At 43.2% G+C, this 144,179-nt stretch overlaps 2 protein-coding genes, 2 long non-coding RNA genes and 3 pseudogenes across 9 annotated transcripts; 3 read left to right on the top strand and 4 right to left on the bottom strand.

Annotated features, from left to right (window-relative positions):
- Positions 1 to 51,786: 51,786 nt before the first annotated feature.
- LOC133377007 (olfactory receptor 2D3-like) lies at positions 51,787 to 52,713 on the bottom strand (annotated as a pseudogene).
- Positions 52,714 to 66,944: 14,231 nt separating this feature from the next.
- On the bottom strand, positions 66,945 to 75,480 carry LOC133387087 (olfactory receptor 2D3-like; annotated as a pseudogene).
- Positions 75,481 to 76,879: 1,399 nt separating this feature from the next.
- LOC133363931 (uncharacterized) lies at positions 76,880 to 86,084 on the bottom strand. 3 transcript variants are annotated; one of them, XR_009757796.1, is made up of 3 exons: positions 86,000 to 86,084; positions 85,711 to 85,903; positions 76,880 to 77,011 (listed from the first exon to the last, which is right to left on the bottom strand). It is a non-coding gene; the product is annotated as an uncharacterized LOC133363931 (long non-coding RNA). The 3 variants fall into 3 exon arrangements; XR_009757795.1 differs by having other exon boundaries at positions 85,711 to 85,918; positions 86,000 to 86,069; XR_009757794.1 differs by lacking the exon at positions 86,000 to 86,084 and having other exon boundaries at positions 85,711 to 85,992.
- Positions 81,184 to 84,141, top strand: LOC133387043 (arylamine N-acetyltransferase, pineal gland isozyme NAT-10-like). The gene is given in 3 exon segments (XM_061631035.1): positions 81,184 to 81,570; positions 82,164 to 82,456; positions 82,459 to 84,141. Coding segments are annotated over 2 exon segments (810 nt in total). The 5' UTR covers positions 81,184 to 81,570; positions 82,164 to 82,182; the 3' UTR covers positions 82,995 to 84,141.
- Positions 85,307 to 88,654, top strand: LOC133363926 (uncharacterized; annotated as a pseudogene).
- Positions 88,655 to 112,544: 23,890 nt separating this feature from the next.
- On the bottom strand, positions 112,545 to 125,383 carry LOC133363914 (beta-1,3-galactosyltransferase 2-like). Of its 4 annotated transcripts, none has more exons than XM_061583638.1 (2): positions 125,115 to 125,383; positions 112,545 to 114,814 (listed from the first exon to the last, which is right to left on the bottom strand). In XM_061583638.1, the coding sequence occupies exon 2, from the start codon at positions 114,743 to 114,745 to the stop codon at positions 113,636 to 113,638; it is 1,110 nt and encodes a 369-aa protein (XP_061439622.1). In that variant the 5' UTR covers positions 114,746 to 114,814; positions 125,115 to 125,383; the 3' UTR covers positions 112,545 to 113,635. The 4 variants fall into 4 exon arrangements, with proteins under 4 accessions (XP_061439622.1, XP_061439631.1, XP_061439642.1 ...); XM_061583647.1 differs by lacking the exon at positions 125,115 to 125,383 and adding an exon at positions 119,092 to 119,113; XM_061583658.1 differs by lacking the exon at positions 125,115 to 125,383 and adding an exon at positions 118,083 to 118,128.
- Positions 119,073 to 137,564, top strand: LOC133363939 (uncharacterized). Its single transcript, XR_009757797.1, has 3 exons — positions 119,073 to 119,310; positions 122,594 to 122,685; positions 135,867 to 137,564. It is a non-coding gene; the product is annotated as an uncharacterized LOC133363939 (long non-coding RNA).
- Positions 137,565 to 144,179: the final 6,615 nt, after the last annotated feature.

Here is a 144,179-nt window from a genome sequence, read left to right as displayed (position 1 = left end):
TCATTGAGGGGTGGGGGTGGATGTGAGATTCTGTTATGCCATTCTGTTAATCTTATGAATAAAAAAAATTCTACTACCTTCTGTGTGTGTTTTTTATTTTTAATGTTGTTTTAGGCTACTTAGATGTGCAGCAACCAAGGCCAGCACCTTGTAGGCACTCCATTTTTTAAAAAGTAACAAGTGTAATTGTAGTGATTACTTTTGAGTAATGGTAAAGGCATCAGTTACTTTCAGAGCAATTGTAATGGTAATTTGTTACTTTTGGGGGCCATGCAACAGTAATTGTAAATTATTACTTTTTAAGAGTAATCTTCCAAGCTCTGATACATAGGGTTCAGGGTTCCTTAATGCTCTATTCAGTGAAGATGGTTAGAGGATATAAACAACAGAACATGAATATGTCTGGCTGCTTATGCTGTCATGTTATTGGTCATCATCTTGAGGATTGCAAAGTGACCATTAAGCAACTGCCACCCCAGCTTTTTACAGCTCTAGACAGAGGCAAGGCATGAAAGTTCACACCCAGGTTTATTTAGCAGTAACAAAAAACAAACAAAACAACAGCAACAGCAGCAAAATAGAAATAAACCCATCACATGGACTGATCAGTATGATTCTGATTCTGGTTATCAATGTTCAGTGGCTATACTCCTACTCAGCATGTGCAGTTTTGGGAATAATGTTGCAGGCTCATTATTACCTTTCTTATCTGCTGCATGAAAACAGGACAGTTTTTTTTTAATTGTTTTGCTACTGTTGATTTTATATGTGGCTTTTCCAGATATCCCTGTCCCACTGAAAAAGGCTAAGCTGTGAGTTCAGCTAAATCTGCACATCAGAGAGAGATCACTCAAAACGTTAGTTCCTTTCAGGTGACCGAGATGACAGTAAACAGCACTGTAAGGCTCACATGCTGATATGCTGGAGCAAAAGTGTGTTTAAAAAAAAGTTGATGGAAAATAGGAATTCTGGGCACTAGCTCAGGAGCCAAAGGAAAGAGCAGAAGAAAATAGACAATGGAGGAAAGGAATATACAAGCTGATCACAAGCGTGGAGTATTTGTGGTAGACTGAAGAAAAAGGAGTATACTTAACCAATCAGCAGAATAATTACAATCCATCTCCTACACCTACACTGTATGTTCCATTCCCTATCACAAAATTGCTGATTGTATGCTTATACTAATATTATTTGATCCCCCAATAATATGTAGTAGTGCACAAATATTTTGTACTGTAATAAATAAATAAAACATATTTGAGAGGAGAAATTATCTGAAGTATTTCATTCTAGTCGGGAAGTTTAGAAATGACTCATTTGAAAAGTATGTTTTAAAGGAAGACTTGCTTCTAGCTTTTCATCTTAGTATAGTGAAAAAGCCAGATCAACCACACACACACTGCATTTTAAAGCAGAATTTCCTACAATTCAAGCATTATGATAAAATACAGCTGTAGACACTGATTACCCACTGGCACCATCAATGTTGCTCATTTTGGGTACAAAAGAAATATTCATTAAAGTTGCTGAAACTGGACTTCCGGGAAGGGTGACTTAGCCTGTGCCTGCTTTTGAGACGGGCTCCTGCCTCAAAAGAAGCTTATTCAGATATATCAGTCAGTTTTTTCTTTTTTTTTTTGACTGATTAAACTTCTCCCGGGTAGGGAGAAACGAAGAGATTAACCTCAAAGCCTATTTTTGTTGGGACGACCAGATCTCATTAATTTATGGGACGAGGTCCAGCCGACGAAGGTGGGACGGATTTTCAACAGCAAGCTCTATCTGTTAAAGCGAACGTTCATCTTATCTTCTAAGAGAGAACGCACTAACAGGCAAGCACCCTTCTTTCTATATTTTTCTTTTACTTGACTTAAATTGTTGCTGTTTAAAAGAGATTTGCCAGATTGATCAGTTTTTGACATCTCACTGGGGAGCCATAACTTCTCTCTGCTACGCACTAATTAATAGCTTATCTCTGTTTTTGTTGCAAAAAGCTGTCCTGGATTTGCATTCTAAAGATATACACAGAAGAGGGATTTCTATTCCAGATTTTTATTTTGAAAAATATTATACTGTTTTGAGACTACTCTCTTTTTGGTCTATTTTATTTTGACGAATCTGTTTCTTGACGATTGCCATTAATTGTTTCGATCCTGGGAACTGCATTTTGTTTACTTAACTATTGGAGAGATAAGGCTGTCTGCTCTGTTTATACTGTGATGTCACCAAGTTTGGAGTATTAACCCAATTGTTGCTGAAATAAGAAGTGGTTTTCCTATATTTTTCTTTTAAAATGGCAATTAAGAAAGTGGCTGAAAATCTGGAAATAACTATGTTTCAGAAAATAATGGATGAGATTGAGATAATGAAAATTGAATTGAGTAAAATGAAGCAGGAGATTAAAGATATAAGGGTCCCTGTGAGAGAGGTGACCCTGGAAGGGGTCCCTGTGAGAGAGGAGACCCCGGAGATTGGAACAGGGGTCCCTGTGAGAGAGGAGACCCTGGAGACTGGAATAGGGGTCCCTGTGAGAGAGGAGATCCCGGAGATTGGAACCAACGTGGAACAGGAACAAGATTTGGAGTCTATGGACTTTAGAAATAAAATCTATTGTTTGGAACTCAATGTTATCTCTGAAGAAATGAATGAAGATTCTAGAGATAAAGTTATCAATGGCATGGATAATCTTCTGGACTGGAATGATGTGATGGAGCCCAATATAGAGAAAATCTATGGAATTAACTGCAGCCATGTGACAATGGAAAAACTTTTAAGAGATGACCCAGTGTATTTTGAAAAAAAGAACAGAGATATGATTTTACAGCAGTATTTCAGCAACCTATTCAGAATGGATGGCAAGAAAATATTTGGGATAGAGGTAATTCCCATTAGACTCTTACTATATGACTATGGCTTTGACAGCAAGATTATTATGGAATACTGATAATGGAAGATTGGATATTGAAATTACTGGACTTAACAAGACTACTGAAGATGGAAGATGGAAAATGGAACTAATAGAGATAATAGAACAATGGCTACTGAAATTATTGAACCTAACAGATTCTGATGTGATGGATTAATTGAAATGTTTATTTTGACTATGGTTATGACAATAAGATTATCATAATTAGTAATGAGATGGATTAATCGATATGCTTATCTGGAAAAAAAAATTGATAGATATATTTCTTAAAGAATTGAAACCTCTCTTTGACTTTTTGTGGAAAGAATAAAGTAATGTTTATGAGATTTGATGATTAAGTAAGATAACTACTGGAGGAAAGTGATTTTATAATATGACTTAAGAGACAGGATTGTTATATATTATAGACTTATAACTGATTTGATCTTTGACAAATGGGAAGTCAATATTTTACTTTTTATTTTTTATTTTTGTTTTTTTTTTCTTTTTTTCTTTTTGTTTAACTATTTTTGATTTTGTTTTTTGTCTTTGAATGTTTTATGATTTTGTCTTGTATGTTTTATGAAAATCTGAATAAAAATTATTGAAAAAAAAAAAATTAAAGTTGCTGAAACTGGAGGTTCTCTGTTATTTCTAAAACTACATTGTTATTTCCACTACATATAGTTTGTAGCCTCTGGTTGATCTGTCTCTTGTTTCTGAGGAAAATGACATGCACATGGTTTTATTTACCACTTCATTCAGTGCCATTATCAAGGTTGATAACAAAAAATATGCACTTTTTCCCTCCCCTTAGTTCAATTATACTTTCCAAGTAACTGGGTCCTAATCTGAGAAGATACAGCGCGCCTTGCAAAAGTAATCAGACCCCCAACCAATGCTTTCATATTACTGAGTTAAAAATGGTACATTGTAATTTCATTCTGTATGGTATTTTATTTTGAAACACTGAAACTCAAAATCAGTTTTTTATTTCTTACAAACATTTCCCAACATAAAACCAATGTCACCTTACAATAAATAATTGATTTTGAGTTTCAGTGTTTCAAAATAAAATATACAGAACGAAATTGCAATGTACCATTTGTAATTCAGTAACATGAGAGCATTGGTCAGGGGTCTGATTATTTTTGAAGGCACTGTATCTTCAAGCTTATATTACACATTTATATCCCTTTTATATCAAGTTAATGGCCATGCCTGCCCCCAAAGAATCCTAGGAATTGCTTTTCGGTGAAAATGATGATAATTAATTCTCAGACAGAGATCCTCCTTTCACAGAACTACATATCCTAGCGTCCCCAAATCCCTGGGGAAAAACAATAACTGTTCTGACTGCTTAAGGTGCATATGTTTTGCAAGTTTCAATCTGTATCTGTAGCATTGTGTTGTTCCATTTCAAAGTCTGCCTGCAGTAGCAGCTAAGAACCATCCCTTCCTTCTCATTGGTTTCTTTTCTAATAGGTGGGTAGGCATTTTAGGCCCCAAAGGATTTGCCCTCACTTAAGGGGCTGTTATCAGAAATTGATCCCACTGCATCTTCGAGTTCACAGAGCTTTTTGGGTGGGAATACATATGAGTAACTCCCTGAATACGGCCTCACTTCAATTTCACTGATTTTCCTTTGGAGAATCAGTGCATTGCCACCTTTAGGAAGGTGGAAGCACTATTTGGGAATTTACTGAAGAGGCCTTAAATCAAGGGTGAGGGACTCACAGGTCAGATGTGGCCCACAGGTAGATTTCATCCAGCCCTCTGGGTCCATTCCCTACCATTATCTGTTCAGAAGAAAGCAGGTGAGAGGGATAAGAACTTTGATCTGCAAAGTGTGGAAATTGCAGCTGTAACCCCCCTGAAATGACTGCTCACACAGCCAGTAACCTTGGAAAAAAAGCCTTCTATTGGCTTCAAATGACTGGATTGACTCTACTGGTGTGTTTGCACTGTGCTGATCTGCCCACTGCCCCTTTTCTCCCCCTCTCTCATCTAGTAAGCAATAGCAATCCACCTGCCAGGAAGCTAGTGTAGCCGCCCTGCTCCATCCAGTGAGCTGCTTCTGGTGGGCACAAGTACACCTGTGGATGTTGTGTTGGTGACCCATGTACTCATCTTTGCGTGTCAACTGTGACACAAACAGTATTATTGTTTTTTGTCTTAAAAATGAATGTTTGTCAGTCTCATGTCTAAACAATTGCAAGGGTGATATAATGCATATTTCAGCAGTTAGGAAGGCCAGGCTTTATCCACATTCTGTGCTGGTGCCTACCACTTAGAAGCACCTCTATCACCTTTCTCTTCTTTCCTACTAGCTTTGGGAATGAGATGCAATGCTTTTGCAGTCTCTTATAACTGCCATGTGGAGGTGCTTTCTGTTTTAGGCAGAGATAGGGAACCTTTTGTTTGGGTAAGGGCTGCATTCCAGTAGTAGGCAGGGAAAGACCCAAAAGTAGGCTGGACCACTTCTGCACACGATCACACACCTTTAACATAGACAACCACATAATGATATATACATAGACCAGAATATTGGTAACAGGGACCAGAAGGTTGGAACATATAAAACTGATTCTGGCCAGCTTGCATTGGCTGCCTGTATGTTTCCGAGCTCGATTCAAGGTGCTGGTTTTAACCTATAAATACTTACATGGCTTGGGACCACAATACCTGATGGAACGCCTCTCCCAACACGAACCCACCCATACACTATGCTCCACATCCAAGTCCCTCCTCTGGGTGCCTACTCCGAGGGAAGCTGGGAGTCTGGCAACAAGGGAGAGGGCCTTCTCAGTGGTGACCCCCAAATTATGGAATGATCTCCCTGACGAGGTGTGCCTGGCGCCAACACTGTTATATTTTTGGTGCCGGGTCAAGACTTTCCTCTTCTCCCAGGCATTTTAGCATGTGTTTTATTTGGCTTTTAAATATATGTTTTTAAATTTGTATATTTGTTTTTATGTTTTAATTGCTGTAAAAAGAGTTTCGGCTATGGGGCAGTATACAAATGTAAATAATGATAATAATGATAATAATGATAATAATGATAATAATGATAATAATAATATGCCCCCACAAAGCTATTTCTTATGGAAACAGAGACATATATTTAATCCTTGATAATACCACTCAGGTTTCACATTCCATTTTCTCCAAAGCCCCCCATTTTTACAAAGTTTGTAAAGTTAGAAGAAAAATGTCTCTAGTACCCTTTATCTGCCCAGACTGTGCAAAAAGTACAAAGAGGTCAGTAATCCCAGCAGAAGAATGGGGAGAATATCTATGAACAGCCAAACTGCAAGTCCTGCCTTACAGCTATTCAAAACCTCAAACTTCAAAATGGGCATGCATCCTCAAAATTGTATTTACTGAGCTAAGTTCAAGGTTCTAGTTTTGGTGTACAAAGCCCTTCGCAGCTTAGGACCAGGATACCTGAAATATTGTCTTACCCCTTATACACCCAGTCAATCACAATGCTCTGCAGGTGAGGGCCTCCTGCAGATACCATCTTATGCACAACATAGGAAGCGGACCTTTAGCAGACTACCTACTGCTGGAAGGCTCAGGGGGTGAACAGTCAGACTAAGGGAGTGAACAGGAGACCCCTCCACTCCCTGCAGAGCGAAGACGTCTGCGGGTAGCAGAGCAACACAGGTATTCTGGCTGTTTAAAGCTACAAGCTCCTGGAGGAGTCGGAGGGCTGATTACTAGCACCTGAACTAGGGAGGAGAGCTTAAGTGGCAGTGAGACACCATTTGCCCTTTGCTGGAAGCATCGTCAAGATGCCAGCATCAGACCCTCACCAGCTATGCCTTGAAACCCAGACTGCCTTGTTAGAATATTGGACCTTGCTTTGTTGACTAACTTCGCCTTTTGGAAGACGAACTGGTATGTCCACTGAGTCCCCTTGACCCTCTTCTTGCTTATCTGATTTAAAACCAAGCCCCTGCGGAGGCAGCTGCCGGCTAATTGTTTTACAGCACCGTATCTCACCTCGGTGCAGTGGCAGAGACTAACACCAGGTGACCTCAGTGGCTAGGAGTGCCTTTTACCAGCTTTGGCTGGTAAGACAGCTGTGGCCATTTCTGGACCAGGATAGCCTGACTGCTGTTGTCCGTATACTGATAACTTCCAGGTTGGATTACTGTAATGCGCTGTATGTGGGTCTGCCCTTGAGGTTGTTCCAGAAGTTGCAGCTGGTGCAAAATGAGGCAGCAAGACTGCTCACTGGGGCAGGGTTTTGCCAACATGTTACCGCTGCTGAAAGAATTGCACTGGCTACCTATTAACTACCGGGCTAAGTTCAAGGTTCTGGTTTTGGTGTACAAAGCCCTGTACAGCTTGGGACCAGGATACCTGAAAGACCATCTTACCCTTTACACACCCAGTTGATCACAGTGGTCTGCAGGTGAGGGCCTCCTGAAGATACCATCTTATCAGGAGGTCCGTTCTGCACAACATAGGAAAAGGATCTTTAGTGTAGTGGCACCTACCATTTGGAATTCCCTCCCCTTAAATATTAGACAGGCACGATCTCTGTTATCTTTTTGGTGCCTAATGAAAACCTTCCTCTTTCAACAAGCTTTTTATCCCAGTCTGTGTTTGTGCCGGAATTGCTTCTTAATGTTTTTTTTTTAATTGTGTTTTAAAGATGTTTTAAAATATGTTTTGCTTTAATATGTTTAAAGACATCTGTTTTCAAGATGTTTGAAAGTGCTTCTAGTGTTTTTTTGCTGCCCTGGGCTTCTTCTGGGAGGAAGGGTGGAATGATGATGACAACAACGATGATGATGATAGCAGCAGCAGCAGCAGCAGCAGAAGGCAGACTACTTGTGGGATATATGCAAGGACCACTAGTCTACCTCCTTATTGAGACATTTCCCCCTTCTTACAGCTTATCTTCTGAACAAGCCATACATTCCATATTGGTTGCAAACCCATTCTAATGTTAGATGCCTGTGTTTGCTATGTAACAGGTTGTCCTTCTTCTAAAAAAACTTACCTGTAGATTGTGTTCCTTCTGTCCTTTCTCATCCTTGCATAATTTTGTGCTACAACAGCTTTCTGCAATTGGCAAGCATGGCTATTCCTTAGATAATAGCATGAGACTAACACCAGTGTACTCATTTTGACACTCCACCAGGATAGGTTATTTGCTTGCACAACAGTTGGTATATGGACCCTTAGAGAGCTTTCTGGTGCACTGTAGAATGCTCAACATCTGAACTTTCCAACAGGTGTCACCTTGAAGCAAATGTACTCTAGATATGTGTTTTATGCACTGCTTACTTATATTACTTAGCTGTTATTACAGAGCTACTTTAAGATTCTGAACCCATCATCTGTCTGTATAAATTGAGTAAGACCAATTGTTCCTCCCTGCCATTTAATAATCAATGCATATTGTTCAGAGTTTGCATTTGGTTGGTAGAAATTTTTCATGAACTTTGCTCCCTGCTACACGGCATGATAAACTGTATATATTCTATTTTTTCATACTATTTTCCAGTAGGTTTATCAGCAGGGATTGTAGCACTTCATTTTTTTGTCTGCAGGGTTTCACATTGTTAACCTTGCAATGTCACTTATATTACATATGGGAAACGAATGTGCTAAAACATGACGGGGAAATAATAATTTCTTTTGCTAGGAATATTATCAGAAAAATGCAGAAAAAGTGTTTTCAGTGTAATACATGCCTAGTCCTTTTAGAACACCATGGCATAAGGCTAAGTTTAAAAGAATGAATGAGATGAGCTTTTAGTCTGACCCAGTTGGTATATTCTTACACACAGTGCCATGGGAGACTTAGAGGACACACCACTCATAATAATAATAATAAAATTTTATTTATGAGTCGCCTATCTGGCCGAGTTAACAACCACTCTAGGCGACGTACATTGCACAATAAAATACAATATAAAAGAACCACAATCAATGAATAGTCTAAAAAAAACCCCTTCCAGTTAATAACAGCATAAAAATTAATCCACTCCAGAGATCCTGTAGGCCTGCCTGAATAGCCAGGTCTTCAAGGCCCGGCGGAACCCCATCAGGGAGGGGGCATGGCGAAGGTCAGAAGGCAGAGAATTCCAGAGGGTGGGAGCCACAATTGAAAATGCTCTCTCTCTGGTCCGCACCAGTCTAGCAGTTTTAACTGGTGGGACCGAGAGGAGGTCTTGTATGGCTGATCTCGTCAGGCGGCATAACTGATGATGCTGGAGGCGCTCCTTCAGATAAACACTCAGAAAGCTAATAAAGAGTTAAATGAAACTCCTGACTAAGTTCAATGCCACCTAATGTCAACATTAAGTCCGGTGCCACCTAATGATGAAATTCAGTACCACCTAGTGATGAAGTGAGGTTGGTAACCACCAGGGAACTGGCCTTTTGGTAGTGGCATCCCAGTTATGTAACATGCTTCACTGGGGGTCTTGTATGGTGCCTTCTTTATAAGCTTTTCAGCACCAGGTGAAGACCTTTTTGTTCAGCCAGGCCTTTTACATAACTTAGTGTGGCCCTCTGGTTTTTAAAATGTTTTTAACACGGAGGTATGCTGAGTTCTGTTATGGTGTATTAATATGTATATTAGTTTTTTTTATCTTTCAAATGAGATTTTATGCTTTACTTTGTATTTCAATTGTTTTCTGCTTATTTATTGTAAGTTGCCCAGAGGACTTTGTTATGGGGCAGCACACAAATGCCATAAACAAACTACCCAGTGATACTATCCACACACAGAGGAGTGACCAATTGCACTACAAATACTAGGGAATACATAAGAAGCTTCCAAAAGGGAAGTAATATGGCAGTATTTCCTTTCCAGTTATACAGTAGTGTAGTGGCAAATTTAGAAGTCCAGGATCCCTTCATGAGTCATCCGATCAGCCTCACAGGCCAAATTTGACTGATGACTGGGGGCACTCACCTGTTAATCACATCATATCATTATCCAACCCACTTATCAAAATCCCTTGCAGGGGGTTCCCATGCCACAACATCCTGCTGGCAATCAGGTGCTTGAAAATCACTGCACATGGATGTTGCTAGCCCTGTTTTCAGTGTTTCCCAAAGCACTAAACATAGAGCTAGCAATATTGTTGTTTCTCCCCTCCCCTTTGTGGGGACAAAGAAGCGGGTATTTTACAGGCATTGCTGCCTGCAAGAAAGGTACCTTTCTTTCCCCTGTGTTTTGCATATCAGCTGACAGAAGGACTTCTCTGTCACACATGATGCCTGTAAAATACAAGAAGCATTGCTTGACAAGTGTTTCTTTCTCATTGCACAGACTCACTACAGCCAAAATGGAGGATGCATTGGGAGAAAAAAGAGGGCTAAGAAAAATGGGTGGAGAGTGAGTTGAGGTGGCATTTCCTCACAAAGAAGCCATAAAGGAAGGCTGAAGAAAGGGAGATGGAAGACTGCCTGTAAAATACAAGGGGAATTGCTTGTAAAGCAGTTCTTTTCCCCTCGATTGTGCTTTTTGCAGATTGTCTGTGAGAAAGTGGAAGGGGGGGGAGACAGCCTCACAGAGGGTGGGGAAAGACAGAAAGAGCAAAAGGCTAAGAAGAATGAGGTTGCCTGTATTTTACAAGGGGAAGAAACCTGCTTTTTGTAGATCAGCTGTGAGAAGGAGCTCTGACTCACACAGAGATGTCTGTAAGATACCCCCACTCCTCTTAGACCTTTGTCTCTCTCCTCCCCACCCTCTACTTTCTCCCAGATAATCTGCAAAAAAAGTACAGTTGAGGGGAAAAATGTTTTACAAGCAATTCATCTTGTATTTTACAAGCAGCCTTCCTTTCTTCATCCCCCTTCTCTTGTGAGAAAATGCTGCTTTGCCTCATTCTTAGCCCCATCCCCCCCAGTGTGGTTGTCTTCATCTACCCTCTGTATTGGCTGCTATGGGTCTGTGTGGGCCTCTCTGAAAGCCCTTCATTTTAGTAAGATTTCGATGCAAACCCCCTCCTAAATCAAGCTTGGCTATCCCACCTCTTCTCAGTAAACTTTCCTCTCTTAACTCTTGTTGACTCCCTTCTCATTTCTCTTTTCCCCACAACAATAGGCGGTGGGAGCCAATTAGCATGCAAGGAGATTCATATTGATTGCTGATTAGCTGTAGTGACTCCTGACCTTGCTGGATTCTCTGGCTCTCCTAAGGAAAGAGGAAATGGCATAGCTTTTTAAATGTAAGCATACACCCAGCATTTGGAAATTGTGGTGGTTTGATTGGCTGTAGACACAGACAAAGGGACTCTAGGAGGGGGCTGGCTGCAAAAAAAAGTAACGGGGCTGCTTCCCGGAGTGGCCCCCAAGAAAACATACCTGCAGTTACATAATCCCGTTATAGCACAATGCTAGCAAATATACATATTTCTGCAGAAAGATTATTTAGGAAGGCACATATACAAAACAGACTTGTAAAAGTTTATCTGAAGGAGCACCTCCAGCACCGTCAGGGATGCCGCTCGACAAGATCAGCCTCTCAAGACCTTCTCTCGATCCCACCGGCTAAATCAGCTAGGCTGGTGAGGACCAGAGAGAGGGCTTTCTCTCTTTTTTTTTTTTTTTATATAGTTTTTTTTTTTATTCAAATTTTTCCAAAAAACAAACAAAACAAAGTAAGAAAAAACATAACAATACTACAACAAAAAATAAAAATAAAATGGTTGACTTCCGATTTGTCACAGATCAGCTATAAGTATATAATATACATCAAACCTGTCCCTTAATATGTACATACAGAATCCCTTTTCTCCATAAGCTGTCTTAATTAATCATCAAATCCCAGTATCATCATTTTATTTTGATCTTTCGACAAAAAGTCTAAGAGAGGCTTCCAATCCTTAAGGAATGTATCTGTCGATTTTTCTCTAAGTAAACACGTCAATTTATCCATTTCTACTAAGTCCATTAATTTCAGTAGCCATTCTTCCATTGTTGGTATTGATTCCATTTTCCACTTTTGTGCATATAATAATCTTGCTGCCGTAATCATATATAATAATATTCTTCCATATTTCTTTTCTATTTGTTTATCCATAAAACCCAGTAAAAAAAATTGACTTCCGGGAAGGGTGACTTAGCCTGTGCCTGCTTTTGAGACGGGCTCCTGCCTCAAAAGAAGCTTATTCAGATATATCAGTCAGTTTTTTCTTTTTTTTTGACTGATTAAACTTCTCCCGGGTAGGGAGAAACGAAGAGATTAACCTCAAAGCCTATTTTTGTTGGGGCGACCAGATCTCATTAATTTATGGGACGAGGTCCAGCCGACGAAGGTGGGACGGATTTTCAACAGCAAGCTCTATCTGATAAAGCGAACGTTCACCTTATCTTCTAAGAGAGAACGCACTAACAGGCAAGCACCCTTCTTTCTATATTTTTCTTTTACTTGACTTAAATTGTTGCTGTTTAAAAGAGATTTGCCAGATTGATCGGTTTTTGACATCTCACTGGGGAGCCATAACTTCTCTCTGCTACGCACTAATTAATAGCTTATCTCTGTTTTTGTTGCAAAAAGCTGTCCTGGATTTGCATTCTAAAGATATACACAGAAGAGGGATTTCTATTCCAGATTTTTATTTTGAAGAATATTATATTGTCTGAGACTACTCTCTTTTTGGTCTATTTTATTTTGACGAATCTGTTTTCTGACGACTGCCATTAATTGTTTCGATCCTGGGAACTGCATTTTGTTTACTTAACTATGGAGAGATAAGGCTGTCTGCTCTGTTTATACTGTGATGTCACCAAGTTTGGAGTATTAACCCAATTGTTGCTGAAATAAGAAGTGGTTTTCCTATATTTTTCTTTTAAAATGGCAATTAAGAAAGTGGCTGAGAATCTGGAAATAACTATGTTTCAGAAAATAATGGATGAGATTGAGATAACGAAACAAAACCTGCGACAGGGTTGTAAGGAGTTGAAAATTGAATTGAGTAAAATGACGCAGGAGATTAAAGATATAGGGGTCCCTGTGAGAGAGGTGACCCTGGAAGGGGTCCCTGTGAGAGAGGAGACCCCGGAGATTGGAACAAACGTGGAACAGGAAAAAGATTTGGAGTCTATGGACTTTAGAAATAAAATCTATTGTTTGGAGACACAGGAGATTAAAGACATAGGGGTCCTTGTGAGAGAGGAGACCCTGGAGACTGGAACAGGGGTCCCTGTGAGAGAGGAGACCCTGGAGACTGGAACAGGGGTCCCTGTGAGAGAGGAGACCCCGGAGATTGGAACAAACGTGGAACAGGAAAAAGATTTGGAGTCTATGGACTTTAGAAATAAAATCTATTGTTTGGAACTCAATGTTATCTCTGAAGAAATTAATGAAGATTCTAGAGATAAAGTTATCAATGGCATGGATAATCTTCTGGACTGGAATGACGTGATGGAGCCCAATATAGAGAAAATCTATGGAATTAACTGCAGCCATGTGACAATGGAAAAACTTTCAAGAGATGACCCAGTGTATTTTGAAAAAAAGAACAGAGATATGATTTTACAGCAGTATTTCAGCAACCTATCTGAATGGATGGCAAGAAAATATTTGGGATAGAGGTAATTCCCATCAGACTCTTACTATATGACTATGGCTTTGACAGCAAGATTATTATGGAATACTGATAATGGAAGATTGGATACTGAAATTACTGGACTTAACAAGACTACTGAAGATGGAAGAGGGAAAATGGAACTAATAGGGATAATAGAACAATGGCTACTGAAATTACTGAACCTAACAGATTCTGATGTGATGGATTAATTGAAATGTTTATTTTGACTATGGTTATGACAATAAGATTATCATAATTAGTAATGAGATGGATTAATCGATATGCTTATCTGGAAAAAAAATTGATAGATATATTTCTTAAAGAATTGAAACCTCTCTTTGACTTTTTGTGGAAAGAATAAAGTAATGTTTATGAGATTTGATGATTAAGTAAGATAACTATTGGAGGAAAGTGATTTTATAATATGACTTAAGAGACAGGATTGTTATATATTATAGACTTATAACTGATCTGATCTTTGACAAATGGGAAGTCAATATTTTATTCTTTATTTTTTTTTTTTTTTTTTTTGTTTAACTATTTTTGATTTTGTTTTTTGTCTTTGAATGTTTTATGATTTCGTCTTGTATGTTTTATGAAAATTTGAATAAAAATTATTGAAAAAAAAAAAAAACCCAGTAAAAAAAATTCTGGTTTTGACTGAATATTTATCTTTAAAATTTTTTGCATCTTCCTACCTATCTGTGCCCAGAATAATTTCGCCTTTTTACATGACCACCACATATGATAAAAAGATCCTTCTTGTTGTTTACATTTCCAACAAACATTAGAGACATTACTATACATTTTTGACAGCTTTTCTGGAGTCATGTACCAACGGTACATCATTTTATAAAAATTTTCTTTAAGATTATAACATAATGTAAATTTCAAGCCTTTTTTCCACATATTTTCCCATTGATCCATTTGTATGTTATGACCAAAATTTTTTGCCCACTTTACCATGCACTCTTTTACTTGTTCTTCCTCCATATCCATTTTCAATAAAAGTTTATACATTTTTGCAATTATGTTTTCATCATTTGTATACAAACCTATTTCAAAATCAGATTTACTTATTTCAAACCCATACATTTTCTTGTCCATTTTATATCTTTCTAACAATTGTAAATAGGCAAACCAATGAAAACTATATCCTTCCTTTATCAATTGTTCTCTCTCTTTCATTGTGTATTCTCCATGTACATTTTCTAATAGTTCTTGATAAGTTAACCATTTCTCTTTTCCAGACATTTCTCTTCTATAAAACGCTTCTTGACTTGAGACACATAATGGTATTTTCGAATAAAACCTTGGTTTGTATCTATTCCATATTTTCAACAGAGAACGTCTTATAAAATGATTGTTAAAGTCTACGTTTACTTTTACTTTGTCATACCATAGATATCCATGCCATCCCCACTTCAGATTGTGGCCCTCCAAATCCAATAGTCTTTTATTCCTCAATAAGATCCATTCCTTTATCCAGACTAAACAGCAGGCAGCAAAATAAAGTCTCAAATTTGGTAATCCCAGTCCTCCTCTTTCTTTAGCGTCTTGAAGTAATTTAAATTTAACTCTTGGTTTTTTTCCTTGCCATACAAATTTAGAAATATCTTTTTGCCATTGTTTAAAAGGTAAATCAGAGGATATTACAGGTATTGTTTGAAACAAAAACATCATTCTCGGTAATACATTCATTTTTATCACAGATATTCTACCCATTAATGACAGTTGTAGTTTATCCCATCTTAGCAAGTCTTTCTTAATCTCTGTCCATAATTTTTCGTAATTATTATGAAACAGCTTTGAGTTTTTATTTGTCATGATGATGCCTAGATATTTCAACTTTTTTTCTATTGTAAAATCTGTCTTGTCCATTAACTCTTTCTGTTCCCTTAAAGTTAAATTTTTCACCAACATCTTTGTTTTTTGATTGTTGATCTTAAATCCTGCTAACGGTCCAAATTCTTTTAATTTGTCCATCAATATATGAATTCCTTCCAAAGGGTTTTCTAGTACAATTATCAAATCATCAGCAAATGCTCTCAATTTATATTCTTCTTTTTTTATTTTTAATCCCGAAATCCTTTTATCTTGCCTTATATCTCTAAGCAGCACTTCTAAAACCAGAATAAATAAAAGGGGAGATAATGGACATCCCTGTCTTGTACCCTTTTGTATTTCACATGAATCCGTTAAGTCTCCATTAACAATTATCTGGGCCTTCTGTGATGTATAAATCGATCTGATCCATTTTATAAAGTTGTCTCCAAAATCCATTTGCTCCAAAACCTGGAACATAAATTTCCAATTCAAATTATCAAATGCTTTTTCAGCATCTAAAAAAATCAAAGCTGCTTGTTTATCATTTCGTTGTTCTAAATATTCCAACACATTCAAAACATTCCTGACGTTGTCACGTAATTGTCTTTTAGGTAAAAACCCTGATTGATCTTCCTGAATAAATTGTTGCAATATTATTTTCAATCTTTCAGCCAAAATCATTGTAAAAATTTTATAGTCATTATTCAGTAGAGATATTGGCCGATAATTTTTTGTTTTAGTTAAATCTTGGTCCTCTTTAGGTATTAATGTTATATTAGCATTTTTCCAACTATCCGGTATCTTTCCCTCTTGCAAAATAGAATTCATTGTAGACTGTAAGGGTAGCAAGAGTTCTTCCTCCAAACATTTATAATACATTGCAGATAGCCCATCTGGTCCTGGCGCCTTTCCTAATTTAATTTTATTTATAGCTTCAGATATCTCTCTTGACGTAATAGGGCCATTAATAACTTGTCTCTGAAAATCTGTAATTTTCGGCAAATTCTGTTTAGATAAATACTCTTCTATTTTTTCAGATGGAATTTCTTGACACTTATACAATGTTGAGTAATATTGATGAAAAATCTTTTTGATTTTTACATTATCTGTCAGCGTCTCATCTCCTTCTTGTATCTTTAAAATAATATTTTTTTGACGTTCTTTTCTTAATTTATATGCTAACCATTTCCCAGGTTTATTTGCAAATTCAAAAGTCCTTTGTTTAGCAAAATTTAATTTCCTTTCAATTTCTCTAACTGTCAACATTGATACTTGCTTCTGTAACATTTTAATTTGATTTACAATAGAAACTTTAGCTGGATTCTTTTTCAATTCTTCCTCTTTTTGTTTTATTTCTTCCAAAATTAATTGCATTTTCTGTTGTTTCTTTTTTTTTAATTCAGAATTACATTTAATAAAGTATCCCCTCATAAATGCCTTACTAGTATCCCAAACAATATTTTCACTTGTTCCTTTATATAAATTATATTCAAAGAACTCCTTTAATTTCTTCTTACATTCTTGTACTACTTTATCATTCTGTAATAAAGATTCATTTAGTCTCCATCTAAATCCAAGATTTTTTTTTTTTAAAGTTAATATCACAGGATTGTGGTCCGAAAAAGTTTTTGGTAATATATCCATTTTAAAAATATCCTTCGCTAAAATTTTTGACATCCAAATCATATCAATCCTCGAAAATGTTTTATGTCTTTCTGAAAAATAAGTAAATTCCTTTGCATTATCATTTATATATCTCCAGGTATCCACCAATTCTAAATGTTCCATGAGTTCAAAACAAATCTTCGGTAATTTACCTTGTGTCTCTTTGATATTTTTTTCAGAAAGCCTATCAATTTTTGGTGAGATTACCCCATTCCAGTCACCCATGACACACCAATGCTCATATGAAAACTCTGACAATTTTTCCATAAGTCCTGTATAAAACCTTGTTTTATCTTCATTGGGGGCATAAATACCCACTATCAAAATGTTTGTACCTTGTAAAGTAATTTCAACCCCCACAAATCTACCACTATCGTCCAATAATACCAATTTAGGAAGCAATTGTGGGTTAATATAGAGAACAACTCCATTTTTTTTTTTTGGTCCAGCTGAAATAAATTCTTCACCCAAATTTTTACAAATCAAATATTTGGAATCTTTCTTCTGAATATGAGTTTCTTGTAAACAAATTATATCCAATTTTAATTTTTTCAAATAATGAAACACTTTCTTTCTCTTCTGCGCCGTGTTGGCTCCATTTATATTCCAAGTTAGGTATTTGTAATCCATCATTAAGCGTGTATTTTAAAATTTGCCTGATGCTCCTTTTGATCCATCATCTTCCTTCCCCTCCTCTGCATATCCTTGTTGACTTTGTTTCCCAGGAACTATATCCATATCTTTGAGTTTATCTTCTTCCATATCTTTTGAAGCTTTTCTCAAGAAGTCCCTTGCTTTTTGAACAGTATTCAGTCTGTATTTCTGTTGTCTGAATGTAAAAATCACTCCTTCTGGAACGTCCCACCTAAATTGAATTTTGCATTGCTTAAGTTTTTCTGTAAGGAAAGCATATTCTTTTCTCTTACGTAAAAGTCTAATAGGAATTTCCTTCATCACCAGTATTTCCTTACCATCAATTTTAAAGGTATATTTAAAGTGTTGCTGTAAAACCATATCTCTGGTCGTCTTCTTTACGAAATGAACAAGCACATCTCTTGGAATTTTTTTCATTGTTGCATATCTGGAGTTAATTCTATAAACTTTGTCTATTTCAAATTCCATCCTATCTTCATTCAAGTCCAGAAATTTTACTAAAGCATTAACAATTTTATCTCTAATGTCTTCACCTGTTTCCTCAGGGATTGCACGGAATCTCAAACAATGCTCTTTATTTCTCATTTCAGTCACAGCTAAATAGTCCAAATTTTTTTCTAGTTCCAGATTTAGTATATCTGTTCTATTCTCCAAGGTTTGTACCTTTTCTTTAGTATTTTTTGCATCTTCCTTTATTTGCCCAATTGTCCCTTTAATCTCATCCACTTGTGTTTTAATATAGTCTTTTATATCTGTCAATTCAGTTTTCATTTCCTGTTTCATTTCCTGTTTTATAGCATTAATCCCTTCCATTATTTTTTGAAACATTTCTGGGGGTATATCCTCTTCCTGTGTATCAATAGAACCTCTTCGCCCCTGGGCCTTGGTTGTTTTTTTAGTTGTCATTTTCAAAAAGAGGCCTTTAATTTCTAATATTAATCACTGTTTCAGAACCTAAGGGCAGTCTATTTCTTTTCTTTTTTTCCCTCCACCAAAAAGAAGAGTTAATATTCCAGGCCTATTATTGAAATCCAGCCAGCACAACACAGTCCTTATCTGCTTCCAAGAATGCAAAACAATTCTGGTTGCCAAGACTAAACAATTAGTAGCATATACGAGCAGCGGATTCATCCAACAAGAAATAGTCCAAAGAGAAAAATAGTCCAAAATATAATAATTACCTCTCATCCGTTTTTAAACTTTAAAAGTCCAAATTCAAGCCAGCTTTTTGTCGTAAAAAAAGTATATAAGTTGTTTATATTTTCTTTCTTCCTTAATTATATTTAAAAGAGAAAAAGTATGACTCACCCAGGTTTCTCAATTGCTGATTCATAAACAAATCCCTTTTATTGCAGTAATTTAAGCCGAATGATAAGGTTTAGGCAGAAGTGGGCTCGCTGGTTAAGAACGTTTTTTTTTGAGAGAAGAAAAAACGCTTCGCTTTATTCCAGTTCAGCTTGCGTGGAATTCCTGACTCCGTCTTCAGCCGATCGGCTTGCCTTCTTATCTCAGGAATTTCCTGATCAATTCCAGCCGCCGACAGCTCAACGAAGTCTTGTGGAAGATCTGATCGGTTCTCCTATACCTTGGAGAACATTTAAGCCAGTCCAAGATTCCTCTTGGCTGGCTTTTAACCTGAAAAAAGCTTCCTCTGAGGCAGAGCTCCCTCAGAGACAACCACCAGCCAGCACCACTTCCCGGAAGTCAGAGAGAGGGCTTTCTCAATATTGGCCCCCACCCTATGGAACTCCCTCCCAAATGATCTCCGACATGCCCCCTCTATGATGAGCTTCCGCCGGACTTTAAAGACTTGGCTCTTCAGGCAGGCTTTTGGGATGGGTTGAAACTTTTACTGTACGTTTTAAAAATTTTAATGCTTATGGTATGCTTAATGTCTAATGTATTATTCTGTTTTGTACATCGCCCAGAGTGGCTGGGTAACCAGCCAGATGGGCGACTAATAAATCCAAGAATAAATAAATAAATAAAATAAAACTACTCATTTTTTTAAGGATATAGGGCACATTTATTACTGATTCAGCTTCTAGAACATTATATTATTTTTTGTCACTTCTGGTCTTGGAACTGTTTGATACATTGCCCGTTATGTGGCCCAGAGGGATGATAATACACACAGAATAAGATTCCCTCCTCCCAGCTTTCATGCAACTGGTAATACATAAGAGAGGATGCACACAATGAATGAATAAATGTGGAACTGGCACTAATAGAGATCCCTGTTGAGTTGGAAAGTAGATCTAAATTTCATTCATTGACTTCTAAGAAAAACACTGTTCTGTAGCTAAACAGCAGTGTCTTTGTGAAGAATGCTGGCAAAGTAAATGTGACTAGACAATGATCTTAAAAGCAAGATATCTCTCTCTCCTTCTTTGTGTTAAGTAAAGAAAGCATACCTTGCTTAGTTATGCAACATACTGGACATTGCACTGTGTTTAATCATGAAGCAGATTGATCCACTTCCTCATCATGCATGCAGTTAATTATATTACCCAGAGCCTGGAGTTCCTATTGATAAAAGTACTTTGAGAACCAAGGGCAGAAGCAACAGAATACCAACCATTTTAGAACAACGAAGGACTTAGGGGTTTCACAGTGTTTAAAGACTCTGCACTAATCTTTAGTACATTATTATATGGGAAGTGTATATGTTCACATTCACGGTCAATATTAAGCCACATTGAAAATGACAGTTTTGACTGGCTGAAAGGATCCAAAGCAGTGTCAAGACCATATTACTCTTACACGTAGAAAGACATGTTCAAGGTGGTTATGTCATTTCTAAAAATAAATGCTAGATTTTGAACTGGAGCTGAAGATCAGAATGCTGGGAAAAAGTTCTACCATCAAATTTTAAGACTCTACTGAAGCCACCATATATTTACAGACTCTATTGAAAATAACCGACAGATTTAACTAAGGGTTTAACTAGCAATGTCCCTTCCCAGGGGTAAAACTTGCATCACCATCTGTATCACTGAGCAGGATCACAGAATTTTCAAAACTGTTTCCAAAATGCTCTGCCCAGGTAAATCCCACACATATTTACAACTATACCCTTCTGGTGCACTTTCAATCTCTTGCTGCATATCCTGTAAAGATATCCTACAAATGGGATCCAAATAAATTACTTTTAATATTTCAATAAAAATATTAGACTGCCAAAGAAAATCAGAGGGGGATAGTCAATGTCACTTTAATTTTGTATTTGTATAACTGAACCAAGATCAACTACAGTCAGATTATTTGATGGCTGAATCCAATTCATTTTTTAAAAAAATCAATCAGAAAACTAGTTTGTTCATGAAAATGTAATGTATCTCTGAAGTATCTTGCTAGTTCGTAGATTCATTTTTTCAGTGATGAAATTAGCCTATTCTTAGCAAACTAGCAAATCAAAATGCATTATCATAAACTATTGTTTTAATGTACCAATAACATCTATTGTTATCCCTCTCTGTCATCCCTCTCTGAGTAAGCCCCATTTAATACATTGGGACTTGCTTCAGAGTAAACATGCATAGGAATGCACTATAAATATGTTTACAGATTGTGTAAATAATGAACACCTTTGACATTCATGCTTTTATAAATATTTCTTCATAATATGTCTTGATATGTATCTGATTTCACACCATGGTTGTAAATGATTATTTACAAATGATTATTTCCTCTACATTTTAAGTGTGCCCTTCTTCCTTGGGGTGGTCATGGTCCCCCTCTGTTCTTTTCACCCTGAGCGGCAGGTTAGAATGAGAGATGCTGTGTGGCCCATGGTCACCCAGTAAACTTTGTAGCTTATTTCCATTCTAAAATTTAATTTAAATGATTTATATCCAGGCAAAGGTTATGAAGTAATGGAGATCCACATAATACATTTAAAGCACATCCAGCTCGCATTTAAAGCACATGACTCTTCCTAAAGAATCCTGGGAAGTGAAGTTTCCCCCTCACAGTTATAGTTCCCACCAACCTTAACAAACTACAGTTCCCAGGATGCTGTAGTGGGATTCATGTGCTTCAAATGTACATTGAATGTGCTTTAAATGCGTGGTGTGGATCTGCCCTGGTGCGCTGTGCATTCATTAGTGAATTGAAAAGAACTATTTTAAAAGATACTTTTTTAAAAAAAAGGGCTGTAGCTCAGTGGTAGGGCACATGCTTTGCATGCAAAGGTCCACAATTCAATCTCTGGAAGAGACTATTGCCTGGAATCCTGGAGAGCCAATGCTAGTCCATGTCATCAGTACTGAACTAGATGCTACCAAATGACATGACTCGGTTCAAAAGAGGAAAGAGACCCCATGGGCCACAGTGACTTCAAATTTTATTTATTTATTTTATTTACAACATTTATATATTGCTTTATTGTAGAAAACCTGAAAGTGGTTTGTAGAAGGAATTAAAACAATAAAATTATTGGCAAAAACAGTTAAAGACAGGTATTTAAAAACATTTAAAATAATAAAACTAACAATGAGTTAAAATAGATAAAGAAAACAATAGCTTCTACATGCCTGGGTAGGCTTGCCTAAACAAAAATATTTTTAGAAGGTGCCAAAAAGAGTACAATGAAGGCACCTGCTAATGTCAATAGGCAGGGAGTTCCAAAGAGTAGGTGCTGCTATACTAAAGGATCGGTTTCTTACATGAGCACAACAAGTAATATGTGGCACCCCTAACATGGAAAGGACACTTTGAACGTGGCCTGGTAGCAAATCGACAACCAGTAGAGATTTCAGAGCAGAGGTATTATGTGCTGATAGGGTCTCACTCATGTCAGCAATCATGCCACAGTATTCTGTACTAACTGCAGACCCTGAATCAGGTTGTGCTGCATGGGGATTTCTGTTACCTTGGCTGACTGGCTGCCAGGAATTTTTTTTGTTTGGGTTTTTGGTTAGGAATCCTGACTGGCTGTGACTGTTTTTTCTTTTTCTTTTTCTATTTGCATTTCATTTACCTTTATCCTCACTCCCTTTCATCTATAGAAGCAACAACAGTGGTTCCATGCGCTCTGCTCAACCTTCTTAAACCCACTGATGATGCACCTTGTTGTTTGTTTCTTGCCTAATTGTGGTAAAAGAGAATTCACATACTGGGCAGTGTGGTTGCAATTTTTGTTCCCAAGCTGCTGCCTATGAAGGTAGACCAAATCATTTGTGCTTTCTCTCTATCAATTATATTCACTGGAATTGGGTTGGCTGACAAAGTGAGTTTATACCAGTCCACAGGGGAGACAGAAGAGGGTAGAGAATTTTCTTATTCATTTCTCAGACCTCTTTCTGAAGTGAAGGGTCAAATCTGTAAAGAAATTTGGATGTTAAAAGGTAGGGGCAGGACATTCCAGGCAGGGGGTTGCCAACCCTACTTGGATATGAATATATTTGCAGAGGATCCCTAGTTAAGCTTTACCAACAACACAATCCAAACCATATCTACTGAGAAGTAAATCCTATTGAGTTCTATGGGTCAGAGTCTCTTAGTAAGTGTGTTTAGAATTGCAGCCTTCGGGGGCACCCATCTTTACTCCTAAGTGCTCCCATCTAACATCTCCACAACACTAGGCTCCTTTCTTCCTACAACGGCCTTCTGGGGCTTGGCCTGGCCTGAGGGCACTTAAACCCTTTCTGCCAGAAGCGAGTTGGCTAGACTAAATGTTCCCTACCCAGGCTCCATCTTCCAGGTAAGATTTCTATCTTTTTTCTTTAATAATGTTTTTATTGGTTTTGGATGAACAGAATACAAAATAGATATAACTTATACAACAGTGAGAGAAAATAGCTCAGATATCTATAAGAGTAATTATACATATCATTCATTCATTGGCGATCACTCGTGGCCGAGTAAGATTGTCTTGCATGATAAGGTCTTTACCAGTGGATCCGTAAGTGACTGTGGAGGCCAATTCTGGATCCACACAGCCTTCCACAGTGAGGACATAGGTTTCCAGATGAAAGATGGTCGCAATGAGGACTTGTTTGACATGCCTTCCTCTTAGCTCGTTTGTCCTGTTTGCCCTGTATTCATGCTTCTTCAAAGTCCATAGCACCTTTGGTAACAGCCGACCTCCATTTGGGACATTCATGGGCCAAGACTTCCTAGTTCTCGATGCTCATGTTACATTTTTAAATATTCGCTTTAAACCTCTTTTGCTGTCCACCAATATTCCGTTTTCCATCTCTAAGTTGGGAGTAAAGTAACTGCTTTGGAAGGCGGTGATCTGGCATTCGAACAACATGGCCAGTCTAGTGAAGTTGATGTTGAAGGATCATTGTTTCAACACTGGTAGTCTTTGCTTCTTCCAAAATGCTAACATTAGTCTGTCTGTCTTCCTAAGTAATTTGCAGAATTTTCCAGAGGCAGTGCTGGTGGAATCTTTTCAAAAGTTGCGAATGGCTTTTATAAGTGGTCCATGTTTTACAGGTGTACAGTAAGGTCAATAGTATAATGGCTTTGTAAATAAGCACTTTGGTCTCCCTGCAAATATCCTGATCCTTGAACACTCTAAGCTTTATTTGGGAGGATGCAGCACTCACAGAACTCAGACGATGTTGAACTTCAGCATCGATGTCAGCTTTTATAGAGAGATGGCTGCCAAGATAGGGGAAGTGATCAACATTCACCAGCGTCACACCACTTGATGGTGCTACAGAGGGACTAGTTCGCACCTATTGATGAAGACCTTTGGTTTTTTTAATATTAAGTGAGAGCCCAAGCTTTCCATATGCTTCTGCAAAGACATTTAGGATAGTTTGAAGACCTTTCTCTGAATCTGCGGAGAGTACATTATTATTGGCATATTGAAGTTCTACGACAGAGGTTGACTCAGCCTACTGAGATTAAAACAGTTTCCAGTGTTTTTAGAGCTTTTGTTTGCCACCCTAGGCTCCTACTGGGGGGACGGGCGGGATATAAATAAAATAATAAATATATAAATAAAGTCTAGCACCTGTAGTTCAGAGAGATGTATACCTCTCATGTGACATGCTGTCAAGCATTTCCTTATGAAAAGTGATGCTTACAGGTATCAATTTAATTTTTCAAGTGCAACTTCTCTTAATTGCTTTCCTGGCATGGTAAAGTAAACCCAAGGTAGTTAGTTCCAGGAAATAGCTGCCTCAGGAGAACTGAACTCTTAGTTCACGAGCTTTCTAAAACATTGCACCTGTACAAGGAAGCCTTTCCACACATGTACACTTTGTATGCTGCAGGACTTAATTTTAGTGCATCTACAACTGTGTGTGAAAATTCATTCTCAACTTTGACACATTTGTTGACACCATACAGCTATTCAATGCTTCATCACAGAAAAAGAAACTAAATAATCTTGGCTTTTGAAAGTAACATATTTGAAGAAATTTCAAGTGAACAGTCGTTCTGCAAGTTTGCAGAGAAAACAAGGCGCATTAGACTTTATTAACAGTTCAGATCATTATGGTAGGATGACTTGCACAATATACATTTACTTCCTAGACATTGTTATTCAGTTTATACAAATATTTTGCATGTGGAAAATATTGTATTTGAATTTATTTGCTTTTTCATAAACTTCACAAGTCATAGTTCCTAATTAAAATGCATAAATTGGAGGGAGGTTATTACCGATAAAAACTTCCCCCCCATAACCTCTTGTAGTGATCGATCCACCAACCAATCTTCTGCCCCTCCGATGAAAATTGTCTTGCTACACCCCTGCCACAGGTTAGCCAACTCTAATGTACTCAAAAAGGAGATGCAGCCATTCTGAATATGTTTTAAGGCCAGCGCAGATATTATTGCAGCTGGCTACCCCTACTAACAACTGCTCACATGATGGGTCTGTTTGGAAAAATGGTGTCCAGGTAGGGGATGTGACTTATAGGATCACCTTTTCTTTATGGTTAGGAAAAAATGTATCCTGCAATTTTTGTTATCACAGAGAAGAAATCTCCTCTTCTCCAATTATTACATGAGGGCAGCTCTTTTTTGAATCTTAGATCTATAATGCCCGCACCAGAGTAGCCTTTGTGCCACAAAAGAACACTCTTTTCTACTCCCACCTTATGCTTGTCTGGCAAAGACTTTGCACAGTGCTTCTACATTGTGCAGTGGTTCTCTCCTAGCACCATTCCAGCAGTGCTGGTGGCTGGTGGCTGCTATGCTGTTGTCCTTGCACAGAGGCTGAGGCTGGCTCCCAAACAAAAGGTGCTCCCTGGTGACTGTTCCTACACATGTTGCCACTGCTTAGGAGAGCATCAGGACAGGCTCTTTCAATATAATCATTTAATTTACATAAATTATGAACTAGTGACTACACTGTCAATACTGAATATTAAAAATTAATCAGATTTGTTTTCAACTGAGATAGATGCAAAGTTATTTCCTGGTTTTTACACCTATCCACTCATCCATCCTTAAGTAAAACCTGACATATAAAATTCACAAAAGGGAGAACTACAACCCAGTAGCATTGTGATTTTATAATGGTGACACTGTTTATCTGAATATTAGATTTTGGCATCTAAGCAATTGTTATTCTTTAACTTTCACAATCTGTGTATATTTATAATTCTTAAAGGCAGCATTTTGAAATGTTCCATTTGAAGAGCCAATATGGCTAATTACATGTTTAGAAAGTATCCCTTAGTTTTCTCTGGCTTTAATGCCTATTTACCTTTCCAAAAGTAAATACTGAAGGGAAATGTCAAAGAAAGATTAAAAATGAATTGCAACTATGAAAGTTGAATGAATTATGTGGTTAATTTGCAGTGAAAATAATGAATATACTCACACACAGCTGTTGCTTCTAATGAGTAGAGAGCAACTAGGAAGAGTGAAGTCAAAACATACCTTGAGTCAGGGGTGCCTAATGGCCCTCCAGCTCTTGTTGGACTCCAGCTCCCATCAGCCCCAGCCAGCATGAGGTGATGGGAGATACTCCAACAACATCTGGAGGACCATAGGTTGGCCATCTATGTCTTAAGTGATCATAATGATTTTCACCTTGTTCACATGCAAACCTGGGTGTGAGGCAGATCCTATAAGGACTCTAATAATGCCTCTCTCTCTCCAACTAGCTGTGTCTGAACCAGTGCACCACTGCTCTTCTGAGTATGCTGCAACTTGACCAGGCCACATATGACCAGCTGAAGCCCTCCATCTGCATCTTAGCTTCAGCATTCCCACAAAGCAGGAGCAGAGGAAAGGAAGAGCCATGCACAGAAGATAGGGGAAGAGTGAGCACTGAAATGCTGAGGTTAAGCTCCAAGAAGGCCTTCATTTGATGTGCCAGATAACCCTGATGCAACCAAGCAGTTCACATTGAACAGAAGTCCACCAGTGTTTCACCAAGGAGTGTCTGTGGTTCATTCAGGTAGGGCACATAGGGTACTTTCCATGTAGAAGCATAGGAAAAATTAAGCTAGGTGAGGTGTGGCAGGATTTACAGACAGTCCGACCACATGGTTTTATGCAGGTGTGTTTGTGTGGATGGGTTCTAAAGACCGCAAATGACCCAAAAAAGCTAAAAAAGAAGAAGCATGAACTATTAAACTAAGTTTGACATTTCACACATTTCTGGGAGAGGAATGGTGAAACCTTTGCACTACAAACAGTCCAGGATTACAGGGAATATTGTAAAATACATACACATATATTGGAGTACTTATTAAAATTAAATAAATATCTTGTGGGAAGTTTACATGAAACAGTACTTAGATTTTAAAGGATTTGTGTGAGTCCAAAACAGTAACTGGAAAGTGAATAGTTCTTTTTTTTTCACTGCTACTAATTCCATGATGACTCAAGTAGCAAATTACTTGTCTCAGTACTGCAATACACCCAAATCCAAGCTCCTTGATGTTTTGCCTCTGTGATCACTGAAAATATTATAACAATAAATGAATAATAAGCTTTTTGCTTTCTGCAAATTATATGTGCCCTCTTTTTACACAAAGCTACCAAATAAGAGGCAAGCCAAGCACATGTATGGTGGATAAAGGACTACAGAGTAAGTAGTGTTGCTGAACTTGGAAATTTGGGGGTGATGATCATGAAGAAAATGACCCTTCCTCAGATTAAAAATAACATATTTTTAACCATCCAGATCCAATCTGAATTTTAGCTTAGCTTGTAAATAAGCTCAGCCCCATTCCAAGCTGCACCTATTTACTTCTGCTTTCCCCCAAATTTATCTTAATAGCAACAACGGGAAAGAGGATTGTGTGCTGCTCAAGCTTTCATTAGGGCCTAAACTCTTGCTAACAGGAAGTTATTAGCACAAAGATCCATGGGCGTTTGCCAGGTTCTGGGTTCTTGGATCGTGAAATCTCTGATAAAATACAACTCTCAGGAAACTTTGCCCTGATAATTCCCTCTTTTAAAAATTCTTAGAAGAGATGAGCCCATTTCAACCTGAGATGGATTTTTTGGGGTAGGGGGCATCCCTCCTTCAGAATGAAAGAGGTATTATCTGTCCTTTGTTCACCAACTGGGAGATCCTGTGACAAAAGCACATGACAGAATTACTCAGAGAGTAAAACTGGTATGGCAAATAATCATATATACAATAAAAGCAGCCAGGATGAAGCCACTGAACATAAAGACTGATGTGAGATCTAGTCCTTTTTTTCCTAGAAAATTTACTCTTCATTGCACTTCATTCTTTCAGATTAAATGCAGCATATACATAATAGTGAATTGTATCACTTCACTGTCAGGTTATTAATCTAAGGCCCTTGCAAAAAAAGCTGAATATGAAATGATGCTGTATTTACAATTCTCCATTTACTAACAGCAACACTTTAGAGCAGGTAGGAAACACAAACTCCACCTTAGTCATCCATCTTTAAATGTCTGAGTGGCATGAATGCGGCATGTTGTCAGCTGAAAGAGTGCCATCAGAGGTGACCTAAATTGCTTTCTAACAGGTAATGAAATGGAAATGACATTAAAAGTTGTCAGTGCAGCCTAGTATAATGTTAACACGCTCACTCTGAACACAGCCTTGCTGCATCAGCTGCACATTTGCAAAGCAACAAGAAAAGACTCAAATGCAGGTTTTCAATCACTGTCACTTTTAACAATCACTCTTCAAACATAGTCTCTCTATACAGGAGTCTCAGGGAATGAATACACTTTTGCTCTGCCTTCAGCGCTTGCCACTAGATGGCAGTGTCATTCATTAGGGAGACCATACATGTTTTCTTCAGGTAAAACCTTGAATTACATCCAAATAAACTATACTTTAATAAATATCAGGACTTCTTTAAGAAAACTTAAAAACAAAGCCTGATAAAGTGCAGTGATGGCCTATTTGTCTGATGTACCTTTCATAATGGAACTTTCCCAAACCATTTATGTTCAATGGTTGCCATTATATGTTAAATCCAGTGTACAACATTCATCTTCATAACCACAGACCCATTGCCTCTCCCCACTCATATGGCTTTGCAGAAGTCCCATGAATCCTGTTAATCTCCCATGGAAAAGAATAGCTCTCATTAACATATATGGAAAACATTTCTGAGGCTACTATTGGAAAGATATTTGAGGGAGCAGTGAAGGGTATCACTCTAACCCCAACACTGATCTCTCTCTCGCTCTCTCTGTGTAGGAGTTCTAAATTGTATCTTCTGTCATAGAAATTATGATAGCTATTGACTTTTATGGGAGAAAGAATTTACAACCGATTCATACTGACATGTAGTTTGCTAATCTAGTAATAACTGACGGCATTCAATGAACTCTTATATGCTCACCTTCTTGGTTTTCCAGCAGACCACAGGATGCTATGCTACACTTGCAACATTAGACACTTCAGAAACAAATCCTGAAAAAAACCCTGTGAAACTCAGCTGATAACAAAAGGGGTTCCAGGGTTATGCTTCAAAAACCTGATGGCAGCTAAATCACTACCACCACCACCACCTTTAGGAGGAGCCTTCTGTAGTCATTATAATTCTTAGAGATTTTAAATATGAGTAGTAATTTCCTTTCCACTTAGGTTTTTTTAAAAAGAAAAAATCTCTTTCAAAAGGAGAGAAGTGTGTCTTGTTTTTTTAAAAAAAGAGAGATTGACACATGCGATACTGAAGAATACTATGATGATGATTGCAAAGAATGAAATAAGGAATGCTATATTGGGAGGAACTAACAAACCTTGAAGATAAGAAATAAGCAAAAAAAGAAAAAGCCACTGACCCACCCTGTTGCTATCCTGTTTCACTTCTAGGACTGGGTATTCAGGGCATATTGGGCATTCTAGTGTGAAGGGATTACTCAAACCCTGATTTAAGCCCAGTCAAAGCAGCAGTGCTGCTGTGGTCAATAGGCTGCCCGCATTAGTCTTCTCTCTCTTCCTATCTACACAGCTATGTAAATGATACAATTCCTTAAGATGACATGACTTCATAAATTATCAGGTCTGTGCCTACAGGCAAAAATTTGTATTTTACTTACTAGGGTTTTCATAGGTGCCAACAGAATTTTCTGGACTCAGTACACTGTATGTAGATTGGGATCTCTTTTCAGCCACAAAAGACGATACAAATTTGCATAGAATTGGTATATGTTTTCTGTTATAAACAAATTATATTCAAATTTGTGTCCTCTTTTGTGGCTGGGAAAGCGGTCCCAAAAATAATTTGGGGGCCACACACAAGTAATAAGATGTCTGACAGAGAGAACGTCAGTAGGTGAAGCTTTTCCTATTTCCATATTAGAAAACAACCACCCAGTTGAATTTCTGCCTTAGTCTGCTCTCCTGCACAAGTCAGTTTCGTGAGTTGTAAACCAGCTCAGAGAATAGGTCCCTGCTTTTTCTGGGCTCAGTAGAAGTGTCTTCTGTATCTCCCTTTCAGTAGACCTGTTTTATTCTTTGCAGGGTAGCCATGTGTAAGCATTATTATTGAAAGCAGGAGTATACCGTTATTGTATTTACAGTATTTCTTTAGTAGTGCATGCATACTCAAGCACCAGAATGCCATAGCAACAATAGGTATAGGACTGGTGGGGTAGTCATCTACTCTGATATGGGAGCAGATTCAGATTACAGACCCAAAAACAAATTCAGATTGTTTTTAGTCTTTCCTATAGTATCATAACAATCACTGTTCTCGTGGTTACAGGCTCTGTTTGAGCTGCACTCAGCAGGAAGGGTTTTTTCAATTTACTAATATATATTTGAAAAAACACTAGAAAGGAAACATTACTTTTGAAAATGTAGCATAATTTCATTTAAATGGGGGTGGGTAACTTGTGTAGTAAGAACATAAGAAAAGTCTGGTGGCTCAGGCCAGTGGCCTGTCTAGTCCAGCATCCTGTTGCCACAGTGACCAACCAGATGTCCAGTGTCCCTTCCGGTTTTGGTGCTGGCAACTAAGATGCTGGCTTGGGTTGATAAGAGTTGGAGTCCAGCAACATCTGGAGGGCTACAGTTACCCCAACACTGATTTAAACCTATTTTTATTTGTGATCTTCCCTGCTGTCCCCTCTGGCATGTTTATCTTTCTCGGGACCACCTCACATATTATGTTTTTAGATTTATACCTGCTTTCAAATGTACACCTAAAATATATAGTGTTAATGAGACAACTGTGTGGTTGCAAAAGAGAAATCCTGAATCATCTTTTGTGGAGAGATGCACATGTTCCTGTGGAGATGATTTACATGGGTGAGAGATGTGAAAATGTTCTATTTGAGATGTGACTAAGGCATTTGTGCTGCTTGCTCTCACTTTCTTCCCCAATCATATCTGAAGAATGCTTAGTATCTCCAGGGTTTTTTTATTTTGGGAACCAGACCAAGACAGGGTTGTGAGAATAAAATGAAACCCTGCCATAAGCCACTCTGAGCTCCTCGGAGGAAGGATGAGATACAAATGTGCTTGATAAATAAATCATAAAGTGTTAAAGCAATTATGAATTTGTGTATCATTTGACTTCTGATGCTGTGGCCATTTCTGTCACTAAATGCCATCTTCAAGTGGATGGCTGCTGCTGGAAGGTTTTTGCAATGTCTGCTTTAATTATTAATAATTTGATAAGGCTCACAGTTCAGACTTCAGCATTCAGGGTCTGTTAAGGGGAGCTAAGAGAAAAGTTAAACTTGTCCACAGCAACTGACAAATGTACCCGTTAAACACAAAAGGGTGACATAGGCACCCCATGTGGAAACCATAATGTTTATGAAGAACTGATTATATCCTGGGGAGGGTTGGAATAACAGCTTCTACTCCCCCCCCCCAGTGGTAGGGGACCTAGTTGGATAGTCCACCCTTAGTCTGATGGAATCAGGTAGATTCCTGAATGCTCTAGGGGACTTTCCAGTGGACAGAGCCAAAAGACACTGTAGTCTAAAGAGAGGTGGGAATTTTGCTAAATTTGGACTTTGCACCAGATTTTTCAATGGTTCGCATATTCTCCATCTTTGCACAGTGAGCCTGTTTGGTCAGAACGTCAGCAGCTTTCCCCAACATTGGATTTCCCCACCCCCTCTAATATATTGTTGTTTTATTGGTTTTACTTACAGCACAGTAGTACAGCTCTCTCTTTTGCTTGTTCTGCCACCACCCTCTATGCAAATAATCCAAGTTCCAAGGAGGAGGCAGCAAGCCAAGTCTTGCCCATGTTAAGGATTAGGCTTGACGAGGAGGGGGGGGCACTGAAAGCTGCTTTCCTCCTTTCCTTTCCAAAAGGAAAACAGCTGTTTTCTCTGTGTTTGCTAACATGAAAACTGACCAGCCCCAGTCACAGTAGAGGAGGAGACAGTGAAACCACTTTCCTTTATCAATATTTTCTTTCAAAATATTTCTAATTTGAAAAAAAAATGAGAAAGCAAAGGAAAGCAGCTCTGCTGCTGCCTCTTCCGCTGTGACTGAGTCTGGTCAGTTTTCACATTGGCAAGCAGGGACCGACTTTCAGTCCCCCCCCCTCGACCTCCTCCTCGGCAAGCCCAGATTCTTAATGTGAGAGTCCTTAACATGGGCAAGACTTGGCTTGCTTCCTCCCACTTTGAAAATATTATTTCAAAATACAGATATTTTATTTCAAAATATTGACATTTTCTTTCAAAATTGATATTTTTATTTATCAATATTTCTTTTGAAAGAAAATATTGATAATTTGAAAGAAGACATCGATCTTTTGAAAGAGAATATCATTATTTCATTTTTTCCCCAAGGGGGTAAATAGATCAGTAAAAGCAGCAGCAAGTGGACAAAACAAATTCAAATTTATGCTGCCTGTTAGGTTGATGGAATGCTTTCTAAGCAGCACTACCCAACAGATCCTATCCCTATTCTAATCTCATTTTGGAATAGCAAGATGCGGTGGGTTATTGACATGATCACTTCTGTGCACCCTTGCAGAGTGAAGTTGACTGAACACACACAGGTACACATAATTGCATGTACTGCATGGCAGTGCAGGCAACACAGTTACATCTCACTGCTCTTATTGCATCCTCAAGTAGTCATCCAGCTGAGCTTTTTAAGGTTGTCTAGGGTCTTTTGATGTCTGCATCCGTCAATGAAGCACTAGATCCTTCAGTTGCCTGCTGTGCCTATTTGCAAGACACATTGAGAATAAAATTGCTTGACTTCACTATGACTTTGACACCATTAGGTGTCCACCATCTAGGTGATCAGTTTTAGTTCATGCAACTTGAGGACATTGACAGGAGGCCTGCTAGTATGCAGCCATCCACATGCACTCTCAACCCTTGCCTTGGCCAATGAAAGCTAGCTGGGGAGGTTTGACTGTGTGGGTTCAGATAGAAGTGAAGGTCTCATGACAAGAGGGAGTGATGCTTTAAAACAGGCTACTATATAGTCACTGCTAAAGAGGATAACTTTAGATCAAACTCTGCTGGACAATTATTGGGCACTCACTAATATTCCTTTTTTGGGCAAAGTGATTGAGAACGTAATGGTGGTGCAAGTACAGACATTTTTGGAAGATATGAGTTTTCTTGATTCATTTCAGTCTGACTCCAGACCTAATTTGGGGACTCAGTTGGCTTTGGTCACCCTGATGGATAACCTTTATTGTGAGAGGGACAGGGGAGAATTACCCTGTTGCTGTTACTTGATTTTACAGTGGCTTTGATGCCATCAACCATGGTATTCTCCTGGACTGGAATGGGATGGAAATTGGTCTGTGGGACGGAAATTGGTGGCACTGTACTCCAGTGGTTCTGTTCCTACCTGCAGGACCATTCAACAAAGAGTTGGTTTGGATAACTGTCTGTTGGCCTCCTGGCATTTGTTCTATGGTTCAATGTACCTTCTTGTTCTGAATACTTTTAAATGTCTACGTGAAACTATATAGAGTGGTCATTAGGAGAATTGGACCAAGGTGTCACCAGTGTGTATTGACACTCAACCCTACTTCTTTGTAACATCTGAATCAGGTGAGGTTGTGCAAGTCTTGGACCAATGTCAGGATTCAGTAATGGGCTGGATGAAGGCCAATAAACTGAAGCTGAATCCTGGTGAGGCATAGAATCTTAGAATCATAGAATAGTAGAGTTGGAAGGGGCCTATAAGATCATCAAGTCCAACCCCCTGCTCAATGCAGGAACCCAAATCAAAGCATTCCAGACAGATGGCTGTCCAGCTGCCTCTTGAATACCTCCACTGTCAGAGCCCACTACCTCTGTAGGTAATTGATTCCATTGTCATATGGCTCTAACAGGAAGGAAGTTTTTCCTGATGTCCAGTTGAAATCTGGCTTCCTGCAACTTGAGCCCATTATTACATGTCCTGCAATCTGGGACGATCGAGAAGAATTCCTGGCCTTCCTCTATGTGACAACCTTTCATGTAGTTGAACAGTGCTATCATATCTTCCCTCAGCCTTCTCTTCTCCAGGCTAAACATACCCAGTTTTTTCAATCTCTCCTCATAGGGCTTTGTTTCCAGTCCCCTGATCATCCTTGTTGCCCTCCTCTGAACCAGTTCCAGTTTGTCTGCATCCTTCTTGAAGTATGGAGACCAGAACTGGATGCAGTATTCAAGATGAGGCCTAACCAGTGCTGAATAGAGGGGAACTAATACTTCACACGATTTGGAAACTATACTTCTCTTAATGCAGCCTAATATAGCATTTGCCATTTTTGCAGCCACATCACACTGTTGGCTCATATTCAGCTTGTGATCAACAACAATTCCAAGATCCTTCTCACATGTCGTATTGCTGAGCCAGGTATTCCCCACCTTATAACTGTGCATTTGGTTTCTTTTTTCCTAAGTTTAGAACTTTGCATTTATCCCTGTTGAATTTCATTCTGTTGTTTTCAGCCCAATGCTCCAGCCTATCAAGGTCCCTTTGAATTTTGTTTCTGTCTTCCACGGTATTAGCTATGCCCCCCCAATTTTGTATCATCTGCAAATTTGATAAGCATGCTCTGTACTTCCTCATCAAAGTCGTTAATAAAAATGTTGAAGAGCACTGGGCCCAGGACCGAGCCCTGGGGTACCCCACTCGTTACTCCCACCCAGTTTGAGAAGGAACCATTGAGAAGCACTCTTTGAGTACAATTCTGGAGCCAACTGTGGATCCACCTGATAGTTGTTCCATCCAGCCCACATTTAGCTAGTTTGCTAATCAGAATATCATGGGGCACTTTGTTTGCTGAAATAGAGATATATTATGTCCACAGCATTCCCACAGTCTACAAGGGAGGTTACCCGGTCAAAAAATGAGATAAGATTATCTTGGCAGGATTTCTTCTTCATAAATCCATGTTGGCTCCTAGTAATCACTACATTGTTTTCAAGGTGCTTACAGACTGACAGCTTTATAATCTGCTCCAGAGATTTTCCAGGGATTGATGTTAGGCTGACTGGTCTGTAGTTCCCTGGTTCCTCCTTCTTGCCCTTTTTGAAGATAGGGACAACATTAGCTCTCCTGCAGTCATCCAGCACTTCACCAGTCCTCCATGATTTTGCAAAGGTAATAGGCAGCTGTTCTGAGAGTTCTTCAGCCAGTTCCTTCAATACTCTAGGATGCAGTTTATCAGGCCCTGCCAATTTGAACTCATTCAAAGTGATAGGTATTCCTTGACCATTTGTCTATCAATCTCAAGCTCCAATCTTGCCCCTTCTACTTCATGTTTCCCGGGAGGGTCACAGACCCTTTTTTGGGAGAAGACTGAGCCCAAGTAGGAATTGAGGACTTCTGCCTTTTCTTTGTCATCTGTTATCATTTTGCCATTCTCATTGAGTAGCTGTGCCACCATTTCTTTTCTCTGTCTTTTACTATGGACATACCTGAAGAAAACCTTTTTGTTGCTTTTAGCATCCCTCGCTAACCTCAGCTCATTCTCAGCTTTAACCTTCCTGACATCATCCCTGCAATTCCATGATACCTGCCTGTACTCTTCCTTTGTGGCCTGGCCTTCTTTCCACTTCCTGTATGTGTCTTTTTTTGTTTTCAGGTCATCTCTAAGCTTTTTGTGAAGCCACATTGGCTTCTTCTGTTGTTTCCCCCCTTTTTCCTTGTTGGAATTGCTTCCCATTGCACTTTTAGAATTTCCTTTTCTAGAAACTCCCACCCATCTTGGACTCCTTTTCTCATTAGGGTGGAATGCTACTTACAATTGTTCTAAGTTTATTAAAATCAGCTTTCCTGAAGTCCAGGGTGCGCATATGGCTACTCTCACCTTTTGCTTCTGTTAAAATCAAGAATTCAAGTACGGTGTGGTCACTTTCCCCCAGAGTTCCCGCAACTACCACTTCATCCACCAAATCATCTCTATTCGTTAGAATAAAGGCAAGGACAGCTGTTCCTCTGGTTGCTTCCTCCACTTTCTGTAGGAGAAAGTTATCTCCAACACAAGTCAGAAATTTCTTGGAGGGGACATGTTTGGCAGAATTGGTCTCCCAACAGATATCAGGATAATTAAACTCCCCCATTGCTACTACATCATGCCTCCTTGGAACATTGGCAATTTGGTTTTCAAAAGTTACATTCTCATCTTCTCCTTGATTGGGTGGTTGGTAACAGACTCCAAGCACCACATTCCTTTTATTACTTGCCCCATTAATTTTAATCCAGATACTCTCAGTGGAGCTACCAAGCTCATCTTCCTGTATTTCTGTGCAGGGATATATATATTTTAACATATAATGTGACTCCACCCTTTTTATTCCTTCTGTTCTTTTTGAACAAGTTATATCCTTCAATTGCTGTATTCCAGTCATTGGAGTCATCCCACCAAATTTCACTTATACCTATCAAGTCGTAATTGCCCTCCTGTATTAAGAGTCCAAGTTCGTTCTGAATGTTTCCCATGCTCTGTGCATTAGTATACAGACATCAAAGACCATATGATTCATGGCTTGGCTTCCTTACTACATTTTTCTGAGGACTTTTACTGGTCCCTATTACAGCCAATCTATCTGTTCCCATTACTGTGCACAAGTCTTCATCAGTCGTTACCACCAAGTTTATGTCTCCCTCCCCCTTAGGATTCAGTTTAAAGCCCTCCTGATGAACCTGTACTTTTCAACTTGTTCATTAATGACCTAGAATTAGGAGCGAGCAGTGAAGTGGCCAAGTTTGCTGACGACACTAAATTGTTCAGGGCTGTTAAAACAAAAAGGGATTCCGAAGAGCTCCAAAAAGACCTCTCCAAACTGAGTGAATGGGCGGGAAAATGGCAAATGCAATTCAATATAAACAAGTGTAAAATTATGCATATTGGAGCAAAAAATCTTAATTTCACATATACGCTCATGGTGTCTGAACTGGCGGTGACCGACCAGGAGAGAGACCTCGGGGTTGTAGTGGACAGCATGATGAAAATGTCGACCCAGTCTGCGGCAGCTGTGAAAAAGGCAAATTCCATGCTAGCGATAATTAGGAAAGGTATTGAAAATAAAACAACCGATATCATAATGCCGTTGTATAAATCTATGGTGCGGCCGCATTTGGAATACTGTGTACAGTTCTGGTCGCCTCATCTCAAAAAGGGTATTATAGAGTTGGAAAAGGTTCAGAAGAGGGCAACCAGAATGATCAAGGGGATGGAGCGACTCCCTTACGAGGAAAGGTTGCAGCATTTGGGGCTTTTTAGTTTAGAGAAAAGGCGGGTCAGAGGAGACATGATAGAAGTGTATAAAATTATGCATGGCATTGAGAAAGTGGATAGAGAAAAGTTCTTCTCCCTCTCTCATAATACTAGAACTCGTGGACATTCAAAGAAGCTGAATGTTGGAAGATTCAGGACAGACAAAAGGAAGTACTTCTTTACTCAGCGCATAGTTAAACTATGGAATTTGCTCCCACAAGATGCAGTAATGGCCACCAGCTTGGATGGCTTTAAAAGAAGATTAGACAAATTCATGGAGGACAGGGCTATCAATGGCTACTAGCCGTGATGGCTGTGCTGTGCCACCCTAGTCAGAGGCAGCATGCTTCTGAAAACCAGTTGCCGGAAGCCTCAGGAGGGGAGAGTGTTCTTGCACTCGGGTCCTGCTTGTGGGCTTACCCCAGGCACCTGGTTGGCCACTGTGAGAACAGGATGCTGGACTAGATGGGCCACTGGCCTGATCCAGCAGGCTCTTCTTATGTTCTTATGTTCTCCATGCTGTGGCCAAACACATTCTTCCCAGTCCTTGTGAGATGCAACCCATCACTTGCCAGCAATCCATCTTCCAGGAACCATAGCCCGTGGTCCCAGAATCCAAATCTTTCACGTTGGCACCACCTTCGTAGCCATTCATTCACATGGAGTATTTTTCTTTCCCTTTCTACTCCTCTTTTAAGTACTAGAAGGATGGATGAAAAAACTATCTGGGCCCCAAAGTCCTTGAGTTTCCTTCCCAGAGCTTCAAAGTCTGATGTGATTTCTTCATAACTCTGTTTGGCAGTATCATTTGTTCCTACATGGATGAGGAGAAAGGGATACCTGTCGGTGGGCTTTATGAGTGATGGAAACCCTTCCATCACATCTCTAATCCATCATCCTTGTAGACAGGATACCTGGCGAGTCCATGGATCTTCTCTGCATACTTGGGTTTCAATCCCATGCAGTAGGGAGTCTTCCACTACTAGTACTCCACTTCTTGTTTTGGGGCGTGGTTTTATTGCCCCTGCTTGATTGAGTTTCAGCCTCTTGCTCATTGCACGGTGTCTCCTGTAATGCTTCCACCACAGGGTGTCCTCCAATCTCATCCTTGAGTGGTTGAAAGCAGTCCCATAGTTCCACTGGTGAAGGGTGTCTTCTAGCTCTTCTGCTCCTAACTGTCACCCTTTCCCACGGAGATTCCTCCACTTTGTTGTTCCTCTCCAAAGCAGCCTCCTCTTCTGCTACCGCATGCTGTTGTTCTTCCACCTCCACTTCTCTTTGCTGCTGTTGTTCCAGCGTTCTGTCTAAGAACTCTTCATCTTCTCTTATAGTCCTCAGTGTGGCCACCCACCATTCCAGGCCTCTCACTTTTTCTTCCAACAGTGCCACGAGCTTGCACTTGTTGCACATGTATGCCATGTTGTTCTTAAGCAAGAAAACAAACACGGCACACATCTTGTAGGTCACAACCACTGGAGTATCCTTTCCATTCATCCTCTCTTCTACCTTTTGTTTCTTTCTAACTACTTGTTTTGGACTGGCCTGTGCTTTGTCCTTCCTATTACAGGGTAGACTTGAGAGTACCACTGGTGTGCGATGTGCTGTACAAGAAGAATTAGTAATTTTTGGTTGGTTTCTTTTAGGGACCTCCCCCTTGACATCCCCTGTCAAACGCCTTTGTCAAACTCCTGTTTGCTCTCCCTGTTCGCTCACTCTCAGAAAGCTGGCTTGCTTACATGTTCTCACATGTAGACCAACCGAGACAGCTCCCACACATCCCACCAAAAGAAAGTTAATGATGAGGGTGGTCTCACTTCTGCCCCATCTTCGATAGCATAACATAACATCCTAGTCTGTGTCTGTGTTAGAATTGCTTTTAATATGTTTTCTTTAATAATATGTTTTTAACCCTTTTAAAAAAGATGTTTTTAAAGCTTTTTAAAAATGTTTTTAATGTTGTTTTGTTTTAATGTATTTTAAGGTCTTTTTAGGATGTTTTAAAGTGTTTTTAGCATTTCTGTTTGCTGCCCTGGGCTCCTGCTGGGAGAAAGGGCGGCATATCAATCAAATAATAATAATAATAATAATAATAAGGGATACCATGTTGGAGTAAATTTATTGGAGGATGTGTCCCCCCAAGCTTTTCTTCACTCGAGCTAATTTTTCATCTAGTGCAAGTTGTCAAAGTCTAGTAAACCAATTTTTTAACGATAAATGTTCTGCCCCATTCCAATTTTTGGCTATTTCAAGCTTCACTGCAAGTTGGAATCTAGATAGGACAAACACCTGAGTTTTAGGAACAATGGAACCCCCTTTAAGGAAAAGAAGTGCCAATGCCAGATCCGGGATAATTGTAGCTTCAAGAACTTTCTATTTGGAAAACATCACTCCAGAATTGTCTCACTTTATTACAGTTCCACCATAAATGTAGGAAAGAGCCACGGATCGGACATCCCCTCCAGCACAGAGGGGAGATGGAGAAGATGATATACTCCAGTTTGACCAGAGTGAGGTGCCACCAATGTATAACTTTCAATGCATTTTCTTGGATTGAGGACTGAGGCTGCTTTTGAGTGTGGGCCTATCCATACATCACTCCATTCCTCTTCTGTAATTTCCCCCTTCCCCAGATCTTTACCCCAAGCTTTATGTGCCAAATTTTCTTTTCCATATTTAAACTCCTAAAGGAGGCTATAAATTATAGAGATAGTGCCTTTTTGGCCAGAAGTTCCCTGTTTAAACAGGGCTTCATAGGATGTCAAAGAACATGGCAAACCTGCTTTATAAATTGTGTTTATAAAGGAGGATACTTGTACGATTCTATACCAGGTGACTCCTAACCCAGAAAGACATTTTTTTAATTGAGAAATTTGTAAAGGACATCCTCAATCAAACAGATCTCACATCATTAGCAATCCTCTCTACTCCCAACCTTCAAATTGCCTATAATTGTCAATTTATTTATTTATTTATTTGTTTGTTTGTTTCATTTCTAAACCGCCCATAGCTAATAGCTCTCTGGGCGGTGTACAAAACAAGATTAAAATACAATATTAGAATAAAATCAGTAACAAATAACAACAAAATTAAACTAAAACATTAAGCATAAAACATTGAACATTAAAATGCCTGGGAGTATAGCCAGGTCTTAACCTGGCGCCTAAAAGAAAGTACCGTAGGCGCCAGGCGTATCTCCTCAGGTAAGCTGTTCCACAATTCGGGGGCCACCACAGAAAAGGCCCTAGATCCAGTAACAATCCTCCGGGCATCCTGGTGAGTTGGTACCCGGAGGAGGGCCTTAGATACTGAACAAAGTGAACGGGTAGGTTCATAGCGGGAGAGGCGTTCCACAAGGTATTGCGGTCCCACACCGTGTAAGGCTTTATAGGTCAAAACCAGCACCTTGAATCTGGCTCGGAAACAAATAGGTAGCCAGTGCAAGCGAGCCAGGACAGGTGTTATATGCGCGGACCGATTGGTCCTCGTCAACAACCTGGCTGCCGCGTTTTGCACTAGCTGAAGTTTCCGAACAGTCTTCAAGGGCAGCCCTACTTAGAGCGCATTACAGTAATCCAGTCTAGAAGTTACCAGAGCATGAACAACTGAGGCGAGATCATCACTGTCCAGATAGGGGCATAGTTGGGCTACTAAGCGAAGATGGTAAAACACATTCCGTGCCACCGAGGCCACTTGAGCCTCGAGTGACAAGAAAGGGTCAAAAAGGACCCCCAAACTACGAACCTGTTCCTTCAAGGGGAGTGTAACCCCATCTAGAACAGGATGAACATCCATCATCTGGGCAGGGAAAGAGCTCACCAACAGTGTCTCAGTCTTGTCTGGATTGAGTTTCAGTTTATTAGCTCTCATCCAGTCCATTATCGCGGTCAGGCAACGGTTCAGCACATCAACAGCCTCACCTGAAGAAGGTGAAAAGGAGAAGTAGAGCTGCGTGTCATCAGCGTACTGATGGCAACGCACTCCAAAATTCCTGATGACCGCACCCAGAGGCTGCATGTAGATGTTAAAGAGCATGGGGGACAAAACCGACCCCTGAGGGACTCCACAATGGAGAGTCCAGGGTGTCGAGCAAAGTTCCCCAAGTACTACCTTCTGGCGACGATCCGCTAAGTAGGAGCAGAGCCACTGCCAAGCAGTGCCCCCAACTCCCAACTCCGCGAGCCTCCCCAGAAGGATACCATGGTTGATGGTATCAAACGCCGCTGAGAGATCAAGGAGAATCAACAGAGTCACACTCCCCCTGTCCCTCTCCCGACAAAGGTCATCATACAGGGCGACCAAGGCTGTTTCAGTGCCAAAACCGGACCTAAAACCGGATTGAAACGGATCCAGATAATCGGTTTCATCCAAAAGCGCCTGGAGGGAACGGCCAAGGAGCTAGTTTGCGGACCCATTGAGTCCAGATGTTCAAGGTAGCTCAAGAAATGGGGTGTGATTGAGCAAACAGCCAATTTAGACAGTGGTAACAAAGGGAGTGATTGCGCTGATGCGCGTTTCACTTGCAAAGCAAGTTCTATTGAAATCCAAGGTATAGTAGGTCTAAATGAATCGTTTGAGCTAGTTGTTTAATCTGTGATGCTTCGTAAAATAGTTGCAGATTTGGCATGCCAAAACCTCCCTTATTACTCTGATACAGAATTGCTTTACTTAAGAGTGAACGTTTACCACAGTTACAATAAGAGTAAAGCATTTGTTGCCATTTCAGAAGGAGTGTCTCAGGGAGATAAATGGGAAGAGTTTGGAACAGAAAAAGGAATTTGGGCAGAATGGCTATGTTCACTGCAGCCACTCTGCCAAACCGAGAAAGGGACAAGGTTTTTCCAAGAATAAAGCTGTTTTAATAGCTCGTATTAATGGATTGAAGGTACACTTTTTAAATTGTTTTGAGTCTTTGGTAATAGTTACCCCTGGATATTTAAAGCCACCAAACACCAGTGGGAGACCAAATAATCACTCAGGTGATTCTACTCAGATGAAACTGTGTTTTTGTATTTTTGGTTCTTCAACACATTACACTTAATTTTATTTGTTAAGTTATTTGCATTTTAACTGTGATTCGTACACAGCATAGATATATATTTTATATAAGTTTGGGGTAGAGAAATATAATAACAATACTTATCAACAAGTTAAATTCTGTTCATTTGGGTCTGAACAGAGACAATGATTTCCAGCCCAATTGCAGGTGTCAGTTTACACAGCAACACTAAGATGAATGCATTTTCACCAATTACTGCTGTTGTGAATGGTCACTCAGTTTACATTTCGGGAAACTCTAATTCAGGGACAGCCAATGTGTTGCCCTCCAGATGTTATTGGACTCCAACTCCCATCAACCCCAGTCAGCATGGCCAATGACCAGGACTGATGAGAGTTCTAGTCCAGCAGTATCAAGAGGGCACCACGGTGGTTATCCCTGCTCTAAGTGAATGGCCAGAGGCTGCACTTTTTCATTGCCTTTTAACTCCAAATTCTACATTTTTCTTTTCTTTTACACCCTTGGGTATGTAGACATGCTACCTGGGGATCACATCTCATGCATCTGATGAAGTTGACTATAGTCCACAAAAGCTTCTGTCATAATAAACTTGCTCATTTTTCAAGTGCACAAGATTGTTTATTGTTTTTACATACTTAGTAGTGAATCGACAGTTGATTCTGGCATCAACTATTACTCCTCACCATGTTTCACGTGGGCTGTCTGCATCATCATCATCATTTGGTGCCATATGTACATTTAAGCAATCAAAATTACTGGCTCAATTTTTGAAAATAAAAATTCTAAAAGAAGAAATGTTGAAAGCACCACAAAGGTTATCAAGGGAATTCAGTGTGGGGTCATGACCTTGTGAATACCAGCCACTTTTTGCCTTGCACTGGAAGCTTCTGCTAGAAACCAGAAGAATCTGTTTCCTCTGACCTTGATGCTGGAGAGTAGATCAGAGCAGAATATGATCAGGTTGCCTCCAGAACAAGATGTCTCTGCCTTTTTATTTAATTTTGTTTACACAGTTCTAAGGATTCAGTCTGCAATCCTAAGAACATAAGAAGAACCTGCTGGATCAGGCCAGTGGCCCAACTAGTCCAGCATCCTGTTCTCACAGTGGCCAACCAGGTGCCCAGGGGAAGCTCGCAAGCAGGACCCGAGTGCAAGAACACTCTCCCCTCCTGAGGCTTCCGGCAACTGGTTTTCAGAAGCATGCTGCCTCTGACTAGGGTGGCAGAGCACAGCCATCACGGCTAGTAGCCATTGATAGCCCTGTCCTCCATGAATTTGTCTAATCTTCTTTTAAAGCCATCCAAGCTGGTGGCCATTACTGCGTCTTGTGGGAGCAAATTCCATAGTTTAACTATGCGCTGAGTAAAGAAGTACTTCCTTTTGTCTGTCCTGAATCTTCCAACATTCAGCTTCTTTGAATGTCCACGAGTTCTAGTATTATGAGAGAGGGAGAAGAACTTTTCTCTGTCCGCTTTCTCAATGCCATGCATAATTTTATACACTTCTATCCTACAACCACTAGCATGGGAGAAAGCCCCATTGAACAGTATGGAGCTGACTTCTGAGTTGGCATAAATGAGATTGCGCTGTGAAAGATGCTAAGTGAGAAACAGACCTTTTAGAGACAAAACAGGGAAAGGTAAACTGTAAATATCCTCTCCAGGCAGCACATTGATTGAAATAAATTTCTTTTCAAAGATGGAAAAATGAGATCCAGAGAGCATGGTTTTACCAGGCTGAAAGCATCACCGAAATCAGGGTGGGGAACTGCTGCCTCCCCAGGTGTTGCTGGGCTCCAACTTCCATCAGTCCAAGTCAGCATGACCAATGATTAGCATGATGAAAGTTGAAGTCCAGCAACATATGAAGGGCCACAGGCTCCCCCACAACTGACCTAAATAGTATGAGCTCCTCCCATCATAATACAAGAATATATATTCTCCAAGTTGCAGAATATAATCTTACCTGTGTGCTTCTCCCAGGTGTTCATAAGCAAACAAGGAAGAGTTTTTCATGCTACCAGCTTATATTAAGCTGGAGAAGATGAATGGCTTTCAAACAACTTGAGAATGCAAAATGTTGAAAAATCATACAGATCACCAGACTGTTAACGTTTTCAGGGGGGAACCTACACCATATTTTTATTTATTTATTTGGAACTTTTATATTCTGCCTTTCCAAAAAGGTCAAGGTGATTAAGCAAAGAAACTGAAACAGTATGTCTATAGCTAAAGAATACAATAAAAATATAAACAAGATGCAAAAACATGTGAAAACATAAGTATTTAACAGAAAAGACAGAGAAGATATAGGGCAGATCCCTGAACCTGAACTAACATTTGCAGGAAGGGATTCTGAGGAACTAAGACAAATAGCGGTAACGAGAGAGGAAGTTCTAAGCTTAATGGACAATATAAAAACTGACAAATCACCGGGCCCGGATGGCATCCACCCAAGAGTTCTCAAAGAACTCAAAGGTGAAATTGCTGATCTGCTAACTAAAATCCCGGAAATTACAGGCCAGTTAGCTTAACTTCTGTCCCTGGAAAACTGGTAGAAAGTATTATTAAAGCTAGATTAACTAAGCACATAGAAGAACAAGCCTTGCTGAAGCAGAGCCAGCATGGCTTCTGCAAGGGAAAGTCCTGTCTCAGTAACCTTTTAGAATTCTTTGAGAGTGTCAACAAGCATATAGATAGAGGTGATCCAGTGGACATAGTGTACTTAGACTTTCAAAAAGCGTTTGACAAGGTACCTCACCAAAGGCTTCTGAGGAAGCTTAGCAGTCATGGAATAAGAGGAGAGGTCCTCTTGTGGATAAGGCATTGGTTAAGAAGCAGAAAGCAGAGAGTAGGAATAAACGGACAGTTCTCCCAATGGAGGGCTGTAGAAAGTGGAGTCCCTCAAGGATCGGTATTGGGACCTGTACTTTTCAACTTGTTCATTAATGACCTAGAATTAGGAGTGAGCAGTGAAGTGGCCAAGTTTGCTGACGACACTAAATTGTTCAGGGTTGTTAAAACAAAAAGGGATTGCGAAGAGCTCCAAAAAGACCTCTCCAAACTGAGTGAATGGGCGGAAAAATGGCAAATGCAATTCAATATAAACAAGTGTAAAATTATGCATATTGGAGCAAAAAATCTGAATTTCACATATACGCTCATGGGGTCTGAACTGGCGGTGACCGACCAGGAGAGAGACCTCGGGGTTGTAGTGGACAGCACGATGAAAATGTCGACCCAGTGTGCGGCAGCTGTGAAAAAGGCAAATTCCATGCTAGCAATAATTAGGAAAGGTATTGAAAATAAAACAGCCGATATCATAATGCCGTTGTATAAATCTATGGTGCGGCCGCATTTGGAATACTGTGTACAGTTCTGGTCGCCTCATCTCAAAAAGGATATTATAGAGTTGGAAAAGGTTCAGAAGAGGGCAACCAGAATGATCAAGGGGATGGAGCGACTCCCTTACGAGGAAAGGTTGCAGCATTTGGGGCTTTTTAGTTTAGAGAAAAGGCGGGTCAGAGGAGACATGATAGAAGTGTATAAAATTATGCATGGCATTGAGAAAGTAGATAGAGAAAAGTTCTTCTCCCTCTCTCATAATACTAGAACTCGTGGACATTCAAAGAAGCTGAATGTTGGAAGATTCAGGACAGACAAAAGGAAGTACTTCTTTACTCAGCGCATAGTTAAACTATGGAATTTGCTCCCACAAGATGCAGTAATGGCCACCAGCTTGGACGGCTTTAAAAGAAGATTAGACAAATTCATGGAGGACAGGGCTATCAATGGCTACTAGCCATGATGGCTGTGCTGTGCCACCCTAGTCAGAGGCAGCATGCTTCTGAAAACCAGTTGCCGGAAGCCTCAGGAGGGGAGAGTGTTCTTGCACCCGGGTCCTGCTTGCGGGCTTCCCCCAGGCACCTGGTTGGCCACTGTGAGAACAGGATGCTGGACTAGATGGGCCACTGGCCTGATCCAGCAGGCTCTTCTTATGTTCTTATGTTCTTATGAGAAGCAAAAACAAAACCAGGAGAGGAGCAGTAAAAATCCATCAGCCTAAATTCACTAACATCCCTAACATGTGACGTCTGTCCTTAAAAGGAAGGTGTCCACACTCTGACAGAAAACCAGCTTGGAAAGGGCAATGTAGATCTCTCTGGACTGGGAGTTCCAAAGTCTGCATGCACCCACATCTAGGCTTCCAAGGAAGTGCTGGTCAATGCTGGTGTTAAGAGAGGAAAAGGCATTTAAAATTTCCTAGCTACAAAAGGCCTGAGGTTCCCTCTGAAATTAATTAATCAGATGTGGACAAACATAGAGGCAGCAGCACGTGTCAAGAACTGGTTGGTAAGGGGTTGCTTGAATCACTATTCAGTGCATCCATGACAAAAACAATGGAAGAATAGTATGATACTCTGCAATTCCGAGGATTTCAGTGACCCCCAATATTAGGATTGAAAGAAATGGCTTTCTGCTGAATTGAACAAACGAGCCACCTAGCCGAGCACTGTCCATCCTGACTAGCAAATGACATCCAGGACCTCCGGTAGATGTCCCTCTATGTCCCAAGATCCTTTAATGTCAGACACCCTTAGGCATGTGCAGCATATGCTCCAATAGTAAGCTATGAGTCTCTAAGCTACCTTTACAGGGCTCCTTTAACTAATTTTTGAAGACCTGCATGGTTTGGGACAATAGAACCTCCTTCTTCAGCTGCCTATATCCACGGTATCAGAAGACAGACGCCATCTTGGCTTTTTCTTCCCTGCCATTTGTCAAAGGTTTGAGGTTTCGCTAAGAAAATAAAGACTTTGGTTCTGCTCTGCAGAGATTGTTCCAATCCCTTTGTGGCTTTTCTGTGGATCATTAACTGCTTGCTCTTTCTTGGGTCTCGTGTGGCAAGCAATCAATGTAGCAAAATGGGGAGGAGGAAGTTCATTTAATGTTTCAACATGGAAAGTTGTGATGAGGGAAATGGCACAATGTTCATTCATTCATCTGTTGATTTGTATGCTTCTTTCCCACAAAATTGTGCCCAAAGCAGATCCCAGCATTTCAAATGAACAACAATAAGTGTAACCATTCAAAAACATATGAGGAATGAGTAGAAATAATCATAATGTCAATAAGTAAATTAAAAAAAAATCATGCCTTATATAAAACAGTGCAAAGCAAACAAAATAATACAAACAAACTAGCCTAAAACTGAAGAGGAGAGAGAATAATGCCTGACACAAAAATAAAGTGGTAGTGTATGAGATGGGGGTGGGTGGGTTAGAGAATCCCACCATTCCAAGAAGGCATGCCATAGAGGTTCACCACAACATATCTACCTGCACTGGATGGTAGCCACATCTCTCATTTTTGGCTGGATTCCCTGCCAGCTCACCGGGGTCTCCTCTCACAATCACTTCTCCATGTCTAACCTGGGGGATAAGGCCTATTCATGCATTGCTCATGTGTAGGGCAAGTTGGAGTTTACTCAGGAGAGGGGCCACACTTTTTGCCCTGCTGCTAACATCGCAGAAGCTTCCTTCAACAATCATGCTTTCCATGTGGATGTTTATAAAGAAGCTCCAACATATGAACTGCTACCTGTATGTAAGGGCTCCATGGAATTTAGACACCTGGAATTTAGATATCCTGACCATGTGGAGCCCTTACATATGTGGAACCCTTACATGCAAGTTGGAGTTCCTTTACAGCAAAGATGCGGAACCTGCAGTCTTCCAGATGTAGTTGGACTCCAACTCCCTCCAGCCTCAACCAGAGTAGCCAATGGCCAGGGATGATGGGAGGTGTAGTCTAGCAACATCTGGACTACCACCGGTTCTCTACCCCTGCTTCACAGACAACCATGTGGAGTTCAAGATTGCTGAAGGAACTTGGTGCAATGTCAAGGAGAAGCCACACACCAGAGTGCACCTGAAATTGCCCTACGCATGAGTAATGTGTAAATAGGGCTATAGTTTACAAAACACAACACTAGTCTACAACTAGTTGCATGGATTCCCTAAACCAGGTTTTTGGACTACAATACCCATTGTCCCTGATCATTATCCATGCTAGCTGGGACTGATGGGAGTTGTAGTCCAAGACATCTAGAGGACACAATGTTGTGTAAGGCTGCACTAAGCTTTACACCTGTTTCCTTTCTTCCATGCTATAGGGTGTTTTTTAAAAAAACAAACAGTTTTTTCTTGGGTATAGAGAATAAAAGAGAAAGGGGGATTGTAACAAATTAAACCAGAACTATCACTAGAAGCTAAAACTACTTCAGACACATAATGAGAAGACATGATTCACTAGAATCATTAATAGTCATTGTTCATTAATGACCTAGAATTAGGAGTGAGCAGTGAAGTGGCCAAGTTTGCTGATGACACTAAATTGTTCAGGGTTGTTAAAACAAAAAGGGATTGCGAAGAGCTCCAAAAAGACCTCTCCAAACTAAGTGAATGGGCAGAAAAATGGCAAATGCAATTCAATATAAACAAGTGTAAAATTATGCATATTGGAGCAAAACATCTGAATTTCACATATATGCTCATGGGGTCTGAACTGGCGGTGACCGACCAGGAGAGAGACCTCGGGGTTGTAGTGGACAGCACGATGAAAATGTCGACCCAGTGTGCGGCAGCTGTGAAAAAGGCAAATTCCATGCTAGCAATAATTAGGAAAGGTATTGAAAATAAAACAGCCGATATCATAATGCCGTTGTATAAATCTATGGTGCGGCCGCATTTGGAATACTGTGTACAGTTCTGGTCGCCTCATCTCAAAAAGGATATTATAGAGTTGGAAAAGGTTCAGAAGAGGGCAACCAGAATGATCAAGGGGATGGAGCGACTCCCTTACGAGGAAAGGTTGCAGCATTTGGGGCTTTTTAGTTTAGAGAAAAGGCGGGTCAGAGGAGACATGATAGAAGTGTATAAAATTATGCATGGCATTGAGAAAGTAGATAGAAAAAAGTTCTTCTCCCTCTCTCATAATACTAGAACTCGTGGACATTCAAAGAAGCTGAATGTTGGAAGATTCAGGACAGACAAAAGGAAGTACTTCTTTACTCAGCGCATAGTTAAACTATGGAATTTGCTCCCACAAGATGCAGTAATGGCCACCAGCTTGGACGGCTTTAAAAGAAGATTAGACAAATTCATGGAGGACAGGGCTATCAATGACTACTAGCTACTCTGCCACCCTAGTCAGAGGCAGCATGCTTCTGAAAACCAGTTGCCGGAAGCCTCAGGAGGGGAGAGTGTTCTTGCACTCGGGTCCTGCTTGCGGGCTTCCCCCAGGCACCTGGTTGGCCACTGTGAGAACAGGATGCTGGACTAGATGGGCCACTGGCCTGATCCAGCAGGCTCTTCTTATGTTCTTATGTTCTTAGAAAAAATAATAATGCTGGGAAAAACAGAGGGAGTAGAAAAAGAGGAAGACTAAGCAAGAGATGGATTGATTCCATAAAGGAAGCCACAGACCTGAACTTACAAGATCTGAGCAGGGTGGCTTATAACAGATGACCAAATGATAAGACCTGGCAGCACCACAAAGTACAGAATAAGGCCTGGCACTGACTTCTTTTAAAGTAGGGAAGTCAGAAAGGCATCCTGAGGACACCCTCTCCTCAACATCTTTGTTACAATGAATTATACCCACCAGAGCCACAGAATGCAATTGTAAAAATACTTTTTAAATATGTTTTTATGTTATTTTTTAATTGTATTTAGCCAGCGGTGGCTGGTCCTATTAGGACTGGTAGCGCAGAAGGCAAAGAGGGCAGCAGTAGGCGGAGACAGAGCCAATGGCAGGCGGGGCCAATCACTTCTAGTTTTGTCCCCATCCTCCTCCTCCCTCCCGAGTTCTACAAGGGGCAACACTGAGACTAAGGAGGAAGGAGCTGGCAGCTAGGGCCATCCTCTGGACTAGCTGTCAGTAAGAAGTCAGGCATGTAGGGGTTGGCTAAAGGCAGACTGAGGTTGGTGGGACAGTGCCCCACTTGTCCTAATGGTCCAGCCTCCACCATGTATGGGTCAATTTAGCTTCAGTTTGTATCATTGCAATTCTGGTCCAGCTATAGCCAAGGTTTCCTTGGCTCCTTTCAGTCTTCCAGCCAGGGCAAACGAACAGTCTATGCAATCAGGAGCAGTGACATGAATTTCCTCCTGATATTTCCAAAGAGCAGAGGGTGGACAGTATAATATGATCTCAAAACAACTCTCTCAGTGCCCCTGAGTGCCTCTGAGTGAATGGCTGAAGATAGACTGACCTCTAATATTGAAACTCAATAGTTGACAGCAGGGGCAAGGTGCCTGTGACCTTTCAGATGCTGTTAGACTCCAGCCCCAACCAGTATGGGCAGTGGTTGAAGATGATGGGAGTAGGAATCCAATGGTATGGAGAGACACATGTTTCCCACCTGTCTGCCTCAGCCACGGGCTTCCAGGTTGCTGGGATACCAAGGAAGTGATAAGCAAGATCCAGGTTTGCTTACAAGGAGAGTTTAATTGAGTAACTTACATAGCACACAGGCGTACCCAATAATGGGGAACAGGCTGCAAGGTTCTGCACAAACCGTTGACCAGCCTGAACACCCAACTGGGCTACCAGAATAGATTATATAGTATACTTGTTTACAGACACAGCAGTGAGTAATTAATAGCGACAAAGCATGATCTCAGAGCATTTGATTAAACATCTTAATATAAGGCACTTTATCAGCATCGCACAGCATAGGCATAATTAATCCTTGGCAAGGCATCAGACTGCTACAGGGTATGTAAGATCGTTAGCCCTTTAGATAAGGTACCAGGTGCTAGCTCTGAGCTAACTGCTTACATTGACTGACATTTGACCCAACTTGCCGCCTAGAAGATGCTAGATGCTAAATTCTTCTTGGAAGCCAAGGCTGGGGAGGAGAACACCCCCCATGCCTACAAGCAGCTATTCACTAGGCTTTGCCTGCCGGCCCACTAGACCACCTCTGAGCTACAGGTTGAATTCAAGGTCAGGCACTGACAGCAAGTATGTAACATTCAAGCCAATATACAAAGATGCCAAAGGCAATTTTTGTTTATTCCGGTCCCTGTATCTGCAACAGCTTTGCCCTTGCCCCATGGACATCTTTGTTCCTCAGGATATAAATGATAGGGTTAAGCAAGGGCGTGATGACAGTGTAAAGGATGGCGACATGCTTGTCACGATCAGGAGCTGAGCCCAAGTGGAGGATCATGTACACAGACATGACGGTGCCATAGAAGATGGTGACCACCACAAGGTGGGAGCCACATGTGGAGAAGGCCTTGTGCCATTCTGCTCTTGTTTGCATTTGCAACACAGAAGACAGAATGAGCCCATAGGAGGTCAGGATAACAGAAAGAGGACCCATGAGGATCAGTGCAGCTACAACAAATATGACTGCCTCAGTAACACGGGTGTCTTCACAGGCAAGTTTCAGCACCACGGGCAGCTCACAAATGAAGTGGTTGATGTGGTTGGGGCTGCAGAAGGGGTGGTGGTAGGTGGAGGTCACATATATCACAGAGAAGAGGAAGCCCAGATGGCTGAGGCCGGCTGCATTTGGCGCCACCTGCCTATGGCGATGGCATATACCAGGGGATGCCAGATGGCCAAATAGCAGTCGTAGGCCATGACACCCAAGAGAAAGCATTCAGCATTACCCATGGACAAGATCATATACCTTTGGGCAGCCAGCAGGAGAAGGAGATGACTCCATTGCCAGACAGCAAGTGTGCCATCATTTGGAGTAAGGTGCTGGTGACATACAGATCTCCACACTTGAGATGTGTGTGAGGAAAAAGTACATAGGTGTGTGGAGTTGGAAGTTAGCCTGCACTAGCAAGATGATAATCAGGTTCCCTGCAATGGTGAGTGTGTAGATGATGAGGATGACCACAAAGAGCCCAATCTGGGTCTTGCAGTGACTGGTGAGCCCGACAAAGATGAATTCTGTGATGGTGGTGAGGTTCAGAGGCCCCATACTAGCTTCCTGACTGCAGAGAAAGGAGAAGAACAAGACACTGTGAGATTCACTTAGAAGCAGGGATAGGGAAGAAAGTCACTCAATTTGCATTTGAATGCAAACCTACCTGATTCACACTTACTGAGCCAATGAGCTCTCTTTTGAAATGTACACTTCTCCAAATCCTGTGATGCAGTTCGCCCACCAAAAAGTGTGCACAAAACTGCATCTCTTTTTGAAAATAACATACAAAACTCCCTTAGGGGAAATTGCATGCAAAAATATGTCTATTAGACAAATTTGCATACAGGCATACAGGAGATAAAATGGAAAATGGACTGCCTTCAAGTCAATTCCGACTTATGGTGACCCTATGAATAGGATTTTTCCATGGTAAGTGGTATTCAGAGGGGGGTTTACCATTGCCTTCCTCTGAGGCTGAGAGGCAGTGACTGGCCCAAGGTCACCCAGCGAGCTTCATAGCTGTGTGGGGATTCGAACCCTGGTCTCAAGGAAGGCAAGAATAAAACTCATGAAGATTGGGCTTGGATGGGCAGCTGGTTGGTCATTGTGACAACAGACTAGATGTGCCATTGACCTGATCCAGTGGGCTTTTCTTATATTCTTATTTTTTAAACTGATTTCTTAGAGCTCTGTTTTGTGAATATACCTCTCAACAGTTCCTAGTTGAGAAGACATCCCAGTTTTACCCTCTCCCTCCTTTGCCATTAGCGGTATAGCACCAGTGATGGGTGGCAGCCACAGAAGAGACAAGAAAAATAGGTCCTCCCCTTCCTCTGTCGCAGGGCTGGTCTCAAGGGTTGGCATAGTTGGGCATCTGCTGAGGGGCCCCATCTCATCAGGGTGACCACTGACAAGAGGCCCCCAGGACCTGCCATTCCTCCTCTTCACCACTGTTAACCTGCTTCTTCACTTTCTTCTGGTTCTGGCCCAGACAAGGGTACAGCAATAGACAAAGGAGGCCCCAGCTACCTTGTTTGGTTGTCTCGCTGCCTGACAAGGAAATAAGTGGCAGCAATGGTGAGGAAGAACAGTGGCAGCAGCTGGCGATAATGACCATCAGGACATAAATTGAGCCCTGCCAGATCAGACCAAAGGCCCATCTAGTCCAGTATCCTGTTTCCACAGTGGCCATGAGAAGCTTGCAAGCAGGACCTGAGCCCAGCAGCACCCACCACGCTTGCGATTCCCACAAACTGGCATTCAGAGGCATACTACCTCTGATAGTAAAGGCCGAACATAGCCTTCGTGGCCAGTAGCCATTGATAGCCTTGTCCTCTGTGAAGTTATCTGATCCTCTTTTAAAGCCATCTAACTTTGTGGGCTATCGCTGACTCCTGAGGGAGGGAGTTCCATAGTTTATCTCTGTGGGGAAGAAGAAAACGTTGAAGCCCCCCCCCATTGCTTCAGGAAGCATCCATCATCCCCCCCCCATTTCTTTTCAAAAAATTGCTGGGCTGAATCCTTTGGCTGAGCACCTAAGCAGAACCATCTAATCTGGCTCCCATTCAAGTCTCAAACGTTGTGGGCAATTCACTCTGAGCATGCATCCGTTTCAGTTTCTCTACCATGTGCAGAGTGTATTCGCTGTTGTGCCTTTTCCCTTCCCCCCAAACCAGGCTCAGAAGTGGACTCAGGGGGAGGGCAGAAAAACAGGGCCAAAATGAGAGAGATAAGTTTTATAAGCCCTAAACCGGTGACCTGGAGGAGTTCCTCCAAGGGGTTTTAAAAGAGTTTGCAAGAACTATAGCTCCCATAACTCATCATGCCCCATCATTCTGGGAGATGGAGGGAAGGCAGTGAGCAACAGAAAAGTCCCAATTCCAGGTTTCGGAAGGTAAGACACCCTCCATGGACCCTTTCCTCTTGCAGTGCATCCTGCTCCTCACTGCCATTAGGTTTGGAAAAGGACAACTGAAATGATCAAGGGGCTGAAGCAACTCCCCTCTGAGGAACGGTTACAACAGAGGAAGTTTTTTCAGCCCAAGGGCCACATTCCCTTCTGGACAATGTTCCAAGGGTCACATGTCAGTGAGGAGCAGGGCCAGAAGCAAAAGTGGGCAGAGCAATAAATATAAATGTCACCTTTGTACAATAGGCTAGCTTCTACACACATCCCTCTCCATCCTCCATTCAGGCAAGCAGCGCTGGTGCCAGGCATGCTGGGCCCTGGCACATGCATGTATACCCCACCTACCTCTCCCTGAAGGGCCCCCCCCTAAGGAGAATCCTTCAATGCAGGATTTTTGGGGTGGTGGGATTTGAGGGACTTTTTTTTTTTACTCATGTTAAATACAAAAATATGAGGTGGCTGAGCTTTTTCCTTTTCCTTCTGACATGGCTGCCCTGGCTTCCATTGTTGTGACTGCAACCTCCCAAGAGCGATGCTGTCTTATCATGATGGTGCATCATTCCCAGGGGTGTTCTTGCAAGAAAACGTTTAGGCATTTTTGTTTATTCGGAGAAATTCGCACTAAAATGGTAGAGAATTTTCATGAGGATATTTTTTTTTTTTAAAGCGGATTGCTGTAGAAATGTAGAGAACTGAATTTAACAGTGCAAAAACTGAGAAACTGGGAGAACCGAAACAGACAGCTCTTTCCATCCCTAATCTGCACTAGACGTTTAAAGCAGTTATCATACCACTTTATTGTTGCGCTGCAGCCAACTCAGAAGGGACAGGAAGGGGGGAGGCATGTGTTTCAGGCACCTCCGCAGCCAGAAGAAGCCGAGTTGTGGATTGTTGTGTCTGAGCAGGATCATGCGGGAGGGGGGTAGCCTGCTCTTCAGCCAGTTCCCACGAGTAACGCCCTTTCTGAGGAGCCGAGTGCACTGCCCCCAGTTGATGCAGAGGACTTGGGGGAGGAAGCTTCAGAGTCAGTGCCAGCTCCTCCTTTTCCAAGCAGTTCCCAGGAGGATTCCAGCGTGGCACCGCCCCCTGACCTCGAGCCTGTCACTCGGGAGCAGGTGCCTTCCGATGAGCTGTTGGATGCGCGCCCCCTGTCTCCGCGTTCCTGTCGCCGCGAGAAATGGACAGGGCAAAGACAGGAATTACGAAGGAGTCAGAGATTACGTTCAAAAACATTTCCTATATAAGCCTGCTGCTCCCAGTGGGGAGTCGTTGAGTCAACTTCCTTCACACGCCACAGAGCATGTCTAGAGTGTAGTTACGGATTCTAGTGAGTTAGCGCAGGGTTTTCTATGAACCACAATGCCTTTGATGTATCCATTACTCTAATAAAACGAGATTTACTTGCACACACACTCCAGCCTCATTCTTTCGGCTCTGAACGGGACAGTTTGACTCAACCACCATCCCTACTCGAACCTGTTCCCATGGCGGATGACATGGACCAGAACGGAGCCAGAGGGGGAGTACCTATCACCATGGAAGCCTTGTATGCCATGATCCAGAACCTCCGAGTGACTACGCAAGCCCTACAAGCTGAGAATCAAAACCTCAGAGCCGCAACACAAGCCTTGCAAGTGGATAACCAGAATCTCCATGCCTTGGTTGCCCAAGTCCAGGCTGTGCCTCCCGGGGTGGCAGCCCCTGTGAAGTCTCCAGTGGGGCTCCCTGTGCAATACGGGGGCCAGAGTGAACAGTTTGCCACGTTTCTAGCCCAATGTGGGTTGTACATTCAAGTGCGCAGAGCTGAGTTCCCAACTGATGATGCGAAGGTGGCGTTCATCATCAGTTTATGGGAAGGGGAAGTGGCAAAATGGGCCACCCCGTATTTGATTTGCAACGACCAGATATTGCGCCAGTTTGATGCCTTCAAGAATGCGATGGGGGACATGTTCCAAGACCCCCAGAGGAAGGAGACGGTTGCCCGCCAGTTAGGGACCCTGAGACAGGGAAAGGGGTCTGTAGGGCAATACACGAATGCTTTTCGTGTTTTGTCTCAGGAGACGGAGTACAATGACCCAGCCTTGATGTACTTCTACAGAAATGGACTGAGTCCAGAAGTGTTGGATGAACTGGCGTGCTCCACACACCCCGACTCACTGAGGGGTTTGATTCAACTGAGTTTGCAGATAGACAGCCGCTTAGAAGGAAGGAAGTTGGAGCGAAGAATGGAGCCTTCACAGAGTCAGGTTGCTGCTCCGCTGCCCCGTGCGCACCCCGTGCCCAATCCTGGCATCCCTACAGTCTTGGGAGAGGAGCCCATGCAGATTGGGGGGCTAGACCGAGATTGACAGAGGAGGAGAGGGAAAGACGCCGGAGGGAAGGACTGTGTCTCTATTGCGGAAAGTCTGGACACCTCGCCAGAAATTGTGCAGCCAAAACCAGAAGATCCCAGCCGCCGGAAAACTTCACATCCAGCTCTCGTAGAGGCTAGAGAGTTGGGGGGGTGCTACAGACACTGAGACTCCGTTACGACCCCTTCCCTCCCAAGGGGCCCTTCTGTTGCCCATTCGCATCACCCTATCCTCAGGCGAGAGCTTCTCAGCCAAGGCTATGATCAACAGCGGAGGATCCTCTTGTTTCATAGACCGGGAGTTGGCGCTACACCACGCTATTCCCACAAGAGAACTGAGCCAGCCGTTGGCAGTGGAAACTATAGATGGCCGGCCTCTGAAGTCTGGGGGGGTGACTCTGGTGACTGAGTCCGTGGAAGTGAAGGTCCTTGGGCATCAGGAAGACCTGTCGTTCTATGTGGCATCCTTGCCACGTTTCCTGGTGGTGTTAGGTATGCCTTGGCTGGTTAGACACAACCCCACAATCTTTTGGGATGAAGCTGTGGTGGATTTTACCTCCAAGTACTGCCATCAACATTGCCAGCCTGACGAGGAGCCACAGGTGTTGGCAGGAGCGTCTCCCACAAGGGAGATAACCTTGCCCGCCAAGTATGGGAGTTTTCGGGACGTCTTTGATAAAAAGGAAGCAGATCAACTCCCTCCTCACTGGCCCTATGATTGTGCCATTGATTTGGTGCCTGGAGCATGCATCCCTGCCGGGCGAATCTACTCTCTATCTGAATGTCAGCTCTACACTGCCTCAGCAGTGTCAGGGGGGGCCTGGAAATTCCTGGGTCTTTGGCAGGGAAGGAAAGTCCTTAGCCAGCAGTCAGGTTGTAAATCTGCCAGGCCTATCCGAAGCGTACTTGCCGAGTCAGAAGTCCAGAAGCGAGGTCAGTGGAAGTCCAGGATCAATTGCCAAGGAGGTCAGTCAAAGAGATGCTGCAGGGAAACTAGGTCTACACAAAGCCACGCCTGACGTTGCAGTCAGCAACAAGCTGGAGCCAAGGTGTGCCTTATAAAGAGCAGGATGGACAGCAGGTGTGAGCCCTCAGCGTTTGGGCCTTAAGGAGACAGGCCTGCCTCTCTTCTGCCTGACCTTCTGCTGTCTACATTCTGCAGGTGAGGGGGCAGTATCCTGTTCACTGTCTGTGTCTGGCTGCAGGGCCTTTGCTGTATCTGGGGTGCTCTGCAGCTGGGGGGAGAAGGAGCTGGATTCTCAGGAGTCTCCTCCGTGTCTCCTTCTGGGTCTGCTGCTCCTGGGTCTGCTGCTGTTACTCCCGAGTCGTCCTCATCTGAGGAGTCCTCTGACGGGGCCATGACACTGAACCAGAGTTGGCAGCGTTAAGGGCATTTCTGGACGCCAATTTGAAGAAAGGCTTCATTTGCCCTTCGCAGTCCCCCGCTGGTGCACCCCTGCTGTTTGTGAAGAAAAAAGGGGGGGAGCTCCGTCCCTGTAATGATTATCGTGCCCTAAACCAGCTCACTATCCCCAATAGTTACCCACTGCCGCTCATTAGGGAAATGTTGGAGAGGTTGCGTTCCGCCAAAATTTTCACAAAACTGGACTTGAGAGGAGCTTACAACTTGGTGAGGATTAAGGCAGGCCATGAATGGAAGATGGCATTTAAGACCCGTTATGGTCAGTTTGAGTATTTAGTAATGCCATATGGGTTGTCGGGAGCACCTGGAGTCTTCCAAAGTTTCATGAATGACATCTTCCGGGACTTTGTGGACCGCTTCATGATAGTTTATCTGGATGATATTTTGATTTACTCAGATACTCCCGAGGAACATGACTCACATGTGCGTGCAGTGCTGCAGAAGTTATGGGAACACCATCTTTACGCGAAGCTGGAAAAGTGTGGGTTTGACCTAACCATGTTGGACTTTCTGGGGTATCGGATCTCACCAGCAGGAGTAGAAATGGACCCAGAGAAAGTTTGTTGTGTACTCACGTGGCAACCCCCCAAGACCAAGAAGGATTTGCAGTGTTTCTTGGGCTTTGCGAATTACTACCATCGTTTCATAGCCAACTACTCCCATCAGACCGCACCGCTCACAGATTGCCTGAAGGGCTCAGGACCTTTCCACTGGACAGAAGCTGCACAAGAGGCTTTCGAGAGCCTGAAGCGAAGGTTTGCTACCAAACCCATACTACAGCATGCCGACCTGGCGCTCCCTTTTGTGGTAGAGACGGATGCGTCGGACATCGCGATTGGAGGGGTTCTTTTGCAACCGGCCCAGAAAGGGGGAGAACTGATACCTTGTGCTTTTCCAGAAAGCAAACCGACTCTGAAAAACTACACTGTGTGGGAAAAGGAGCTATTAGCCATTAGGGATGCCTTTGAAGCCTGGAGACACCATCTGGAAGGGGCGCAGCATGAAATTGAGGTGCGCACGGACCATCGTAATCTAGAGAGTCTTCATACCGCCCGTAAACTCAACTAGAGGCAAGTGCGCTGGGCTCAGTTCTTCACACGGTTCCATTTCAAAATTCATTATATCTCCCAAGCACAGAATAAGCGGGCTGATGCCCTCTCGAGGAAGCCAGAATTTCTGAGGGATCCCACCCCAAGACCGTTACAGTACATAATCCCTCCTGAGCAGGGAGTAGTAGGGGCCTGCCAAGATTCTTGGGAAGCTGAAGTGCGTGAAGCACAACAACAGGACCCTTTCGTGCAGGAGCAGTGGGTCGAAGAGGGCGCGTCACCCCAGGCAGAACAGAAGGACCTTATATGGAAGGATGGCATACTGCACCATCAGGATGTTGTTTATGTGCCCCCCCGGAGAACTGCGAGGGAGAGTACTACGTCAGTGCCATGACGCCCCCATGGCAGGCCACTTTGGGGTTTTTAAGACCAATCAAGCTGTCACTCGGGAGTTCTGGTGGCCCAAGGTGAAGAAGGATGTAGAGCATTACGTTCGCTCTTGCCCCACTTGCATGAGGGCTAAACATGCCACCGGGAAGCCATCGGGGCTACTGGAACCCCTCCCTACCCCAGGAGGACCTTGGCGAATGATTACTATGGATTTTATAACAGACCTTCCACCTTCGCAGGGGAAAACCACAGTTTTGGTGGTCGTTGATGCCTTTTCGAAAATGGCTCACTTCATTCCGTGCTCAGGGCTTCCAAGCGCTCAAGACACTGCCAAGTTGTATGTGCAAAATGTGTATCAGCTGCACGGTCTGCCAGACAGCCTGGTTTCCGATAGGGGCACACAATTCACCTCATGTTTTTGGCAAGCGTTGTGGAAGTTGCTGCAAAGTGAGTTGAGACTGTAGTCCACCCATCATCCCCAAACGGATGGACAGTCCGAGAGGGTCAACGCAGTGTTGCAACAATATTTACGTTGTTTTGTGGGATATCAGCAGTACAACTGGATGTCCTACCTGCATTTAGCAGAATTTGCCTATAATAATGCTGTGCATTCGCACACGCAACAGACTCCTTTCTTCGCCAATTTTGGCTACCACCCCCGAGCCTTCCCTGCCCCAAAGGACAGTCTCTCAGTCCCAGCCGCTGAGGATTACTTGCAGGAACTCCACGCTATGCAACAGCTACTCCAAGAGCAACTAGAACAGGCCAAAGCGGATTACAAAGGCGCAGCTGACCAGCATCAGAGAGAGGGGGACCTCATATGAGTGGGAGACCAGGTCTGGATCTCTACATGTTTCCTAGCTATGACTGGCCGGTGTCGTAAACTGCAGGATTGGCGTGTAGGGCCCTTTGAGGTGGAGGCTCAGATTAACCCCGTGGCTTACAGACTAAAATTGCCACCCACCTTCAAGATGCACCCAGTCTTCCACAGGGCATTGTTGACCAAGGATGCTGCCCCCGACCCTCACCATCCACGAGTGGAGCCCGCGCTGCCGTTGTTGGTGGAGGGGGAGGAGGAATACGAAGTAGAACAGATTTTGGACTCGCGAAAACGCCGAGGGCATCTTCAGTACCTGATTCATTGGAAGGGGTACGATCCAACTGAACGTTCCTGGGAAACGGAGGAGAATGTGCACGCTCCGACTTTGGTGAGGGAATTCCATGAGGCTTATCCAGAGAATCCTAGACCTCAGGGGTGGGAAGGGTTAAAGCATGGAGGGGGGGATGATGTTGCGCTGCAGCCAACTCAGAAGGGACAGGAAGGGGGGAGGCATGAGTTTCAGGCGCCTCCGCAGCCAAAAGAAGCCGAGTTGGGGATTGTTGTGTCTGAGCAGGATTGTGCGGGAGGGGGGCAGCCTGCTTTCCAGCCAGTTCCCACGAGTAACGCCCTTTCTGAGGAGCCGAGTGCACCGCCCCCAGTTGATGCAGAGGACTTGTGGGGGAAAGCTTCAGAGTCAGTGCCAGCTCCTCCCTTGCCAAGCAGTTCCCAGGAGGATTCCAGCGTGGCACCGCCCCCTGACCTTGAGCCTGTCACTTGGGGGCAGGTGTCTTCCGATGAGCTGTTGGATGCGCGCCCCCTGTCTCCGCGTTCCTGTCGCCGCGAGAAACGGACAGGGCAAAGACAGGAATTACGAAAGAGTCAGAGATTACGTTCAAAAACATTTCCTATATAAGCCTGCCGCTCCGTGGGGGGTCGTTGAGTCAACTTCCTTCACACGCTGCAGAGCATGTCTAGAGTATAGTTACGGACTCTAGTGAGTTAGCGTAGGGTTTCCTATGAAGCGCAATGCCTTTGATGTATGCATTACTCTAATAAAACGAGATTTACTTGCACACACACTCCAGCCTCATTCTTTCGGCTCTGAACGGGACATTTATACAGATATGGCTTCCCCCAAAGAATCCTAGGAATTGTAGTTTGTTAAGGGTGCTGAGAGGAGGCCCTCCTATTCCCCTCACAGTCCATCCCTTTTTTGAGGCCATCTTGGTATCCAAGGTCTCTAGCAGGCAACCTTCTGTGCTCTGTGTGACACAATATCCTTTTACTGGAGATGTCGGGTAACTTATAAATACAAAGAGTGTCTCCTGAGCTCTGATTCCTAAACCACTTTGGCAGATATTTCTCCAGGTGGTCTGGGAAGCCTTCTAGGGTAAGAATCAACAGCACCCTGTCTTGTTCAACTGTTTACTGTTCTCAGCATTAAAAGATGGATGGTATCTTGGCTTTTCCCAACCTCTCTCTCTCTCCTCCTGTGACTTGAACATTCACTGAGATAAAAAAGAATGTGGATCTACCCTACAGAGGCTGGACTCATCCCTTGGGTGCATTCCTTTTGGTCATTAAGAGTTTGTTATTTCTCATCTCAATCTCTTGGGTGTCTCGAACACGTAATATAACAAAATGAAGGGAAGATATTTGAAATGTTCAATAAAGAAAGGAAAGAAAGGGGGGGGGAATGTACCTGGCATCATTTCCCAAACAATACATTGGCCAGCAGCCAGGTTGAAATACATTCTAATACATAAGTGCAATATAAAAATCCTAATTCGATTATTAGAATTGTAGGGAAATGGCAGTGTTTAATACTTCCCTTCATTTAAAACCAGGGTGTCTCCAGACTGGCATTATTTTTTGGGAGAGATTCGAGTGCATACCAGAAATTTAGGTTTGAGCAGCAGTCTGTTCTGGCAATTGAGGAATTTTCTACCTCATTCCCACCTTGTTCTGGTCCCTCCATAGGCCCAGCCTCCTTCGGCAGCAACCTCCCTGCAGATAGAAAATTAGTCTATGGTGGAGAATAGCTTTAGCCCAGCTATGCTCACTTTTGAGTAAAAGTTAGTTGGCTGCAACCCTTGGAGTCCTGCAACATATGCAGGATCACAAGTTCCCCACTCCTAGGGTAGTCCTTATTCAGTCCAACCAGCTATAGTCAAGGTCTTCTTGCGTCTTTCTGATTCTAACTTCCTGCCAAGACAAAGGAGACTCTCTGGTCATCCTTTTCATTATGCATTCATGATTATTTTTGCTCATGATGGAATCAGGACAGTTATATGCAATCCAACTTTCATTACTGTTTGTGCCTGCATATTTTCCAAGGTGGACATACAGCTTCGTTTCCAGTTGGTATATGTCCCCTAATTCCCTGCTGAAACCCTGTAGCTTTCTATACCACAAATGTCCCAGTTTATTTTTTTGACCTGCAAGAGTTCCTCTCCAGATGGCAATAATGCAGAAACACCGGGGAAGCATCGCAGAACAACTAATAATGTGGGATGGTGTGTGGACGGTCCAGTATAATCCCACCACTAATCCATTATTATTGCATCAATGGCTTGTTGCAGAATACACCCACACACACACAGCCTGGAGGGGGCCAAAGAACTGGATGTGGAAAAAATGGCATCCTTGAGGACTTACACTGGTGCCCCTAAAGCCTCTAGAACCCCCCCCACACACACACACCCCTGCTCACTGATCTCTTTGTCAAGAAGTGGTGAGGTAATTTTCTGTTTTCCCTTGAAAAGAACATAGACCTAAAAGTCACTGTTCTGGGCTGTTTTACGTAAAAGCATATTATAGCCCAGAACAGGTATCGGAATGTGGTTTTCGTGGAAGTTTTGTGTCTTATTGCATGCATCCCATGTAGTCATGTGGGACTGGTGAATTTCAGAGGTCTGGCTCACTGGGAAGTTGCTGTTCCGGGCTGTTTCATTCCGTTCGGGAGGGCATTTTGGTTGTTACAGGGTTAATAAAATCCTATCGGAATGGTTTTTGTTCCTAAATGTTGTTCTCAAGTGTCTCTAACACATCCCAGTGTTTTTGGCATCAATTTCTTTTATAAAGGGCCCGTTCCGGCCTGTTCCGTTCCGTTCCGGCTTTTACACCGTCCCTTGAATTTGCATATTATAGATCCCCATCCCACCAGCCACCATCAAATAACATTTCTTGATTGACTAAGCCATAAAAATAGTTGATCCTTTACTTTCCAGTACCATGCAAAAAATAAATCCAATGCATTTTATATTAGCTTTCATTCTATTTTACATATTTGGACAATATGTTTTATGCTGTTTCCTTTTATGTTGCTTGTGCTGGTCATTGACCTAATAAAGACTGTTTGACTGATGCACGGATCCTTATCCATCCTCATAATGTTTACAAGGAATGCCCTCAAAACCACTATCAAATCATATGTCACATCAGTGATGATAATTTCAATTTACAGTATACCCTCCCCTTCCTCACAAAGAAGTCCAGATGTTATGGGTATGAGGGTGGGGATGGATGATTCCTGTGGGTCCCCTTTCCAGCCTCTGATTTGGAATCCTGTGCCTTGGAATGAGGAACTCTCTGCTGGTCAAATGAGTCTTTTGTTAACCAAATAGATTGGCCAGGTAAGATAATGCGCCGGTCAGTTGCCTAGCAACGGTGAATGGGCTAGGGAGATCCTTTTGTCATTGAAACTCTTCAGGAGAGCCTCCTTCCCCCCCTCCTGGAGCCCAGGAGAGTTTTGTGTTTTTAGTGTGTCTAGAGAATTGCTGGGAACTGGAAGGCAGGGCAGAGAGAGACTGGCTCTCTGCCCCATGGCCTTTGGGGTACCTCCTGCAACCAGATGGAAAGACTGGATATTGGACTTCTAATGCATTGAGCCCCTTCCAACCTTGAGCTCAGGTTGGAATGTGTGTAAATAAATAAACCATATTTCATAAAGACACCGCAGTCTCAGCTGACCTTTTTCCCCAAAGGAAACCAAACCCTGGAGAAGCACAGAGACCCCCGAAATCTCACCGCTCGGAGATTGGGGGAGGCGCGCAACACCAGATTTCATCTGTCATCTCTCTTTGCTTTTTATGATGCTGGTAAGCACTGGATCTGTGTTGTTTTTGCTGTGCAGTCTACGAGAATAAGCTTTAATCTGATGTTGGTTTGGGGAAAACCTCTGCAAAATCATCTACATTCTATTGGATATGACTTTTACCCAGACCCCATGGGAAAGCAAAGAGTGTGTGCATGTGTGCTTTTTCTTTCTGTCTGTCCAGGGAGGTGGAGAGAATGAGCAGGAGGGAGGAGAGAAGCAATCGGAGGCAAGGCTGCCAAATATAAACGATGGAATTCACTTCCACAAGAGGTAGGGATGGCCATCAACCTGGATGGTTTTATTCTATCTATCTATTGATCAGTTGATCAACCACATTCATATTCTACCTATTTTTCCAAGGAGCTCAAAATAGCATACATGGTCCTCCCCCTCCTCATTTAATCCCCACAACAACCCTGTGAGGTAGGTTAGGCTGAGAGGCAGTGACTGGCCCAAGCTTACCCACTGAGCTTTCATGGCTGAGTGCGGATTTGAACCCTGGTCTCCAAGGTCTTAGTCCCACATCCTAACCACTACACCTCACTGGCTTTAAAAGAGGATTAGACAAATTTATGGAGGATAAGGCTATCAATGGCTACTAGCCATCATGGCTATGTTCTCACTCCACTGTAGGAGATAGTATGCCTCTGAATGCCAGTTGCAGGGAATCACAAGTGGGGACAGTGCTGCTGTGCTCAGGCCGTCGTTGTAGATGTTATGAATGGACCTTGGACTTCCTCACGAGCAAACACTCACTAGAAATGCAAGTTCCCCTATTGCGAAGATAGCGAAACCTTTTGCTGGAGTTCATCTGCACATCATTCCTCAAGCATGTATGTATTTACCCTTAGCTCAATGACACACACAGAGAAAGTAAAATAAAGAGTGGTTTTATTAAGGGAAGAAACAAGGGAACATATTGCAGTGTACAATTACAGTTAATATTTGAACAGCATCTAACTATTACTCATTCATGCCTTTTTGTAGTGCTAAATAGACTAAAGCAAAGAAACTAAATCCTGCACACACTTCCAAATCCAATTCACTCACACAGAAGAAAAAGGAAAGAAAGAAAGAAACCCAGAAGTTGTGTATACTGCACCTTTCCTGGAGAGTTGCTGTGAGACTAAGGATAAGAGGGAGACTTTTATATCTAGCCCAATGAGCCAAGGCCCCGCCCTCGTGTAACCAACCAGATTTGATAGTTCTCACCCAAATCCTTAGCTCTGAAGCTCTGGTTTCTCATGATCATGCTGGGGAGCAGCTGTTGGAGCCCTCCAGAAGGGGAACTCGCAACCCCTTCAAACCACTCATGCTTTATACTTTTTCTAACTAAACTGACCCCAATGTAAACCTGACCAGGAAAATGTGGATGTGACAGATAAGGACAATGAAAGAATTTAGGATCACCAGTCAAGGAATCTGATTTTTTCCAGAAACCATTCCTTAATAAAAATGAAATGGACTGCCTTCAAGTCGATCCTGACATATGGCGACCCTATGAATAGGATTTTTATGGTAAGCGGTATTCAGAAGGGGTTTACCATGGCCTTCCTCTGAGGCTGAGAGGCAGTGACTGGCACAAGGTCACCCAGTGAGCTTCATGGCTGTGTGGGGATTTGAACCCTGGTCTCCCAGCTCAATCTCCCAACTGTAAATTCCTGATCTTTCAAATAATCATAATCCTGTCTCCTCCTAAAGGTTAAGATTATCATAAAATTTATGCAAACTGTTTCTTTGTTTGAAAGAAGTGTCTGATTCTTACTGGGCAACATTCCCTAAATTTTCATAGGAGTCAGGAAATCCATACCCTCAAGCTTTCAAGATATGTACTCAGAAGTCACGGAGAGGCACTTTCCCAGGAATCTTTGTTGTTGCAGGTTTTTCCAAACTCTGGTTCACTGAGGTGAATCAAAGATTAAAAATCCCCAATATTTTATTCCTCATTACATGGACTTCTTATGTGAATCTGGTTGGCCATTGTGAGAACTGGATGCAGGACTAGATGGGTCACTGGCATGATCCAGCAGGCCCTTCTTATGTTCTTCATTTCCAGATATGCTCACTAAGGGCCAAAAAAGGTAGGCAATAGCTAATACAGCCTCTGAATTTCTCCCAGCTCTTGAGAGGTAACAAATTTTCTTACTTAATTACAGCACCAGGTGCTGGCCATGTACCAATGGCATGGAGTGAACTTCATGGTCCAGGAGCCATGTGGAGCCCAACTCTCACATGACTCTGCCATATTGATCACTCAACACTTTTGCTTAAAGCCTAGCCGTTGCAGCACCTTGCCCAGAGCCTCATGGATATCCTTGTTTCTCAGAGACATGAGATATGACAGGATTAACCAAGGGGGTGACCATAATGTACACGACAGCAATTTTCTTGTCATGATCAGGAGTTGAGCATGACTGGGGAATCATGTACATAGAGATAACAGTGCCATAGAACAAGGTAACCACAAGCAGATGGGAGCTACATGTGGAGAAGGCCTTGTGACGCCCAGCGGTTGACCGCATTTGCAATACCGAAGAGAGAATCATCCCATAGGATAATCAAAAGGGGAATTAAGAGCAACAGTACTGCTGCCAAATAAATGGAAGATTCTGTGCTCTGAGTGTCAGCGCATGAACGTTTCAACACTATTGGTAGCTCACAGAAGAAGTGGTTGATGCGGTTGGGTCCGCAGAAGGGGAGGCGAACGGTACTGCCTGTGTTTATTGAACCAAGGAACAAGCCACTTGTCCAACAGGATGAGGAAAGCAGTACTTGGTGCCACCAGCCCATGATACTGGTATATAATAGGGGATGGCAGATAGCCAAGTAGCGGTCGTAGGCCATGACAGCTAGAAGGAGGCATTCAATACCACCCAGGGAAGATGAGATGTACATCTGTACCATGCAACGGCAGAAGGAGATGAATCTGTTGCCAGATAGGAGGTTTGCCATCATCTGGGGCAAGGTGCTGGTGACATAGCAGATCTCCAGGCCTGATAGGTTAGCCAAGAAGAAGTACATGGGTGTGTGAAGGGAGGGTTCAGCCCATACCAGCATGATGACCACCAGGTTCCCCATAATGGTGAGGGAGTAAATTATGAGGATGACCACAAAGAGTAGGATCTGTGTCCTTCGGTCATCGGAGAATCCCACCAAGAAGAAATCTTTGACAGTGGTGAAGTTCTCTTCTCCCATCCTAGCCTCTTCCCTGCAAAGAAAGGGCAGTGAGAGACCAGCGGCATTCTCTGGGAACATCAAAACATAGCCTTGTGTTGGGACCTGCAAGACTGGAGAAAACCCAAACCAGCCATGAACCTCAACATGGTGCGAAACAAATCTATGTCTCAGTATTCCTTTTCACTTTTCTTTGGGTCATTATGAGGGTGCGAACAATGTGCTTATTGTTTATTAAGAAGGTTTATTAGAAGGTGTGTGCTTTTTTCCCCTTGACACTGTTGGCTTTAATTACTTGGGTATGTCGGTTTTAGTTGTGTGTATTCTGTAGTTTATGGTATATTGTTAAGTGAACAGCTCTGGGATATTTTGTTGTTGTTGTTAAGAGCCCTACAGAAATGAGCTAATAAATAACGATTAGAAATAGATGAACACCACTCACTTAATTCTTATTTTTGTGAGTTATGGATTTTGAATTTATTCAGAGTAGACCTACTGAAATGAATGGCCGTTACTAACTTAGATCCATTAATTTCAACAGATCTACTCTGAGTACGTGTTAGTTGAATACAGCTATCTATCTGTCTATCTATCTATGGGAGTTTTGTTATTTGCTTTGTAGGTCTATTTGAATTATGTGGAAGTGTATGGGGGGGGAAAGAGTTCTTTATTCCCAGTAGTGGCTGGTGCCCATTTGGACTGCTGAGGCAGAAGACAGAGAGACCAAGCGTAGGCAGAGCCAAAGCCAATGACAGACAAAGCCAAACAAGGAAGCAATCCTAACTACAGGAAGCCAGTGTAATTTACACTGGTTTACTCAGTTTACATGTGACGCGTTACCCTGGTTATGTTGCAAACCTACTTCAAAGCATGGTTTGACATCCTGGCTTGCCCTCAGTCCTGAACTATGTAGTAGGTATTCAGACATAATATTTGAGCAAGGTTAAGTAAAAGAAGCCGTGGGTAAGCATTACCTCTTTATAGCTTCCCTATGTTGTCTTTCTTCTGAGCTTGTGGGCAAAAGTATCTAACGGAGATGAGAAATTACTGTGATTGGCGGTTGGGCAAAAGCAATGCCACTTTTGTGCACATTTCCCCCTCCTTTACAGTGTCATCCTATCAGGGCTGGTGCCGGACTTCGGGAGGAGGGCTCAGCATGGTGCCACTGATGGGCCTCCCGAACATACTCTCCCAACCAGGGCAGGACTCCTGCTTTCTACCACTGCACATGCTGCATTTGCTCAGCTAATACTGCAACAGCAGAAAAGCTGCCATTCACCAGCCTCCCGCTAATCCACTCGCCTCCTTCCCCATCAGGACCCCAGAGGTGTTTCAGTGCTGGGTGGTGCACTGTCACTATGGAGTGGAAGACAAATTCAGCTCCCATCCACAATGGCAGCCCAGCAGGCTTAATCACAAATGAATGCAATTCCACAGCCGGCTAGGACTAGAGGTCTATAAGACAGGCCCTTGTGAACCCCTGAGGCCCTTGGCCAGTGCCTAACCTGGATGACCGCTGGCGCCCAGCCTGATGTTGTACAGAAGTAATCTCTCCTTTGAGTATAGTGAGACCCTAACCCTGCCAGATAAATGAGCTTCAGATTAAAACCTTACAAAATCTAAAAAGAACAGAAGGAAAAAGGAGATCTTTTAAAGGGCAGACCCAAAATTAAATCTAATCCTCTGCATACAGCAGCACACAAGCTGAAATCAATAACTAATCACGATGGGCAGTGTCCACAAATGTTAGGACTTGACTACATGGCCACAAGACGAGTTCCTTCTTCCACAAACTGATTTCCAGTTTAATCTTACCTTTGCACACCTCCGAGGGCTTCCACAAGTGTTGATGTTTCTCGTGCAACAAGTTTTTGTTAAGGAGTACAAAGGTTTTCAGTTGACTGTTGCAAAAAAATGATGAGGAAATTCGCTTGAATATCAGTGACAGGGTAGGGAAACCTACACCTTCTCTTACAAAAGGGCAATTTAGGTTTCCCTCGCTAAGGCTGCCTGCAAACATACAAAGAAAGAAAAGCCACTGTAAGGGTTTTGCTTTGGGGTGAGATCCGCTTCTCCCTGCCTTCCCTCCTACTCTGACACATAGATTGTGGAATGGCAGCACATTGCTTTTCTTCCAAAATGTGCGTCAAGTGTTCTTTCCTCTTTGTTCACCCTCACAAAGTGCCTACTGCGGCTATCCAATTAAATGATCGTTTGGCACTTTCGTTTAAAAGAAATACCCCACCCCTTAATTTGCACTTTTCAATTAGCTTGGGGAAGTGGAGCAACGTGGGTTGGCTGAGATGGCTTCCTGGCCAACCCGATCAGCAGCGTGTGCATCCATGCGCTGGGAAGAGGGTGGGAAATTGCTTGACAACTGACAGGAGGGGCTGCAAATCAGCCAAATCCGACCTCTCCTGAAGTGGGGGGAGCCCTACCAGTCCCGGGGAGAAGATGATAGGTATGCTGTTTGCAGCTCTGGTCAATGCACTTTCACAGCAAGGTTACAGCTGAATTTATGTGCATTTCTACACAGCCTTAAACAACAAAGTCCTCTGGAATTAATTATGGACTTTGAGCACATACATGAATACACACAGAAATGCACACAAGTATGGCTTGAATCTGTTATTACTTGAGAGTACAATGGTCCGTCTAGTCTCACACTGTTTATCTTGCTGAGCAGCACCTCTCCAGAGCAAAAAGTAGATGTCCTTCCTTGTAGAACCTCATCCAGAGATCCTCTAAGAGGAGATGCCAGGAACTATATCCACGCAGTGCATGTCCTCTGTGTCATAACATTAAGGTTCCCAATCCACTTGGACAGAGGCTTTTAAAGTGAGGGTTAAATACAGCCTGGCTTCTACCTAACTGTTCTCAGCGTTAGAAGATAAACAACTTGGTGAATTGTTTCTCCTTGGGGTTTGTCGAAGGTTTGAGGATTCCGTAAGGTAATAAAGACTGTAAGTCTACTCCACTGGAGCTGCTGCAGTCCCTTTGGACTCTCCCTCGCCCATAAACCAGCTCATTAAAGTTCTATACTTTTTACTTCAGCCACTTGAGAGTGAAGCTTTCAAAATAGCAGTCAAAAAATCTGGTGGGAAGCCATGGCGGTCCAAAGTGAAATCAAGTCCTGGTGTGGATGTGGCCAGGGACAGCTTTGGTTTAAATTTGGGTGGGAGGCTGCATGTGCCTGCTGTAGAATAAAAAGTTGGGGGAAACCCTGAAAAGCAATGATGCTGTTCACAATGTTTTCCTTTTGGAAAAGAAAGGAGCTTCCCCTCTGCCCAGTGTCCACCCACCCAATCTTCTCCTCTCCTAGTCCCTCCACCTGGTCAATGTTGGACTACGACCTGGGAGACCAGGGTTCGAATCTCCACACAGTCATGAAGCTTGCTGGATGACCTTGAGCCAGTCACTGCCTCTCAGCCTCAGAGGAAGGCAATGGTAAAACCACTTCTGAATACTGTTTACCATGAAAACCTTATTCAAAGAGTTGCCATAAGTCCAGTCGACTTGAAGGCAGTCCACTTCCATTTTCAAATATTATTACACAGAAATAAATCCCATTGAACTCAAAAAGAATGCAAATGATCAAACCCACCCTCCCTTCTCCCTTCTATCCCCTCCCTCTTGCCCCTTCCCTCCCCCTTCCTTTGCCCCTCCCTCCCCATCCCCATCCCCTTCCAATCCCCTCCTTCCCCTTCCCCCTCCTCCCCCTCCCCCTTCCCTTCCTCCTCCCCATGGTCAGTTTTACCTATCTTAAGCATGATTGCACGGAAGTAAATACCATTGGACTCTATAAGCATGCAAATGATCAAACCTGCCCTCCCCTCCTCCTTCCTTTGCCCCCCTCCAATACACTCCTCCCCCTTTCCCCTCCCCCTGCCTCCCCCATGGTAAGTTTTTTCCTATCCTAACCATGATTGCATAGGAGTAAATCCCATTGAATATGATAAGCATGCAAATGATCAGACCAGCTTTTCCCTTCCTTTCCCTCTCCTCTCCCTTCCTCCTGCCCTCCCCTCTTCCTCTTCCCTTGCCCACTCAGCCCTCCCTCCCTCCGTCTCCCCCAGTCAGTTTTACATTTCCTAAGCATGATTGCATGGGAGTAAATCCCACTGAACTCAATAAACATGCAAATGATCAAACTGTCCTTCTCCCCTCCCCCTCCTGCTTGCTGCCACCCCCTTCTGCCCTCTGCCCTCCCTCCCCTCCCTCCTCCTCCTCCCCTCCCCATCCCCTGTGGTCAGTTTCACCTATCCTAAGCATGATTGCAGGGGAGTTAATCCCACTGAACTCAATAAGCATGCAAATGATCAATCCATTCTCAGAGTCACATCATTCTTCTCATTCTCACTAATCTAACCTCCAGCTATAACAAACTTAGCAAATGTCTGGACTGAAACTGATGCATGGAATTATGAATGGAGATAGGATCTCAGAGACCTGGAAACAAACTAGAATGATTGTCATCCCTAAACTTCATAAAGAACCAGGTTCTCTGGGGTCCTGTCGCCCAATATGTCTCCTGAATCAAGATGCTAAGCTACTTATGGCTCAGAGACTAAATGTCTTTATCTCTAGATACATTCGCACCGATCAGTCAGGTTTTATTCCTAAGTGGCAACTTTCAGATGCTATAAGACGGGTTCTTAATATTGTCCATCATAGTTTATGAACAGGTGCTCCTCTTGCACTACTTTCCCTAGATGCTGTCAAAGCCTTTGATAGTCTTGAATGGCCTTTCCTACTCTGCTTATTAACTAAGTTAAATATTGGTCCTTACTTCCTTAATGTCATTCATCAGTTTTATTTTGGTTTGCAAGAGACACTATTTATCAAAGGATTTGATTCCCCTTTTATTAATTTAACAAGAGGCACCAAGCAGGGAGTACTGGCCGATAAGCTTAGAGCAGACCCTAGTATTAAAAGTTTGGTAATTAACGGCCAAGAGCACCTTATCAACCTCTTCAGAGATGATGTACTATTTTTACAAGAACCTCATGCCGCACTCCCACGGCTGCAAACCAATTTAGTGGCAGGGTTAGAAATCAACTACAGAAAGTCGAAACTTTTTTGCATCAATTTCTCCTTATGAGCACAGGCTCACCTGAGTGATTATTTGGTCTCCCACTGGTGTTTGGTGGCTTTAAATATCCAGGGGTAACTATTACCAAAGACTCAAAACAATTTAAAAAGTGTACCTTCAATCCATTAATACGAGCTATTAAAACAGCTTTATTCTTGGAAAAACCTTGTCCCTTTTTCGGTTTGGCAGAGTGGCTGCAGTGAACATAGCCATTCTGCCCAAATTCCTTTTTCTGTTCCAAACTCTTCCCATTTATCTCCCTGAGACACTCCTTCTGAAATGGCAACAAATGCTTTACTCTTATTGTAACTGTGGTAAACGTTCACTCTTAAGTAAAGCAATTCTGTATCAGAGTAATAAGGGAGGTTTTGGCATGCCAAATCTGCAACTATTTTACGAAGCATCACAGATTAAACAACTAGCTCAAACGATTCATTTAGACCTACTATACCTTGGATTTCAATAGAACTTGCTTTGCAAGTGAAACGCGCATCAGCGCAATCACTCCCTTTGTTACCACTGTCTAAATTGGCTGTTTGCTCAATCACACCCCATTTCTTGAGCTACCTTGAACATCTGGACTCAATGGGTCCGCAAACTAGCTCCTTGGCCGTTCCCTCCAGGCGCTTTTGGATGAAACCGATTATCTGGATCCGTTTCAATCCGGTTTTAGGTCCGGTTTTGGCACTGAAACAGCCTTGGTATGATGACCTTTGTCGGGAGAGGGACAGGGGGAGTGTGACTCTGTTGATTCTCCTTGATCTCTCAGCGGCGTTTGATACCATCAACCATGGTATCCTTCTGGGGAGGCTCGCGGAGTTGGGAGTTGGGGGCACTGCTTGGCAGTGGCTCTGCTCCTACTTAGCGGATCGTCGCCAGAAGGTAGTACTTGGGGAACTTTGCTCGACACCCTGGACTCTCCATTGTGGAGTCCCTCAGGGGTCGGTTTTGTCCCCCATGCTCTTTAACATCTACATGCAGCCTCTGGGTGCGGTCATCAGGAATTTTGGAGTGCGTTGCCATCAGTACGCTGATGACACGCAGCTCTACTTCTCCTTTTCACCTTCTTCAGGTGAGGCTGTTGATGTGCTGAACCGTTGCCTGACCGCGATAATGGACTGGATGAGAGCTAATAAACTGAAACTCAATCCAGACAAGACTGAGACACTGTTGGTGAGCTCTTTCCCTGCCCAGATGGTGGATGTTCATCCTGTTCTAGATGGGGTTACACTCCCCTTGAAGGAACAGGTTCGTAGTTTGGGGGTCCTTTTTGACCCTTTCTTGTCGCTCGAGGCTCAAGTGGCCTCGGTGGCATGGAATGCGTTTTACCATCTTCGCTTAGTAGCCCAACTATGCCCCTATCTGGACAGTGATGATCTCGCCTCAGTTGTTCACGCTCTGGTAACTTCTAGACTGGATTACTGTAATGCGCTCTAAGTAGGGCTGCCCTTGAAGACTGTTCGGAAACTTCAGCTAGTGCAAAACGCGGCAGCCAGGTTGTTGACGAGGACCAATCGGTCCGCGCATATAACACCTGTCCTGGCTCGCTTGCACTGGCTACCTATTTGTTTCCGAGCCAGATTCAAGGTGCTGGTTTTGACCTATAAAGCCTTACACGGTGTGGGACCGCAATACCTTGTGGAACGCCTCTCCCGCTATGAACCTACCCGTTCACTTTGTTCAGTATCTAAGGCCCTCCTCCGGGTACCAACTCACCAGGATGCCCGGAGGATTGTTACTGGATCTAGGGCCTTTTCTGTGGTGGCCCCCGAATTGTGGAACAGCTTACCTGAGGAGATACGCCTGGCGCCTACGGTACTTTCTTTTAGGCGCCAGGTTAAGACCTGGCTATACTCCCAGGCATTTTAATGTTCAATGTTTTATGCTTAATGTTTTAGTTTAATTTTGTTGTTATTTGTTACTGATTTTATTCTAATATTGTATTTTAATCTTGTTTTGTACACCGCCCAGAGAGCTATTAGCTATGGGCGGTTTAGAAATGAAACAAACAAACAAACAAATAGATAAATAAATTGACAATTATAGGCAATTTGAAGGTTGGGAGTAGAGAGGATTGCTAACGATGTGAGATCTGTTTGATTGAGGATGTCCTTTACAAATTTCTCAATTAGAAAAATGTCTTTCTGGTTTAGGAGTCACCTGGTATAGAATCGTACAAGTATCCTCCTTTATAAACACAATTTATAAAACAGAAGGTTTGCCATGTTCTTTGACATCCTATGAAGCCCTGTTTAAACAGGGAACTTCTGGCCAAAAAGGCACTATCTCTATAATTTATAGCCTCCTTTAGGAGTTTAAATATGGAAAGGAATTTTGGCACATAAAGCTTGGGGTAAAGATCTGGGGAAGGGGGAAATTACAGAAGAGGAATGGAGTGATGTATGGATAGGCCCACACTCAAAAGCAGCCTCAGTCCTCAATCCAAGAAAATGCATTGAAAGTTATACATTGGTGGCACCTCACTCTGGTCAAACTGGAGTATATCATCTTCTCCATCTCCCCTCTGTGCTGGAGGGGATGTCCGATCCGTGGCTCTTTCCTACATTTATGGTGGAACTGTAATAAAGTGAGACAATTCTGGAGTGATGTTTTCCAAATAGAAAGTTCTTGAAGCTACAATTATCCCGGATCTGGCATTGGCACTTCTTTTCCTTAAAGGGGGTTCCATTGTTCCTAAAACTCAGGTGTTTGTCCTATCTAGATTCCAACTTGCAGTGAAGCTTGAAATAGCCAAAAATTGGAATGGGGCAGAACATTTATCGTTAAAAAATTGGTTTACTAGACTTTGACAACTTGCACTAGATGAAAAATTAGCTCGAGTGAAGAAAAGCTTGGGGGGACACATCCTCCAATAAATTTACTCCAACATGGTATCCCTTATTATTATTATTATTATTATTATTATTTGATTGATATGCCGCCCTTTCTCCCAGCAGGAGCCCAGGGCAGCAAACAGAAATGCTAAAAACACTTTAAAACATCCTAAAAAGACCTTAAAATACATTAAAACAAAACAACATTAAAAACATTTTTAAAAAGCTTTAAAAACATCTTTTTTAAAAGGGTTAAAAACATATTATTAAAGAAAACATATTAAAAGCAATTCTAACACAGACACAGACTAGGATGTTATGTTATGCTATCGAAGATGGGGCAGAAGTGAGACCACCCTCATCATTAACTTTCTTTTGGTGGGATGTGTACCCTGCTTTTTAATTCTATTATTCTGCTTTCTGGTATTCTTTCTATTTTATATACAGAATAAAGTTCTCTTGCTGAATGTCCTTTTTTTCTATTTTATATAGAGTGACATGTTTATTGTACTTTGATTGTTGTTTTACTTGTTTGTTGTTATATTTACAAGAAATCTCAATAAAACACTATTTACAAAAAAAATATTATTGGTAACTGGGTGTATTTGCATGCATTACATTAAATGTTCATCTTCTACTTTGCTTCAATAGTGAGGGAGAAAAAGGGAGGAAAAGGGCTTTTGATATTTGTTTATTTAATCTGCAAAATGTTTCAGTGTGGCATGCTCCTTTTCAGCATCCCAGATCATCTGCCATCCATCCCCAAAGTTTCAGGCTCCTGCCCAACCAGGAACCTGGGGAGATCTCCTCAGAGGAACATGTCTGGGAGCCTATGGTAAACCCAAGCCAAACTGGGGACCTGGAAGAACTTCCTTTAGCAGGGGTGGGGAACCTTTTTCAGTTCGAGGGCCACATCCTCTCATGGTCAACCTTTCCAGGGGCTGCATACTAGTGGTGGATACGACAAAAGTGAGTGTGCTCAGATTAGGGATGGGAGAGAAATTAGATTCAGTTCGCATTTCAAGCTGAATCTATCAAATTCACACTTTCTGGAACAATAAGAGAACCAAAACACAGACATCCTTCAAAATTCACACTTATTCAAATTTTGCAATGTAGTTCACCAACGAAACAATGTTGCACTTTTTCTTTTTAAAAAAGAAAAATCTCTGTTCAAAATCAATCATGGAAAACGCAACATAAACATCCGATCTGCAACAAAAGAGAATAAGCAAATTAATGGAAAATTTGGTACCAAATCCCAATTGGGCGGAATTCTAGCACATTCCTAGTGTGTACATGCACATATAAATGAATACCCAAAGCTTGAGTTCCAAGTATCTTCCACATTAAGACAGGGCTAAGGGAACCTTGGCGAGAGCCAGTGTGGCATAGTGGTTAAGGTGTTGGACTACGACCTGGGAGACCAGGGTTTGAATCCCCACATAGCCATGAAGCTCAGTGGGTAACCTTGGGCCATTCACTGCCTCTCAGCCTCATGAAAACTCTATTCATAGGGTCGCCATAGGTCAGAATCGACTTGAAGGCAGTACATACATACATAAGGGAACCTTTGGCCCAGGGACCAAATGGAGTCCTCCGGCCGTCTCTATCTGGTTCTCGGGACTATCCCAAGGCCACGCCCTCTCCCCAGGTCATATCTCTGATTGGTCCTGCTTTGCACCCAAAGTGAGTGTTTTTGCCTGGGTGAAGTACGTCCTTGAACTCTGCTAATGCTTTTGCTTTGGCTGGACAGAGGATATAGAGGGCTGTATGAGTAAACGTTTGTTGCTCCACGCACTTTGCAACAGATGAGGAATAGAAATTTTGGGTCTCTGTACAAATAGATCTGGAGGGAACTTAGCAGTTGGAGCCATTTGAACTTGATTTGGTTAGGGAAAATAGCTGCTATTAAGATGTCTATTCTCCCAAAATTCCTTTCCTGTATCTATTTCAAACCTTGCCTGTACATATTCCCAAGGAAAACTTATCCAAATGGCAACATTCACAAAATGTTTACAAAAATGCATATGTTAGAGGAAAGTGAATAAAATGAAAGCAAGATTAGCTGAGCTTCAAGCTCCTTCAAGAAATCCCTCCCGCCAGTTCTAAAGTGAGGGAGTCTACCACCTGCTTCCAGCCATGGATTCGATTGGCCCATTGTTGTCCCATGAAGAAAAAATGGATTGAATGCTTCCTTTCCACGAGTCCTTGTCTAATGCGTAACTATCATCTATTTATGAGCTCTGTGCAATAGTAACAATTCTGGTCCTGTTCCATGTGGGATGCATCATCTTCTCCCCCAAAGACCATTTCTCTATATCCATCTGGATTATAAACAACCAAATAATGCATTTGAATCCCTGTGGGTGACCTTGGCCTATGCCATTTGGGAACGGCACTTTTTACAGTCAGAACACATTTTAAAAGATGATGGAACCGTGACAAGAATTAGAAACATCCTTGATGGAAGAGGCTTCAGTTCTCCTTGATGTACAGATGGGGGAGAAATTTGATTCAGTTTGCATTTAAAGGCGAACCTACCAAATTCACACTTTCTGAAATAATACACCAGCCAAAACAGAGCCATCCTTCACAATTTACACACCTTCAAATTTTGCAATGCAGTTCTCCAACCAAGTAATGTGCATAAAATGCATATTGTATTGTGCATAAAATGCAGATAGTAGTGAAAATAACATGCAAAAATGCATTATATTAGGGAAAATTGCTTTGCAGAATTCTGTAAGGGAAAACCGGATACAAAAATGTGTTTTTAGTAGAAATTCACACTAAAATGCTAAAGAATTTTCATGAGGATTTTTTTAAATCGCTACTTACTGCAGAAATCTGGAGAACTGAATTTAAGATTGGAAAAAGGAGAAATGGAGAGAATCAAAACTGACCGTTCCATCCATGCGAGCTTAAGAAGGAAGCTCTACATTCACATACTGTGTATTTCTGTGTATCTATTTGCTGGGGCCATAGAACACTGGACGTTGTCTTATACTGACTCAGCCTATTGGTCCATCTAGCTCAGTGTAGGCTGTAGTGCAAGAGCAGGGCAAGGGAAGAACATCTCCCAGCCCTACCGACTTGCTGGGGATTGAACCTGGGACTTCCTTCATGCAAAGCAGGTGCTCTACCGCTGAGCTACAGCCCTTCCCAATATTGACTATGCTTCGGGAATTGGGATGCAGTTCTAAGCTGAAATAATATGCCAAAATGCATTTTGAAAGACGCATTTTAGAGTAAACTACATGTAGAAATTCAATACGTGGCAATAAAAAATGCATGTAAATGTGCATTTTGTGATGAAATACAGATTTCAGCTTTTTGTTTTGGTTTTTTAAAAAAGACAAACTGATGCCAAAAGGCAAGGGATAAATGTTTTGAATCAGCCTGCCCCAATCTGGTGCCCTCCAGATGTTTTAGGCTACAATTCCCATCAGTCCAAGTCAGCACGGCCGGAGGGCATTAGATTGAAGAAGCCTGCTTTCAATAAATGATTGTAAGTAAATAAGGAATAAGTTATTAGATAAGTAAGTCATAATGGTTGTCAACAGCTGGGGATGGGAAGGGGCTGCATTCCAGCACTGTCCTTACCAGGGCCGGCACCAGGCATTACTGGGCCCTTGGGCACCAGCGTGCCCGGCCGCATGGCTCCTGCCTATCCCACTTCTCTCCTGTCTCTTACTGCTGTATGTGCATGGCTGCAATCAACCAAGAGGGCAGTGGAGGCTTCTCTAAGGGACTAATGTCCCCGCCACCATTTTGGTTGATGGCACGCATGTGTGGTATGCTACGTGCACACGCATGCCTGCCATCAACCAAGATGGCGGTAGGGGCATCAGCCCCTTAAAGAAGTCTCCACCGCCATCTTGGTTGATGGCAGTCTTGTGTGCACAGTGCACACAGCACGCACAGCGCGCAGCAGCAGCAGAAGACAGGAGAGAGAGATAGGTGGAGCGAGTGAATGGCCTAGAAGCTGCCTCCCTGCGATCCATGGCAGGAATTCTGCTGTAGATCATGGCAGGGGAGCATTACTCTCCCACTTGTACGAGGCGCCTTTCAAGGCCTGACCTGGCCACCCTTTGGTGCCGGACCTGGTCTTTACTGTGCTGTTTCCTTTCAAAATCCTTTTGAAATTGTCTTCTATCTAAGCTAAATAAATAAGTACATTTCATTCAGTCTTTCCTCACACATCCCTTTTTGTCTCCCCCCCCCTTTTTGTTTCCATTTGGAGCACATTATGGACACTTGGCCACCTTCAAGATTCTACAGTCACAGTTTTGCAGTCTTTTGAAATAAGATTGGATGCTCTTCATTGCACTTCAGTGCTGTCCACTTAACACTACTGCACTTTGGACGACATCAACAAGTTTTCCTGATGATTAACTAATTCCTCTTAAGGAGATGTGACTGTCAACTGAAGGAACCTCAGAACACAATGCTATATATTTAAATTGGTTTGATGGACATAGCTCTCCTCTAGGAATTCTGGGTAGTGTCATCAGACTGTCAGCATTTTTTTTAAAGTGCCAATCTGGGAATGGAGAATCTGTGTCTCTTCAGATTGCATCAAGCCTGACCATTGGCCATGCTTGCTGGGGGGCTGATGGAGTCCTCTGCCACCTGGAGAGTCACAGATTCCCTATCTCTGCCACAGTCTACACAGAACTAGTCTTGAAGTCCTTGTTTAGAACAGTTAAACTGATTTGCAACTATGCATGTAAGGCTCTGTCAATTTTGGTTCTTTCCATTTTTTCCAATATTAAATTCAGTTCTCCACACTTCTGAAACAATTTGCAATTTAAAAAAAAAATCCCATAAAAATTCTTCAGCATTTTAGTGCAAATTCCTCCCAATAAACACAATTGTTTATGCACTTTTGATTGATGTAAACATTTTTGCAAGCAATTTCTCCTAATATAATGTACTTTTGTTATTTTCACAAATACATTCATCTTATGTACACTTTCCCCTAATAGATGCATTTTTGTAAACATTGGTTGGAGAACTACATTGTAAAATTGGGAGAACTGCAAATTTTGAAAGATGGCTGTGATTCAGTTCTTATATTATTTCAGGATCCGCAAATTTGATAGACTTGGCTTTAAATGTGAACTGAATCAAATTTTCCCCCATTCCTATTTGCAACTGGTTTAAATTTGTAGTATATGTATCTGGCTGGTTGCTGTACACATATTATAACACATACACACACGTACATAAAACACCAGCTTTCATTGCTCTGTTACACTATTGATTCAGGTCCCTAGTGAATTCAATTGGCCAGAGGCTACTAAGGGTTAATATGCTGCCACAGAGTTGAAATAGGAGCTAGTGGGAAGTCTTTTGCGCATGTATGTGTGGTATGCCAATGGACATGTGACAGCTCTGCTTTCCTCTCTCGCTCTCTCGACACAGCAAAACCGCCGGCTTTTACCCACAGAAATTCCAATCAAGGTATTTTCCAGAGCAGGGGAGTTGGAACCAGGCCAGCAAGCAGGAACAGGGTGACAGCCAAGATTCTTGAGTGTCCTGAGCTTGGAATACAGTTTGGAGAGGAGGAACACATGGCTTCATGGTTGGACCCTGACCTGAGAGACCAGGGCTCGAATCCCCACCCAGCTGTTAAGCTCACTGGGTGACCTTGGGCCAGTCACTGCCTCACACTGCCTTAAATAACCTTCCTCACAGGGTTGTTGTGAGGATAAAAATGGAGAGGGGGGAACTATGTATGCCTCCTTGAGCTCCTTGGAGGAAAGGTGAGAAATAAATAAATAAATAAATAAATAAATAAATGTGAAGAATTAAAGTTTGTATAGTGTGGATCTGCCCCCATTCATTGTAACCTATAGATATTGTCTTTAGATTGTGCGCAGAGTACACCACTGAGAGTTTTTAAAAAACATTAAGCATTTTACAAATGCTTTTAAATAAACAAACGGGGGGTTGGGAGCTTCAGGTCTGGAAGCTGAAAGTGGTCTGATTCTGGCCCTCGGAATTCTCTCCAGGCCACACCCCTTACCAGCCCAGCTTTGCACCAAGCGTTTTTGCCCTGGCCGGGATGTGCCTTTGAACTCTGATTAATGCCTCTTGTCTGCCAAGAAGGATAGAGACAGGTCTGTGAGTGTGTGTAGAAACTGGTGCACATATGACATTTAGATTTGTTGCTCCATTGGCTTTTATCTCCCCCACCCACCCACCCACCCACCCCAGAGTTTGGAAGGTTGTCCAGAAGGGGATGTAGCCCTTGGGCTGAAAAAGGTTCCCCATCAATGACAGTAACTGTCAAAAGTGAATTATGGGAACTGAGAGAATAGGAATCCTGATTTACCTCTTCACTCTCCTCCTCTAGTTCCTGAAACCGGTCCAGTATGGACACTGGACATTATCTGCAGAGGATCGGGTACCGGGGCCCCACCCAGCCTTCCCTGGAGACCTTGTGCCATCTCCACCGTTGCCACCTCCTCTCTGTGCCCTTTGAGAGCCTCGGCATCCATTGCAAGGAGCTCATTGTCCTGGACTTGCCCCTTCTCTACGACAAGATCATCCGGCGCCATTGGGGAGGCTTCTGTTTCGAGCTGAACGGCCTTTTCCTGTGGCTACTGCAGGTGTTAGGATTTGATGCCAAAGCTGTGGCTGGGCGTGTCAGAACCGTTTCACGGGGTGTTATGGTCCCCCGTTGGACCACATGGTGATTTTGGTGCAGCTGGATGGGCAACGGCTGCTCTGTGATGTTGGCTTTGGTGAAGGTTTTATGGAGCCGTTAGAATTGAAGCTCGCAACGGAGCAAGTCCAGGAAGGGGGTATTTTTTGGCTGGACCTGACAGGGGAAATCTGGGTGCTGGAGCGCCGGGAAATCTCTGGGAGGGAGGGGAGACCCTTATATCAATTCACCCTAGAGGAGAAGAAACTGGACGATTTCACCAGCGTGTGCCTCTACCACCAGACTTCACCCAGTTCCATCTTCACGTGCAAATCTTTCTGCTCCCTGCACAAAGAAAATGGCGGGCGCCTCACTTACATGGGTTGGCGTCTCATTTCCACAATGGGAGAGAAGCGTACAGAGACTGCCCTGCAGACCTCTGAGATCCCAGCAGTACTCCACGAGAAATTCGGGATCAAACTGGGCAGGGACTTTGAGCCAAAGGATGAAGAAATTCTGCCACCTCTTGAGGAAGAGTAACGTGGGATGAGGGAAACTACTCCCCAAATTTGATAGTTTAGAAGCTGGTTCATGTATAACTTCTCAGGATGCAGCTCCTAGCCATTAGCTGAACTGCTGTGATGTCATGGAACTATTACAAATATTCTAACCTCTGAAGGGAAGTACTTCAGGCGGTCCAGTCCTGCACCAGTCGGATGGGCTAGAGACTGCTTTGGCTGCTCATACATGGGCCAGCCCATTGTTTCTGATAAATTTTCCCCACCCCCAGTAAAAGAAGAGTACTTCCCCCAAATTTTCATTACCAACTGACTGTCCATGCCTTATTTTGCAACAGGCAACACTCAGCGCTCAGAGGCGACTGCTACAGACAGGAGAGGAATGTTTTTTGTTTAACTAGGTTATCTTCAAATGCTCCTCTCTCATATCCTGTCCACCTTTATGAGCTGCAGCAAAAGGCCGGACCAAGCCACTCAGTGGCACCAGCTGTGACCACTAGGCCAGCATTATAGCACTATAGAAAAACTGCAGAGAAGGCATGTATGGAAGAATGATGAATCTATCGATAGCCTTGGTACTGAAATTTGTGGCACTGAAGGATTGGGGAATACGAACACCAGGATCAGCGGAAAGGCCAGCAGCCTGAAGGAGAACCTAGCCCTGCCTTGAAAAGTTACAAGGAACTTGAGACTAAGAACCTGTGTCTGAGTTATTTCCTCCCCAATCAATTTTCCTTTTGAATCATGTCTCTTTAGTTTGTCTGTTTTTAGTGATTTATTTATAAGCAGCTCTGAGAGCCTTTTCTTTTAACTGAAAAATAGGGGGGAATTAAATAAATAAAATAACACACTAAAAAAAAACACAAGTGAAGGATTTGTGACGTTTGCAGTGGGGATTTTTGGATGTTGATCCAACCAGAATAAAAACAAATCCTCAAACACCATTACTTAAGTTCATGCAGAATTGTTTTACTCCTTAATGACGTAATCTGGTAGACCTGTTATGAACAGCCTCTCTCAAGGCTCTAAAATTAGGGACTTGAACAGGAGCTGGTATGTGTGTTATAAATATGGTGGAGAAATTAGACTCGTTTCACATTTAAAGGCGAATCTACCTAATTTGCACTCCCTGAAACAATTGGGACTTCTCTGCATTTTAGAATGCAGTTCTCAAGCCTACTAATGTGTACAAAAATGCATATAAAGTATACATAACATTGCATGTATTAGTAAAAATAACCCGCATACAAAAATACACTATATTAGGGGAAACTACCTACAGATATGTGTGTATTAAAAGAAATTTGCACTAAAATGCTGCAAAATTTTCATAAGGACTTCTTTTTTTAAGTGAATTTGCAGACTGATGGCAAAATATAGTAGACTTAATTTAAGATTGGAAAAATGAGAAATGAAGAGAACTCAGTTTGACAGCTTGGCCCATGTTTGTTGTTGTTACGTGCCTCCAAGTCGACAAGGGCTTATGGCGACCCGATGAATCAGTGACCTCCAAGAGCATGTGCTAGGCATCAAATAACACAATTAAAATGCAGTGTATTTTAAAAAAGAAAAAACATACTAACAAACTAACAAAATTACTTTGCATGTCCTATCTCTTTCAGGGTGTGTGTGGGGATGTCTCACCCTCAAAAACCATGTGGCCAGTCCTGGTTTCATGCCCAGAGGGGCTTCACTCAGACCTAGGGTTGCCAGGCTCAGGGCCTGAGACTGATCCTGTATCTTTAGGAGAAGAGATAGTCAGCCAAGTGCAGGTGTTCTTGCAACACTGTAATGGGAAAAACCACAAGATGGAATTCTCCCTCCCTCCTGCACAACTTTTAAAGATACAGAAGACCTCTTGGAGGCTGGGCCTGGCAACAAAGAGCTCTTCTGTATCTTTAAAAGTTGTGCAGGGGGAAGGGAGAATTCCACCTTGTGGTTTTTCCCATTACAGTGTTGCAAGAAAACCTGCACTTGACTGAATTTTCTCTGCCCTTAAAGATACAGTCATTCTCAGGCCCAGAACCTGGCAACCCTACTCAGACCAAATGATGCTTCTGGACATGAAGTCCAATTGAGGAGTATGACTAACAGCAGCCTCCTCTGGGTGCTTCTTTGTTAATGGCTTACAAAAATCAGTTCTAAGGCAGCCCCTGTCCTCAGGCTCACCATCTAAAAAGACACGACACATTAGGAAAAAGGAATGTGGAGGGGGGAAGGGAGGAGGCAAGCTCGAGCAGAAGTTCTTCAAGTTACAGGTGATGTCAGTGGCGGTTCTGGTTGCCTTGCCCTTGGTAAAGAGCAGTCCCTCCCCAGAAACATTCTTTCCAACCCCCACCCCAGATCAGTTGCTAGAGCAGAGCAGGGACCTCGGGACAGGAAGACAGGGCGGCTTTCTCCGCACAGATCTCCCCTCAGACAGACAGCTGATCTGAATGCAGTCGGGGTCCTCACAGGAGAGGGCTTGAAGGAGTCACCCCCCTCTTCTGTTGCCGGTCAGTAGTGATTCTGGCTCGCTTGCCGTCCTTAGAAGCACTCACCCCCCACGCACTAATTTATTATATTTATATCCCACCTTTCCTTGAAGGAGCACAATGACCCTGCGAGGTTGGCAAGGCTCAGAGATCCATGACTGAATGAGTGGGGATTCGAACTTGGGCCTCCTCAGTTCTAATCCAAAACTGACCATTTCACCACAACGGCCATTTTCTGCATTCTGTGTATAGATTGCAACATACCCTCTTAGGCATTCCAAGATGGAGTTCGGGGTTCAAATAGAAGCTGAGAGATTTGGCCCGTTTGTCCAGTTAGCCGCAGACTCGCAGGTCCCCAGCACATGCCTCAAAGTCTCTGTATGGCCATTTTAAGTTGGGAGGCGGAGGGGTTCAGTTCAGAGGAGTTCTGTGCATCAGCTTTCAGACTTTCAAGGAACTGTAGGTAAAAGGACTGCTCATCAGAGTCACAACTGACTCTGCAAAACTCCGATAGCAATACTAGCATATGAACAAAGCAGATAAGGAGACCCACCTTATTCTCAAGAAAACTGCATGGGTGGGTGGAGAGATGTGGGGATCCTGCAGCCAATCCATGGGGATTTGTCACAAGCTGGCTGGTTGGGGGGGGTAATGAATATTGTGTAGGAGAGAAATGTTGAGCCCCCTTCGGGTTTAGGCTTAGGGAGGCGGGGCCAGTTGAAAGGGGAGGAGCCAACACTGAGACATAAACAAGCTTTTTTGACTTGTATGAACCCAGAATTTCTACGGTGTGGAACGTGGCAGGTGTCACAGCTGTGAGCATTGGGAATGGAGGGGAGGAGAATGGAATCTGGAAAATAATCAGGAATGGAGGGGCTGGTATACTATGAATAATTGTTAAACTAGGGTTGGGGCTAGGACTGCACAGGGTTTGCCACTTTTATTTTCTAGCAGTTTTCCCCCCTAACAGTCACATGCCAGGCAGACATTCAACAAGTGAAGGTTTTTTTCCCATCATTGTGTCTCCAAACGCTGCCCCTGTTTAATTTCTCTTTGGCGTTAGAGGCACACAGGAGTGGTTTTCTTTGGGAAGATGATAGTCCTCACTTTACTGGCAAAACCACTGACCTGCTGTGTCAGACACGATTTTAGGAAGGTGCATCGCTCAGGAGCGGAGTACCTGCTTTGAATGAAGAAGGTCCAAGGTTCACTCCCCAACATCTCCAGGTAGGGCTGGGAATGTTCTCTGTATGAAACCCTGGAGAGCCTCTGCCAGTCAGTGTAGACAGTACTGAGCTAGATGGACCAACTGTCTGACTCAGTATGAGGGAGTTTTTTCTGTTTCTAACATGGAATGGGAGTTTTTTTCCCTCGAAGGAAAATTGAAGTGTGAAGGTCAGAGATTTGAGGGGAGGAGTTCTCAGGATTGTGGCTGGGTAAGGAAAGTTACATCTCCCTTCTGTGTTGAGGTCCTCATGAAAATGGGGAGGGAGCTGCTATTTCATTTTTAAAAATCCTAATCGGGCTGTTAAGGTAATGTCTGATTTGGCAAAGAGTTTCTTGATTTAAACGTGGGTTTCTTGGGTTTCATACAGGTGATGAATTTGCTAAGAATAAGAGAGAGAGAGAGAGAGAGAGAGAGAGAGAGAGAATAGGTAGCAGTCTAAAGGACTGTAGCTCAGTGATAGAGCTTTGCATCTGCTTTGCCTGCAGAAGGTTCCTGGTTCAATCCCCAGCATCTCCAGGTGAGACTGGGAATGTCCCCTGCCTGAAAGCCTGGAGAGCTGCTGCCAGCCAGTGTATGCAATACTGAGCTAGATGGACCAATGGTCTGACTCTGTATAAAGCAACTTCCTCCGTTCCTAGAGTTGGGATGGATGAAACTGTGTGTGTGCGAGAGAGAGACAGAGAGATTCTGTAAAAATGAGGTTGCCTCCTTTCTTATTTTCCATCTCTGTTTCCCCTCATCTGCCCATAAAGGCCTTGTCAGCAATGGTTCTGCATAAGGAAGTTCCCAAAGTCCACGTTTTCAGCACGAGGGCCGGAGATGTGATTGTCCGCCCTGACCTGAACTGTTCCCTACTCCTCTCCAATTTACCAGCCTCGCCCTGCGCTTAGCTCTGGCCTTTGCACCCTTCCCTATGGAATGGTGAACACTATTTCAGCTCCCGTTGGCACAACTCTGTCTACGTCATCAGGGACAACAAACTCCTGGAAACCCAGGACCTGTGTACAGAGCCTAGAGGACAGGCCCGTCGCCTGCAGCCCAGCTGCTGCACCGGGCAACATTACTTTATTGTTGCCGGTGGCTCCTTTGGCATTATTCTGAGCCCGGGCACCGTGACGGCAGTGAGGGACTTGACCACAGGGGAGCCAGATCCAGATGTGGACCCAGGACACCATCAATGGTCCAACGAGAAAATGAGAAGCCAACGCAGTTACCTCTATTGGCAGCGGTGGGATAACTTCAGTGGAGAACTCTTTCCACCCCAGCGTTCTCAGTTTCTTGCTGGGAGGCCTTGGCCTCGCCAAGGGGCCTGCATTCGGGGCCTGGGAGCTGCTGAAGACTCTCCACAACTACTCCAACGTCCCCATCACCAAGCTACAGGGAGTCTTCCGGAAAGTGGGCTGCGCCAGAGACAAGCTGGCTGACGTTGGGTGCGGCTGGATGGTGGCATCCCTGCCCGATTCTCCAGAGGTGGGCTCTGTTGCCATGGCGCTAGCCAAGGTCCAGTTTGCGTTACCAAGCCAATACGGGGGAGTGGGCCTAAACACAGAGCAGGAGGAATGGAGAGACACCCGTGAGAAGGAGGAGACCCTGCAACTCACGTGTCAGCCTGAAGAAGTTGCCTACGTGTGGCAGTATCGGCTAGGCCTAGGGAAAGAGGCCATCTTATTTTGCAGGGAAATTGAGGTCACTCACAGCTGTGACCCGCCCTCTGAGAACCCTCTGCCTTCTTCATCCTGAAAATCAACCTGCTCTCAGGGGAACCTCAACGTATTTCTGTACACCGCTTGGGTATTCTTGAAATTCAGATTCTGAAACAAATAAACTCAATAAATCAGAGGCGGGGAACCTGTGGCCTTCCAGATGTTGGTCTCCAACTGCCATCAGCCTCAGCCAGCATGACCAATAGTCAGGGCTGATGGGAGTCACAATCCAGCAACATCTGGAGGGCAACAGATTCCTCATCCCTAATATAAAATATTTCTTGGGGAGTGTGTGTGTTTGCATTCACAAGAGCTTAATAAACTGCTTAAACACACTTTTTATTCTTGATTGAACCAAGGACTTGCCAAATCTCACCATGAGATGAGAATCCATTCTAATGCATCTGTGGTTAATTATTTTGATAAATGGATTCCCCACCCCTCTGGCCTCCATGCAGTGGTGTAGAGTAGAATTTCCTAAAGTGGCAAATAATGCCCCCTCCCGTGGCCAATGGGACTGTGCAATGGGACCTAGGGGTCAAAAGGAGATCAAAAATGGCCTTGGGGTAGAAAAGAAGATCACGAGGTATAGTGAGAAAAAATTAATTACAAACTATAAGCCTCAGCAATAAAGAGCATGGGCATGTACAGAGTACACCTCCCTTGCCATTGCAGAATCTCTATATTCAATAAAATGATTCCACAATGCAACAGTATTATCGTTTACATTTTATGATTCCTGGTGTTAGGTCCAAACCCAACAACAGAGCTGTCTCTGCCTACCCCAGCTCACATCCACCTGGGAGGGGTGCGGGAGTTAAATGCAAAATGCCCACTACCAGAGATCAATTGACAAGACGACACAAATTTCCTTTGCAAAGGGGTCCCAAATACTTACAGCTCAAAGCCTTCAGAAAATGGGAACCCCGTTTATTGGTAATCAAAGACTTTATAGCTTTCCCCGTTGGTTACAATATTGGGGATCAACGTCATCTCATTAAACAATAACTATCCCATAGTCTAGAAAGCTGTGTCAAAATGAGGGAAAAGGGGTGCATGGAAGGAACATTGGATGGAGACATTTAATTCCGGGCTAGCATGATTCACATGCCCTTGAGATAAGCGCTTTGCAAGCGAGAACAAAGAATGACTGTGGTGAGGCACCGTTTGCAACCGGGTGCCCTCAAGAGAAGCGCTAGCCTTGATAGGGCTATTCTACATTTCAAGAGATATGTCAAAGTTTCTTTAGGGCACTAGGGGATGTAATTATCAATTAAGCTTACTTTGCAACTATATGTGTGAAGCATTTAGAACGGGATGACAGGTCAAGGGATGTTTCCAGCAAACTGGCTTTTATTCATGGAGCTGCTGGAGTGTAAAAAAAAAGGTCAGTTCACCAGGGAATAAACTGAGATGAATTTAATCAGAATAACTTTGTTTTTCTGCCTAACAATCCATTTTATCAGCCCTCAGAGAATTCCTATTCTCTTGAGGAGCTGCATTTCCGTATCTTGCTTTACAGTAGGGCCTCAGTGCCATTTCAACAAAATTAGTCTGCTGTCTTCTAGGAACAGAGGAAATCACTTTTTGGAGGCAAGATGAGGCAAGTTGGATCAGGTTTGGAATACATTGCAGGCAACAACAAACAGCTATTAAAAGAGCGGTAACTAAAACAAGATAGAACATGATTTTATGCCAATCAGGCCATCCAGAATACCATTCGGAGACACCAGAGAAGAGGGAGAAATTTCCAATGCGTTCTACATCACGATATATTTTCCCAATGTCATTAATGTGTTTAATAACATCAGCCTTACTGTCTGTGATCTGGGTACAACATTCGCTCCCCATTAACGAGCAGACCCCCCCCCGGGAGCTTAATAAAAAATCCAAGGCTAACCGATTTTGTAAAATTACAGTTCTAATTTGTCCCTGCTCGTTGGTAAGGTCTGAGAAAGAAATGACTGAGTCGTTCATAAACCGTTCAAAAGCCTGAGAGAGTTCTACTAACTCTTGGTATGTTTTAGCTGCCCCGTACTGTGGAAGTACCCCTCTTAGTACTGCTTCCCCCATTCCTCTCTTATTCCGGCATCTTAAAACCGGTAATGAGAGTGAGACCCTCAGTCCGGGAACAACCCTTCCCAGCGCGCAAGTCCAAACGCCCGCTGTGGGAAGTTTTCTTACCGCTGAGTGCCCACAGAGCCACCAAAGTCCGGTTGGAGTTAAGTGATCCAGTAAGTCTGCTAAAAACGGAGCCAAGTGGTGTTCTGAAAACGTAAGCTTCAATAGGTGCTGCCAAATAGTCAACCATGCAATATCCTTTGTCGTGTGGGTTCCGTTTACGAAATTCCAATTACCCTTAGTTGTTGGGGAAATTATGGTTTCACACAACATTCCTCCCGTGACTTTCCTTCCGCTGCTTACGCAAACTGGGCTGGAGATGGGTCCGCTGATGACCAACCCTCCCTCTATCTCTTGGGAACTGAGGTGTGAAGCCAAGGAGATGTATTCCTCCAATGGCAGAGGGGCCCCTGTTAAGGGGACTCCTGCCTGGCCATGTGGCGGTGTATGTGCGCAGACGTAACAAGTGCCGTTTTTCGGGGCGGTTTCTTCCAACAGGGCCACAAAGGTATTACCGTTCCATCCGTCTCCGAATTTCGTTTCCCTGGATTTCATCAAAGCAGTCAATTTAGTGTTTGTATATACCTTTGTTGGCGCCTGTCGCAAGCCCCCTTGTCTTTTCAATTTGTGTTGGAGCCAGGCATAGCATGAAGGCTCGTCTATACTCACACAAAACTTTAAGTGTCCTGGTTTTCTGGACTGAAAAGAAAGCATGTTACATTCCTTTCTTATAGTTTGTTCATCTACATCGGGGGGGCAACCATAATTTGGCATTGGTCGGTACTTTCTGCATTTCAGAGCCACTCGAGCAGACCATTCTATTTTGACTTGGGTGCAGTGCGTAACCCATTTACCTGTGTAGTTATGTTGTAAAATCACAGACGCTTTGTGGCACCATCGCCCCGCTATTTCTGCTGTAATCGTTCCCTCTTCTATTTGATCAACACTGTATAAAAACGGGTCGGGGCAGTCCCGGGTTTTGGGTATTATTCTCCCAAAATCCACTAACTTTTCGTAATCAACATCAGCACATATCTTGACATCTGGGGGGCAACAGATAGTCGATACTGGGCAAGACATTCTAAAACACATAAATGCGGAAAGCAACGTTCCCAGACATAAGGTGTGTGTAAGTGAGCAAGTCATTTTGTGGCTGTACTGGGCTGGATCGGTTAATCAGTTCTTAATCGATGTCTGCGTCCTGGAAGGGAAAGTGAGCCGCTCGCCACTGTCCTGTTTCTTCATTCCTTTGCAAGCGCAACTTCGGAACCAGGGGAGGCGGAGATGCAGTCGTGACAGCTGGCTTTACATGTGAATGGTGTATCCAGGACTTCCGCCCCTCCAAGAAAACTGCCGCTTGAGTTGATAAAAGGATCTGGTGTGGACCCGAGTAACGTGGCTGTAGGGAGTCCCCTCTCACAAACTTCTTTGCCCAGACGAAGTCTCCTGGCCGGTATGGATGTATCTGATCCTCGAACGGTACAGTTTTGGTATATCTGGCGGTTCTCCACAGCTCCTGCACCTTGTGCTGCAAGGAAAGATACTGGGACACAGTTATATGATCCCCCCCAATAGTGAAGCATCCACACTTGGCAAAGACCCCCCTTTTGATGGGGGTCTTCCGTACATCAATTCAAAGGGGGAGAGCCCCAGAGCTCTTGTGGGGCGCGTGCGGAGATGATACAATACAATAGGGAGTACCTGAGGCCACTTTAACCCGGTTTCCTGTGTATACTTAGCCAATGCCGTTTTAATTTCCAGGTTCTGTCTTTCCGTGGCCCCGGAAGATTGCGGATGATACACAGTGTGGAACAGGTGTTTTATGTCCAGTCCTTCCTCTATTTTCGCTAAAATCTTGCTGGGAAAGTGTGTTCCTCGGTCTGAATCTATTACTTCCGGCACTCCAAACCGGGGGATGATTTCTCGCAACAAGATTCGGGCCACTGTTGTGGCTGTGGCATTTGCAGTGGGGTACGCCTCGATCCATGCCGTGAGGGGACAAATGAGAACCAGCAGATGCTTCTTTCCTCCTACTTTAGGGAGGTCCACAAAGTCAATTTGAATGTGCAAGAATGGTGCCGCCGGCGTCGGTCTACCCCCTTGAGCGGCCCTACTTGGAACTGCGGGACCGTTTGCCTGGCAAGTGTGGCATGCTTTCGCTATTGCCGTACATACCGGGTGAATGCCTGGGGCGTACCAGGAGCGGGTGATCGTGTCTGCCAGGGCGTGGGTCCCATAATGGCCCCCGCGGTCGTGGAACCATTTTGTCGTGGCTTGGTATAGGGATCTAGGTAAGCATGCCCGTCCATCCGGCATGGTCCACAACTGTTGTTTTAGCGTGGCCCCTAGATCTGTCCATCGCTTGATTTCCTGTGGAGGCACTGAAACAGTTATGGGAGGAACAAAGGCAGCTGTTACTAGGGCCAGTGTGGGCCAAGTCAATGGGAGAAGCGCGGCTTGCCTAGCCGTTCGATCTCCCAAAGCATTCCCCAATGTAACTGGGTCCTGTTCCTTGGTGTGTGCTTTGCAGTGTACGACAGCCAATTGTAGGGGTTCAAGGATCGTTTGTAACAACTTTTGCACTAATTCTAGATGTTGAATAGGTTTTCCTCCCGCAGTAGTGAACCCTCTATATTTCCATAAGTGTATATGACAGTGAATCACCCCGAAAGCGTACCTGCTATCTGTGTGGATTGTCACCTTCCTTCCAGCCGCTAGCTGACAGGCTCGGGCTAAAGCATAAATCTCAGCTGCTTGTGCGCCCCATCTGTCCGGGAGTGCAGTTGCCTCCAACACTTTCTGCTGAGTTGTTATTGCAAACCCTGTATATCTTACCCCATCCTGGTAGTAAGAGCTTCCATCAGTGAATAAAACAAGGTTCGAACCCGGTATTGGTTCATCTGAGAGATCCGGTCGTATTTGCAAGGTGGTTTGCAATACTTGTAGGCAGTCATGGTCTGGAAGAACGGGGGGAAGGTCTGGTAACAAGGTGGCTGGATTCAGTGACCCACAACGCTCAAATCTCACGTTTGGATCTTCTAGCAGCTCCACTTCCAACTGCTGCTGCCGTTGTGCTGAAAAGACCTGCGTGGTGCCCTTTCGCAGTAGGGCAGAAAGGGCATGGGATGTCCAGACAGTTGTGAGATGACCGAGGGTCAGTCCTTTCACCTTAGTTAACAATAAAGCGGCTGCTGTCAATGTGCATGTGCAAGTTGGTGTGCCCCGTGCAACATTGTCTATTTGTTGTGAATAGAATGCCACCGGAAAATGATTAGGGCCATATAACTGAGTCAAAACTCCACTGGCAACCCCCCCCGTTCACAGACAAACAGATGGAATGGCTTACTGTAATTTGGGGGTTTTAAGGACATGGAGGTGGCCACACTTTCTTTTAATAGTTCAAAGGCTTTCTCATTGTCCCGGCTCCACTGTATTTCATCTGGAGCTTTATTTGCAGTAAGTGAGTGTAGAGGTTTGCTTAGCTCCCCACAGGAGGGCAGCCATGGTCTGCACAATCCAATCAGTCCCAAAAACCCTCTTAGCTGTCTCTTGTTTTGAGGCAGTGGGCAGCTCAGTATTGCGGCGACCCTACTAGGGTCCATTTGTCATCCGTCCGGAGTTAAAATAAAGCCCAGATATTTAACCTGTTCTGATAGCCACTGTATTTTTTTCGGGTCTATTTTGTGACCCCTAGAATATAAATACAACAGAAAAGCCTTACCGTCTTGCCACAGCGCCCCCTGGTGTTCATTCGCGATTAAAATGTCATCCACATACAAAACCAGCATTGAACCCCGTTCTGGGGTGAACCCCTCAAGATCATTCCGTAAGCACTGGCTGAACACCCCAGGAGAATCGCAATAGCCCTGAGGAAGCTTAGCAGTCATGGAATAAGAGGAGAGGTCCTCTTGTGGATAAGGCATTGGTTAAGAAGCAGAAAGCAGAGAGTAGGAATAAACGGACAGTTCTCCCAATGGAGGGCTGTAGAAAGTGGAGTCCCTGAAGGATCGGTATTGGGACCTGTACTTTTCAACTTGTTCATTAATGACCTAGAATTAGGAGTGAGCAGTGAAGTGGCCAAGTTTGCTGACGACACTAAATTGTTCAGGGTTGTTAAAACAAAAAGGGATTGCGAAGAGCTCCAAAAAGATCTCTCCAAACTGAGTGAATGGGCGGAAAAATGGCAAATGCAATTCAATATAAACAAGTGTAAAATTATGCATATTGGAGCAAAAAATCTGAATTTCACATATATGCTCATGGGGTCTGAACTGGCGGTGACCGACCAGGAAAGAGACCTCGGGGTTGTAGTGGACAGCACGATGAAAATGTCGACCCAGTGTGCGGCAGCTGTGAAAAAGGCAAATTCCATGCTAGGGATAATTAGGAAAGGTATTGAAAATAAAACAGCCGATATCATCATGCCGTTGTATAAATCTATGGTGCGGCCGCATTTGGAATACTGTGTACAGTTCTGGTCGCCTCATCTCAAAAAGGATATTGTGGAGTTGGAAAAGGTTCAGAAGAGGGCAACCAGAATGATCAAGGGGATGGAGCGACTCCCTTACGAGGAAAGGTTGCAGCATTTGGGGCTTTTTAGTTTAGAGAAAAGGTGGGTCAGAGGAGACATGATAGAAGTGTATAAAATTATGCATGGCATTGAGAAAGTGGATAGAGAAAAGTTCTTCTCCCTCTCTCATAATACTAGAACTCGTGGACATTCAAAGAAGCTGAATGTTGGAAGATTCAGGACAGACAAAAGGAAGTACTTCTTTACTCAGCGCATAGTTAAACTGTGGTATTTGCTCCCACAAGACGCAGTAATGGCCACCAGCTTGGATGGCTTTAAAAGAAGATTAGACAAATTCATGGAGGACAGGGCTATCAATGGCTACTAGCCGTGATGGCTGTGCTCTGCCACCCTAGTCAGAGGCAGCATGCTTCTGAAAACCAGTTGCCGGAAGCCTCAGGAGGGGAGAGTGTTCTTGCACTCGGGTCCTGCTTGCGGGCTTCCCCCAGGCACCTGGTTGGCCACTGTGAGAACAGGATGCTGGACTAGATGGGCCACTGGCCTGATCCAGCAGGCTCTTCTTATGTTCTTATATGTTCTTAGTAGATCTACACAATATGTTGAAAGCACATCCAACTTGCATTTAAAGCACATGACTTCCCCTAAAGAATCCCTGGAAGGGCAGTTTCCCCCTCACATTTATAGTTCCCACCACCCTTAACAAGCTACAGTTCCCATGATTCTGTGGTGTGATTCATATACTTCAAAAATGTGTTGAATGTGCTTTAAATGAATGGTGTGGATCTGCAATAGGTATGATGTGCATTCATTACTGAGTTGAAAAGAACAATTGTAAAAGATTTCTCTGAAACGGGAAGGCTTGTAGCTCAGTGGTAGGGCATATGCTTTGCATGCAAAGGTCCACAATCCAATCTCTGGAAAAGACTATTGCCTGGAATCCTGGAGAGCCAATGCTAGTCCGTGTCATCAGTACTCAGCTAGATGGCACCAAATGGCCTCAGCAGTATAAGGCAGATTCCTTTGTTCTTAAATATGGAAAGAGGGGCCCAAGGGCTTCAGTGACTCTAAAATTTATTGATGTATTTTAATTAAAACATTTATATACCACTTTATTGTAAAAAAAAATCTTAAAGCAGTTTGCAGAAAGAACTAAAACAAAGATATATTTGGCAAAAACAGTTAAAGACAGGTATTTAAAAATTCAAACTAATAAAACTAACAATGAGTTAAAATAGATAAAGAAAACAATAGCTTCTACATGCCTGGGTAGGCTTGCCTAAACAAAAATATTTTTAGAAGCTGCCAAAAAGTGTACAATGAAGGCACCTGCTAATGTCGATAGGCAGGGAGTTCCAAAGAGTAGGTGCTGCCACACTAAAGGATTGATTTCTTACCAGACCAGAACTGCCAGGATTTTGTTTTAGTTTTGGTTAGGAACCCTGACTGGTTGAGGATGAAACTTTTGCAAAGCAAATTTCCAGTGTTTCAATGAGGCATGATGTACTAGTAATGGAGGACTTCAATTACCCTGATATCTGTTGGGAGACAAATTCTGCCAAACAAGTCCCCACCAAGAAATTCCTGACTTGTGTTGGGAATAACTTTCTCTCACAGAAAGTGGAGGAAGCAACTAGAGGATTGGCTATCCTTGACTTGATTCTAACCACTAGAGATGACTTGATGGATGAAGTGGCAGTTATCGGAACTCTGGGGGAAAGTGACCACGCTATACTTGAGTTCTTGATTTTAAAGGAAGCAAAAGCTGAGAGTAGCCATACACGTACCCTGGACTTCAGGAAAGCCGACTTTAATAAACTCAGAACAATGGTAAGTAAGGCTCCGTGGCAAGTGACCCTAATGAGAAAAGGAGTCCAGGATAGGTGGGAGTTTCTAAAAAAGGAAATTCTAAAGGCACAATGGCAAACAATTCCATCAAGGAGAAAATGGAGAAGACAGCAGAAGAAGCCAATGTGGTTTCATAGAAAGCTTAGAGATGACCTGAAAACAAAAAAGGACACATACAGTTTAAATAAAAGTTTAAAAAATGCCTGGCTGATTATTTAATAAATTTTGGCTGGGACTCAATGATAGCGCGGAGCATGCTCAGTAAGAACCAACTGTCAGAGTTCTGAAAGCCTCACAGCTGCTGGGCTTGGCTAATCAGGGGGCCACACCCACACCAGACTTTGATTTCACTTGAGACAGTCATGGCTTCCCTCAAAGAAGCCTGGGAAGTGTAGTTTGTGAAGGGTGCTAAGAGACTCCTATTCCCCTGAGAGAATGGTTTAACAGTCAGCCACTCTGATTGAAGGTCTGTGAGGGGAACAGGGCGTCTCCTAGCAACTCTCAGCACCCTTCACTAACTACACTTCCCAGGATTCTTTGAGAGAAGCCATGACCGTCCAAAGTGAAATAAAGACCTGGTGTCGATGTGGCCAGGGACAGGTTTGGTTTAAATTTGGGTGGGAGGCTACATGTGTCTGCTGTAGAATAAAAAGGTGGGGGGAAAGCTGAAAAAGAATGATTCTGTTTACAGTGTTTTCCTTTTGGAAAGGAAAGGGGCTTCCCTTCTGCCCAGTGCCCACCCACCCAATCTCCTCCCCTCCCACTCCCTGCCCCTTCCCTGGGTCAGTGTTGGACTACGACCTGGGAGACCAGGGTTCGAATCCCCACACAGCCATGAAGCTGACTGGGTGACCTTGGGCCAGTCACTGCCTCTTAGCCTCAGGGGAAGACAATGGTGAAATCACCTCTGAATACCGTTTACCATGAAAACCCTATTCAAAGGGTCGCAATAGGTGGGGATTGACTTGAAGGCAGTCCATTTTCATTTTCAAACATGATTGCATAGAAATAGATCCCACTGAACTCAAAAAATATGCAAATGATCAAACCCACCCTCCCTTCTCCTTCCTCCTGTCCCCTGCTCTTGCCCCTTCCCTCCCCCTTCCTTTGCCCCTCACTCCCCATCCTCTTCCAATCCCCTCTTTCTCCTTCCCCTTCCCCCTCCTCCCCTTCCTCCTCCCCATGGTCAGTTTTACCTATCTTAAACATGATTGCATGGAAGTAAATACCATTGAATTCTATAAGCATGCAAGTGATCAAACCTGCCCTCCCCTCCACCTTCCTTTGCCCCCCTCCAATACGCTCCTTCCCACTCCCACTCCCCCATGGCCAGTGTTTCCTATCCTAACCAAGATTGCATAGGAGTAAATCCCATTGAAAATAAGCATGCAAATGATCAGACCTGCTTTTCCCCTCTCCTCTCCCTTCCTCCTCCCGTGCCCACTCCAGCCCTCCGTCCCTCCCTCCCCCGGTCAGTTTTACCTATCCTAAGTATGATTGCACGGGAGTAAATCGCACTGAATTTAATAAGGATGCAAATGATCAAACCTGTCCTTCTCCTCCCCTCCCCATCCTGCCTGCTCCCCTCCCAGTCCTCCCCTCTGCATTTCCTCCCCTCCCTCCTCCTCCCCTCCCCATCCTCTGTGGTCAGTTTCACCTATCCTAAGCATGATTGCAGGGGAGTAAATCCCATTGAACTCAATAAGCATGCAAATGATCCATCCATTCTCAGCAACCTTGGACAGGATCCCATTTCTTACCTCCCAGATTAAAAAGCAGGGAAATTCACTAATAGGCAAAAAACCTTGCAGTTTAAGAACATACCTATAGCCCACAGCTATTCTATCAAACTTTAAAAAACAGAGAAATTGGGCAGCTATAGCGAATGCACCAGGGGAGCAGGAGCCCTGAACTCCTCTCTGAGATATTGGACTGCCCTACAAATTGGTCAAAATGCAAACACCATTTGGGTTACTCTTTCACAGTCCAATCCACTTCCTGTATAGCTTGGAAGAATTTGGTAAAATGTGCCACTGAGCATATGGTGAGTAGTGGCAACACCTGCAATCAGCCCAAATAACAGAAAGAAGACATGTGCTGTGCTGATCTTGTTTTAGCAGGGAGGAAGCAACATTATTAAGACAGTTGATATAGTTCAGATGGTCACTTTGAATATGTCTGATTTCCTTTGCAATTTTAGTGAAGTTTCCTATAGGAAATAATTTTCTTTTGTTTCTATTTCTGTGAATATGTGAAGTACAGCAACTCTTTGCAAAATTTATACTAAAAAAACTCCAAACATAAGAGTGGAATAATGGCACTGACTTCTGCAGAATAGTCTCCAGTGGACCTCAGGAGTGTCTCAATTTGCACAAGATAAAACAGTGGTAGGTGAAATATATTCTAGCAAAATGCTAGGTGTGCTCTATGTTTTTAATTGACTGTGCCCACCTTGCCTTAAATAAAGTGGTTTAAACATAGCAGGCTGAAAATATGCATCCTCTTTTTTCCAACAGCTAGAGTCATTGCTGAAGCAGCAACATATTGGAATCAGTCTGATTTTTCATCAAACTGCAGGTCCAAATTCCACTGTTAATGCACCCAAAATAGAAATAGAACATAACCTCCAATTTGAAACACAAAAGGCTATCTTCACCATCATATGACACTGACCAATAAAAAGGCTTTGAAATTAATAAAAATAAATTTGACACAGATTTCTGGGATGAATAATGAGGGAAATAAAATTTTCTAGTGTAGATTCTCTGTAGAAACATTAATAACAGAGGAAAGAAGCAAAGTAAGAAGAACACCAGCAAACATACAAAAATATAATTCTCTATCTTTGGAGATGGCAAGTGTTGCCACCACTCACCATATGCTCAGAGGCACATTTTACCAAATTCTTCCAAGCTACACAGGAAGTGGATTGGACTGTGAAAGACCAACCCAAATGGTGTTTGCATTTTGACCAATTTGTAGGGCAGTCCATGTTGATGGTGGCGGTTGTTGCGTGAAACAGCATACGTTACTTTAGAGTTAAGTTGTGCAAGAAACTCCTTAGAGGCATAGTTCAGCGTAAGAGTCTTTATTAAAAGACATTAAGGTTACATGTTAAGATCTCCCCCCTTCAAGGAGAGAAGCTTTCAGTTCAGAGACAAGACACAGAAGAGAGAAGAACTAACAGCAGTTACAACTTTCCCAGCTGTTATCTCTCATTACCATGGCAACGACTGTCTGGCCTAGAATGTCTCTCTCAGGCCAGGCACAGCAGATAAGGCTGCTTCAATTCCCATACATCTTGAAACATTTTCAGACTTGATGAACAAGCACATTGGTAGTAAAGCCTAGTGCCAACATTCCCCCCTTTCATCATGTCTGTAAATCCATTACAACAATAGCAATAATACATGTCTACAATACAGATAATGCATTTCAATACATTGCATCATACAGATCCAGTTTACATTTCAGAACTTCTCAGTGCATTTTAAAACTTTATTCAATCAAACTTCAACTCATTCCAAGCCTTGTCACCAGTTTACCAAATTTCTCCTCACACAACGGCTTGGTCATGATGTCAGCCACCATGTTGTTAGTGTCACAAAATGTCAGGTTAACGAACCCCTGCTGCACACAATCCCTTACGTGAAAGTATCTGACACTAATATGTTTTGTTCTCTTGGTATGAGTTTCTGATGTGGCTATCTTAATGCAGGTCTGATTGTCTTCATGTACAGTGATTGGTAGTTGTATCTCCATGCCTAAATCCTGCATGAGCATTGTGAACCATTGCAACTCATTACAGGCTTGGGATAGGGCCACATACTCTGCTTCTGCACTTGATGTTGCAACCACAGTTTGCTTCTTGCTACTCCAATCAATGCAAGATCCGTGCCACATCACAACTATGCCTGAGGTTGACTTACGACTGCTCAGCTCCCCTGCATGATCTGCATCTACAAAACATTCAAGACCTCCTGTCTTTGCTCCTGTCAAAACCAGACTCTTTGTCTTTGTGCCTTTCAGATAACGCACCACCCTTTTAATTCCCTGCCAGTCAGCCTCTGAAGGATGCTCTACCTTCCGGCTTAGAATGCTGACTGCATTACATATGTCTGGGCGAGACACCTTCACCAAATATTGCAATTTCCCTATTATGCGCCTGTACTTCTCAGGATCTGTACAAGGCGTCTCTTGCACGTTCTGTTGGAACGCCACAACCATGGGAGTCTTCACAACATTGCATTCTGTCATGTTGCATTCTTCTATGATCTGATTTATTTTACTTTCCTGACTCAATGTTATGCTTCCGTCTTCTGCACGCACAATATCAGTGCCTAAATAGTGTGTGACAGGCCCCAAATTCTTTGTGTCCACCTGCCTGCCCAGTTGTTCCCTGAATTCCCTTTCCTCTTGTTGATCATGATACATGTACATAATATCATCCACATAAACAGCACAGATATTGGTTTGTGTTCCATTTCTCTGGACATATACACAGGGATCTGCCTTGCACCGTTGAAATCCCATCCCTTGCAACACACTGTCCAATTTCTCATTCCAGCAGCGTGCACTCTGCCGCAATCCATAGATAGACTTATGTAACTTGCACACAAACCCTTCCTGTGACACAGAACCCGGAGGCAGCTCCATGTATATCTCCTCCTTTAAATCTCCATGGAGAAATGCTGTCCCTATATCATAGTGATTAATGTGCATTTTCTGCATCGCTGCTAGCTTCAGCAGGACACGAATAGACTCATGTTTCACAACCGGGGCGAAGACAGCATCAAAATCCGTTCCATGTTGCTGGGTGAAACCCTTGGCTACCAAACGTGCCCTGTACCTCTGTACTTCCCCGGAACTTGCTTTCTTCTTCTTAAACACCCATCTGCAACCTATGGCCTTTTTACCCATGGGTAACTGTACTAATGTCCACGTGCCATTCCTTTGCATGGCTTGTAATTCTTCCTGCATGGCCTGCTGCCACTTTTGCTGCTCTGCCTCAGGCATCAGCCTGATTGCTTGAAATGAGGACAGCTCCTCAAGTTCTCTTTGAACCTCCATCTGGGCAGTGAATACCGACGGTGTGCCTTTTACAGCCGTCTTTTTACAGCTCTGACCGTCATTCTCTTTCCGCCCCATTAAACTCAAGGCATCAGCACACTTCACACCCATGGTCATTCTAAACTGCCCCTGTGTCATGAATCCCTGCCAGACAACTTTGCCTCTTCTCTGCACAAAACATTGTCCCCTTTCAAACAAGACTGAAAAATCACAACTGGTCAGTTTACTCACAGATAACATGTTATGAGACAGTTCTGGTACAAACAAACAATCTGACAGTATTCCAAGTTTATCAAATCTCACCAGTCCTCGGGCTTCCACGTTCTTACGCGATCCATCCGCTAGGAAAACAAAGTCCTGCACGTCTTCTGAAGCGTAAAACAAACTCCTGTCTGTGATTAATATATGGCTCGCTCCGCTGTCAAGAATCCAGTCAATAGGTCCTAAATCTTGAGACTTCTGTTTACAAACAAAGTTCACACTTCCCTGCTTCCAGCCTCCGTCCCTGGAGTTGCGCTTGACTGTACAGTCCCGCTGTAGATGCCTACGATCTCCGCAAACGTAACAAGCCTTCAGCCTCTGCTGCTGCTCCTTGTAATCCTGTTTGCTTCCAACAGCCTCCTTTGGCACGGCACTTTTCTTTGCCTCCTGCCTCCGCTGCCATTCCTGGGTCAGCTCCTGCAATGTGTCCCACATCTGTTTAGCCGACGGCTCATCTCTCACATACCTCAGTGGAGAATCCGATAGAGCCAAGATTATAAACGCCTGCGCCCTCTGCTCTCGGTGCTTCCAGGCCGCGGCCAGTACCGCCGGGGTTTTTTCTTTAATCACTTCCCATAAATCTTCTTTTATCAAGTAAGCACGCATCCTCAGCTTCCAGCTGGCATAATTCTTTTCATTAAGTCGTTCCATCGGCAAGCCTGCACCAGACACGTCTACAGCAGCCATCCTGCTCACCTCTGTCTGGTACAATCAAACACACTGCCCTCTGGATCTCCATCTGCCGTTCAGACCAGCAACTTACTCTTGTGTAATGCGCTGTGGATCTGGGCCCATAACCCTGTTGATGGTGGCGGTTGTTGCGTGAAACAGCATACGTTACTTTAGAGTTAAGTTGCGCAAGAAACTCCTTAGAGGCATAGTTCAGCGTAAGAGTCTTTATTAAAAGACATTGAGGTTACATGTTAAGATCTCCCCCCTTCAAGGAGAGAAGCTTTCAGTTCAGAGACAAGACACAGAAGAGAGAAGAACTAACAGCAGTTACAATTTTCCCAGCTGTTATCTCTCATTACCATGGCAACGACTGTCTGGCCTTGAATGTCTCTCTCAGGCCAGGCACAGCAGATAAGGCTGCTTCAATTCCCATACATCTTGAAACATTTTCAGACTTGATGAACAAACACATTGGTAGTAGGGCCTAGTGCCAACAGTCCAATATCTCAGAGAGGAGTTCAGGTCTCCTGCTCCCCTGGTGCATTCACTATAGCTGCCCAATTTCCCTGCTTTTTAAAGTTTGATAGAATAGCTGTGGTCTATAGGTATGTTCTTAAACCGCAAGGTTTTTTGCCTATTAGTGAATAAAGAACTAATCCTGCCAGACTAATCTTACCTCATTTGTTGATTGGGTAACCTCCCAGGTAGACTGTGGGACATAATATATCTCAACTTCACCAAAGCTTTTGATAGAGTGCCCCATGATATTCTGATTAGCAAACTAGTTAAAGCTGGATGGAACATCTATCAGGTGGGTCCCCAGTTGGCTACAGAATTGTACTCAAAGAGTGCTTATCAAATGGTTCCTTTAAACTGCAGGGAGACAGCAAGCGGGGTACCTCAGGGTTCGGTCCTGGGCCCAGTGCTCTTCAACATTTTTATTAATGACTTGGATGAGGAGGTGCAGGGAATGCTTATCAAATTTGCAGATGATACAAAATTGGGAAAGATAGCGAATACCTTGGAAGACAGAAACAAAAGTGAAAGGGATCTTGACAGGATGGAGCATTGGGCTAAAAACAACAGAATGAGATTTAACAGCGATAAGTGCAAAGTTCTACACCTAGGAAAAAGAAAAATGCAGGATCTCCGGATTATAATCATATTTTGTGGAATTAAGCGTGTGCAGTAAACACTAAGAAGTAGCTATACTTAGCTTGGTAGAAATTGCACTGAGAGTCTGGTACAAGAAAAATAGCAAACTAAGTTTATTGTATGAAATACATTCAGATAGAAAAGACCTACTTCTGACTAACTAGATAGGAGATGCTGCTGAAGATACATCTGCTGCATCTGTGCTCCTCCTCAGGAAGCTGCTGGCAAGAAAGACAAAGGAAGACTGAGATCAGACAAGGAGCAGGAAGGGAAATTTGTTTCCTCTGAGGATATCAGTTTACACCTGGAAGGAAAAATGAGCTCAGGTGAGAGTGGACAGAACAGTCTAGGAATTTAGGAGGACTTCTCTCTACTTCCCATTTAACATGCAATCCCCTCCCAAGTAGGGTTGCCATATTGCCCGGTTAGCCGGGTTTTACCCGGATTCTGTCTATGCTGCCCGGCACCCGCTTAGCCCCTTAGGTGGCCGGATTTTCAGCTTTAAAAAAAAAAAAGTTTCTAGGTGGTCCAGTTCTTGAGATATACATAAAAATGTCAGCCGCCCCCGACTGTTAAATCTTTTTTTAAAACAAATCTGTACTGTACTGTATAGCACTTTGTAGCTTTAACCCCGCCCATTCAGGATTGCAGCCAATCAGTGAAGCCAGGGTTGTGTTTCAGTTTGGTTGACCTGAGGCAGTGTCTAGAAAACCTCATTGCAATGCCTTTGCATAAGGACAGATAGGCAGACGTGCTGGCAGCGTAGTTGCTGAGAGGTGCACGTGCGCACACACGGCTCCTTCCCTTCTTTGGCGGCAAAGCAGCCTCATTTTTTCTCCAGGCCTGGGAAAGGCAAACGGTGGTGAGAGCAGCCTATGTTGCCCGCTGGAGCTGGCAGTCTGGTGGGGCGTGACCATTGCATGAGGACAGAGGGCAGAGGCGGCTGAAGAACACAGAGGAGGAGGGTGAGTCCCGTCTGCCCTAGGTGGACACAGTGCTGGCTTACTCCTGGCAGTGACTATTGTATTGTTTAACATTAAGTGTCAGCCAAATACTTTTAAAATCAACCAGTGATATTCCTGGTTTGCTTTTTGTTATTGCTGTTGATGATGATGATGTTTTTATTACACATTTAAGGTCTCTTCACCTCCAGCCCCCTTTTTATTTGTATTTATTTTATATTTCTCCAATATCTTCCCCTGGCTGTTTTTATGTATTTTAAATATTTTTAGATTAAATAAATAGGAAATCATAATTGTGAACCTCTCTAAAAGCAATTTACTGGGCATGCTGGTAGAACAAGAGACCATGTTTGAAGCATCTTATAAGGTATTTGAGGACCGTGTCACACATCACTTTTAGATGTTAGAAAGAACATGTGCACGTATTGAATGGTGGCTTGGGTGCTGTTTTTTCAGTCTACTCTGCATGCGTAGGGAATGTGATACATCATCTGGCAGCTAGCTTCATAACGTGAGAATGAAAAACATTTGGATCACCATTCCCTTGTTTACTTTTCTCACTATTGAGACCACTTCATATATTACTTTTTCATACACAGAAATTTAATCTTTGTATAGGAAAAAGTATTTTGTAAAATATGAAGGACAGTGGCTGCCCAGTCAGTATAAACACTGTACAAGATCTACTCAGTCACTGTAATTACCTTTTTGTTTTGAGTGCCCTGTTGTCTGGGTCTTGGTTCAGGTGTGTATCCAACTTTGATGTGCTTATGAAAGGGGTGTACAAGTAGTGTCCCCCCAAGTGTGGAGGCTTGGAAAAACATTGTGTTATAGAAAACCAAAGTCTGTGTGAAAGTACATATTTGGGAATGCCATCAGTGTGATCCTAAACACACTTAATAATGTCATATCGAACTTGCAAGTCACAAAATATTTTATGTTCATGTCCATAAACACCAGGAGGGTAGTCACCCAGGGGATCTTAGTCCCTCTGCTTTTTGGGGGGCAGGGTCCCTATGTCTCCAAGCATCCTACGATCAGCATGAAAAGGGAGTGTGCTAGTCACTGAGAAAGGTCTTCTAATATGCTTCCTTGCCTTTCCTGCTGATTGGAGCCAATCAAAGTGAAAGGAGGTCAGTCAGCCACTGAGAAGACTCTCCTCAGTTGCTAACGCTCTCCACTTACATGCTGATTGGCTCCTAGAGATGTTTGTTGTTGTGAGAGAATGCATTAACAAAGATCTCATTCTGAATCCAGGAGCAAAAAAGGGTGTATGTGGCGGCATGAAGGGACTCTGCACTCCTGAATTTTCCACTAAACTACTGATAAACATCTGTGTAACTTTGTGTCTGGAGACTTATTATTAAGAATCACTTTCCATAATTGTAAGGAGGTATGTCCACATGCATGCATCCCAGGCACCTAAATGAGGGGTGAGAGCAGCATAGGGACATATAGTCTTATACCAGGGGTTCCCAAACTGTTCTTCTACACAGACCACTTGAAAATTGCTGAGGGTCTGAAAGTATCTGAAAATTTACTATGGGCATATGCAAGATAATTAACTCCCATTAGTGATAAGAGCAAGAATGTATAATTATTATTTTAATTTTGAAAAAAGGGGCTTAACAGTACTTTGAAGAGGTTGTTGTTGTTATGTGCCTCCAAGTCGACTACGACTTATGGCGACCCTATGAATCAGCAACCTCCAAGAGCATCTGTCATGAACCGCCCTGTTCAGATCTTGTAACTTCAGGTCTGTGGCTTCCTTTATGGAATCAATCCATCTCTTGTTTGGCCTTCCTCTTTTTCTACTCCCATTTTTCCCAGCATTATTGTCTTTTGTAGTGAATCAGGTCTTCTCATTATGTGTCCAAAGTATGATAACCTCAGTTTCATCATTTTAGCTTCTAGTGATAGTTCTGGTTTAATCTGTTCTAACACCCCAGACCGAAACTTGCCTTGATAGTGCTTTGTATTGACAACCATGGCATGACTGATTTTCTTGTATCCACTGATGGACCAAAGATCCTGGAGAAATGAGGCCACCCATTTGTCTGCTACGTCTGGTTAGAGACACTGTTTGTCACTTGTGACTGGTTGGGAAGTGTGTGTGCCTCAAATAACTGACTAGCTGGTATGTCAGGCTGGGATTGGTTTAGAGTCTATGGGAGTTGGTTTGGCTGTATGTGAGACTCGGGGCCCAACCATTTGAGGGGAGTGGAAGAGTACACTTTACCGAAGCCTTGAGAACCAGTATCCCCCAGCCCAGGCTGCAAACCCATTACCATGGGAGGGGAAAAAGAGGCTAAATTGTAGGTCATGCTTGATTATCTTTCTGTATCTGTGCCTGTTATCCAGATCTTGTGTGGTGTGGTGTTCTACAGAACAGACAGTGTGTTTGTGCAGTTAAACAAGGACATGCAGCTTGAGACACAGAGAAATTTGTGCTTCCTTATGTGACATGTTCTGTCAAGAATTTATCAGCCCCAGAGTTCCTTGTGCACAGGCATTATGCAGCAAAGGCTGCACCATCATAATCTGACCAGGTGTCTGACCAGGAACGAGACCTTGGGGTCATAGTGGATAGCTTGATGAAGATGTCAACCCAGTGTGCAGCAACTGTGAAAAAGGTGAATCTCATGCGAGGGATCATTAGGAAAGGAAAGGAAAATAAATCTGCTGATTATGGCGTTATATAAACTATGGTGTGAATGCATTTGGACAGTTCTGGTCACCTCACCTCAAAAAAGATATTGTGGAGTTAGAAAAGGTTCAGAAAGAGGCAACCAAAATGATCAAAGGGATGGAGCAACTCCCCTAAGAGGAAAGGTTACATGGGGGCAGGGTTTAGTTTAGAGAAGAGGCGAGGAAGAGGAGGCATGATGGAGGTCTATAGGCTTATGCATGGTGTGGAGAAAGTGGATAAAGAAAATCTTTTCTTCCTCATAACATTAGAACTCATGGACATTCAAAGAAGCGGAATGTTGGAAGATTCAGGACAGACAAAAGGAAGTACTTCTTTACTCAGTGCATGGTTAAACAATGGAATTTACTTCTACAAGTGGCAGTGATGGCCACCCAACCTGGATGGCTTTAGAAGAGGATTAGACAAATTCATGGAGGATAAGACTATCAGTGGCTTCTAACCCTGATGGATATGTTGTACCTCCACTGTTGGAGGCAGTATGCTTTAGAATCCCTGTTGCTGGAAACCGGTCGGGGGGGTTGTACTCAGGCTTTGCTGGTTGGCCACAAGGAGAACAGGATGCTGGGCCAGATGGGCCATTGGGCTGATAAAACAGATGCTTCTTATAGTCTTAGTAATCAGGGAAGTTGATCCCAGGGACAATGGGAGGCAGTGCTGCTGATATACAGGCCCAAAATATGTTAAATGTCTAATTCACACTCAACTACACACCATATGCTATGTCCTGCTATAAATACAGATCATAGAAGCTTCTGAGCTTTCTGAGAATTTTCCTCCTGATGTTGCATTTGAAAAAAATCTTTAAGTCTCTTTAGCAAAAATCCGCAATGTGTGCAGTCCTATGGATTTTTTGTACTATGTCAACAACTAGTAGAAGCTGAAAGAAGTTTCAGCAAAGCTTCCACTCATCAAAACTGCAGGCATTCTATTATGGGGCAAGAACAGTTATGCCACCTAGTTATGTTGTCTATTGAGTGTGAACTTTTGCAGTAAAGTAGGCCAGAAAACCAAAGTGCTGAAGTGAATTGGTCTGTTTATAGAATCATAGAGTTGGAAGGGGCCTTGTAGGCCATCAAGTCCAACCCCCTGCTCACAGCAGGAAATCCACAGCTAGAGCATCTCCCGCAGATAGCTGTCCAGCCTCTGCTTGAAGACATCCAGTGAAGGGGATCCCACCACCTCCCTAGGCAGTCGGTTCCATTGCCGAACTGCCCTTACTGTCAAGAAGTTCCTTCTAATGTCCAATCTGAATCTACGCTCCTGCAACTTAAAACCATTAGACCTAGTCCTACCCTCTGGGGCAGCAGAGAGCAAATCTGTACCCTCCTCTATGTGACAGCCCTTCAGGTACTTAAAGAGTGCAATCATGTCACCCCTCAGCCTTCTCTTCACCAGACTGAACATGCCAAGTTCCTTCAACCTTTCCTCATAAGACTTGCTCTCCATACCGGCTATCATCCTTGTCGCCCTCTTCTGAACCTGCTCTAACATGTCTATATCTTTCTTAAAATGAGGCACCCAGAACTGAACGCAGTATTCCAGATGAGGCCTGACTAATGCAGAATATAGTGGGACTATTACTTCCCTCGACCTGGAAAGTATAGCTCTGTTTATGCAGCCCAAAACCGTGTTTGCCTTTTTTGCCGCAGCATCACACTGCTGGGTCATGTTCAACTTGCGATCCACTACAATTCCAAGGTCCTTCTCACACGCACTACTGCTAAGCCGGGTATTTCCCATCCTGTACCCGTGCATTTTGTTTATAAAACTTTTGCCACTGCATTGGTGCATTAGAATGTAAAATCAAAAAATCAACAGGAAAATGCATTTATTAGGATCAACCAAAAAGCTACAAAATAATCAGCACGTTTTGTAGGACTCTCCTTCAGACTGTACATTGCAATAAACAAAAATATCAAAAAGGAAGATAATGTTTTGGGGTATTGAAGAAAAGCCCTAGAGTGGACCATGGTGTAATTTCAGAAATGAAGAAAATTAATTTCAGAATTAAAATAGAAAGATTTCTCTCATGATTCATGAGATTGCACATATGGGATGGCATCATGGTATGACTGTGAGGGGGTCCATGTTACAAGTCTGCTCCCCCCCCCCAAAAAAAGAAGCTTAGGCCCTAAATAGACTAGTTTTTATGTTCAGCTGAGGTTGATTTGCCAGCTATGGCCGTTCCTGTACTAGGATAGCCTGGCTTCAGCTGTCCATGCTCTGGTGACTTCCCGTCTGGACTAATGTAACGTGCTTTATGTGGGCCTGCCCTTGAAGACAGTCTGGAGGCTGCAGCTAATGTAGAATGCTGCTGCTAGGCTGGTAAGTGGGGCAGCCCATTGGAACCATGTGTCACCGTTCCTGAAAGTGCTGCACTGGCTGGCAGCAAGTTAGTAGGCCCAATTCAAGGTGTTAGTACTGGCATATAAAGCCCTAAATGGCTTGGGACCCAAGTACCATCCTGGACCCTACAATCGGCAGATGAGGCATTGTTGGGGTGCTGCCACTAATTGTTGCCTGGTTGGTGCTGACCCATGACAAATTTTCATTGGCAACTCCCTGTTTGTGGAATGCCCTCCCCAGTGAAGTGCATCTGTCTCCATCCCTGGAGCTTCCCTGGGGTCCGTTGGGGGGGGGCTGGATGAAAAGTCAAATAATGAAGATGATGACGAAGAAGGAGGAGGAGGAGGCCTTCCTGTGAAGGCACAATGGCAGCAGGGGCTATCCTAATGCAAATGTTATTGGAGTTCTATGATTTCATTATATTTGTAACTTAGAACATTTTCTCAGCTGGAATCTGACTTTATGTGACCTAAGAGTGTAAAAGAAATCTGACAGATGGCTTTAGAGCTAGCAAAATGCTTCTCCATTTTTATCATCACCACCACAGCTTTATTTTATGTGCCACGTTTCTCCCACAATGGCCTTAAAAGCAGCTTATAATAAATACAAAAACAAAACTAAAAAACAAGGTATACAAATCAATTTAATAAAATAATATTTAAATAATATTTAAACAGAGACCAGAGATTATACAAATTCAGTAGGGATTAAACAACAGATTTTCTTACACAGACATGAAAGTCTTCTGCCAAAACTATAAGAGCGAAAAAGGCATCCACTAAATCATCAACCATCTAGTCCTGGGGCCCCTAACATGGCAACACAGTGCCCTCAGACACTGCCCTCCATGCCCACCATGGCCCCATGGCCCTGTTAATCTTTAACATTAAAAATAAGGGCATTTGGCTTTTGGAAGGACTGACTGTGTGTGTGTACTTTTTTCTAAAGACTCCTTTAAAGAAGGCTGCATTGCCAACTGTTGCTTTGCCCTCCTTTAATACATTTAGCTCTGACCATGTTGATAATACACGCCTTAATTACAGCACATCTGATTGCTACAATGAACTTTTCAAAGGACTGCCTTTACGGAGTGTTTGGAAACTACAGTTGGTCCAGAATGCAGTGGCCAGGTTGTTAACATGGACCACATGGAGGGAGCCTGCGACACTGGCTTCTAGTCTGTTTCTGGCTGGACTCCATTCAAAGTGCTGCTAAAGGACCAGGGGATCTGAAGGATGGCTTTCTCCCCTTGGGATCAGGTTGCCAATCCTTGAAATCAAAAGTTCTGATACCAGGGCACAGCAAGGAGTCCACAGTAGAGGGATCTGGGGAGGGGGCAGAGCCCAGGGGTTTTGGCAGGTGTGAGCAGAGTCCAGCATAGTAATTGCCCATGCACCTCAGGTATGTGTACATTTAAGAACAAAACAAAGCAAAAAATGGCTGATGGGAGAAATCCCAGCCTTGTCCCACTGATTTACACCAACTGCAGAAAAACAAAAAGTCATACCAGTTGTTTGTTTTTTCTGGTCAGTTGGCAAACATGCATTGCAAGGTTGCAGTACATCTCGCATCCCTGCCTGCAGTGCTATGCTGGTAGTGGAGGCTGGTCTACCCCATGGAAGGGAGGGAGGCTTTCCATCCAGTGCAACATTTCCCCCATTTGCAACACTTTCCCCCTCCTTCCATTAATAAATGACAGCCAGTGGGAGAAAATAAAGAAGTCTATGCCAAATAACACATTGGGGTGAGAGCTAAACTTGCTTCTTGCTCCTCATATCCCCAGGATATGAGTTTTGCCCCAGGCAGGTGTATTGTCCCTTGTCTCTTAGAACTCTCTGCATAGCATCTCCTCTCTCTTCTTCACCTGCATTTTCAAGTCATGGTTCCATTGTTTGGTAGGATTGTCCATATGACCCTCCAAAACTGCTGTTGGACCAAGTAGCCCAGTATTGTTTACACCAAAGATGGGGAACCTCTGGCCCTTCAGATGTTTGTGGGCCCTTCTGCATAAGCCAGCATGGCAAATAGTCAGGAGTGATGGAAGCTGTATTGCTACAGCATCTGGAGGACACCAGGTTCCTGATTCCTGGTCTACACTGGCCAGCAATGGCTTTCCGTAGTCTCCAGCAGAAGGAGGCTTTCCCCAGCGCTGCCCCTGAGATTGCTTTTAACTGTCTTTGAGTGGGATGGAAAGCAGAGAATTGATTTTTAAATATTCTACTTGCAAAAAAAATGTCCTTCATTATGAAAGGTCAGGAGGATGGGATGTTGTGGAAGGATAGCAAGAAGTGTCATGCATTTCTGGGCACTTTGTGCATAAGGAAATCACTTTATCAGCCAACGCTGAACCACCCACCCTCAGGGGTTGATGGCAGGTTTTGCCCTCACCACAGCACTGCCTCCATTTTCCCATATGAATGAATGGCAAACATTCAGTTATATATGAAAGGAAGTAACAGCTACACTTGGGGAAACCATTCAGGTGGAGGCTAAACCTGGTCTGTGCACTTGAGTATCACAGTTGCTTTTTGCTTGCATAGCTTCCATGAATCCCCCTTTGGACTGTTAAAGAGATTGTAATGCTTAAAATATCCTGGATTTGGTCATTGTGAAAAGACAGAAATGGGTAAGTTCCAATGGACCAGATTTTCATAGAAGTGGAGCGTGTCAACATTTGGGACTTGGATTGTGATACTGTGGTGACTTTTTTTTGAAAGCTTTTTCATGGTTCCTCCATTTCAGCCTTCTCTCATCCTTCAAAAAGAAAAGAAGATGGTAACAAAGCCCTTTGCAATGGCTGGTAATAACCCAAAGAAGCAAAGGCTTGCCATTGGGACTGCATCTTGCATCTTCATCCTTTTAGTAATCTTTTTAAAATAACTTTAAAGATGACCAGGCTGTATGAGAGCCAGTGTGGTGTAGTGGTTAAGGTGTTAGACTACGACCTGGGAGACCAGGGTTCCAATCCTGACATAGTCATGAAGCTCACTGGGTGACCTTGGGCCCGTCACTGCCTCTCAGCCTCAGACAGAGGCAATGGTAAACCCCCTCTGAATACCAATTACCATGAAAACCCTAGTCATAAGGTCGCCATAAGTCAGGATCAACTTGAAGGCAGTTTCCATTTTTCAGGCTGTATTTGCATATATTGGAATGGATGAACTCTTTGCACTGCCCCAGTGCCACACCTGCATGGCAAGAGGTTTGCTATGTTCTGGTAGGAGAAGAGGCGGTGGTGGTCTCAAAATGCTGATGTTGTTAGTTTGGCACATTTGTACTGAGATCTACAAGGATTACAAACCAGGTCAGAGCATGCCAAACAAGTTGCTAAGGGCAGTTGCAGAGATTTTATGGGAAGGATAGCAGTGTGAATGGTAGCAAACTAGTGTATAATGTGCAGATAATGTGGAAGAAACTTACTTTTGAGGGCAAAAATATGGGAGGATCACCTGAGAAATCATGCAACATTGTGATAACCACAGAACCTTCCTGTTTTCCAGCATACATGCCCAATGCCTGCATGTTGTCAGTCATCAATACCAGCTTCTCTGCAAGACACTACATATCAGCTCATCTCCCTCAGTTTTAATTGTCACAAGTTTTGTTCTGATCCTGAAAGTCAGGCCAAATCTGCAGCAACTCATCCGGCCCATAATGATGCACAACCACTAGCTTAGAGAACTGGCACTTCTCATAGCTGATTTTGTACATGTTGAAGAGACCCCAGGGGCTGTCTGTCACACTAATTCCGAGTTCATGCAGACAGATTCCCATGAAGGAATCTTCCATGTTGATGACCTTGATGTTTTTTGCCACCTGGTAGATCTTCTTGGCCAGATCCCCAGAGAGCACATACCCAGGGCCTCCACAGTAGGCTGGGTAGGTGTCATTGGGATACACCTCCTGTGGCACATACCACTTGTAGGCCTTGTTACGCAGTGGCTTTGTGTTCCTGTAGATGTACCCTGTCATGTAGTCCTTCTTGGGGGGTAGGTGGGGCTGCAGTAGCTTTGATACCATGTAGTCCACATTGAGAAAGATGTCACTATCTACCTTCATCACGTAGGTGGCATTGGGACAGAATTTGCTTATCCACTCCATGCCCATCAGAGTCTTCAAGGTAAGGTTGTTGTAAGTATCCAAGAAATCCTGCTGAATAATGTCTCTATAGATGGAACTCTCCTCTTCCAAAAGGTGCTGGAGTGGGGACCCAAACCGTGGGTGGACACCGGTCAGAAAGAGGCATAGGATGGAGACCCCAGGCACTGACCTCTCATGGCCCCAGGTCTGCCGGATGGCTTTCCTTCTGGAAACATGTTGGGGCTCAGTAATCACCAACAAGACCAAGAAAGGCTTCCTCTCCATACATTTATTTGGCTCATTGAGGCGGAATCTATAATCATTGGGATAGATAATCTCCAAGGGATGCCGTGTAGCCGCTGGAGGCTCTAGGGACTGCAGACCAAACGGCTTTGCCTCCTTTGTCCTGTCAAGTTCAGTTTCCCATTCAAAGCCTGTGACACTCTCAAGATCCCTTGCATAATCTGGGCTGCCCTGGAGCTTAATGGGCAAGGAAATCATCTCAGGTAACTCCCTTTCAGTCCTAGCAACCAGCAGGAAAAGAAGAGTAGAACAGAGGATGAAGAGCACCACAGTAGGCAAATCCTGCAGCTGAGTCCTGAAGATCATCTTCATGGGATTTTAATGCTTTCAGAGTTTGTGTGAGAGAGATCTGGCCTACTCTGTCCCGTTTCCAAAGACAACCTACAAAAGAGAAGCCAAGTTAAAGGGAGGACATTCTGCTCTCCTTTTGGGGTGGTGAAGAGCCTTTAGGGTAAGACAGGGCACACAGAGACTCGGATGGTGGTTGTCCAACCTGTCCTGGATGGGGTTGCACTCCACCTGAAGGAGCAGGTTTGTAGCTTGGGGGTTCTCCTAGAATCATCTCTGTCACTTGAGGCTCAGGTAGCCTCAGTGGCACGGAGTGCCTTCTACCAACTTCGGTTGGTGGCCCAACTACGTCCCTATGTGGACAGGGATAACCTGGCTTCAGTTGTCTATGCTGTGGTAACCTCTAAATTAGATTACTGCAATGCACTCTACGTGGGGTTGCCTTTGAAGACGGTTCAGAAACTGAAGCTTGTGCAAAATGCAGCGGCCAGATTGCTAACAGGGACCAGACGGTCCGAACATATAAAACTGATTCTGGCCCGCTTGCACTGGCTGCCTTTATGTTTCCGAGCTCGATTCAAGGTGCTGGTATGGACCTATAAAGCCTTACACGGCTTGGGACCACAATACCTGATGGAATGCCTCTCCTGATACAAACCCACCCATACACTATGTTCAAGATCAAAGGCCCTCCTCCGGGTGCCTACTCCAAGGGAAGCTCGGAGAATGGCAACAAGGGAGAGGGCCTTCTCAGTGGTGGCCCCCAAATTATGGAACGAGGTGCGCCTGGCGCCAACACGGTTATCTTTTCGGCGCCAGGTCAAGACTTCCCTCTTCTCCCAGGCATTTTAGCATGTGTTCTATATTGTTTTAAATTTTTTAATGGTTTTTTAAATTGTATTTTAAAAGATGTATTTTAAATTGTATTTGTTTTTAGTTATTGTAAACTGCCCAGAGAGCTTCGGCTATGGGGCGGTATACAAGTTTAATAAATAAATAAATAAATCCAGTAACTGCCGCTACGCTCAAGGCCTGGAGTTGGTGGCAGAGTCAAGCTAGCTTCAGGTCTGCTCGCAGTAACTCCCATCTTGCCCCTGCTATCTGTTTTTGAAAGGAAAAGATGCACCCCAGTCCAATATTGATAGATCTAAGTAAATATAAACATATTGTTATCTATTAAATCCAATTTAAAATGCTTGTAATAGCAGACTTCCCTTTCCCAGATATCTACTAGTAAGACATTTTTATTGGCAACACCTTTTCCAGATTCTGATCACTCTGCATCTTCCTAGTCTGGTTTATTTCCATATGACCCAAGAATGACGCCCATGGCTTCCAAGAAATTGATTTCCTTTAGAACCTTCTGGTTGTTTGTACCTGAGTTGTCATGCAGTCCATCCGTTTCTGCTTGATGGCTGTGTTCCCAAATGTGATAGTAAAGCAGCCAGCACAGATTCCCAGTCTCCTGAGTGTTATGCTCTTAGCAAAGCCTCGGGCTCAGCATTCTGTGTTCTCTAGTTCAAGCCTTTCCCCAAATAAAACTCAAAACATTCATACATACTTGTCTGTACAAGTGTGGTGTACTATGTGCTTCCTATTGCATTCTATGGGTTTTCTCTTCCAAATTTCCTCCTCTTTTGTGGCATATATAGATCCTTGTCTGACAAAAGTAACTTTCCCCCTGCAGTTTCCTGGTTTAAGGGAGTATAGAGACTATTTCCAGACTATCAATATTTTGTAGGTATGAATCAGTTGTATACTGACAAATTCAGGTTGTGCAATTAAAATGAATTTGGTGTTTAACAAACCCACTTCCAAAAACCCTGGAATTTTTGTGGCAAGAAAAGTGATGAGAAATTGCACTGGAAAGTGTGGGACAATGGCGACACTGGGCAATCTCTACGCAAACTATTCAAAATGAATGCTCAATAAACAGTGAAGTCATAACCTCTATGCAAATTTTGTCCAAACAAATTAATGCTCCAAAAAGGGATCATCTAGAAGAGCCCCTTATCTATAGTATTAGGAAAAAAGCTTCTAGACCTGACTTACTGAACCAATGTTGTTTTGAATTCTGTAAGGCTAACTTTCTTGAACTGTTCACTAAGATCATCTTTCCCTGAGGACATTGTCTATTGCTGGAACAACTGGTTTAATTATCATACAGGCCACAAATCATAGCCATTGCCCAAACTAATTTCCCTTGCTAGCACTATTTGTGCTGCTGTTCTTGGAGTGTGTATTGTTGCATTGGACACATACCATCCCCAATGGTGCCTACACACATACACACAATCCCCCCCTTAACAATTATTTGTTTACTCAGGCCTTTTCTGCTATTTAGGAGGGTTATCCTGTTTGGTTGCTATTGTGCTGTTTTTAACTGATGGATTTTTATAATGTACTGGGGGGTTGCCCCTGCTCGCTTCATCCGCCAGCTTCACCTACACACACACACACGGGACACCAGTACACCTGCTCCCCATGGGTTGCCAGAACTCCCCTTCCCTCACCCTGCACAAAGGTCACCAGCACTCCTCCCCCCCATGGGTCGCCAGAGCTTCCTCTCCCACCACGAGTCACCAGTGCTCCCTCTCCCTTCCTGGGTCACCAGTACTGCCCCTCCCACCACGGGTCACTAGAGCTCCCCCTCCCTCTCTTCATGGGTTGCCAGTGCTCCCCCTCCCTCTCCATGGGTCATCACCGCTTCCCCTCCTCCATGAGTCACCAGCCCTCCCTACTCTGTCCCCCGTGGGTCACCAGAGCTCCTCCTCCCCCTCCCTCTCTGCACATTTTCAATAGTAAATACAATCTTTCTAAAAAGAACCCCTAACTCCCCCCTTTTTATTTGTTATATCTTATGATACCTATAAACTGCTTAGAGATTTAAAAAATAAATAAATGGCACATAAATTATCTAAATAAATAAATAAATGGAGCACTTTGCACAACAGAGTTGGTCTTCAACACAACACATAGGAACTTGAACACATTGCTAACACAGGGTGGTATTTAACTAAGGTGTCCTGTCAGTTGCGCAATGGGACTTCTCCTCCTCTCCTGTCCCCATGCACACCCCACATCCTCCCCAAATCAGCTTTGGAGGGTTGGGGGAGCCCCTAGAACATATTTGGGGGGGTGCAGGGGAGAGGAGAGGGGGACAGAGTCCTGTTGGGAAAGCAGATATCTTGGGCAAACAAGACACTTACTTAGTACTACATTGGATACAACCCATAAGAAGAGCCTTACAGATGGATCAGGCTAATGGTCCATCTAGGCCAGCATTCTGTTCAGCATTCACAGTGGCCAACCAGATATCCATGGACATTCACAAGCAGGACCTGAGTGCAATAGCACTTACCCCACGTGAGATTCCCAGAAACTGGTATTCAGAAACATATTGTCTCCTACAGTGGATGGAGAACCTAGTTTCTTCTCTTTCTTTAACCTTTATAGATACCTCACCATAAGAATCCAGACACAAATACCCAATGCCAAGCCCCACTCCACTCCAACAACTAGGGTGCCAGCGCAGAGCATCCATGGATGCTGAAGGTGTGGCCATTTTTGCTGCACCGTTTTGGGATTTGCTGGTTATGTGGATTTCCTGGACTAACCATTTATAAGACACATGGGCTCTTGTATCATCATCATCATATATCTCCCCTACCCTGTATAATTTAAAGATAGTATAGGATTGTCCTGCCTGAAACCTAAAGAAGACTTTTTAACATTTAATAAGTGCCTATTATGGGATCATGATAGAATACATTTATTTCACTATTTCCAAATTAGACCATAAAATATGCAGAATGCACCAAAGAGCAGCAGCACAAACAAGCAAAAATTCAGGAGATGCAGGGGACAAATTTAAATCTCAACATATTTTGAATACTAAGCTTTTCATCAGAAACAGGAATAGTTTACATGTTAAAAATGTGGTGCTAGAATGGCAGACTTTATACCCTTTTGGTGGAATTGTCTGACTATTGCTAAATTCTATCACAGAATTTTATGACAGTTAAATATATTTTTGGGTCTCTCTGTTTCCTAACTGCAAATTCCTGCTAACAAAAGAATACACACCCTACCCATCAGTGCCTAATTATAATCTAGAGTATTTGCAAACATAATGAAATTTGCTTGTATGACAAAGGTTAGTGAAGGGATCAACTAGTGAAGGTGTCATGGCCCTGTCAGAGGACTCATCAGACGAGGATGACTCGGGAGTAACAGCAGCAGACCCAGAAGGAGAAACTGAGGAAACTCCTGAGAACCCAACTCCTTCTCCCCCTCAGCTGCAGAGCACCCCAGACACAGCTGAAGCCCTTCAGCCAGATGCAGACAGTGAACAGGATACTCCCCCTCACCTACAGAACGTAGACAGCAGAAGGTCAGGCAGAAGAGGGGCAGGCCTGTCCCCTTAAGGCCAAAACGCTGAGGGCTCACACCTGCTGACAAACCTGCTCCTTAAAAGCCAAACCTTGGCTTCAGCTTGTTGCTGACTACAATGTCAGGTGTGACCACTGAACCTTGACTTGGACTGATCTCTCGGCAAACTAGACTCTTCTGGATTTCTGGCTTGGCACGTAAGCTTTGAACAGCTGTTTCCTAACACGGCCTCTGCCCTTATCTTGCTTCCTCCTTGCTAGCCTGGCAGATTTATAGCCAAGCTGCCGGCTGAGGACTTATGGCCTGGCAATTACCAAGGAATCTCCAGCCCTGCCTGCACCCCCACTGACACTGCTGTCTCAGTGAAGAGCTGACAGAAGGGATGAACTAGTACAAGTCGCAGTACTGAAAACCTGGCCCTTGCCATTAAATTACTCTGGAATGCTAATAAGTGTGTGTGTGTGCTCCAATGCAAATAATTGTTTTATTAAATTTTTATCATGCATGGCTGCACTGCTGCCGTCACATTTCCTGTGAATGATAAGCAAAATGTTCAAGGCACAATGACTGACCCAAGCAGTCATAGGATCCTGGAGATTTGACCCAGAATCCTGGAACACACCCACACACCCTGTAGTTACTCCCCATTTTTCCACTCCTGCAGTTCATGCTGGGATTTGCCACTAGGGATGGAAAGATCTGTGGATTTCAGTTCCCTCCATTTATTATTTTCCCAATCTTAAATTCAGTTCTCCACATTTCTGCAGCAATTTGTGATTTTTGTAAAAAAAAAAATCCTTATGAAAATTATCCAGCATTCTTGTGTGAATTTCTCCTAATAAACACCTTTTTGTAAGCAGTTTTGCCTAATGAAGACAAGAGAAAATGGAACTTGTAACTGTGATACAATGCAAAGAAATGTTAGGTCAAAATGACAGTGAAATACAGATACCAAATGACCAAATACAGGACAAATCACAACAGACAGTAAAATACGCTGCAAATGCCAAAAACCGTGAAGTGCAACACTATAACTGAAGTATAATACTATAATGACAGCTATGCTGTGTTTGAAAAGAACTATAAATAGGGGTTAGAATAAATGAAAGACCTTATTTAAAGGGAAAATTTATCAGGACTCAGGGAAATAAAACTTGACCACTAGGTCTGCATTCTTTGGAGGCCTGATCAATAACAGCTGGTGTGCCTTCGATTTTGACTGGACCATCGAAGAATTGGGGGAAAAAAACAATCATTATGGGACTCTTCCCTACTAAAGGTGTCTGAAGACTCACCCTGGTCACCGGTAGCTTCACCCTCTGGACATAGAACATTGATTATTTCTCTAGGAAAATCAAGGTCAGCTGCTGATTCAAGAACCAGTGATTTAAGAAGAAGCAGTATCTGAAGAAGCACTGAAACAGTTTTGATAATTTGGAATAGCTGTCATTATAGTGTTATACTTCAATTATTGTGTTACACTTCACTGTTTTTGGCATTTGCAGCATATTTTGCTATCTGTTGTGATTTGTCCTGTATTTTGGTCATTTGGTATCTGTAGTGTATTTCCTTGTCATTTTGGACATGGGTAACATTTCTTTGCTTTGTACCACAGTAACATGCTCCATTGCCTCTTGTCTCCTTTGCCCATTCAGTCATATACTGGTAGTGACTTCTCCCCCTTTTTTCATGCTTGTTTTGTGGAACCCTCTTCTTTTTGGCAGTTGGTTTAGTTTTGACTAATGTACACATTTTTGCAAGCAATTTCTCATCACATAGTGCATTTTTGTGTTATTTTCATTTATATACTCATTTTTATGTATACATTTCCATAAAATATGCATTTTTGTAAACATTGGTTTGCGACCTGCATTGCAAAATGTGACTAAGTGCGAATTTCAAGGGATGGCTGTGGTTCGGTTCTCATATTGTTTTGGAAAGTGCAAATTTGATAGATTCAGCCTGAAATGTGAACTGAATTGAATTTCTTGCCCATCCCTATTGGCCACTTCATCTTCCCGTCATGCCGGTCTTGCTAACCCTAAGGTTATCATCTCAGTCGCTCTGCAGTCTGTTTAGTTGCTCAGGTGCTGAACTGACACTTGAGAAGCACATGGAGTTGAAAGAGAAGGTGGGCAGACATGTCCCTCTTCCAAAAATATATACTGGGGTTTTTTTGGGGGGGAAGGTAACACCCCTCACTACCTCGTGGCAAAGGGGCAGTGAGGGAGGGAGGGATTTGAGGGTTTGACAGGCACCAGGGGAAGTCCTCAAGGGTGCCATTGTGCCCACCCCAGGTGTAAAGCATGCAATTAAAATGTTTATTCAGAATAGAAAATGGAAGCAAAAAATATATTCTGAACACAGAGCTTGAGCTCTTGCATCTGAATTAATGGCACCTTCTTTGAGCTGTGTTAACTATGAAGCTCCAAATCTGGTATCCCTCTCAAAATCTGTGCCAAAGCTTTGTGCCACAAACCCAGAGTTTGGGGGGGGGAGTGGCCATTCTTTTCTTCTTCCTCTCTTTACTTAACCCTGTCTTCATATGCTAGTACTGTGCTTGCCTGAGGCAAGCTACAATTACACAACAGCTTTCAAACATTTCCTCAAGGAAAATAAATGACAACTGGAGGCAAGTGACTAACCCAATAAAAAGGTCATTTTCTCACTCAAGGAAGAGAAAGACATATGAGGGGGGAAAGTGTGCAATGTGCTGGTGAAGAACTTATGAATGAATGAAACCGCAACTATGTCATGCATACGCAGAGATCAATGTACAGTGGCTTACTGCCAACTTAATTTGTACGGGCCCAGCAGGAAAGTATACATAAGCTGCGGGGTGGGGTGGGGGGCTGGCCAAGGAAGCTCAGTTAAGTGAACTGGAAATGGAATCTATTCAACCGTGTCCCTCTGCTCATGGAAGGCTGTTTGCTTCAGCGAACAAAACGGGAGGGAATTTTTGCAAATTCCTTCTTCCTCCTGCAGCCCTCATACCACCTCCTATGCTGTTGTGGGGAGGGGGGCACAGGGGGCTACAAAGGAAAGGGTGAATGAACAAATATTAGACCCCTCCTCTTTTCATAGCAGCCCCTGGAGGATCAACTAGCCTTCTCTGAGAGGAGAAGCACAACCCACGATCTCTGTCCGTCTGCCTTGACATACACCTGCTGGGTGGGAATCAGAGCATTCCGAAATGTCCTTGGGCTTGCAGAGCCTGAGGATATACTGTCAGAGTAGTTCTACACCAGGATAGCAACACTGTTGTGCTGGTGGAATCCCTATATTGATGGGACAAAGGGGGAAACTGAGCCGAGTGGGGACATAGCAGAGAAGGAGCAGAGCTTAGTCATGCAGTTGTGCTTTCTCAGGGCTCATTCCCTCTTCCTGCATTGTTGGCGTAAAACTACAAAATAGCTGGCACAAGATAGAACTGTTCTACTGAAATTAATGTGTGGCTCTCTTCTCTATCTGCTCCATCAGAGGACAGGATTCCAACTAATTCAAGAGCCAATCATGGCACAGCACTACGCATATAGAAGACCAACAGCGCGACATAGATGTCAAGAGCCATGGTATGCAGGGTGGTGGTAATGTTACTTTGCCTTCAAGTCTAAGGTACCACAAATCTACAGGAGCATATGGGAACTCTGATGAAAGGGCACATTGCCAACCAGCTGAGGCCAACAGCTGAGTAGGAATGTCAGATGGCTAACACTTTGGTTCTCTAAATCACTACAGCTCTGTTTTAAGTCTCTCGCAGACAGAAACACTAACAACATTTACTCCACTGCTGCAAATGAGCATTCAAAGGCAGGACACCCACACAAGTAAACAAAGAAAGGGTCCACCAAATCTACAATTCCTCCTAAAACTACACCCAGAGGAACACCATTAGAACCAAGCGGTGACTCTTCCCAGATTAGGTCAAATGGGAGGACTAGTTACCCTTGACAAATCCAATATGACTCACTATGGACCCTCCACTATGGGCATTTAACCTACCCATGTCTTAACTGGGAGGGAAGGATCCTATTTCACCCTGATACTTTGCACGTGTGTGTGCGCACCTCCCCTTCTCCAGGGTTACATACATCCCGAGGAGGAGGCAGAACAAGGTGTCTATCACACTATTGAAGAGGCCCTGCCATAGATAGGAGCAGAGGTAAGTGCTGGATATGGGAGTGGGATATTCTGAACGTGGGAAGGATAAAATTGCCACATGCAAAAAGTGTTCCTGAAGCCTTTGGACTGGAAGATGCAAAATCATTCCCTGGGTCAAATTGCTTAACAACTGTTTGCTGTTCATGACAAGGAGGGATTTCTCTCACTAGGTGTGGCAGCAGCAGACTTATAACGTTTATTTATTTATTTACCGCCCTATAGCTGAAGCTTCCTGGGTGGTTTACAACAATTAAAAACATTAAAAAATATATAAATTTAAAACACACATTTTTAAAAAGCAATTAAAAAACACATGCTAAAACGTTTGAGCCAAATAGGCATCAAGTGAGTGGGTGTGGGCAATTTCATGCAGTAAATGCGTATGTGGGGGAGGGTACTGACCTGTTCCCCTGCCCACACCATTTCCCCAAAGCCCCCTTCCCCTGAGCTATTTTCTTCCAGTGGGGCTCTGGGACCAAAAGACTCCCATGAGAAAAGCAGCTGGGAGATGGTAGCTTCAGAAGGGGCAGAAGGTTTCTGGTCATATTCAGGCCTTGCAATCCTGATCTGGGGCGAACCGACCACCATATGCTTCACTTTTGCTGCCCAGAATAACCAATCAGGAGATTTAGCTAGGCAACAGGAGCCCTTTGCACTCCCTGACCTGATTTCTGGGTCATTCAGAGTGCTGAACTAGTCAAAGGTAAGTTCAGGCCTGGGAGTCACCTCAGAATCACCAACTTGCCCCATTCCCCATTCCCACTAAGCTGGATATCAGAAGCTAGTGGCTTTTATTTTTTCGAAGAGAGAAAAGCCATGGCTCATTCACCCCAGCATGCATTACTTCCACCTGAAATCTTTTGGTAGTGAGCCCAGCCTAGCTGAATTAGGTCTGAATAATACCACCTCCATTCCCTCTTAAGACTATTACAGACTGCACACTAGTAACAGCTTCGCCCCTTCCTTTTATCTCTTCTTTTTCTTTTTGGTTAACATACAGCCTGAAGAAAAATTCTGGTGAGCTTTAAAGCTTGCTCAGTATTCAGGCCAGTAAAGCTATTATGCTGCTGTTACTCTTTGGGTTTCCTCTAACGGACCAACGTGTCTGCCTGTAATATTCTTTTTTATTTATATAACCGCAAGTGATTCATTACTTTCATATTTCTGTTCTCCAGTTCTCTCATGTTATTTATTAAAAGTTGTTTCCTTTTATAGCCAGGAACTGATGACTCTGATCCTGGTTGGGGAATTTTTAAAAAATGATTAATCATAGATATTGACAAACTCTTTTGTCATAGATCTTAACTACTTGCAAGCATTTTACTATAATATTTGTTTTCCTTGCCAGACAGTCATTGCCCTTCTTCAAAGTTCAAGTCCTGGCTCTGCTACAACATGAGCCTTGCCCCTTGCTTGCTTTTTGTGCTTCTGCAGTAGTAGCTGGACAGCTCATCTCTGCCAACATCCACCTGCCCCTTCCTTCAGTTGCTGCCTCTTTCTGCTGAACACGATTAATGGGGAAATGATTCTGGTACACTGCAGGATTGTGAGAAATCTATTTTTATTTGGGTGGCAAATTAGACATTGCGTCTTGGAACTTGATTTGGGCCACCAAGCCTTTTTCCTTTATTTCTGCCAACATTAGGGAGAACTCACTAAAAACAATCCATAGGTGGTATTACATGCCAATTTGGATACAGAACTGGATCAACCACTATTGCTGGCAGCAATGCAGTTCTCTAGGTATCTAGTGGCATTTATGGTGGTCCTCCCTCACGTGTGCTCATTATGGATCACAGTTCTGAATGAATTAGTAGGATTATTGAGCATGCCATCGTACCTGATCCAAAGTTGAGCTTACTTTCAGTATTCTTTAGGGCCAGTGCTGACCTCCTGCTGAAGCCTCTCATCACATACCTTTGGGTGGCTGCCCACTTGACCATCATGCAGAGCTGGAAGGATGCTGCATCGGTTGCATTGTACAGGTGGTTTAAAAAGTGTTTGTATATTGCTATTGCTGAAAAACCTACTCCACTTGAAAATGCTCTGAGGGGATGCTGAACCAGAGGACCATGAGGCTATATGGTGGCCATTTATGACCCATGTGAATGAACAACAGCTCATGTAGTTTCTCCTGGCCAAGTATGAGTTTATTATTTGGAAATGTTTGTGGCTTTCCTGCTTCACTTACTGCTTCCTAATTTCTGCTGTTCCCTCACCCTTTTTTAAATGTGTAATTCCCCCTTTCCCTTTCTTCTTTAGGACTCCTTATTTTATTGAGTCCCCTCTAGGATGCACACCTTAACGTGGTGAGGGGGGTTGAGAGTGTTGAAGAAGCTTAGAGCAATGCCGTCAGGAGTCTAGACCAACAGGCTAGACTCCTAGCAGGAGCACCCAAGGCGGAATGGTCAAAGCTGAAACACCAGACTAAGATACATCCAAACTCAGAGGAAGGCAATGGTAAACCACCTCTGAATATCTCTTACCACAAAAACCCTATGAACAGAGTATCCAAAATGCAACACGAGATAGTGCTGGAAGATGAGACCCCCAGGTCAGAAGGCACTCATCGAGCTACTGGGGAAGAACAAAGGACAAGTATGAGTAGCGCTGTGACTAATGACGCAGCTGGGTCAAAGCCGAAAGGAAGCCCAGAGGCTGATGCGCACAGGTGCGAAAGGAGAGTCCGGAATTGTACGACGCACACACTAGGAACATGGAATGTGAGAAGCATGAACCAGGGAAAGTTAGAAATTGTCAAGCAAGAAATGGAATGCATCAACATTACAATACTTGGTGTGAGCGAACTAAAATGGACTGGAATGGTAACCAGGGAAAGTTAGAAATTGCCGACCAAGAAATGGAACACATCCATATTACAATACTTGGTGTGGGTGAATTAAAATGGATGGGAATGGGACATTTTCAATCAGGCGACTACAAAATATTTTATGCGGGAAATGAGAAATTAAGACAAAATGGGGTTGCTTTAATTGTGAGAAGTGATGTAGCAAGAGCAATTAGGAGCTACAATGCAAGGTCTGAGTGAGTGATATCAATGAGATTAAATGGGAAACCTATCAACATTTTTTGAGCAACCAAAAAGACGACTGTACACATGGACATCACAAAATGGTCAATATAGGAATCAAACTGATTATATAATTGGTAGCAGAAGATGGAGAAGTTCCATACTTTCTGCGAAAACAAGACCAGGAGCAGACTGCGGTACAGATCATGAACTGGTCGTATAGAAAATCAGAGTAAAGCTAAAGAACAACAACAAAGCAATCATAATGCCAAAATACAATTTAAATAACATCCCAGAAGCATATAAAGGTCAAATAAGGAACAGGTTTGAGGCTTTAAACTTAGTTGACAGAGAACCAGAAGAACTATGGAATGAAGTCAGAGAAGAATGCAAAAAGACAATACCTCTAGTTAAAAAGAGAGAAAGACCCCAATGGATGACTGAAGAAACTCTTCAAATAGTTAGAGAAGGAAAGCAAAAGCAAAAGGAGATAGAAACACAGTCAGGACCCTAAATGCAACAATACAGCGATTAGTACATAGGGACAAAGAGAACTATTACAATAGTTACTGTATAGAAATAGAAGAGGTTAATAAAAAGGGTAGAACAACAGCCCTGTTCCAAAAGATTAGAGAAATGAAAGGGGAATTTAAACCAAGAGTAGGGATGTTGAATAATCCACAGGGGAACACACTGAATGACCAAGATGAAATAAAAGGAAGATGGAAGCAATACACTGAAGAACTCTATCAAAGAGATGCCAGGATGACAGATTCATTCACGGAGGAACCATATGATGAAAAACCAGAAATTTTAGAATGCGAGGTGAAAGCTGCTCTGAAAACACTTGGAAGAAACAAATCACCAGGAATAGATGGCATACCAATAGAGTTGCTACAAGCTACTGAGACTGAATCTGTCCAAATTTTGACAAAAATCTGACAAGAAATATGGAAAACTAAACAATGGCCCACAGACTGGAAGCGTTCCATATACATCCCAGGGAATGCAGTAATTATTGAACTATTGCCTTAATATCCCATGCAAGTAAAGTAATGCTCAAGATTCTACAACAAAGACTCTTACCATATATGGAGCAAGAAATGCCAGACGTCCAAGCTGGATTTAGAAAGGGAAGAGGCACCAGAGATCATATTGCAAACATATGTTGGATAATGGAACGGACCAAGGAATTTCAGAAGAAAATCACCCTGTGCTTTATAGATTACAGCAAAGCCTTTGACTGTGTAGATCATGAAAAACTATGGAATGCTTTAAAAGAAATGGGGGTGCCACAGCATCTGATTGTCCTGATGCGCAACCTATACTCTGCACAAGAGGCTACTGTAAGGACAGAATATGGAGAAACCGATTGGTTCCCCATTGGAAAGGGTGTGAGACAGGGGTGTATTTTATCACCCTATTTATTTAATCTATACGCAGAACATATCATACGGAAAGCGGGATTGGACCAAGATGAAGGACGTGTGAAAACTGGAGGGAGAAATATCAATAATTTAAGATATGCAGACGATACCATACTACTAGCAGAAACCAGTAATAATTTGAAACGAATTCTAATGAAAGTGAAAGAGGAAAGCACAAAAGCAGGACTACAGCTGAACGTCAAAAAGACTAAAGTTATGACAACAGAATATTTATGTAACTTTACAGCAGATGATGAGGACATTGAATTTGTCAAGGATTATCAATCCCTCAGCACAGTCATTAACCAAAATGGAGACAATAGTTAATAAATCAGAAGAAGGCTAGGACTGGGGAGGGCAGCTATGAGAGAACTAGAAAAGGTCCTCAAATGCAAAGATATATCACTGAACACTAAAGTCAGGATCATTCAGACCATGGTATTTCAGATCTCTATGTATGGATGTGAAAGTTGGACAGTGAAAAAAGCGGATAAGAGAAAAATCAACTCATTTGAAATGTGGTGTTGGAGGAGAGCTTTGCGGATAGCATGGACTGCAAAAAAGACAGATAATTGGGTGTTAGAACAGATTAAACCAGAACTATCACTAGAAGCTAAAATGATGAAACTGAGGTTATCATACTTTGGACACATCATGAGAAGACATGATTCATTAGAAAAGGCAATAATGCTGGGAAAAACAGAAGGGAGTAGAAAAAGAGGAAGGCCGAACAAGTGATGGACTGATTCCATAAAGGAAGCCACAGACCTGAACTTACAAGATCTGAACAGGGTGGTTCATGACAGATGCTCTTGGAGGTCGCTGATTCATAGGGTCGCCATAAGTCGTAGTTGACTTGAAGGCACATAGCAACAACATTTTATTGAGTTTTCCTCATATCAGGCCTAGTTTTGTTATGGTTTTTGTCTGCTATGCCTTCATACTCAAGATCTTTAATTTTTTTTGCTTGTTATCAAATCATGAAAAATTTGAATAAAAATTTAAAATAAAAAAGCCTATTTTTATTAGGCCAAAGAATGGGAAGAGGAGTCCTGCAATGACATATCTGTGCAGGCCCCACAACAGCAGCAGCAGCAGTGATAGGCATAAAAAGGGAATCACATCTGCTAAAATTGTGAGCCAATTAACATCTGGCATCTTAGTTCCCCCTGCCCTCATATCAGGAGCCCAGATTCTTACAAAATTCACCCTCATGTATCCATGGCTCAATAAAAAGCTTTGACATGTTTATTTGAATAAGAAGTAATGGATTACATATACATCTGTGTGTCACTTGTCAATAAAATGATAGGTTCCCTTTTTGAGCACTGCTTTCAAGAGAGAACTATGACAACTTCTTACTTCTAAAAAAAACCCAGTTTAACTGGAAGAGGAAGAGATTCCCAGAAAGAAACTAGATTACTTGGATACAAGGGTTGTGCTGTCACATGAAAGGGTTACAGGAAGAGGAGTATTCTGAGCTTTATCAAAGAAATGAACTAACCAAACAGAGGAAATGGAGGCTGTTTCGAAAGGAGGCTCTTTTGGCCTTCCAAAGTGGACTTGAGGTACCCATGCTCTTATAAGGTACAGCTATCTTTGGACCAAACTGGATATGATGCTAAACCTGTCTCTAGCAACTACATCAGGCTTTGTCTGCTTTTAAAAAAGGGGTCCAAATGAAAATTCTCCCTTTGCACCTGGAAGCTTCTATCCCGGGGCTAATTAGAGCTGAGAGGGGAGATTTTCATTGGAACTGCAGCAGGGGATGAAAGGGTAAAACCACTTCTCCATCTGTCCTGGGGTCCTAATTAAAAAACTAGGGGGTACTATTAATTAAAAAAACCTGATGAGGTTGCTAAAACACATTGAGGCTGCGAACTGGAGAGGTGGAACATTTTGTACGTTCATATTTTCTTCTACCACTTACCTGTAGAGGTAAGCCCCATGTAGACATGTATAAGAATGACTTTGTTAAGTGTCATGCCTATTTTAGTCCCAGGTTACACCTGTGATCTGACGCAGTTTCCCTAATTTGAGGTGTGCAGACTGCTTGTGATTGCCTACTGCTGACGGAAGGGAACTCTACCTGTGCTGAAAGGCACACACTTCTTGCTCCTATCAGACGAATGAGCCATCCCACGGAGAAAAAGGCACATAGCCCTATAGTGTCAAGAAGAGACAAGCTGCAGTTCAGCCTACAGCTAGAAAAAGCTGCACTATCGATTCTCCAGTCTCCACCACACTGCCATAGGCCTGTACTATTCACACTTCAGAGTAAGACTGCTGAGCCAAGGCCAGCCAATCATCACGAATATAGGATCTGCCACTGCCACTGCTCTCCCTGCTTTTCCTCACGTTCTTCCACTCTGTGGTACCACCTTGTCATCCTTTCCTCCTTATAGTAATTCCCCCATGCCTTGCTGGGCTGATAAGTCTCTTTTTGGTTCTTCCAGTTTGCTCTGCAGTCTAGCACACAAGAGGGAGAGGGAGAAGAGACAACAGTAAAAAATGCAGTGAATGGGGGGAAATGGTTTTGCTTCTCAAGTGCATTTCCCCAACCTTCCATTTTGCTCCCCTCTCTTTGCAGCTTTCCCACGTAGATTTTCATATTGTGAGCTCCTTGGGGCAGGTGCCTGTTCCCTTGCTTGCTATGCACCATGCCTTCTAAATGAGCCCACAAAAGTTACTGGCCTGCTGACTGAATAGCCTGCTTTTTTACTCATGGTGAGGGAGCTAGCAGATTGGAGCACTTCACCCTACCTCTGCCAGCCAGCCCCTTATGTGTAAAAAAGGTGGTTAGCAAAAGCCAAGAACAGAACTAGGCTTCTATGCTGGATACAGAGGAGACAAAACACCCTCTTCTACAGCCAGCATAAAAACACAAGGAAATGTCAGAGGAGGGACAGGATACTCTGCCTCTCCTTCAGCAGCCCACAGCCCACTCACTTTCATATACCTCCTTATCACCTATGGTGAGCAAGCCAGTGGGTTAAATACAAGGCTGCCATATACTTCCCCTTCTATTCCAAGTACCCCTCATCCAGTGCTCACTCTCTTTCGTTCTCTCCCTTCTCGAGGCATCTTTTAGTGGTGCCTTCTCACTTCATCTGTCTTCTCTGAGGTGCCTATTGCAGCTTCCACCTCTTACCTGCCTGAAGTGCCGTTCACTCAAGTGTGTCTCCCTGCCCTTGACAGAATGCCCAAGTTGTATGTTAGCCAGACTTTGCATTTCCCTGGGAAGGGAGTGGCTAGAAGTTGCACAAGGGGGAGGGAACAACGTCTACATTATCCAGCTAAAAAAAGAGGGAAAGGCGAGTCTGCTGCCAGGAGAATCTTTTCTCCAGAACCATTGAAGAACCTGAAAGGGCTCACTTCCCCCAGGTCATCCCCATGAGAAATCCCCCCCCCCAAAGAACATACCTCTCAAAATGCAAGGTCAAATACAATGACGAGATGAAAGGTATGAAATAAGTTTATTTGATATAAAAATGTACCAATGGCTGTTGATGTAACAGTATCCCAAAGCAATAATATAGAATAGTTGGAAATGGACTGCCTTCAGGTCGATCCCAACTTATGGCTACTCTTATTAATAGGGTTTTCATGGTAAGTGGTATTCAGAGGGGGTTTCCCATTGCCTCCCTCTGAGGCTAGTCCTCCCCAGCTGGCTAGGGCCTGCTCAGCTTGCCACAGCTGCACAAGCCAGCCCCTTCCTTGTCTGCAACTGCCAGCTGGGGGGCAACGGGGCTCCTTAGGACTATGCAGCTTGCCCATGGCTGCACAGGGGGCAGGGCTTCTCCTTTTGGCATTCTGCTAACATGGTGCCAGCGGGGCGATGTGCTGGAGGGGGCCTGGAGCTCCCCGCTATCCAGCTAATCGCGCCGGAGGAGGGGAAGATCAGCTGCAGAGCGCTCCAGCTGATCTCTTCTGGCGCGATCAGACTCCTGCGCTCCAGCTGATCGCGCTGGAGGAGGGAAGATCAGCTGTAGGACATATCAGAGTGTTTGGAAGCATTGCCTTTGCCTACATAGCGAAACAAAAGAGGCAGAAGCTAGATGCTAGAACAGAACACACTATCTTGATAGGATATGCTCCTGGTAGCAAAGGCTACAGAGTTACGAACCTAAAGACAGGTAAAGATTGATGTGAACCGCCCAGGGAGCTTCGGCTATGGGCGGTATATAAATTTAATAAAATGAAAATGAAATGAAAATGAAGTCAGCACAAGACACGTTGTCTACTTCGATGAACGAAGCAGAGCTGACAAAAGAGGGACTGTGCTAGATTTCTCAGCAGGGCAAGGACACCACGTCCAATCTCTTATAGATATGCCAGTAGCCACATACGAAATACCAGTGACATCACAGATATCTGCACAACCTGACCCAAGCCTTAATCAAGAGGAAGAGGCAGAGATTGCAGAAAGTGATGATGAGGCTGAGAGAGGTACAGACGCAGATGAGAATGACGAGATGACTGGACTGGAAGATGCTGCAGAGCCAGACCAGATCCCAGAACAAGCTCCCAGATCCTCATCGCGAACCAACAAGGGTGTACCACCTCTACGCCTGTCCTACCTCGCAAAGTCGGTGCTACCCAGAGAACCATCGACTTGGGAGGAGATCAAGCAGATGCCAGCATCCGAAGCTGCTCAGTGGAGAAAAGCCGCTCAGGAGAAGATGGATGCACTGCACAAGAATAAGACTTGGACCCTGACAGAACTTCCACCAGGCAAGAAAGCCATAGGATGAAGATGGGTGTTCAAGGTGAAGCAAGATGCAGGAGGAGAAATTGAACGCTACAAGGCAAGACTAGTTGCCAAAGGTTTCCTGCAGAAATATGGAGAGGACTATGATGCTACTTTTGCTCCTGTTGTCTGACACAGCACAATAAGAATGTTACTAAGTGTGGCAGCCTCCAAACTGATGCACGCCAGACACCTCGATGTCAAGACTGCCTTTCTGCATGGAGAAATAACAGAGGAGTTGTACATGCAACAACCTCCAGGTTTTGTGAACCAGAAGCAAGCACATCTTGTACGCAGACTTAAAAGGGGCCTGTATGGACTCAAGCAAGCTGCAAGGGCCTGGAACGAGAAACTGGATAAAATGCTCAAGGAGCAAGGCTTCAAGCAAGGTGAGGTAGACCAATGCCTGTACACCAGAAGCAAAGATGGACATTTGACAATAATTCTGATTTATGTTGATGACTTGATCGTGGCAACGCAAAGAGATCAAGACTACAGAGAAGTTGTACATCATTTGAACAAAGAAGTTGAAATCAAAGAGCTAAGCACTGCAACATACTACCTAGGCATCCAGATTGAAAGGGAAGAAGATGGCTCCTACCTACTCAACCAAAAACAAAAGATTGTTGATCTTTTAGAGACTCTAGAACTCAAAGATGCGTATCCTGTAGCAACGCTTATGGCAACAGACTTTCTTAAAGACAATGATGTAGGTGAACCTTTACCAAATACCAAGTACAGAACAGCAATAGGGAAGCTTCTGTACTTAACCACAAACACCAGACCTGACATAGCAAGTGCAGTAGTCTGCTACACTGATGCTGACTGGGCTGGAGACAGCTCAGACTCCAAGTCAACTAGTGGTTTTCTGTTTACCTACGGAGATGGACCTATCTCCTGGGCTAGTCACAAGCAAGACATAATAGCATTTTCTTCCACAGAATCTGAGTATATAGCTGCTGCAGAAGCCTGCAAAGAAGCCATTTGGCTCAACAGACTACTAAAGGACCTTGGAATAAGGGTGCAGAGTGATGGAAGACAACCAAAGTTGTATTAGACTTTCTCAGACTGAGAGAATCACTCCATGCACTAAACATATAGCTATAAAATATCATGTCGTGCATGAGTTGACAGAGAAAGGATTCATCAAGATGAACTACTGTCCAACTGCAGAGATGATAGCTGACATCTTGACAAAGCCATTACCAAGAGACTGTTTCCAGAGACTTTGTGTCAAGATGGGCCTGCATGCAAATTTGAGGAGTATTGGAATAGGCAAATATTGCATGTTCACTCTAAGGGATATTTGGTGAAATATCCCATGTACCTGTTTACCATGATGTAACTTCCTAATGGGTGGGATTAGTTACCTGACTTCCTCCTCCTTTTGTCCTGGAGATTCTTTGAATATTCTCCATTTACTGATCTTCTACCACTGGGATGAAGCCGCATGGCAGATGCTCTCTGCTGAGAGCATCACTGTAAAGACTAAGATGGACTGAGACTTCTATTTTACTTTTCATCTAAGCCAAAGCCTATGTTTCTGAACATATGAAAAGGTTGTGAGTAAATATTCTTTATATTTTACCTAAGAAGATTGTGTCATTATTTGTCTAGAGAAAGGTGGGCTGGTTACATTCTCACACTTCTGCTTGTATTTTTTATATCTCTGCTAAGAAGTAGGACCACCAAACTTAGTTCCTATTTCAATTTTTATTTTTAAAATACCAAACATGACTGAGTGGATCCAGGGTGTGGTCAATGCATAATTGCGGGAGGGAGTGGTTCCAGCCGTCTTGAAAGAGGCGGTGATCCAACCACTACTGAAAAAGCCCACCCTGGACCCATTGGTTTGTGACAACTACCGACCGGTTGCAAATACCCCCTTCCTAGGGAAGGTGATTGAGAGGATTGTGGCACATCAACTGCAAGTAGTCTTGGATGAAACAAATTATCTTGACCCATCCCAGACTGGGTTCAGGCCTGGTTATGGGACTGAATTGGCCTTGGTCGCCCTGATGGATGACCTTTATCGGGAGAAGGACAGGGGGAATGCGACCCTGTTATTCTTACTTGATCTCTCTGCTGCTTTTGATACCATTGACCATGGTATCCTTCTGGCCCAACTTGGTGAGATGGGTATTGGAGGCACTGTTTTGCAGTGGTTCCGATCCTATCTCCACGGTCGCTCTCAGAGAATAGCATTGGGTGACTGTCTTTTGGCCCCGTTAGCTATGCTGTGGGGTGCCGCAGGGTACCATCTTGTCCCCCATGCTATATGAAGCCCTTGGGAGCAGTCATCAGGAGCTTTGGGGTGAGGTGTCATGCTGATGATACCCAGTTCTATTTCTCTGTAACATCTGAATGTGCAAGTCCTGGACCGCTGCCTGGACTTGGTGGTGGGCTGGATGAGGGCCAATAAACTGAGTCTGAATCCTAGCAAGACAGAGGCACTGTGGGTTGGTGGTTCCCGAGTTTGGATAATTGGTCAGTTGCCTACTTTGGACAGGGTCGTACTCCCTCTGAAAAAGAAGGTCTGTAGCCTGGGACTTAGAGGTCCAGGTGACCTCAGTGGCTAGGAGTGCCTTTTACCAGCTTCAGCTGGTGAGACAGCTGTGGCCGTTTCTGGATCGGGATAGCCCGACCACTGTTGTCCACGCACTGGTAACCTCCAGGCTGGATCACTGTAATGCGCTCTATGTGGGGCTGCCCTTGAGGTTGGTCCGGAAGCTGAAGCTGGTGCAAAATGCTGCGGCGAGACTGCTCACTGGGGCAGGGTATCGCCAACATGTCACCCCGCTGCTGAAAGAATTGCACTGGCTGCCCATTTGCTACCGGGCCAAGTTCAAGGTTCTAGTTTTGGTGTACAAAGCCTATACAGCTCGGGACCAGGATACCCGAAATACCATCTTACTCCTTATATACCCAGTCAATCACTGCGCTCTGCAGGTGAGGGCCTCCTGCAGATACCATCTTATCAGGAGGTTCGTTCTGCACAATACAGGAAACGGACCTTTAGTGTGGCAGCACCTACCCTGTGGAATTCCCTCCCTATGCCATCTCTGCTATCTTTTCGGCGCCTTTTGAAAACTTTCCTCTTTCAACAAGCCTTTTAGATTAAGACCTATCCCAGTCTGCGTCTGTGTTAGAATTGCTTAATATGTTTTTTTAATAATGTTTTTAACCTTTTAAAGTTGTTGGTTTTTTAATGTTTTTAACGCTGTTTTGTTTTCATGTATTTTAAGATCTGTTTTTACGATGTTTTAAAGTGTTTTTAGCGCTTTGTTTGCCGCCCTGGGCTCCTGCTGGGAGGAAGGGCGGGATACAAATTAAATAATAAATAAGACAAATAAATAAACATTTGACTTTCTGTTTATTTTACAGATCTAAAAGTCACGCTTTAAATGCAGTTCTCATCTATTAAGTACAATCTACGTAATGCTGTTTAGAATCATAGAGTCATAGAGTTGGAAGGGGCCTTGTAGGCCATCGAGTCCAACCCCCTGCTCACAGCAGGAAATCCACAGCTAGAGCATCTCCCACAGATAGCCTCTGCTTGAAGACATCCAGCGAAGGGGATCCCACCACCTCCCTAGGCAGTCGGTTCCATTGCCGAACTGCCCTTACTGTCAAGAAGTTCCTTCTAATGTCCAATCTGAATCTACGCTCCTGCAACTTAAAACCATTAGACCTAGTCCTACCCTCTGGGGCAGCAGAGAACAAATCTGTACCCTCCTCTATGTGACTATGTGACTATGTATGCCCTTCAGGTACTTAAAGAGTGCAATCATGTCACCCCTCAATCTTCTCTTCACCAGACTGAACATGCCAAGTTCCTTCAACCTTTCCTCATAAGACTTGTTCTCCATACCGGCTATCATCCTCGTCGCCCTCTTCTAAACCCGCTCTAATTTGTCTATATCTTTCTTAAAATGAGGCGCCCAGAACTGAACGCAGTATTCCAGATGAGGCCTGACTAATGCAGAATATAGTGGGACTATTCTCTGATTATTTCAATGAGGTTTGTGCAAGAAGCACAGCCTTATCAACATGAGTTAATACTGCATATCAGCACTGCTTAGGTAGATTGCACCCTTCATTGGTAATTTATCTATCCTGTTATATCTTTGTAGCTTTCATTCAAATCTGTTTGTGCTGGCAGCACAAGAATATGATTTGTACACAGAAAAGGCATTTGTTCACACTCTCCGCTTTCACTTTGCTTAAAAATATATTTTTTAAATTTATTAATACTGACAGCATGTTTAAACTATGCATATTTTGCAGGCAATATTAAAACACGCTTATGCATATAAATAGATTTGGAATCTAAATGTACAGTAAGCTTTGACTGTAAATATTGTTGATCCTTAACAGAAAAATAATGGGTTCCCCTCCCCCCATCAAAGTCTTGAATTGAGCAAACACATTTCAATGTTCTGACAGGAGATATATTTTTAAAAAAGTAGTATAATCATGTAATATAATCTTAGAACTGATTTGCAGTTCTACTTTGATTAATTTTAATAGTTATTTTTATTATGTATTGAAAATTATTTCTCACATGCAGTCAAGCATTCACACGGGACACCACAAGTCGTCTTCCCCTCCCTTTCTCTCTCTTGACACAGTAGAATTGAGAATATTAGGGAGGATGGTAAAATTATTTCAAGATGTATATCAATCTTGTATTTAAATGCTCACTTGGTCACCTTTGGTGACCAGGAATTCCAGATAGGTGAGTGAAATTTCTTCCAGGCGAGTGAGTGGGCTGGAAAGGAAGGGTGGTGCTTTTACAGCCCATAAGAGAGAGATTCTAGTTCCTGAGGCTTGTGCTTGTACTGATAGAGCAAGCAATAAAGAGGTACTGCTGCAACCCACCTGGTATGGACTGACTGAGCAGTTCGCCAGCTGAGACATAACAGATGTCTTTTGAGACATAACAGAAATGTATTATAAAAGCAGCATTTCAAGTGTAAAATCTGATTTTAAGTGTTGGGGTATCATCATTGCTTGGGGGGCTGGGGGGATGTGAGATTCTGTTATGCCATTCTGTTAATCTTATGGATAAAAAAATTATTCTACCACCCCCTGTGTTTGTGTGTTTATTTTTAATATTGTTTTAGGCTACTTTTAGGCTACTGCGCAGCAGCCAAGGCCAGCACCTTGTAGGCTTTTTTTTAAAGTAACTGAAATGTAATTGTAGTGATTGCTTTTGAGAAAAAATAATCAGTTACTTTCAGAGCAGTTGTAATTGTAACGGTAACTACTACTTTTTTGGGCCAAGTAATTGTAACTGTAATTTATTACTTTTTAAAGGTAATCTTCCATGTTCTGCTACATATGCTCAGAGGCACGTTACCAAATTCTTCCAAGCTACACAGGAAGTGGATTGGACTGTGAAAGACCAACCCAAATTGTGTTTGCATTTTGACCAATTTGTAGGGCAATCCAGTATCTCAGAGAGGAGTTCAGGTCTCCTGCTCCCCTGGTGCATTCACTATAGCTGCCCAATTTCCCCGCTTTTAAAAGTTTGATAGAAATATCTGTTGGCTATAGGCACATTCTTAAACCGCAAGGTTTTTTGCCTGTTAGTGAATATATATGGTATAATTATGTGTATGTTTAGGTTTGAGAGAAGTATGAAGGTTTTGCATTCCTTTTTTTCTTTAGGTCAGGGGCAAGTTTGTCTTATGTAAATCTGCATTAGATTTAGTGGACATTTCAGAGTGGAAGGAATCTGGGAGTCTGGGTGCATTCTGTTGTTACATCAACTAATGTTTTAAAAACTAAACCAACATTTGCTTTTTACAAGTGAATCTGTTGCTTCACTTGTACAAGGTGCTTTTGCCCTATTTTTGCAGATTCCCACCTCCAACTGCACTTCCTCATGACACATCCTAGGCCTTTCCTGAAGGTTCCCTAGCCCTCAAGGGAGGCTTTTGGGAATGTAGAATTCTTTAGTAAAGTGAAGGGGGAAAGCCCTATTATGAGAACACACTTGTGCTCAACACAAATATAAAATTCAGTACTTAAAACGTTTTTTGAGAGTCTCAGATTTTTAAAATATCTTTACTTACATAGGAATAACAAACATACTTGAAGCTGGTTGCTATAAAAGTATTTGGCACTTAGGAATTAATTGGCAAAAGAAAGAAGATGGACAATATCTCATCTCATTCCTATTGTTTCGTATCTTATTTTCAGCTAAAAATAATTCAAGTCTCTTTTATAAATAACAAAGAAATTACAAACTAGGTGTTAGAGTATTAAAATGCTTATTATAAAAGCTTTGTCCAGGGGGCAGTGTTACAAACAAACTGAAATAAGTGTGTCTTCAACAGTCCTGTGATCCAGCTGTGTGTGATCCTATTAGCTGTCAGACTCGGAACAGAACTAAGAGATCTGACTCCATATTATGTATTTAAACAATTGATAAAATATCAATTGGTATTTATTATTCATATTGTCTAGCTTGTAATTAATTTGAAATGTATTATTGAAATTAAAAGGGGGAAATGAAGGCTGCAATTCTATGTGCACTTACACAGGAGTAAGCCCATCTAACACAGTGGGACTTAGTTCTGAATAAACACATGTAGGATTATGTTGCATAACAATTCTCATTGGGGAATACCGCTCAGTTGAAGGGAACATGAGCAGGAGCGCTATTGTACATGTTATGCTAGTGAGCTTCCTATAGGCAGCTGGTTAGGAACAGAATGCTGGACTAGATGGGTCAATAGTTCTGATCCAGCAGGAATCTTTTTACATTCTTATGTTTACTGAAGAAATATTTATTTATTGTTATAATTATATCCCAACTTTTCTCTAAGGAACTCAAGGTATCATGCAGAGCTCTCCTCTTCCACATATTGTGCTCAAAACCTTGAGACAGTGACTGACCCAAGGTTACAAAGTGAGTTTCATGGCCAAGTGTAGGAACAGGAACGCTTGCAGCCTTAGTTCTACAGACAAGATAATCAAACTGAAGCTACATTTGTTTAGTGGTTTGCTGTAATAACTGCAATAACAAATTGCTCACTTTGTGATGTTTATTATATCACAAAATTGTTAGAGTAGATCTCCTGAACATCTGGCAACCTGTCTTATTATTACTTCTGAGCACGTCTTTACCCTTATGTGAGTGAGCACGTAGTCTGCTGCTTTATATAAGGCTTCCAGCACACTGCAAAGGAGGAGGATGGGGGGAAAATGAGAACTTCAGCCTCGCCTATGCGAGCTCTTTGGCCCCAAAGCAGCCCCACCAGGTCCAGGCACCACCAGCCGCTACTGCCCCCTTCCCCACCAAATTTAAAGTAGAAAAAAACTCGTGAACAGTAAGGGCGAGAGCTGGAAATAGAAAGAGCAGCAGCATTTCTACACATACATTGTAAAAATCAAGCAGCCTATTCAAAATAGCAGTCACTGGTGGCAACATTTCTTGCTTTGTTAATTTAACACCTAAAGAGGGACAATTACTTTCTGATGTGGCAAATATATCCTCAAGCGCATCTGAATTAAATAGAATCTAATTTGCTAATAAATTCTTATTCAGCAATTTCAAGCTAAAACCTCCTTTGAAATTTTGTTATTGAAATATGGGCATAAGGTTAACAACAGAGGATTTTGGGAGAATAAGCCCAATAGTGTGGCTAATATTCCTTTGCACATCACCTAGCCCCAATACCCCTCTGCAGTTTAAACAGGTCAGTCTCCACACAAGAGCCTAAAGGAACACAAATCTGTCATAAAAACAGCAACAGACAAAAACTAGCCTGAGAACATTCTATGTCTCCTGGGGGAAGGGGCAAGAATTCTTCAGCATTCTGCTTCGGAGAAGCAGCGGCAGCAGCTATCATTGCAGGGCTCTTTGTCTTGTGGCTTTTAAATCCCTTCCCTGTGGATCTGTTCATGATGACACCTTTGGCATCCCAAGTGCTATTCAACATTCATTTCCAACACATCTGCGTCCCTTCTCTCAGGAATGTAGCTTGATAATGGAAAAGGAATGATGGAGAATGGGTTGGTTAGTAGCTTCTTTCCCAAGTAAGTAGACACTATGGATGGGAAGGACACTCCCATGGTGGTGACCTGCAAGGTGCATGCAATGTTTGTTTTCTTGTCTGAGAACATGGCGTACACATGCAACAAGTACGAGCTGGTGGTGCTGTTGGAAGAAAAAGTGAGGGGCCAGGAATGGTGGCCACATCGAAGAGTGTAAGAGAAGATGAAAAGTTCTTAGATAGAACGCTGGGACAGCAGCAAAGAGAAGCACAGGAAGTGGAAGAATAACAGCATGTCAAAGCAGAAGAGGAGATTGTGGTGGAGAACAACCACGAAGGAAAATCCGTGGAAAAGGGTGACAGGAGCAGAAAAGCTAGAAAACACCCTTCACCAGTGGAACTACAGAACCACTGCCAGGCACTTGAGGATGAAACTAGAGGACAGCTTGCAGAAGGAAGAATTACAGGAGACCCCATGTGACAGCGAGTGAGAGGCTGAAGCTCAGTCAAGCAGAAGCAATGAAACCACGTCCCACGACAAGAAGAAGAGTAGTAGTGGTGGGAGACTCCCTACTGCATGGGATTGAAACCCAAGTATGCTGAGAAGATCCGTGGCCTTGCCAGGTATGCTGTCTCCCTGGACGCCTCATTTTAAGCAGGATATAGACAAGTTAGAGCGGGTTCAGAAGAGGGCAACAAGGATGATAGCCGGTATGGAGAACAAGTCTTATGAGGAAAGGTTGAAGGAACTTGGCATGTTCAGTCTGGTGAAGAGAAGGCTGAGGGGTGACATGATTGCACTCTTTAAGTACCTGAAGGGCTGTCACATAGAAGAGGGTACAGATTTGTTCACTACTGCCCCAGAGGGTAGGACTAGGTCTAATGGTTTTAAGTTGCAGGAGCGTAGATTCAGATTGGACATTAGAAGGAACTTCTTGACAGTAAGGGCAGTTTGGCAATGGAACCGACTGCCTGGGGGGTGGGTGGGATCCCCTTCGCTGGATGTCTTCAAGCAGAGGCTGGACAGCTATCTGCGGGAGATGCTCTAGCTGTGGATTTCCTGCTGTGAGCAGGGGGTTGGACTCGATGGCCTACAAGGCCCCTTCCAACTCTATGATTCTATGAGGATGGATTAGAGATCTGACGGAAGGGTTGCCATCATTCATAAAGCCCACTGACAGATATCCCTTTCTTCTCATCCATGTGAGAACGAATGATACTGCCAAGCAGAGCAACAAAGAAATCATGTCAGACTTTGAAGCTCTGGGAAGGAAACTCAAGGACTTTGGGGCCTAGATACTTTTCTCATCCATCATTCTGGTACTTAGAAGAAGAGTAGAAAGGGAAAGAAAAATAATCCGAGAAAAATGACTGGATATGAAGGTGGTGCCGATGCTAGAGACTGGATTCTGGGACCACAGGCTACACTTCCTGGAAGATGGACTGCTGGCAAGTGATGGGTCACACCTCACAGGGACTGGGAATAATGTGTTTGGCCACAGCATGGAGAAACTCATCAGAAGAGGGTTAAACTGAATCCTAAGTGGGAGGGAGACACAAACTTGGCGGTAACGACTAACAAAGGCTTGTGCACAGTAAGAGGAACTGTGGGAATGGCTCTAATGGAGCCCAGTAATAGTCTTCATAAAATGTAGGCAGTAAATCACAAGGTCTTCGATGTTTGTATACTAATGCCCAGAGTATGGGAAACAACAGGACGAACTTGAGCTCTTAATACAAGAGAGTAAATACAACTTGATAGGTATAACTGAACCTTGGTGGGATGACTCCCATGACTGGAATACAGCAATTGAAGGATATAACTTGTTCAAAAAGAACAGAAGGAATAGAAAGGGAGGCAGAGTCATGCTGTATGTTAAATATATATATCCCTGCACAGAAATACAGGAGGATGAGCTTGGTAGCTCCACTGAGAGTATCAGGATTAAAATTACTGGGGCAAGGAATAAAAGGAACATGGAGGTTGGAGTCTACTACCAACCACCCAATCAAGGAGACAATGAGGATGAAACCTTGGCAAAGCAAACTGGCAATGTTTCAATGAGGTTCAATGTAGAAGTAATGGGAGACTTCAATTGCACTGTGGAGGAAGCAACTAGAGGATCAGCTATCCTTGACTTGATTCTAATCAACAGAGATTACTTGGTGGATGAAGTGGCAGTTATGAGAGCTCTTGGAGTAAGTGACCACACTATACTTGAGGTTCTTGATTTTAAAGGAAGCAAAGGCTGAGAGTAGCCATATGCATACCCTGTACTTCAGGAAAGCCAATTTTAACAAACTCAGAACAATGATAAGTAATGTTCCATGACAAGCGACCCTAATGAGAAAAGGAGTCCAAGATGGGTGGGTGCGTGTTTCTAAAAAGAGGAAATTCTAAAGGCACAATGGCAAACAATTCCATCAAGGAAAAAAGGGGAAAGACAGCAGAAGTAGTCAATGTGGCTTCACAGAAAGCTTCAAGATGACCTGAAAACAAAAAAGGACACACAGGAAGTGGAAGGAAGGCCAGACCACAAAGGAAGAGTACAAACAGGTAGCAGGGAATTACAGGGATGGCATCAGGGAGGCTAAAACTGAGAATGAGCTGAGGTTAGCGAGAGATGCTAAAAGCAACAAAAAAGCTTTTAGATATATCCATAATAAAAGACGAAGAAAAGAAATGGCGGCACAACTACTCAGTGAGGATGGCAAAATGGTAACAGATGACAAAGAAAAGGCAGAAGTGCTCAGTCTTCTCCCAAATCTCTCTCCTGGCAAATGTGAAGTCGAAGGGGCAGGATTGCAGGTTGAGATTGATAGACAAATGGTCTTGGAATACCTAATCTCTTTGAATGAATGGGTTCCAAGGAGGACAACGAGGATGATCAAGGGACTGAAATAAAGCCCTATGAGGACAGACGGAAAGAACTGGCATGTTTAGCCTGGAGAAGACTGAGGGGAGATATGATAGCACTTTTCAAATATTTGAAAGATTGCCACACAAGGAGAGCCAGGATCTTTTCTCAATCATCTCAGAGTGCAGGACACGAAATAATAGGCTCAAGTTGCAGGAAGCCAGATTTTGACTGAACATCAGAAAAAAATCCTGTTAGAGTGGTACAACAATGGAAGAAATTACTTACGGAGGTGGTGGGCTCTCCAACATTGGAGGCATTCAAGAGGCAGCTGGACAACCACCAGTTGGGTATGCTTTGATTTGTATTTCTCCATTGAGCAGGGGGTTGGGCTCGATGGCCTTATATAATAATAATAATAATAATAAAATTTAATTTTTGTGTCGCCTATCTGGCCGAAGTCACTGTAGGCGACGTACATATTGAAATTCAATAAAATACAATATAAATACAGAATAAAATACAATGCAGTCAACAGTATAGAACAATGTAGGGCAATCAATAACCAATTTTAAACAGTCATAGAAAAATTAGCCAACCCCGGAGATCCCAAAGGCCTGTCCAAAGAGCCAGGTTTTTAAGGCTTGGCGGAATGTAACCAGGGAAGGGGCATGGCGAAGATCAAATGGGAGGGAGTTCCAGAGAGTGGGGGCCGCCACTGAGAAGGCCCTCTCTCTAGTCCCCACCAGCCTAGCTGTTTTAGTTGGTGGGACTGAGAGAAGGCCCTGTGTGGCTGATCTAGTCGGGCGGCTTAATTGGTGGTACTGGAGGCG

This window comes from Rhineura floridana, chromosome 1 (genome assembly GCF_030035675.1).
Source record: "Rhineura floridana isolate rRhiFlo1 chromosome 1, rRhiFlo1.hap2, whole genome shotgun sequence".
Taxonomy (NCBI): Eukaryota; Metazoa; Chordata; class Lepidosauria; order Squamata; family Rhineuridae; genus Rhineura; species Rhineura floridana.
This window is presented reverse-complemented; position numbering and strand designations above follow the sequence as displayed.

What these genes read in the sequence shown, in the direction of transcription:
- LOC133363914 (XM_061583638.1), bottom strand. Translation starts at nt 114,745, where the DNA reads ATGAAGATGATCTTCAGGACTCAGCTGCAGGATTTGCCTACTGTGGTG.